The sequence below is a fragment of the Siphateles boraxobius genome, unplaced genomic scaffold, assembly GCF_051911475.1.
Source record: "Siphateles boraxobius isolate OS27281-9 unplaced genomic scaffold, OSU_SipBor_1 130, whole genome shotgun sequence".
NCBI classification, from domain to species: domain Eukaryota; kingdom Metazoa; phylum Chordata; class Actinopteri; order Cypriniformes; family Leuciscidae; genus Siphateles; species Siphateles boraxobius.
The window spans coordinates 2333367-2477545 of NW_027508734.1; the positions used below are offsets into that span (position 1 = coordinate 2333367).

The following is a 144179-nucleotide window of genomic DNA, read 5'->3' on the forward strand; positions in this document are numbered from 1 at the left end:
AATGTGAGTTTAACAACGCTCTAAGACGCTTGCAAGTAAGCAGTTTTAGCATTTTCTTGTCATAGGTAGGACCCTGCTTTAAGAAGCTGGATAACTTATTTTTATCGGAGTTTTGATTAAAAACTGTTGAGTCAGGACAATACGTTGTGTTTAGAAACTTTAGATTTGTAAGGTGGCCATTTCTTATGACGATAAATGATAGAAGAAATTATTAAAATATAGCTTTCTGCACCAAATGTGCATGCTAGCAAAGTGCCCAAGTTATGACGTCATTTTGTAGGCCAAACGCGGACTTTCGGTTCCCTCGCCCTAAAGTGTATGTTTTTTTTTTATGGGTTTTTGCTAAATCACCTGAAATAAGGTCTGTGGTTTAAAAAGCCTCTAAATATTTTCACGTTTTGATCTATGACATAAAACACACCAGTTATAACCTGCTTGTGTTTTTTCAACTGTATTGTGTCTGTTTGTGTTTTTTAAAACTTTATCTAGGCTTCAAAATGTATACTTTTTGGATTAACTTGTAAAGATTATCTTGATAGACAACACGTGTAAGGGTCACAACTCTTTGTTGAACACATATCTTATTTTTTGGACGATTTTCCAAAAGTCTGTGGGGAAAATGCATAGCTTTTCGATCAAGGGAACCCATGCGACGCTAACTTCCGAGTTGTCGTACAAAGTGACGTCATAACTTCGGCACTCTATTCAGAGTGAAGAACGATTAAGCCAGATTTGTTTGTTTTACAGCCTAATTGTTTAAAATCCACTCAAAAATAAATAATAAACAACCAAATAAATCCATAATTAACAATATAATTTATTTCATAACTACAAAATTGTGGCTCATCACAATTTTTCAATAAGAAACAAAACAATTCATATACAATAATAAGTAATGCTTTCATAAATTATTGACTGATTCATATATATATATATATATATATATATATATATATATATATATATATATATATATATATATATATATAAGTTCTGCTGTGGCTTTGTTTGGGAATTTTTTTTAAATATTAAAATAAATTGGGAAATTACATCTAGCCCATTCTGGCATCACAGATTAAGAGAATACTGGTGTGAAATGTTCAATTCTGGGGTTTTTCTCTCTCTCTTTTCTTCTTTAGGTCCCTCAAATTTGGCAGCTTCAAAGCACCACAGACACACACAAAGGCACTTTTAAAAGCCACGCCCATCTTGTTACTAGTGTACTCATCAGTCAGTCTCTCTCTCGGCAATTAGAGAATTAGAAGAATACGGCAATTTCCCCCTTGACGTACGTGTAGCAAATAGCATTCAATTTTAGACTAACAACTTGCATTTTCATTCAACAGCTTGGATTTAAACCCAAAACTATATTAGTCAATTTGGAGAAAAACTGTTAATTAACGGTTTTTAAAGTGATAATAAAGAATATGTTTCATTTCATGTTAGATGTGAGATTTTGAATTGGCTATTCTTTTAGATCAATTCAGGCGACCTATATTCAACGTTTGATTACGTTCTGCAACTTTAGGATATAATTGTATCCAAATATATCCTAAAAATATGATTAGGCCTATTATTTATCATGGGACGACATGACTATTCAAACCTGTATATTCCATGATACAATTTAAGTCATTTTTCATACATATTTGATCAGCTAATATACAGTATTTAGGACATGAATTTGCAGAGCACACATGCATCCCTGATCCAACCTTTACTGTCATTGGATCCAACTAACGTGTGTGTCAATGAGTTCCCTTATCGAGTCGGTCTCTCGACATTACGTATGGGGAAATCCATTTTCCTCGAATCATGAAGTCTGATAGAATAACTCTTTTGCTTGCAAATAGCCAATGGCGGTCCCGCCATCACCTGATTGGCTGACACTGCTCAATATAGGTGACGGCGGGCGCCAAAAACCTCAGAATCTTTTTTCTTCACTCGAGTCTGTTTTCACCGTTGATGTACGCATTCAGAGCGGAGTATATTAAGGAGTTTTAATTCCCCTCTCGCGTTCCGGTGGATTATATTATGTCTCTTTGTCGCCCGTGTGGTGGATCCATTGAATCCCGGACGCACACAACTTGTGTGCTGTGCCTGAGTCGGGACCACGCAGAGGCGGCACTCGAGGGATCGGGATGTCCCGCCTGTGAGGAGCTTCCCATCAGATCCTTCGTGCAAGGCTGGCCGTTACACGTAGCGACGACCTAGTGTCTCCTGCCTCTCCCCAGTCTGCCGCCGTCGAGCCGCGGACCGGGAGACGGCAGAGATCTCCATTCGCGGGTTCTGTTGAGGCGCTGACGTCGGCCCAAGGTCCACGCCATCCTCACGTGGCAGAGCCCGTGAGTTACTCTTGAGGCCATTTACCGCCCTCTTGAGGAAGCACGGGAATTATCTCGTTCGGTTACGACGATGACGACGCCAATAGTCCGAGTCTCCGTCTGAAGGCGCCCTCGCCTCTTTGGATGCGGAGCTTATGGCCATTCTCACTGAGGCGGTGGCAGATATGGTGCTGGAGTGGACAGCGCCCAAGGAGCTGCCGTCGGAAAGGTGGCCTCGGCGCGGGCCGTAAAGCTGAAGCGAGAGGCAGTTCAGGAAGTCGCTAAAAAAACAAAACAAAAAAAACACAAAAAAAAACTGCGCTCCTGATGTGCGTGTCAGGGAGGAAAGAGCGCGGGACGTGTTCGTCGGACCGGTGCGAAGAGGGCGTGTTCCCGCCCAGAGTTCGACGAGAATGTGTTGTTTCTGAAACCGCTGTGTTCTGTTTCAATAACAAGGTACATTACATGTCTCAGCAAAAGAGCTTCTCTCCCCAACATTATTACCCGCCTCATAGACGGGAGACGCATCGCAGAGCGGAAGCTCGGGGAAACCCGAGGAGATGGCTATCTATGTCCCCGTGAATGATGCCGCGGACGAGCTATACCATTTCATATAGCAGTCAATGCTTTCCCGGTGGCTGGCGCCCAGCCCCCGCCGCAGCATTCATTGTCCTGTATGGCGATTCTGATTACTACACAGTGTGTATTCACAGTTGTTGCGCGATGCAACTGACGCTGTGTTACGTACACACCACACTGTTATGTGTAAGGATTTATGCCATTATATATTGCCCTGTGTCCTTCAGTGCAATGGCTATTCTGTTTACTGCAAGTACGTGTTCACAGTTGTTGCGCGATGCAACTGACGCTGTGTTACGTCCACACCACACTGTTATGTGTAAGGATTTATGCCATTATATATTGCCCTGTGTCCTTCAGTGCAATGGCTATTCTGACTACTGCAAGTACGTGTTCACAGTTGGTGCGCGATGCAACTGACGCTGTGTTACGTACTCACTACACACTGTTATGTGTAAGGATTTATGCCATTATATATTGCCCTGTGTCCTTCAGTGCAATGGCTATTCTGATTACTACACCGTAAGTATTCACAGTTGTTGCGCGATGTAACTGACGCTGCATTACGTACTCACTACACACTGTTGTGTAATGATTTATGCCATATATTGCCCTGTGTCCTTCAGTGCAATGGCTATTCTGGTTATTACGCAGTACGTATTCACAGTTGTTGTGCGATGCAACTGACGCTGTGTTACGTACTCACTACACACTGTTGTGTGTAATGATTTATGCCATATATTGCCCTGTGTCCTTCAGTGCAATGGCTATTCTGGTTACTATGCAGTACGTATTCACAGTTGTTGCGCGATGCAACTGACACTGTGTTTATGTACACACTGCACACTATATGAATTTGCCGTTGTATATTGCCCTGTATCCTTCAGTGGAATGGCTATTCTGATTACTACGCAGTACGTATTCACAGTTGTCGTGCGATGCAACTGACGCTGTACACACTGCACACTGATATGTGTAATGATTTATGCCTTATATATTGCCCTGTGTCATTCAGTGCAAATGGCTATTCTGATTACTACGTATTCACAGTTCGTGCGCGATGCATCTGACGCTGTGTTACGTACACACCGCACTCTGTTATGTGTAATGTTTTATGCCATTCTATATTGCCCTGTGTCATTCAGTGCAAATTGCTATCCTGATTACTACGCAGTGCGTATTCATAGTTGTCGTGCGATGCAACTAACGCTGTGTTTGTGCACACTACACACTGATATGTGTTATGATCTATGCCGTCATATTTTGCCCTATCCTTCAGTGCAAATGGCTATTCTGATCACTACGTATTCACAATTGTTGTACGATGCAACTGACGCTGTGTACACACAACGCACTGATATGTGTAACTATTACGCCGCTATATATTGCCCTGTATCCTTCAGTGCAACTGGCTACTCTTGTACTGTGTAGTCACAGTTTTTGCGCAGACGCTGTGTTATGTACATTGATATGTGTCTATGATTTATGCCGTTATATGTTGCCCTGTATCCTCAGTGCAGCCGGCTATTCCGATTAACTACGTATTCACAGTCGATGTCGCTATGCCTCTGACGCTGTGTTTTTTGTACACAAAAATGTAACTATGTTTGTGCATAGTCTCAGTCGTCGCTACGGCGACTTGCATTGCATCTATGTAGATATTGAAGCGTTATGCTGCCCTTCAATGTAATGGACCATTGTGTACGCATATTCATGCAGTTTCGGTCGCTTCAGCAACTTGAGCTGCATTATACACACAGATGTTTAAAATGTGCACACTGATGTGTTATGCTGTTATGTTGCCCTCTATCATTCAGTGCAACAACCAGCTATCCTATCAAACTGCATATTCAGTTTGTCGCTACAGCGACTACACTGCACTTATGTACGTATAAGGACGCGTGTTGCTATTTTGTTGCTCTGTTTCTTTCAGTGCAAAACTAGCTATCTTAATCTACTGGGCATACTCACAGTTTCTGAATGTATGTACGTACACGGATGTGCAATTTACCATGTGTTATGTTGTTGTTTACTAAGGTGCTATGCTATTATGGGGCTATTATCTACTGCGTATATTCATCAGAGCCCAGGTGGTTGCAATTCCAGCATTTTGCCCGGATGAGGTCAGTGTTTCAGAGTCTCAGAAGTACGCTTGTGCCCCATGCGTGCCCTGCGTGCTTATGTGAACAGAACTAGCCAGTTTCGAACTTCAGAGCAGCTCTTCGTCTGCTACGCGGGTGCTAAGAGGCGGCGCGCTGTCGAAACGGAGGCTATCTCACTGGATAGTGGAGGCTGTGCACTGGCTGGCTTATGCTTCACGGGAAGCCGTTTCCCTATAGGGGTGCACGCCCACTCCACTAGGAGTTTGGCGTCATCATGGGCGTGGGCGAAAGGCATGTCTATTCAAGACATTTGTTTCGCGGCAGGTTGGTCGTCTCGTAATACCTTCGCGAGATTCTATAACTTGAATATCCCTTCATTCGCACCACATGTCTGTCGGTGCAGGGAGAGAAAGCTGAGCTGTCGTTGGACTAGGCTAGACTGCCCCGATGGCGCGCGCTCTAGCCACGGTTCGACTAGTCGTCAGACAGTGCGAGTTATTATTAGCATAGCTATCATGTCCACTATATTGTGCCCTTTGTTATGTCCGCATTCATAGCCGGCAGTATTTTCCTAAGCACCAATCACTTGCTGCAATCTCCCTCCATTCAGTTCAGCGTGCTTAGCTTGATGGGAGGGGCCTTCGTTGGTGCAGATGCCGAGTTGGCTCGGTGCCAATAGATGTTTCAACCAGGTCCGGTGTCTGTTCCTGAGAGCTGGGCGGGGTTTCTCCCACACGGCGGGGGTTTTATTGTTCCCCATACGTAATGTCGAGAGACCGACTCGATAAGGGAACGTCTCTGGTTACTCACGTAACCGTAGTTCCCTGAGAGGAGGGAACGAGACATTACGTAACCTGCCGTGTGGGAGGGACTCTCAGTCTCCTTACTCTCGTTCAGCTAAGATTCTGAGGTTTTTGGCGCCCGCTGTCACCTATATTGAGCAGTGTCAGCCAATCAGGTGATGGCGGGACCGCCATTGGCTATTTGCAAGCAAAAGAGTTATTCTATCAGACTTCATGATTCGAGGAAAATGGATTTCCCCATACGTAATGTCTCGTTCCCTCCTCTCAGGGAACTACGGTTACGTGAGTAACCAGAGACGTTATCAGTGTGTGTGCACTTACTCTTCTTCGTTTGTTGATTACAATAGTCCAGACAGCCCTCCGACAAACAGCGTCCCCAGCTGTGTCTACAACCACTGCGAATTTCTTCTGTCACTTTTGTCACTACTAGAATGTTGTGCAGATACAGATTGTCCGAAATAATTACATGACTAAAGTAAACCCATTTAAAAACTGTATTATATAACTCAAAATCTAGACTGCAATTTAAAAAAATATGTGTTTGACCAATTACATCATTGAAAAGCCCAGGTGATTTGATTCTACAAATAAATTAAAAAGTACACATAATTATGCTTCTAAATCTGACCTTTTGTTAGACATTTAGATTTGACTTAAGTTAAAACATTGTCCAATAGAGCATAATACAGTATACAGGCCTTTGCTCTTTTGATACTTATATTATGACCTCAACACTTATCCACAAAGATATGTTTATTAATGGCTATACAGAGTAAATGTCCAGTATAATGAACCATATTACGCTCATTAAAAAATGGAAATGAACAAATGAATGATATTCTTTGTTTTATTTACACTGATTACACATACAACTCTAAACATAGCAGCTTCTTGCCATTGTAAATAGCTATTTGAGTTATTTTCTGCACAAACATCCTATCACATGGACTCCAACATCTCACTGTAGTTTTGTAGTTTTCACATCTGCTATAGCTGCCATAACTGTTTCAGCGGCAAAGGCAGGACAAAGGCTCCCAACTGTCCTTCCATTTGGTCCCACTGTTTCAAAAGAGAGTAAGAAATCATATGAGAAAATGCAGCAACTGTTTTAATGTCTTATTCACTATCCTATTTAACTTACTGTAAGTACATTAGGGGCTACTGTTTATGTAACGGAAGTGAAAATACTGTAGTACCATTCAGCATACACAGCTTTATATACACATGACTGAGTGTCCATATTTCAATAATATAATTGACATAGAATTTTTTTTATACTATAGTTAGGACTGCAATAATAAGAACATGTATATTATGTAATGTAAGCCTTGTTCTAATAGCTGTCCAAGTTAACAGGTATAATGTTTCACCTATAAAAGATATGGTTATATACCCGGGTCTCTCACACCAAAGGCATGTGTCTTATCCACTCTGCCATTATTAACTAATTACAAAGTACATGTTTGAGTATTTCATTTATTTTAGAAAATATACACTAATTTTAAATCTGATGACTGCAACACAGTCAAAATATTTGTACTGTTTACCAATGTTTTATGTAACATCACCTATTCTTTTAATAACATTTAATAAGCTTTTGGGAAGTAAAAATGCCAGTTGGTTCGGTTTAGCAAGAACACTTTTCCCCCATTCAATTCTACATGTCCTTGAGTTTTTAATCCAAGCAGACTGGTTTGTCATTGTCATGCTGGGAAATGCAAGGACGCCCCTGGAAAAGATGTCTGAATGGCAGTTTTTGTTGCTCCAAAATGTGTACATTTATTTCTGCATTATAGGTGCCCTCACAGATGTCTCACAAGCAGCCGCGGCCGGTGGATCTTAATTTGGTGGGGTGGATTCACGTTATGCTCGAGACTGGAACGAATCCGAATGGTATCGCACACTGGGTTTGTTGCGTTGGGCACAGTTCATTTTGCACCAGTCCCAAGCATAACATGAACCCTCCCTGGCATATTAAGATCCACAGGCCACGGCTGCTCACAAGCGCAATGTTGTATAACAGAGCAGAGTGTGCAGGTGCTAGCATGGCCTGCCCGCAATCGTGACCTGTCTCCAATTGAGAATGTGTGACTCATTCTGAAACGCACAGTAAGGCAATTAAGGCCCGTACAGTTGTGTAGCTGAGGACATCATAGATGAATGGAAAAAAATTATGCTTGCTAAACTGAAACAACTGGTGTCTTCACTGCCCAAATGCTTAATAAGTGTTATTAAAAGGAAAGCTGTTATCATACCGTGGCATTTGTCATTCAAGATATTGTATTAATTTAATATCAGGTGCATTCCTGAATTGGAAAAAGAATTAACATTCCCATTGTAAATATCAGTTCTCTTGAGAGAGTCAATTACATTTACACAATCATATAAACTTCAGGCAACAAACCAAAAAAAACCAACAAACGTTTTCACACACCTCATTTGGTCGGAACTTCCTCATTTTTCATTTTGTTCCGAAACAATATTTCAGGTGTGAAAGGTGCCTCGGACCACGGTCCAGATCAAAATACTACATTTTGCTCCAATCAAAATAGGTGGTCCTGGACCAAACTGAACCATGGTTAGGTTTGTTTGGAGTGTGAAAACACTTTTTGGATGGTTTGGACTTTTGTAACAATTACAGGAAGTTAGGCAAATACGTAGCATAGAAAAGAAAAATCTGGGAAAAAATTCTTCTAGATCATACTTTCTTTGGCTAGAACAAGCAAAATTGAGTTTTGGAAGTAAATAGAGAGAGGAGATTACCGGTAGATTTTTAGTTTCAATTTGGTCAGACAAAAACTTTAAAAGTAAATTGTAACCTACATTTCGAATGTACAAGTACTGCGCTTCAGAGGTGGGTAATTATTTGAGTAAAGTACTTTTCTGAGTAACTCTGAGTTCACAAGTTTTGGCAAGTCCCTATTTAAGATCAAAATGATCATGTAAAGGCAGTTGATATTTTAACAGTGACCTATGAAACAAATAGAAAAAGTAAAGAAAATATCAATCATGGTTTTTGGTAAGTTATGAACTCCCTTTTCATGATCATTTTGGTCTTAAGTAGGGACTTCCCAAAACTTGTGAAGTCAGAGTTACTCAGAAAAGTACTTTTACTCAAGTAATTACCAACCTCTGCTGTGCTTATAGTTGGTACTGCTGATCTTTCTCTAACGGTTATCATACTGTGAACATCTCAAACCGTTACACCCCTACTTCTTTTTATTTATTTAACCTTTATTTAACCAGGTGAGCTTTTAGAGAGCACATTCTCAACAGAAATGGCGACCTGGCAAAGATAAAGCAAAAGGTGCAAGATGACAAAGTAGTTACACATGAAATTAAACAAAGTTACATATTAATTGTACGGAGGTATAGAAAAAGTAAGAAATACAGATAAGATACAGGATGAGAGGGCAACACAGTAAAGGTGTAGGTATATGTACAATTATTGCAGCACAATCAAACAGAGAGGTAGAAGAAGTTGGTGAATAAAGTGGCAAGGCAACTACCTGAGAAGTAAATTAACACTGGGCGTAATTGTCCAAGTTGAATGTAGTGCAAATGGGATATACAATGAACAGGCAGAAGCTCTAATAGACTCCTTAGAAAATAAAAAAAAGTACTGACTGCTGAGTATTGTTAATCACAACTTCTGTCAGCCAGGAGCTAGTAGGAAAGTACCTGAGCATTAGGAGAAGCTTGCAGAGTTTTATGGTTAGTGATCTAGTACATTATTTATCCTCACTCAGTCTTCATCGGATGAATCACTGTCATCATGGAGATAAGGAAATTCCTCACAAACTATTTCTCCATCTTCCTCATCAATTGAGAGAACACTTGGATCCACCACGATCTGCCTGTGATAAAGTGAACACAGGTTAATTGAAATGATCAATATCTTGCATCCTCACTTTCTCAATCCTGTTGAGCTCATAAAATGACACCATCATTTTAGTTACAAAATATTTTACTTTGTAACTTTCACACAATGCAATACCAAAAGTATGTCTACAAAGAAAGATTAAGCTATTTTACAAGGTACAGTACAGGACAGGGATCGAACATGCAATATACATGTACTGGTACATATACTTACCTGCAAGTCCATGTGCATACAATACAAAACACCTATGCACAATTACAAATTTAAACCACAGATAAGCACCCACCTATATTTTGACTTCACTTCACTCATTTGATGTTGTACGTCACTCAATCTTGCCAACATAATGCAGCACAGTCCCTCGTATGCCTCCACAGACATGTTAGTAGGACAGACTTAAAAAGTTTTAAGATTGGTTAGGGGCAAATGTATCCTACTGCAGCTTTTTACAGTAACATACAATGTCCATATTTCTTTCATAATGATCTTTACTAGGTTAATGTGTCTGCATTAATATATCTTACTTAAGTAATTATATGCGCATATATATAGACAAAATGGAATGAAAAAGAAAGAACTGTTAGTGTTTACTCCACAATCCTATCAAATTATACAGTATCTTAGAAACAATAATGAATACTTACTCCCTTCTTTCAAGTCACCTCTGACCAACTTTATATCATCACCTAATGTCTTGGAGACACCAGCCAGGAACTGCCAGTGTTGTTTCATCTCTTTAATGAGAATAGTCTTTTCTTCTTTTAAACGAGACAGCAGCATTATCTTGTCAAACACAATCTTCTTTTGTCTCAAGGGCACAGTGGATTCTGTAAACATAAATACTGGTAATAGCAAAAAACACAAAAAAGATTGACCGACAGTAAAAGGCCTTGCAATGTGATATAAAACTACATACCGTATTTTCCGAACTATAAGTCGCACCGGAGCATAAGTCGCACTTATATTTCAAGGCCCATTTCAATAAACACTTTACTGGTCACCAAAGGCATGGTTATTATTTTATCCTTGTCTACTTACAACTTAGATGTTTACATATGTTCATTGATATTTACAAACTAGTGCCAATATAGAATAGACCAGCCAGACGAGTAAAAAAACTGAGACTAATAGTCCGTAAAATACGGTAATAGTGGTATACAGATGCACTACAAGTCATTTGTCCCAAGCCATTTAGCATTTTATATGCTTATGTGACAAAAGTGATGTATCACTTTAAAAAGCATTTGAAGTAATTTTGTGAATTTGTTTAATTATCTCCAGGTTGATATGTAATTGTTTGTGGTTGTGTTGAACTAGTTCTGTTACAAACTTTGTCAGCACATTTTAATAAAAAAAAAAAAAAAAAAACTAGGATCACTATATTCTCAATAATCAAAAAAGCAAATAAAACGAGTTAAGAAAAACTATTGTCTACCATGCCCCTCACACTAGGAATGATTTACAGAGAGAACTCAAGATTGATGCTTTGGTTCCTGTAGGGCATTTTAAATCCATGCCACAGAGCATAAACTCTTGCCAAAATTTAACCTATGATATTTTTTTAAATGTATTCGAGTCAACTGTTTCATTAATAGCATAATTAGGATGTAAAAGCCACGTTTAAGCTTTATTGCAGTCTCATTGTTCAGTCAAATGCCCGTTTGAATTGAAGTGATAGGGGCATTGCTATGATGGAATCAAAACTGCTATTCCTAAAACACAAAAAGGCTCAACATAACATTAAACTTTTCTCTAAGTATCACCAGGGGCTCTACACAGAAACTAAAGCTTTGAGTTCATTGTGTACACAGAGTTTACTAAAAAGAAATGTTTTAAACAACTCTACGTAGCTGTTTGTCTTTCCAGCCGCCTCTTATGTTGACAGTCCAAAAGTGTCGATCTCCGAATGTGAATGAACAGACTATATATTAGGAACTACATGGTCAATATTGTTTTTCACTAATGACAAAACAACAAATTACCAATGCATTTATATGGAACTAAGCTTTAGGAGCTTTTTCATGTTTACTCATGCAGTATTTTCATGTTTTTTCATGTTTACAAAAATAATTTTTACAAAACCTTGCATTTTTGTAAACTTTTTGAACACAATGTTCTCAGTGTTCGAGTTCATGTCTAGAGCCCCTGGTTATACTTTGAAAAGTATGTTGAGCATTTTTAGGGTTTTAGGAATATAAATTTTCATGCCATAATAGCAATGCCCCTATCACATCAATTCACACTGCCATTTGACAGAACAACGAGAATACAATGAATCGTAAATGTTAGCTTTTACATCCAAATTATGCTATTAATGAAAAGGTTGAATCGAACACAAAAAAAAAAAACACCATAGGTTAAATTTTGGCGAGAGTTACACTTTAACCATTTCATGTAGAATGTGCTGTAATTGTTATTCTTAATAATATTTCTTGTGATATTATTTTACATATTCTGTCCACAAGGCTCAGCTGTAAAAGAGACCAAGGACTCTCAGTCTGATTCTCTCTTTATAAATAAATGTAACATAAAACTAAACTACATGAAATCTAATTGTGCACTATTGTGGTAAGTGAAGACAAAGACAACTTAAATACTGTGTTGATAATAATATTTCCTGTTCCAATCTCTACCTGTTTCCCAAGGCCAAATTGAAAAGTCTTGTGCTAAAAGGGTGTCTGCTGGATCCACAGCCTCTGCATTTGAGACCAGAGCATTGTATGATGTTATGGCCTCTTCTAGTTTGCTCTTCTCTTTAGCAATGGCAGATCGCTTGCGTCGCCTGTCTTTGTTGCTGTCTACAAGGAGGTAACACATGAGCACAGATTTCAGAAAAATATAATTTTAATAAAATACACACATTATGACATTTCCATTCAGATTCATAGATTACTTTCACAAGAATGTGTAGGATCCTACAAAATGAATAAAAAAAAACTCAATCACAAACCTGTCTCTCTGTACAACTCCATTTTCTTTTGGTGGATTTTAAGGACCAAGCCTTCCATTTGACGCTGCAGCCCCTGTGGATCTTGTGAACTGATGGTACTCGGAGCTGTTTGCAAACAAAACGATAAACGTACAAACATAATATTCAAAAAGTTATACATTCACATTTCACAAATGGAAGGGTGCAGGAGCGAGTGGGGAAGGGGGGACAGGATCCCTAGTGGCAGTTAATGTTGTCCCACCCAATAAAAACAACGATTGTTGAATGAAATGAGTCCCCCTCAATATCAAACTCATTCCTACAACCTTGCACACATGACATGATTTCTTTAGATTTAGTAACACACTTGATGCTGCCCACAATTGAACATCTGTGACCCACTGCTGAAGATCTTCACTTGATTTGTTCAGGTGGGATTTGGTCATCTCAATCTCCCCTGCCACCTCAGCTGTTCTCTGTAATGTCTGTAACGTACATGAAGTTATACTTGCAAACAGTGTTGGGTCAAGTTCTTGAAAAGTTCATTTTAGTTAATTTCAGTTGAGCCCCTTTCACACAGCGCTTTGAACCCGCCAAAGTGCCAGAGTGCCTTCTGTGTGAACGCAAACACGACCCGGGACTGATGCCGGGATCGATGCCGGGTTGGGGACCTAGTAACATTGCCGTGTTCAGACCCGGAACGAGCGCTGTGTGAACAAAAGCCGTAACCAATGCTGTGTCGTAATGATGACGCTGAAGTGAAGTGAAAGCAGGCTAGTGAAACGGTACGTAATGCGCTAGTTTATGATGGAATCAGAGAAAAAAATACACAAGCGTGGTTTCTCCAGAGAGAAATCGCAGCTCATAAGCAAACTATACACGTTGCTGAGACATTACATGTCACATCGATGTCACGTGTCTTTCTGGAACATACACGGGTTGTGTGTGAACGCGCTCTCTGATTCCGGCAAATCACTGGCAGTGTGAATGAAGCAAAATCAAACGAATCCGGGTCAAATCCCAGGTCGCTTTATCCGTGTATTTTCCGGAATATCTGTGTGAAAGGGGCTTTGTTAAGTTCACAAGTTTTGGGAAGTCCCAAATAAATGGTCTCATATTGCGTCAGTGGCTCAGTGGTTCATGTAGGTTGTCTACAAACCAGAAGGTTGGTGGTTCAATCCCCGGTTCCACCTGACCAAGTGTCGAGGTGTCCATGAGAATGACACCTAACCCCAGCTGCTCCCGACGAGCTGGATGGGGCCTTGCATGGCTGCCGTCGCCCGTCGGTGTATGAATGAGTTAGTGAATGGGTGAATGTGAGGCAAATGTAAAGCGCTTTGGTGGCCATTGGGTCTGTGAAAGCGCTATATAAATGCAGTTCATTTACCATTTATTGTAACTTTTTAAATAAATTTTCTCATTAGCTCTGCTAAAAACAGGTCGATTTAGGTCTGCCTAATTAATGATTAATGCCTTTCTTCTGATTTGCTGATTTGATAGACGCACAAGCTGTAGTGTGTGTGCAGTGACTGAAGGAGGAGCTTAGGCATTTGTGACATCTCAAAATGCAGTAATTCAAAACGGCTCGTTTTCAGGCACAGCTTCTAAATCTATTCTAAATATAGGCAGTGTGCGTTTGTCTGACAGTCGACAGTGTAGACACTTGGAAAGGTAAATACATAGCACCTAGACCTTCATTATGATAATAAAAGCCATAAAATGTCGATTTTGACAATATGTGACCTTTAAGACAAAATTATATAGGACAAGATCCAGGTATATGGAGTTCATATCTTACCGGTGACCATGATTGATATTTTCATTACTCTTTGTATTTGTTTTATAGGACACTGTTAAGATATGAACTCCATTTACCCGAATATTTCGTCTAAATTAGGGACTTTCCAAAACTTGTTAACTCAGAAAATTAACTAAAATGAACTTTTCAAGAACTTTACCCAACACTGAATGCAAAGGTTAATCTAAATTAAAATTAATAAACAAAAACATAATACCCAATGTACCTTAACATATCTTTGAACAAGATAATTGTGAAGATTTAACTTTTTCCTTAGGTTCCATCCACGAACATGGATAGTGATCATATCTGTGCGTGCTGAGAAAAAATAAATGAACATGTCCATTTGAAATATTGCACATATTTAACAAGACGTTAATTAAACCCAACAACTCACCAGATTTGGTCATATATTTTGTTGTCAATGCAGCACGGGACATAAATGAATTGACTGCTTCCACTTCCTCCCCAACAGTCAAACCTGCATTAGTAGGAAATATAAAAAATGTTAAGGAACAGATCCATATGGGTACGAGTGGCATAGTGGTCAAAGTTGCAGAGAGTCAGCAGTTCGAGCCTGACTATAGCTTCTCTGACTTTGCCAGGAACTCCAAAGTCCAGCAGAAACAATGCAACATTCAACATACAAGCGTGAAGTGATAATGACACAACAACAATACTAAGAGGGGCCCAAAAACATTATATACCATTGTAAATGTTAGCGATTTCCTTTAAAAGTGTAACTTAAATTATGATATGGACATTTAACCTGTCTATGAGAATAATCCAATGACAGGTTTATCAGTAGATACTGTAAAGCAGGGGTCTCAAACCGGTTCCACAGAGGGCCTAGTGTATGCTTGTTTTTGTTTTTTTTCCTTTCAATTAGTGACCAATTAAGATCCTAACCAATTAGTGACTTACTTAGTCTGGTACAAAGTAAAATAGAAAACCTGCATACACTAGGCCCTCAATGGAACAGGTTTGAGACCACTGCTCTAAAGGTAAACTCACCAGCTCCCTCTTGGTTGCGGCCACCCCACTCCACCTGTTATGCATAATCATTGCAGCACTGTATCAAAATTACTCATATAATAATCATGTATTTAGAATTAAAAATAAATATATAATCAATACAATTACCTCACATTTGGTTGAATGACCTTTTGCATGCATAACCGATAAGAATGGTCGCATTTGCAAAAGATACTCTAGATCAGGAAAGGCCTCACACACTCTTTTTAAGTATGGGTAATATTTGCACATTACATCAGTGCAGACAAACTCAATCTTTCGTGTCTTGCCAAGCTCTTTTTGAAGATAAAGAGGGTATGCAAACACTTCTCCACGGTACATCTGTAGTCCTGTTACAAAAGATTTAGTTAAAAATTCTAGTAATCAAAGACAAGAAAGTCTTGGTTAGCTTGGGTTCATCAGAGTGCTGAACCTACCATTCAAAAGAATGCAGTGTCTACAGACTGAAATCAGCACACCCTCTTCATCAAGTTTGGATTGAGACTTCTTGTTAGACTCACTGCCAGCTTTAAAGTGTGAGTGTCCACAAATGGGTCGGCCTGGTGACTAAGGGAATATTTTCACAAACAATTAATATTGTTGTTAAATCATCATCATCATCATAGATCATCATAGAGGACCTGTAGGTTGTACAAGATAAAATTGTCTCTTATGACTGAAGCATTAATTGATTATATTTTTCCATAACTTACAGTTTTGATTTTGTCTCTAATAGTTTGCAAAACTCTGCAACCTCGTCATTTTTGGCAAAGAAGGTTCCATCAAAATATGGATTTTCATTTATCCTACAAAAATACAAAAAACACTGAATGGACTCTGACAGGTTTAGGTTTTGTCTTTTAAAAGATAAATTACTTTAAGTTAAATTACCCGTTGCGATTAAACCTGTACATTTTCCTGTTCCCATCAAGAGACACTGCCACCATATCCTGACTGCAAGCTGGACAGGAGAAATGGTCATCTCCAAGAAGTGTTTCCATCTCATGTCTACAGTACGTCCATTCCAGAAAACTGCGCTGAAAACAGTCCACTGATATTGTACCAACCTAGTAAACATAAAATAGACTAGTTATGGTGAGAGTTGCAGTACAGTACAACCTGACTTCTCCTTATCATGATTCCACAACATTTCCTTTCCTTGTACATCTAGCCACAACTTTCTTATTTATAAAACAAACCTTTATGTCAATGGCTATAACCCCCCTCACCCACTTATCCTCTACATTATTACATTTTGTTTAAATCTGACTTACTCTGCCAGAACGCATTGAGCGGCTCAGCAGCATTCTCACAAAGGCCTGTCTGGATAGGCCAGGTGCCGTGACTTTAAAGTCTTCAAAGGTATTAAACAGGTCGACAGTGTAAACCGTTTGAAACTCAATGGTTCCAGGCCAGTACCCATTTAATATGGGTCTTTGACCTCAGGTGTCCACGATTTTAGGCAAGACTTACAGGTTACCAAAGGAAGAGAGAGATCATAGCAACCTGTTGGCTCAAACAGAGATATTCATCACAACCATACATTCAACTATACAAAGCCTTTGTACTTGCTTTACACATTCTATATTGTAAGTTAAACAAAGGTAAGCACCATTAATATTTATGAAGATAATGGCACGACCAGCATTCACCGAAACATCCTCAGCACCACAACACCAAATCTTTTTGGGCAAAGCGATCGGTAGGAGACAATCTGGAAAAACAGACATCAATATTAATTGATGTATTAAATTACTTGATAAATTACTTGAAATGTAATCCAATCCATATAGCAGTCACATACCTTGCTCACTAACTACATGTTCACCACTGCTGTCTTTTGTAACGATGCATTTCGGTGACATGGCTTTGTAAAAGCCTCCCACAAATGACTCCCTGTTGTGTAGAACATACTGGTGATGCACTGACACATCACAGTTGCTGCAATACAGTTCTTTGGGGAGGCAGTCTCTGCATCGAATAACAGCCTCTTCCACATGACACTGTTGGCAAGCTTGTTGAGGTGTCCTTCCGCTTGTTAACATGGCTTGTAAAAGATGTGGTCTTGATTTTTGCCACTTTTCGTCACATAGTTCATGCCGCAAACCCCAGGTCCGTATGTTGGAAGTTTCTGATGGATAAATGTCTGGGCTGTCTAAGCTCTCCTTGAGTTCTTGAATATTTTTGTCTTTAGAGGAGAGGGATAAATGGAGTTAAAGTATTTCACAGTTTTTTCCAGCCCTGTACTAAATGGCGTCAGCCACAGAATTTTCATATCCTGTAAAATACAAAATTAGCTATGTACATCTATTGTATCTGACATTGTCTATTACCAATCAATTGAAGTGTCTCCTCAAACCGTCGAGGTGAAGTTCCTGTTTGGGAATACATACAATAGGTACATAATACAATCAGCTAGAATACATGCAGTGCAAAAATGTACAACAGTTGTGCATGTTGTTAGTTATAAAAATTAATAATAGTACATTCTCACCATCTGTTGTATCAGCAATGTCTACTGATGAATTTTCATATTGAGGTTGTGTCGACCTCATTCGACATTCAGATGTGACTGGAAAATCATATGAAAACTTACTTTAGAGATTGTTTTATTTCAATTTAGAGGAAATGACCCTTATAACTGACATAACACATAACTGTTACTACCTCTTGAGGGAGTTCGACTCTCAATAGTCAATCGTCCCAACTGGTCCCTCTTTCTCCACCGCACTAAGTCAATGTTCTTGCTCTTACATTTGGCCATGCATGGATCCTTCTGGAATAAATGTATTGATTAATAAATTGCAGCTAAATGAAATTGTACCCATTGAATTGTATAGTCTAGTATTCAAATAAATGGAAACATCAGTTTTATAATTGCATCCGTTTTGAAAATGTGTCTAGTTAAATTTATTTATATTTGAGTAAATCAAGTTCATATTTGGGTTCAGATGGGTAACTTAAATCTATGCTCAAAAAGCATTTCTCAAGACTATATCTGTAAAAGTTATTCATTGGAGTCTATTAAATTTAACAAAAATGGATATCTCACTAGAAAGGCAACGCAAATGCTCATGCAGCAATGAACAACATAACATTAACCTATGACAGTTGTTCCCACCATTTTTATGAGACTGTAGCCAAAGTAACGTTAACTTGCCTCTTTAGTACCCTAATATTAATTAGATTGAATAATTGGCCTACAGCTGTTTGTGAAACACTGATCTAAAACTTTTATAAATTTTAATTTTGGCTACCACTCGTTTGGGCTAACATAACCTCTTATTTACTTACCTTTTCATGTACTTTGTCTCTTAATTCGGAACTAATTATATCAATTAGCCGACTATCAACATAATCGTCCACGTCTCCAATGAGTGTAGAAATGTTCGGCCCATCAAGAGGAATCTGTTTCTGTAGTCTCTTCCTTCTTGCCATGTCACGTCTACTCTCAGGGTTCTTGACGCTGCTCCAGAAATACGCAATATTTTTCGTTTGCTTATTTTTAGATGTTGTCTATTCAATATCGTTCAACTGTTTTACCTCTCGGATTAAACTCGCAGTCACAGTGGTGTACCTTCATGAATACTATAGGCCGCCGCGTCATATGGCCCGCGTAAAACCTACATCCGGAAAATTAGGATACAAATGGAACCATTACAAACTAATTTCCCGTTTCATTGAATATATTAGCTAGATTTCCATTCTTCTAGTATTGTACAAAACATATTTAAAACATATAAAAAACATATGTACATTGTACAAAACATTTAAAAAATAAAATGTATATCTTAGATTTACCTGTGATAAGCAAATAGGTATATTTTATAATTGTTTATAAAATTGGAATAATTTAAATTGCGAACTGTCAACGAAACTGCTGGAGTAACATCCTGGCCTTACAACAGATTACTCTGTGGTGTGTCTTCAGCCTGTTAAATCCTCATTAGTTGTTGCTGTAGTTTTTGGTGTTTTATTTAAAGAAGACAACACCCTTACAAAAAAACACATGAATTTCACATGTGGATGCATGTGAAGTGTCTAAAAAACACATGTAATTTATTGTGACACCATGCATTGCTATATTTCAGCATGTGAATCACATGAACCCACGTGTGAACCATATGCGTAATTTACCCCCCAAAACTGGCCAGTGCAACCCTGCCCCAAATATCTTATCATAATGATGAATGAAAATGCATTTGTTTGTTTGTTTCTGTAAGAGGCAGTTTAGGAAACCTGTCTGTTGCTAAAGCCAAACCTTCCATGGGTGCTGCCTGCTAACCCTAAGCATTGAACAATAAAGTGCATGCACAATCATGTTTATTGTAGATGATGTGCACATCGCTTCCTAACTGTGAAGGAACTGGACAATATATTTGTGAGGTATTTTGGAAGTTACTCAAATTTCACTAGCTTTGCTAAAATGTTCAGACACAAATGAATGTGTATCTTCAGTATTGGTCACTCAGACTGAATGAAATGCATCAACTTCTGTGTTGGAGAGAACAGATGTATTCTGTAGCAATTGGTGGAGTTTTATGTACACCATTGTATTTCAAGATGCTAAATATCTCACTGGAAGAGGAACATGGTCCAGAGTAGAGTTTTTCCTCATTCCTCAACTTCTAGAAGGTGCATCTGAAGTCAGCACATGATTGGGGTTGTACTGAACCAAATTGAGAGATAAAACGTCTCTGCAAATGCTTCTCAGGTTGACATTTCTGTATTAGAAAATCTGTATTCTAATTTTTTTGAGATACCATATCTTTGGTTTCTATAAGCTGCAATAACACACACACACACACACACACACACACACACACACACACACACACACACACACACACACACACACACACACACACACACACACACACACACACACACACACACACACAAAATGGGTTCCTGTGAAGCATGTCACTAAGAGGTCTGATTCTTTTCACAGCTCATTTAGCATGGACGACTTAAGTCAGAACATATATGGGATATATATTCACACTTAACAACTGTGATGGAATTCACAGGGACCCTAACTACAATTTGCACTGAGATCCCTGGCATAGTATAATAGTAAGAACGCTTACAAATATGAAATGTGTCCCCTCCAACATCTCATTTAGTAGGCTACTACGCCCCAGTGACCGTTCTAAAACGTGGGGGGGGGGTGGGGGGGCATTCTAGGGCCAGTTCAAATCAAATCAAATCAAATCCTTTTAGTGTCACACAACCATATACACAAGTGCAACAGTGGGTGAAATTCTTAGGTGCAGTTCCGAGCAACATAGCAGTATGACACGATGTGACGAAAACAATTACAGCAAACATCAGATTTACATAGATTACACATCTAATGTGCGCACAATTACTCACAGTACCATATACACTAACAGAACAATAATAATATACAATGTACAATATACAACAGTTTACAATATACAACAATATACAATATACAACAATTTACATATACAACAGTATACAAAAATTCAAAAAGAGGTAATTATACATAGAGTAGATACTCGTAAGGTGCAAATATATATATATATATATATATATATATATATATATATATATATATTATGTAAATGCAGTAGGTTATGTTGTGCTGTGTTGACAGTTAGAATGTTTATGGTTATTGATCATGAGGGATCAAGAGTTTAGAAATCTAATTGCTTGTGGGAAGAAGCTGTCATGGAGTCGGCTGGTGTGTGTCCTGATGCTGCGGTACCGCCGGCCTGAGGGTAGCAGTGAGAGCAGCCCATGGCTCGGGTGGCTAGAGTCTCTGATGATCCTCCGAGCTTTCTTCACACACCGCCTGGCATAAATATCCTGGAGGGAGGGAAGCTCACCTCCGATGATACGGCTGGCAGTGCGCACCACCCTTCGCAAGGCTTTGCGGTTACGGCTGGTAGTATTGCCATACCAGGCAGTGATGCAGCCAGTCAGGATGCTCTCTACGGTGCTGGTGTAGAACTGTGTGAGGATGTGGCGGTTCATTCCAAACTTCCTCAGCCGTCTCAGGAAGAAGAGGCGCTGATGAGCCTTCTTCACGACGGCCTCAGTGTGGACGGACCATGTGAGTTCCTCTGTGATGTGGACACCGAGGAACTTGAAGCTGCTGACTCTCTCCACCGGTGCTCCATTGATGGTGATGGGGCTGTGTTCTCTGTCGTTCTTCCTGAAGTCGACCACTAGCTCCTTGGTTTTGCTGATGTTGAGGGAGAGGTTGTTCCTCTGACACCAGTGCGTCAGAGTGAGCACCTCCTCTCTGTAGGCCGTTTCATCGTTGTCGGTGATCAGACCTACGACCGTAGTATCATCAGCAAACTTGATGATGGAATTAGAGCTGTGAGTTGCCACGCAGTCATATGTGTACAAGGAGTACAAGAGTGGGCTGAGAACACAGCCCTGTGGGGCTCCAGTGTTGAGGGTCAGTGATGAGGAGATGTTGCTGCCTATTCTAACCACCTGGCGTCTGTTTGACAGGAAGTCCAGGATCCAGCTGCACAGCAAGCTGTTTAAGCCCAGAGCCCGGAGTTTCACATCAAGCAAGGAGGGCACTATGGTATTGAATGCTGAGCTGTAGTCTACAAATAGCATTCTCACATATGTGTTCCTCTTTTCCAGGTGGGAGAGAGCAGTGTGTATTGTAGATGCAATAGCATCATCAGTGGAGCGGTTATTGCGGTATGCAAACTGCAGTGGGTCCAGTGAGGAAGGTAGAACAGAGCAGATGTAATCTCTGACTAGTCTCTCAAAGCATTTACTGATGATGGGGGTCAGAGCAACAGGGCGCCAGTCATTTAAGCAGGTGATGTTGGTTTGCTTCGGTACAGGTACGATGATGGACGTTTTGAAGCATGTGGGGACTACAGACAAGGAGAGGGACCAATTGAAAATGTCCGTAAAAACACCAGCTAGTTGGTTCGCGCACTTTCTGATGACGCGGCCCGGAATACCGTCTGGACCCGCGGCTTTACGGATGTTCACCCGACGGAAAGATCGGGTTACATCCGCTACAGAGACGGAGAGTGTACTAACCTCTGTAGCTTCAGCCGCGAGAACTCTCTCCGCGAGGGGGATGTTAGTTCCCTCAAATCGAGCATAAAAAGTGTTCAGCTCATCTGGGAGAGAGGCAGTGTTGTTCACTGTGGAGTTTATGTTTCCTTTATAGTCCGTAATGCTGTTAATTCCCTTCCACATGCTTCTAGAGTCGGTGGTGTTGAACTGTCCTTCAATCTTGTCCCTGAATTGGCGTTTTGCTGCTCTGATAGTTTTTCGGAGGGCATAACTTGCTTGTTTTTGCTCCTCCGCACTCCCGGAGTTAAAAGCGGAGGTCCGCGCGTTGAGTGCTGCACGAACATCGCCATTAATCCATGGTTTCTGGTTCGGGTAAATCCGTATTGTTTTGATCGGAACAACGTCTTCTACGCACTTCCTGATGAAACAGGTTACGCTATCAGCATAAGCCTCGATGTTGTCATCAGAGGCCGACCGGAACATCTCCCAGTCCGCGTGATCAAAACAGTCCTGAAGCATAGAGTCTGATTGGTCCGACCAGCACTGGATCGTTTTGAGGGCGGGTGTTTCCTGTTTCAGTTTCTGCCTGTAAGCGGGCAGAAGGAGAACGGAAGAGTGATCCGATTTGCCAAAAGGTGGGAGGGGGAGGGATTTGTAGCCATCCCGGAAAGGGGAGTAGCAATGATCCAAAACCCGGTCCCCTCGTGTGTTAAAGTTTATGTGTTGGTGGTATTTAGGTGCTATTTTCTTAAAGTTGGCTTTGTTAAAGTCCCCGGACACAATGAACGCGGCCTCAGGGTGCGCGGTTTCCTGCTCGCTTATTTCCCCATACAGTTCCTTTAGTGCCCGGTCTGTGTCGGCTTGTGGGGGAATGTACACAGCCGTGATAATGACCGCTGTGAATTCCCTCGGTAGCCAGAATGGTCGACACAGAAGCATGAGAAATTCCAGATCAGGAGAGCAGAAAGACTTGATAGAATGTACGTGCCTCTGATCACACCAGGATTTGTTGATCATAAAACATACACCTCCACCTCTGCTTTTACCTGAGAGGTCTTTAACTCTATCCGCTCGGTGCACTGAGAACCCCGCGGTTTCGATGGCCGAGTCTGGAATCTCAGCAGACATCCAAGTTTCTGTAAGGCAGATAATGCAGCAGTCCCTCGTCTCCCGTTGGAAAGAGATCCGCGCTCTCAACTCACAGAGCTTGTTGTCTAGAGACTGAACGTTTGCTAGCAGAATACTGGGAAGCGGGGGTCGATTTGCACGCCGTCTTACTCTGACGAGAACGCCGGCTCTTCTTCCCCTTCTCCGTCTGCGTTTCTGCGGCCGAGCTGCCCAGACAAAGGGCTCCGCTGCCGTGTTTGTAAACAGCGGGGCATCACTGAAGAAATGAAAGTCCGGTTTTCGGTGTTCGATTGCGGAACCAATGTCCAAAAGTGTTTGTATGTCGTACTGAATAAGACAGACAACATCCAAGACAAAAAACAAAAGAGCTGTAAACAGAACAAACAAAAAACTACCATGTTGTGACGGAGCTCGCAACGCAGCAGCCATACTCGGCGCCATCTTGAACTCTTCGATTCGAACAGTTGTACTGTTAGGGGGGCCAGTTACAACTGCCCCTCCTGCCAAATACATTCAAGTGGTTGATTCTTAAATACAGTACTTTTTGCTAGAATAATTTGCAAACAAAATTTTCCTTAAAATATTTTGAATGCATTTGGCTTAAAGGCCATTTGCCACATTATCACTCCATTTAAATTGAGAGTGGAAAGGAAACACAACAGCTAAATACGTGTTAATAAACTGTGAGTCTCATTCTGTATTTCAGATTTATTTTACAAGACGACCGATAACTTGTCCAAATTTGCAATTGCTGCAAAAATGACAAAGTTTAACATGCATTACACACACAACCAATGGATCTATTTTAAATGTGTTCAACATACTTATATGATTTCGTTAGGATACAGCAATTCTGTTTATTCAGTTCACATTAGAATTAAAAATTCTGATTTAGACGACTTGGATTCAGTTCTTGGGAACGCACTCGTCGGACTACTTAGAATAGCCTGGTTAACTATAGACATCGTGTGCGCAAAGCAGCGGCAGCATATAGGAAAACTCCAGATATACAGTCAATGGGAACCAGGCACGCCTACGCGCATAAATACTGATTCGAGGATTTTAGCGGGAGGTCTTGGCGGGATCGATGATTGTGACATCACCCGTCTGGACCAGAGTGCATTCTCGCCATCGTGACTGCAGATCAACCGAACACATTAAGAAGTAAGTACAATAGTTCTACATTTCGACCCCTGATTTACTGATATTGGGGTCCGGAAGGTCGGGGCATTTTTTCATTTGTTTTTATTAAAAGCTAACGTTAAGTGTATTTATCCAGGTATGCCGGGAGGTAAGAACCAACGTCAGTGTGTTGCTTGCCAGCATTTAATATATGTTGCATGCAAAAAATGCCCTCACTGCAAAGCACAGTCAGCAGCCCTTCAAGAAAAAGACTGATTGAGGCCAGAACCAAGTTTGCAGCTCAGAAGTCTGAATATGTTAAAAACATTAAGAAGAACTGTAACCAAACCCATGTGCTAGAGTCAAGCTTCAAAGTGGTAAGTGGTACTAATAAGAATGCAATTTACTGTAAAGTTTGACTTTTTTAATTTAAGATTATTCTGAACATTTTTAATCTGCATTGTATTTAAGTACATTTATTTTGTACCCAAATACTCTTAGTAGGTGAACTCACATGATGTGAAATATCAGTATTACTGTTAATTTTTATTAAACATGTAGCTATTCTAAACCTGTGATATGTATATTTGAATCACTGTACTCGACTTTATTAGGTGCATTCAATTTTAACAAAATAATGAACTCTTGGGGTTCACATTGCATAGGCTAGCTGTATCATAGCCTGATCTCACCCCAAGGTGTAAATCTAACATAATGTTGTGTTTATTTTTCTATAGAGACACCAAATTAAAATTAAGTGTGCCTAACCTTAACCGTTCCCAATATAAAACTGTCATTTCTATATAGCACACTAACATGTAATTTGGTGTATGAATAACACATAAATGTACAGTGTAATCCCGTGTTAGCAAGGGGTGAAATCGGGTTGCAGAGCCATATGTCCATTATGGAGATCATATTGCAGCTTTTCATATTCAACGAAGAAATAAGTAATACAATTACTACTTTGTTACTAGTTTACTAGTGTACTTGCAATGTAATTTACACATATCTTGGTGTGATCACATTTTTAGCTGGATCGCCTTGAAGCTATTGGATACTACCCCATATTACTTTTGGGGAGAAAAAAAAAATCAACATTTACTGCAGATGTCATCAGCAGCATTGGGCTGAATCTTCACGAGGAGCTTGTGGGAAAGCTGAAGGAGGTCTTTGGGTCAATCCTGAAGTGTGAGTGAATGTTCAAAATTGAAACATATATTTGGTGGTAATTACTGTACATTTATGGTTAATAATTTAATTTAGAATTATTTCATATTTGTGATTTCTAAATGTTCATAATTATTGTCTAAAGTGTTTGTGAAATTGTTTCTGTTTCTTAAGTACACTCCCGAAATCTGGAGAAGGAGAAGGTAGCTGAAGTTGAAGACAGTATCCCTGCTAGGGAGTCAGCTGGTCAGGAAGATGATATGATGCAGCAAGGTACAGACTGTTTTCCAGGCAACACCACACTGATGTAGAAAGGGATGTTTGTGTATCCTATAGGTGCAAAAGAATGTACAATGGGCTTGCAACTTTGGAAAAAATGAATAGTTGTCCAAATTCTGTATTTTATATTAATATTATCTCACATTGTAACCATGTAAAACCAATTATTCTATTATTATTTGCAATTTCAAAAAGAATTGCTGCTACCCAGCCACACATCTTTAGAATCAGCTGTAGCATAGCTAAAATATAGACATTGATGGGTACCATAACAGTAATTTGTAGCTGTAATGCAGTGGATTTTTCATAATGACAATTAACATACACTGAACACATTTTTTTACGCAAAACTTTTGTTTTTGCCCTCATTTTTCATGAGCTGAACTAAAAAATGTAAGACTTTCTGTACATAAAAGGCCTATGTCTGTCAAATATTTTGCACAAATCTGTCTAAATCTGTGTTAGTGAGCACTTCTCCTTTGCCAAGATAATCCATCCACCTCACAGGTGTGGCATGCCAAGATGTGAATTATACAGCATGATTATTGCATAGGTGTGCCTTAGACTGGCCACTATAAAAGGGCACTCTAAAATGTGCAGTTTTGTCACGCAGCACAATGCCACAGATGTCGCAAGTTTTGAGGGAGGGTGCAATTGGCATGCTGACTGTAGGAATGTTCACCAGAGCTGTTGCCCGTGAATTTAATGTTAATTTCTTTACCATAAGCCGTCTCCAAAGAAGTTTCAGAGAATTTGGCAATATATATGTGGGTGAATATTATTTGTACAGTAGGATATAGACATCATTATTAAAACATATAAATAGGCCTAAACGGGACCTATACAAAGTCCATTTACAATCGTGACTAATTATCTTATTCAGACTTACCTTCTAGTTATACCATTCTAAACTGTTTGAACATTCCATTTCTCAACAAGCATCACAGTAGTTTTTGAGATTTACAAAACAAACATTAAAAGTGAAATAAATAATATGGTAAATGAAAACTGGCCATTTACATTATCCTAAATCTTGAAGTTGAATTGGAGGAGCACACAACATGTACAGTAACAGCCTTTGACAGAAACAATGATTGACAAAGAATCAAAGAACAGGGGCAGACTAAATATAATGGAACTGAACTGAAGAAGCATAAGAAGTCCATAACCGCTGTGTGATAATCATGTCCAGGAAAAACTAAAAACCAGGAATGCAATATAGTAAACTAAACACAGAGACAAAGGAAAAACCATAACCGGATTAAACTAGACACAAGACAGGGAAACACTAGGAAAACCATTAATGGAATTCCATAAAAACAAGATACAGACATGCAGGGGAAACCATGACATGAACACTGCAACATCATCAGTATCCCTGGTTTTACTATTGATAGGTATGCAATTGGTAGAAATTAACAATTTTGGTTTTATTCCATAAACTATTGACAACATTTATCTAAAATTAAAAACATATATTTATATTGTCGTTCAAATCACGTATTTGCAGAAAATATCATCTGGTCAAAATAACAAAAACATGAAGTGTTTGTCAGACCTCAAACTATGCAAAGAAAATTAGTAAATGTATGTTATTAAACCACACAATTCTAATATGTTAACTTAGGAAGAGTTCAGAAATCAACATTTGGTGCAATAATCATAGTTGTATAATAATAATAGTCTAAAAAAATGGCTATCATGAAAATGCAGGTCTCAATATTTTCCAGAGCTCTAGGGTAATTATTCTGAGATTTAATGTGGAGATCCATTTTCTGCAACTATGCTCTTATGAAACATGATCACATTGCCTGTATCTGTGAAGTCTCTTTTTAATGTCCACCTTTGAAAAATGTTGTTATTATGTAATGGGTAGAACATTATAAGACACTCATCTTTTGTTATAAGGTCTTTTAGAAACTGACACTGTGGTGCTCACCCTTACCCCATGTGCGGAGGAAATTGAAACTGACACTGTGGCGCTCACACTTAACCCATGTGTGGAGGAAAATGAAACTGTGTGTGAGTATTCTGCTGGACCAGATGCTGCAGGGACAGACACCACAATGGATGATGCTGAGTGTGAAGACATGGCACAAACAACATTGTGTGGTGATTTGGTTCAGCCTGCAGAGCACGGTAGGCATTCATTCACATTGGGTTTAGGCCCACTTTAGAACCATGAAAAACAAATGTAGAAAATAACCTATAAATACTGTTGTCCATCATAACTTGTTGCAGTCAAGGACACCAACAACACAGAAGTTGCCCCAAAAAAGAAAGGGAGAAAAGGTTGTCAAAAGACACGTAAGTATTTGGAACGTATTTGCCCTTCACTGTGCTTGTCTTGCCAAAAAGCGAGACAGATATCTGAGATCAAAGTGATCATAGTGTTTTAATTGCCTGTACATGTAAAAGTGAGGTATCTGTATAATATCTTGTTTCCTTTTCCTTATCATCTTATTGATATACTGCATTCTGAAGTGATCCAATAATGTTGATTAGAAAACATCAATGCTTCCGTAATGCTTATGTCAGTTGTGATCATATAGGTCTGCCATGCGAGGAATGTGCAGAGCGGAGATCGTCTGGAAACTTTCTTTATTCAAAGATTCTAAAAAGAAGAGGGGATTTGGTAAGTTGTTGATTCTTTCATAAAGATTTTTTTTTAGGGGGGGTGGTATTTTTTTATGACAAGACAGTGGTAAACACAGGCGAGGTAGACAGAGAGCAGAGCAGGGCTTAAAGGGATAGTTCACCCAAAAATGAAAACTCTGTCAGTAATTTCTCACCCTCATGTTGTTCCAACCCCGTAAGACCTTCGTTCATCTTCGGAACACAAATTAAGATATTTTTGATTAAATCTGAGAGCTGGATCACTCCTCCATAGGCTTCTAAGGGATTGAAACTTGTTCCCCAAAAAGTTATTAAAGACATCGTTAAAATAGTCCAAGTGACTACAGTGGGTCAATCTTAAGTTTATGAAGCGACGAGAATACTTTTTGTGCGCAAAAAATAAATAAAAAATAACGACTTTATTAGGGCTGCAACTAACGATTATTTTGATAATCGATTAAAGGGCACCTATTATGGCATTTAAAATGTTCCTAATATTGTTCTGGGAGTCCCCAACAACAGTTATACAAGCATGCAATGACAAAAAAAACTTTTGTTGTCTTATAATATGCATTTATTTTTACCTGATTTGCTCACCGACTCCCATATGAATCGTTTAGCGAGTCATTTTTCCAAACCCCGCCTTTGCGTGACGCTAATCTGCGGTGATATGTTAGCTACCATAGCCCAAAGTTTAGTGGTAAAAGCACATTCAGTCTTTGTTTGCGTTAGCCCAACGCATAAACATATTGATAATGCAGTACTAAGAGGTAACGTTGTAGCTATATTCTTTATGACAACTCCATTAACAACGACAAACACTTCACATATTTCAATACAATTGACATTGAAGACCTAGAAGCTGCGCTGTGCGTACACAACACACAAAATAATTATTGAGCATGAAAACATAAAACATAAAACATAAAAGCAACAATTAATATTAATAATAGCCTACTTACAGGTTGTGACTCGGAGAAGGAAGCTGATCCAAATAAACTCGGTACTGAACCTTCCTTCAGTATCAGCCGGCTCGCAAATCCATACTTTATAGCATTTAGGTTTGTGAAGCAATCATCTTCAAAATGACGCGAACACAGCACAAGGTTCGGGCTTCTGTGGTATAGTTGTATATATGAACTGTAGCCACTTATTCTTCAAATGCTCCTCACTGGGCAGATGAAAAAGGTTTGCTTTTGCGTCGCACTTCAAAACACAGCGTCTCGTCGACATGATGTTAGTTTTCCCTAGCGTCTCCGAACGCAATAAGTGGGCGTATCTTATTCAAATAACTTGTCAAGTTGGCGTCATCTAGACAAAGGAAAAGCATCGTTCGTCGAACGATTCATATCAGCGACTCAGAGTCAACTCTTACTTTTGAGAGACAATAACTGTGTATACGGTGAACTTTCATGTTTAAAACTTTGCAGGATGTTTTCGTTCACTTAGATCTATGTTACACACTACATGAAGGGCAATTTTCAAAAATCCATAATAGGTACCCTTTAATCGGACGATTCTTCGATACAATTTATCGGATAAAAAATTCTATTTGATTTTTTGTTTATTATAACTAAATAAAACCCTAAATCAGGGTTGTGGTGAGCAGGACGAGGCCGAGGAACGTGAGAGATGCGAGACCGGTGCATCTCACAGGTGTCGTTCATTATCACTCACGCCACCGGCCTCGCGCAGTAGTATGTTCCTGCACAACCGGAGGCTGCAGTTTCAGGACCCCAGTTTTAGGACCGCAGTTTCAGGACCCTAGTTTTTTGTGACAGCGCCACCTACCGAACTGGATGATGTAGCGGCGGCAGCGGTTTCAGGACCGCAGTTCTAGGATCCAGGTTGTTTAGTTTGTACATAGTATCAAGATCCACCTATTATCTTAAGTCTTGTTAGAAAAATAAAAAATAAATATATATATATTGTTTCAGGTGAAGAGATGTGTCTTAGCTTTGTTATCACGAAGGTCAGAATGAGGATGTGTACACAGCAGCGCGTCATGCAGAAGGGCAGGATTATTGTCACGTTCAGCCACGTGAGATGATTGACAGCTCTATAAAGAATAAGAGAGACTCAAATCAGGAAGAGGAGAGATAGATCCATAGGCATATCTCACTGTGTTCGCTGTTTGAGCTTCAGATCGCATAATTTAGTGGAACATGAAAATCATTATTTCTCCAAATATGTGCACCATTGCACTAAGAGCCCTGGCGGATGCTGTATGTATGTGAACACAAATAAACCGGAGAAGACGTGAATGACTGCTTTATGAGTGATGATTTCTATTCAAAATAACGAACGTTACAGATTAATAATTTTGCACTCCTGTCATGAATTAAGAAATTCACAAATTAATGTCACTGCAAACCAGTTTTATCATAAACAGTGGTCAACTATCGAAGCTGGAGTTTTAAATATTTCTAATGATGCTCAGTTTGTCCAGATCAAATAAGTAAGAGTGTGATGTTTTAACGAATAATGAATGTTGAACAATAATCTGGGGCCGGCTGTCAGTGGTCTTTGCCACGAAAGGGGTTAAATGATGAGTGTTTTCGGTGATCCAGTTCGGTAGGTGGCACTGTAACAGAAAACTAGGGTCCTGAAACTGCGGTCCTAAAACTGGGGCCCTGAAACTGCAGCCTCCGGTTGTGCAGGAATACCCTTCTCGCCTCGCGCCGTTCTCTCATGTCCCTAAGCCTCGTCCTGCTTGACACAAGGGTATTTATGTGTAAAAGTGTACTTTAAAAAGTACAAAAGCCACACATTGAGTTTTACTAATTTCAATATTTGCATTGTTTTTAATGATAATTGCTGATGGCAAGTTGACAACCATGATTAATGTAAAAAAAAATTATATCCATATAATGTTTTAACACAATTTTTGTTCAAACAAATTTACACAGACATGTTGTTCAGATATAAACTAAAAACACATTTCAAATATATAATTCATTTAATTTTTATTTAAAATGAATTTAATTATAAGGATAAATTGATCAAATAAATATAGACAAGTACAACAAAGACAAATACTATAAAAAGAGAATGGAATAGAGGTAACTTACGCATCAAGCTAACAGGCTTGATTAAAAGGACAGGAAAAATGATGCATTAGTGCACAAGCATTCGCTGAAAACCACTGAGTACAGTGACTAAACAAACTAAACAATATTTTACTGCTGCGGTTATTAACTGCCTTTATATTTAGTGCATTACATTGTGAACACCGTTTTAATTTCACCTATTTCTGCGGTGGCGCTATTTTAATCCATCACTTATGTTGTGAGCAAACTGATTACGCAACCTGATGCTCAAAACAAAATACAGACAAAATACATCTCTGTGCGTCTCGAGTGAGTTCACTTGTGTAACAGCGTAAGCCTCTGTTGATGTACGTCACACGTATCACACACATGACCAGCATTGGCCAATAGTGAGCCTACGTGTGACTAGCTCTACGCTATCACACTACGTTAACTGACTCGAGGCCCACAGAGAAGGAAATGAATAGTTGAAATAAAGTCGTTTTTTTTTTTTTTTTTTTACTCAAAAAATATTCTCGTCGCTTGATAAACTTAAGATTGAGCCACTGTAGTCACTTGGACTATTTTAACGATGTCTTTAATAACTTTTCTGGGAACAAGTTTCAATCCCTTAGAAGCCTATGGAGGAGTGATCCAGCTCTCAGATTTAATCAAAAATATCTTAATTTGTGTTCCGAAGATGAACGAAAGTCTTACGGGGTTGGAACAATTTTCATTTTTGGGTGAACTAACCCTTAAAACAAATTCTTATAAGTGAATACAACCAAATCCTATAACTTGTCTATGTTCCTAAATCGTTAGAAGTACTTATTTAAAGGTCTGATCCATCAGTCGACTCTCTCACTCAGGAAGAAAAGGGTAGAGCTAGCACAAGTGTTACAGTACATCACCTGGAGAGAAAGAGTCTGTCTAGATTCATGCTTTTGATATAATTTTGCAAAATAACAATTAGTATATGTTCTTTCTAAAAAAAGTCCCCAAATCTGGAAGCCCAATTGCTTTTGGTTCATAAAATATACATTTTGCATAATAAATGTCAGTAAGATATTTAAAGTGATGGTTCGGAGTCAGTTAACCCTAGGGTTTTTTGCAACTTGACATCGTTCCAAACAACCCCTCATCAGCTTATATCCCTTGTTAAAACATTGGTGGAGAAAGCGCTATCAGCTGATTGACTAAATGCATGCGCTAATGGATCCAAACATGCTTCGTACATTACCCCAATAATAATGCCCAGAATCATACCAAACTTCGACAGTAGTACAAATAATTTTTCTACTTATAAAACGAGGCAAAGCAAAGTTTGTAAGAACACCAGAAGTATATAAATAAATCTTGCCTGATGGCTCCTAACGCACGACATCCTGCGAGATCACGCACAGAGCAAAACATCAATTGCCGGAAGACACAAACAAGCAAAAAACGAGCGAATAGCATGAGTTTGAGGTGAACATCGAATGCGACAATGAGTGGATCAATTTCAAAGGTCGACCGTACATATTCGAACCTGAATACACGGACGAGGAGCTATAACTAATGGAGGAGATGTGCTCTGTGTGTGATGTCACGGGATCTGGTGCGGTAGAATCTGAGATTAGCAGCCACCCATTAGATATGTGTTATTTAAATAAACTTCTGCTGTCCTTACAAACTTTTCTATGCCTCATTTTATAAGTGCAGAACCTATTTGTAGTACTGTCAAAGTTTGGTATGATTCTGGGCATTATTAGTGGGTTAATGTACGAAGCCTGTTTGGATCCATTAGTGCATGCGTTTAGTCAATCAGCTGATAGCGCTAACTCGACCAATGTTATAACGGGGGATATAAGCTGATGAGGGGTTATTTGGCTCGATGTCAAGGTGCCAAAAAAACCCTAGGGTTAACTGACTCCGAACCATCACTTTAAGATTTTGTCATATAATGATTACAAAACATAACTATTTTTGTACGACCTTGTTATGCATATTTTGTCTTGTTTTAAGTCTTCTGTGAAACTAAGTCACTTTATAAGCCAATCGTTCATCATAACACAACAGTATCAATTCACATTACATTTGGTTTGGAACAAAAACCTAAATGTTAATTTGGCAGCCAGTAATTGGATGGTTGCTCCAACCTAAATCTTTACTGAAGTGTTTATAAGTTGTCACACTAAAACCCTCAAATATCTTGTGGTTTAAGTGCAAAGTCATACAAAAGACTCCAGTTGAACACTGCTTGGCCTCCAGCCTCAAAATAGAGTGGTTTGGATTTAAGAACTTGCTTACAGACTACTCTACTGCTCAAGTTGCAAAACGCTACACAAATAACAGACTGGCACCTACCTACAGCTTACCATGCTTAAATGTTGACTTAATCTCTTTTCAAACCAAAGAAAAGCATTGTGTCTGTGTACAGTAGATGACACTGGATTCATATAGCGCTCATAAAAATATATTGTCCATTTAAAACAGTTGAGAATGGATCCATGTATTAAAAGATTTTACTGAGGACATAATGGTCCATGTGATAAGATGTTTGTGCAAGAACTCAAATAGCTAGTTACAATGGCAAGAAGCTGCTATGTTTAGAGTTGTATAGGTCTCGTTTCAGCTCATTTCATTTTGCTGTTGGTACTGTCTTGTCTTATTTTGGGGTGTTTTTTGGAGATATCTACAAACATATATACACGTCTAAATTGTAAGTAGACAAGCATAAGTTTATAACCATGCCTTTGTTTACCAGAAATGTGTTCATTTAATGGGCCTTGAATAATAAATACTACTTATAAACCAAAGAAAGATTTACAGTATATGTTTTTTCCTTGCAACAATGTGTTTTTTTGCTGAGTGCAACTTAAACTTTTGTGCGTCATATAGTCCGGAAAATATGGTAGTCTATATGTTCAGCTCTAGGGATTGGTAACAGCAACTTTGGGAATGTGGTCTGTTTCTACACTGTAAAGATAACAAAGCCTGCTGAGTTTCTGTACTATGTCTTAAATTGCACTCACCTGGTGAGCCAGGTCTAAATATGTACCAGACCAGACGGTAGCAATGAAATATTGTGGAACTGGTCTTGTGGTCCAGAATTGGTGATGAGGGTCATTTTGATCATGTTGGTAAATGTTAGGCAGGAGGGAGATGCATTAATCCATAAAAATACATTGTAATGTTGATTAAATGTAATACACAGGCACAAAATAGAACATATTTTGTGTGTGACCAAAAACCTGACACTGGAATGTTAACAAAGGCTTAAACTGAGGACTTAACTTTATACTGAATCCACTAGCAGCATGATGTCACAATGACAGGAAACAATGATGGACAAGGGAATTATTAAACAGGGGGTACTACTAAATAGGGGAATAGAAACCTGGTGTGGAGGATGAAGACAAACAAGACAATCCATTGCACAGTTGATTAAATGCAACAAGTTTAATGTAAATGTTGAATGATTAAAAAAACATATGCATCTTTTTCAGGGATTTATTCGATGGCGTCCGTGTGCGACCTGGTATGTATGAATTTTAGGCAACATTACAACACACTCTATGTCCTGGAACAGTGATTATCAAAACTCTCCAAGGGGACCCCTGATCACCACACAGTTTTGTTCTAGCCCTGAACAAGCTCTCCAAGTAGATTCAGGTTTGCTACTGTAGCTCTGGAATACATCTAATACAGGGGTGGGGCAACCTGTTCCATGGAGGGCCTAAGTGTATGCTGGTTTTTGGTCTTTCTCTTCAATTAGAGCATAATTAGGACCTAGACTGCCAGGTGAGGGGAGATCCTAACCAATTAGTGAGCTTCTCCATCAGTCTGGTACAAGGGAAAAGAGAAAACCTGCATAAACTTGGACCGGTTTGACACCCCTGGTCTAATATATTGCATGGCTGGGGGTTCCTTCGAGTGGTTTTGATGTTTTCAAGACCAGTTTTTGGTTACTCTGTATAGTTTTAACCCAAGGCTACAGTAAAGTGTACAAATTCACTTATTAGTGAAAGAAATCAGTAGAGAACGAGTAGGTAGAAAGTGTAGTTTTTAGTTTAGTGTCTTGTCTTGCCATAATATTGGCACATGATCAGTACTGTGGACCATCCATATGTGGTCCAGCACTTTAAGTCGCTGCCTGGCAGCACAACCTCATCAATATGGCCAATGTTTGAATCCTGGTCAGCTAATTACAATTACGCCAGGTGGGTCTGCTTGGGGTGGCATTAATTGGTACAACATTGCCCAGGCTAGACAAGTAGACAGACACAATCAGGCTGTCAGCCTTGTGGGATATCTTATGTGCAAGTCTGCCACCTGTAAATTCCATAATGTTTGTATACTGTTGATTATGTAGAACCTCGGATAACCCTTACATTTTAAAGCAGAACTTGGTAACAATTTTAAGTTAATAAAACTGTCTAGAAATCATTTGGATGGTTCAACAACCTGTTCTGGTGAAGTTGGTGACTTTCCCAGCTCCCCCAGCGTTCTCAGATGGAAAAGCAACCTTGCAACTTGGGCTCTACCGTCCCGGCAAAAAAAAATTGGAAGTCTCGTGAGAAGTGAGAACGGGTGAGAGACACAAACAACTGCTTTACAGGCTCGATAATAACAAACGCACATGAGCAGCGGTAGAGAACTACAGAGAAGAGGAGGAGGTTGCCGTAAGTGAGCTGTTTGTACTAGTGTTGAGAAATATACAGTCCACAGCTGTAGGGGGAGCTGGTGGAGAAATCATGCGACAACAAAAGTCAAGATCAGCGAAGAAATGACCAGATCTACCGAGCTTCTGTTTTTATAACTTTGGAATCAAAAAATGTGTGTTTCTTTGAGAAAATTATTCCTTCATTCACCAAGGTGGCATTAAATTCATGGAAATATGTATTGTTTACCAGTGCCTATGTTGCAAATGTCTATCACTGTTGGAAATGACAGATTTATAATTAATTATTTAAATACAACAAAAAAGACACTTGTGTCCTAATGATGAAGTGTTTTAGCTCATCCGTAAATAATTAGGTTTTTACTAACATTTCTGATCAATTTAACAAGACCTAGGTGAAGGAAGGAATAGATTTTTATCAAAACACTTGAACATTACTGGGTGATTACACATTTCTGAATGGTGGTGTAGAGACGTCTGGGTTGAACAAGCATTGTGAATTAGAGGAAGCGATTCGACCATCTTGCACCCAAGTGAGGTTCCTGATGAGACAAAGCGTAGAGAGGAATTGTACATGAGAATTGTGTGTGAATACAAACAGAGGGAAAAATGATCATTATTAAAGACATAACTATGCAACAATATGAATCTAACCAACAGCTATTAACAGGACAGCTATTAGAACAAGACTTTCATTACATAATATACATGTTCTTATTATTGCAGTCCTAACTATAGTATAAAAAAAAATTCTATGTCAATTATATTATTGAAATATGGACACTCAGTCATGTGTATATAAAGCTGTGTATGCTGAATGGTACTACAGTATTTTCACTTCCGTTACATAAACAGTAGCCCCTAATGTACTTACAGTAAGTTAAATAGGATAGTGAATAAGACATTAAAACAGTTGCTGCATTTTCTCATATGATTTCTTACTCTCTTTTGAAACAGTGGGACCAAATGGAAGGACAGTTGGGAGCCTTTGTCCTGCCTTTGCCGCTGAAACAGTTATGGCAGCTATAGCAGATGTGAAAACTACAAAACTACAGTGAGATGTTGGAGTCCATGTGATAGGATGTTTGTGCAGAAAATAACTCAAATAGCTATTTACAATGGCAAGAAGCTGCTATGTTTAGAGTTGTATGTGTAATCAGTGTAAATAAAACAAAGAATATCATTCATTTGTTCATTTCCATTTTTTAATGAGCGTATATGGTTCATTATACTGGACATTTACTCTGTATAGCCATTAATAAATATATCTTTGTGGATAAGTGTTGAGGTCATAATATAAGTATCAAAAGAGCAAAGGCCTGTATACTGTATTATGCTCTATTGGACAATGTTTTAACTTAAGTCAAATCTAAATGTCTAACAAAAGGTCAGATTTAGAAGCATAATTATGTGTACTTTTTAATTTATTTGTAGAATCAAATCACCTGGGCTTTTCAATGATGTAATTGGTCAAACACATATTTTTTTAAATTGCAGTCTAGATTTTGAGTTATATAATACAGTTTTTAAATGGGTTTACTTTAGTCATGTAATTATTTCGGACAATCTGTATCTGCACAACATTCTAGTAGTGACAAAAGTGACAGAAGAAATTCGCAGTGGTTGTAGACACAGCTGGGGACGCTGTTTGTCGGAGGGCTGTCTGGACTATTGTAATCAACAAACGAAGAAGAGTAAGTGCACACACACTGATAACTCATTGACACACACGTTAGTTGGATCCAATGACAGTAAAGGTTGGATCAGGGATGCATGTGTGCTCTGCAAATTCATGTCCTAAATACTGTATATTAGCTGATCAAATATGTATGAAAAATGACTTAAATTGTATCATGGAATATACAGGTTTGACTATGTCGTCCCATGATAAATAATAGGCCTAATCATATTTTTAGGATATATTTGGATACAATTATATCCTAAAGTTGCAGAACGTAATCAAACGTTGAATATAGGTCGCATGAATTGATCTAAAAGAATAGCCAATTCAAAATCTCACATCTAACATGAAATGAAACATATTCTTTATTATCACTTTAAAAACCGTTAATTAACAGTTTTTCTCCAAATTGACTAATATAGTTTTGGGTTTAAATCCAAGCTGTTGAATGAAAATGCAAGTTGTTAGTCTAAAATTGAATGCTATTTGCTACACGTACGTCAAGGGGGAAATTGCCGTATTCTTCTAATTCTCTAATTGCCGAGAGAGAGACTGACTGATGAGTACACTAGTAACAAGATGGGCGTGGCTTTTAAAAGTGCCTTTGTGTGTGTCTGTGGTGCTTTGAAGCTGCCAAATTTGAGGGACCTAAAGAAGAAAAGAGAGAGAGAAAAACCCCAGAATTGAACATTTCACACCAGTATTCTCTTAATCTGTGATGCCAGAATGGGCTAGATGTAATTTCCCAATTTATTTTAATATTTAAAAAAAATCCCAAACAAAGCCACAGCAGAACTTATATATATATATATATATATATATATATATATATATATATATATATATATATATATATATATATATATATATATATATATATATATATATATGAATCAGTCAATAATTTATGAAAGCATTACTTATTATTGTATATTAATTGTTTTGTTTCTTATTGAAAAATTGTGATGAGCCACAATTTTGTAGTTATGAAATAAATTATATTGTTAATTATGGATTTATTTGGTTGTTTATTATATATTTTTGAGTGGATTTTAAACAATTAGGCTTTAAAACAAACAAATCTGGCTTAATCGTTCTTCACTCTGAATAGAGTGCCGAAGTTATGACGTCACTTTGTACGACAACTCGGAAGTTAGCGTCGCATGGGTTCCCTTGATCGAAAAGCTATGCATTTTCCCCACAAGCTTTTGGAAAATCGTCCAAAAAATAAGATATGTGTTCAACAAAGAGTTGTGACCCTTACACGTGTTGTCTATCAAGATAATCTTTACAAGTTAATCCAAAAAGTATACATTTTGAAGCCTAGATAAAGTTTTAAAAAACACAAACAGACACAATACAGTTGAAAAAACACAAGCAGGTTATAACTGGTGTGTTTTATGTCATAGATCAAAACGTGAAAATATTTAGAGGCTTTTTAAACCACAGACCTTATTTCAGGCGATTTAGCAAAAACCCATAAAAAAAAAAACATACACTTTAGGGCGAGGGAACCGAAAGTCCGCGTTTGGCCTACAAAATGACGTCATAACTTGGGCACTTTGCTAGCATGCACATTTGGTGCAGAAAGCTATATTTTAATAATTTCTTCTATCATTTATCGTCATAAGAAATGGCCACCTTACAAATCTAAAGTTTCTAAACACAACGTATTGTCCTGACTCAACAGTTTTTAATCAAAACTCCGATAAAAATAAGTTATCCAGCTTCTTAAAGCAGTGTCCTACCTATGACAAGAAAATGCTAAAACTGCTTACTTGCAAGCGTCTTAGAGCGTTGTTAAACTCACATTTTAATGTCGTTTTGCCTGCAGTTGAGGGTTGCTTTGGTCAAACTCACCTCTGAATGTCGTTTTACCTGCAGTTGAGTGTTGTTAAACTCACCGCTGAAGGATCACGTGCGTTGTTAAACTCACCGCTGAACGCGCTAAAACTTTGCGGGGACTTTGATATCAGATTGCGAAGAGTTTGAAACATCAAAAACCAGTTGGATGGCCAGATAAAAATGATCTGGGTGCCGCCATTTGACTCGCCCTGGCATAGATAATATTTTGTAGCCCAATGAGAAAAAAGGGAGTAAATAATTAACACAAAATGAACAGCATTAGCTGCTACGTGTGAAAAGAAACCGGCTTTGGATGTATTATGTTCAGGACAAACGTAATAGCACTGCAATAGATTGGAGATATTAGGTTAAGGACCAACGTAATAGCACTGTTTATATTAGGTTAAGGACCAACGTAATAGCACTGCTTATATGTTGGCATGTAACGTAATTGCGATTTGCAAAATAGTTTCCTCAGAACGTATTTCATGTGATACAGGGTTGTGCAAAACACAGGAGTGAGAAGAAAGGAGCCGCACAACCAGAATACCAAGATCCCATGAAATCAACAGACGTCTCGTGCTTGTGCTTTGCTTTGTTTTTCCTGTTAAATAGCCAATATGCTTTGAGCCACATCCTCCACTCCTAATCTCTGCTGCAGAGGAAGTTGAGTTTATCGTGTTCAGGACGGCTGATCCAGCGCTGATCTCCTCCAGACTGAACTGCTCCAGATCTCACTGCAGATACACAGTCCTCGTCTCCTGTGCCGTTCCCTGGAGCCCAGTTCTGATAGCACACGGTCTCTCCGCTCACCCAGAACCAGAAGCCCACAGTGCAGGAGTGACGTAAACCCAACCACACCGCCTCAGTAGACGCACGTTTAACCACATTCATCACCTGATTCTGCATCTCGACTGAATGAACCGAGACCAGATCCGTATAATTCTGTCTGCAGTGTCTCATAGCTTCAGTCCACGTCAGATTCTCAGTGATCAGAATCAGTTTATCTGGACACAAAACAAACCACAAGCAAAAACTAGAGAGAGACTGATCAAAAACAACATGCAGAACAAACACTGTGGAGGAATTTGTCATGTCAGACATGTAGCGTGAACTTTAAGATATCTGGAGGTGATGGATGGATTGTGTGTGTTTGTGAGGATCTGCTCACCTTCATGACACACAAAAGGATTTTGTTTGTTGTCAGAGAAGTCATGCCATTGACCCAGAGCGCTTGGTCTGATCACTACACAGTTTTCATTTCCTCCAGCATTATTAGGTTGAGTAGGAGCCCAGTATCTGAATGAGGAGTTACTCTGATCTGACCACTGCCATGAGTCTCTGAACAGACCGATCCAGACATCATTAGATATGTGACTATCATTGATGAACTTCTGAATCTGTTGATTCTCATTCTGGTTCCTCACACTGACCAGATCAATGTGATTCTTTCTGCAGAAACTCTGAGCGTCTCTCCAGTTCTTCGTCTGATTGACAAAGACGAGTCCTGTGTTCGCTTTAAGAAAAAAAACAGTTTGTTCATTATTCTTGCGCTGCTTTATGGTTTGTATATTAATAAGAGCAACAGTGAAAGCATCAGAAACACGTGACATTCAAAGACTGCTGATATATTTAATATTCTCAGTATTTTCAGGATTATTTTTAAGATTTAAAATGAAGCAACAATTCTGAACAATACTACGATTTTAAAGCGCATTAAGAGCCTGAAGAGAGAAACACAGGAAGATGTTACACTGCATCTAAATATGTTCATTAACTAGTGAAATATGTACCTGAACTGTAGACTCGTAGCTAGTGTTGCTTTCGTCAACGAAAATTATGACTAAATATCGTCGTCAACCAACGTTTATCACGTTACGAAAACGAGACGCAACGTAAATGCTGGTCATGTGACGATGATTATAATTAAATATATAATGCAATATTGTTGACGAATAAAAACAAGACTAAATGTGGTTTACAAAATAAAAACTATGCTAAAACGCCTCTTCATTTTCTACAACCAAATCTAGACGAGACAAAATGTTATAATGTTATTTTGTCTCGTTAAGTGGTGTTATTATTATTATTTTGCAGTATTTCACTCAGGGGCTGCATCAGGTCGCACTGCGCAGACAAAGGCGACGTCAGTTCCTCAAGCCCCACATGCTGCGTTTGCAGTACGCAACTTATCTACGGCTGTACCACAAACACAACATTATTCTCTATTTTTTATTTCAAATCAATATTTGTATTATCATTTATAAAATAATACAAAAAAGTTTCAGCATTGCGATTCTATTTGTACACAGTAGTTACAGGTCTACACTCTTTCACAGACGTTAACATTTAAAGGATTAGTTCACCTCAAAATGAAAATGTCCTAATAATTTACTCACCCTAATACCATCTAAGATATCCATGTCTTTCTTTCTGTACACGATCAGCTGAGGAGGAGGGGGTTATCAAAAATCCTTGATTATGCGGCCCGTTTTCTTAAAAAATCCGATGGAATATGCGGGATATTTATGCAATTTTATGCGATCAAATTGCGGGAACTTGCAAAAACTGCGGTTTGATGAAAAAGAGAAAAAAAAGTGATCCTCCAACACCCTGTTCTCACTAGGCTACTACCTTAATGTAAAGAGTCATTTCTTATTACTTCTAATGGTAAGCAAACATACATCACAGAAAGTGCTAGAATATTTCAGTTCATCTTGTTTTATTTCAGACTTTAATAAACACATCAAACTTACAAAACATTGATGAGTCAAACAAGTTATGTAGCTTTACAAAAGGAATATGCTACAACTTCTGTAAAAATTAATAAATAAAATATACACAAATAAAGTGTGCTCCTGTTTTACAGCTTTTCGATGATGTTCACGTCGCATAATTACGTCACTTCATAATGTTCCCATGGCAACAGGGGGAACGGCTGCTCTTGAGTGAAGCAAACACACCATTTTTCAATTTTCTGCTATGATATATGTGACATTTTTTTGCCACGAAAATGCGAGGATTATGAAATCATGCAAGCCCCGCATATCTTGCATGGAAATCGTCAATTTATGCGGCGAAAGTGCAGCGTATATGAAAAAATGCGGCCCCCGCATAAATATGCGGACTTTGGCTGATTATGCACTAAATCATGCGATCGCATAATCGCGTTTTTCTGGAGGGACTGGTAAACAGTGGGGCGGTACTTCCGCCAGCGACATCGAGCGCGACCTTTCAACGTGATGACGTAGTTCCCGGCGCGTTGCAGATCAGCTCACTCCGAACAATAGTAGTTAAAAAGTATATATATATTTCTTTTTTTCTGTGGAAAATGACCCAACGTTTTGCGAGATAAGACTCTTCCTCCTCAGCTGCGATCGTGCACAGTCCGCTGAAGCACTTCACAGATCTTTGAAACTGCATTGATTTGGACTTCAAAACGCTGGTTGTCATTGAAGTCCATTATTCGAAGAAAAATCCAGAAATGTTTTCCTCAAAAAACTTAATTTCTCTTCTATATCCATATCCATATCCATATCTTGGATGGAATTGGGGTGAGTAAATTATTAGGAAATTTTCATTTTGATGTGAACTAATCCTTTAAACTCAATACACAAAAAAAAACGTATTATTCAATGCATTACTTCTATTTAGATTTATATATTAAGTTGATCAAGCAAGTGGCAAAACATTTAAACATGTAGGCCTACTTAAGTTAAAATCACAAACATTTTAAATAAAAACATACAATTGACAAAAACAGCTCTCTCATACCTTTTCTTTTGCATGTAAATCTTTTTTACAAGAAATATTGTGGGTCACAAATAACTTGTTTTTCCACCTCCACGAAGAGAGGAGTAGGCTAACTTTACATCAATTATATTGCATTGTTGAGGTACTGTATAGTTTTCATCGACTACAACTAGACGAAATAGTCATGGATAATTCTGACTAAAATAAGACTAAAATGGTCAGACTTTTAGTCGATTAAACCTTGACTAGACTAAAAAGAGTATATGAACGAGACTAAAACTAATACAAACTAAAATGACAGCTTGCCACAAAGACTAGACTAAAACTAAAATTAAAACAGGCCGCCAAAAACAACACTACTGGTGGCCTAGTTTATTATTAATATAGTTGCAGTGTATCTTGAATCTTGATTTTTATTTATTATCATTACTGGACTTTTTTCAGAAAAAATATTTTCCATACTGAAATTGACTCAACTCTTGAAAGTGAGAAATGTATCCACAGTCTCTTCTATATTCACTATCAAATTACATGAATTACGTAGGCCTACGATAATTACCTTCTTACGTTTTTCTCAGTTACATTTACTCAAATTGTTATGCTGATAATATAATTTGTAAGGAAAAAATTGCAATTAATATGGAAGTATTTCCGAGGAAACTTAAACACACACACACACACACGCACGCACGCACACACACACACACGCACGCACGCACGCACACACGCACGCACGCACGCACACGCACGCACACACGCACGTACGCACGCACACACACACACGCACGCACGCACGCACGCACGCGCACGCACGCACACGCACGCACACACGCACGCACGCACACGCACGCACGCACACACACGCACGTACGCACGCACACAGCAGGGGCGAGGCCAGAAATGGAAGGGCCTTTATAAAACAGGGTAGGCAAGCATATGTAACGAGTTATAATAAGTGCAATCCAAGTTTAATGTATTGTTGATTTTTTACTAAAATCCTTATTTTTTTAAGCAATATTGCTTCTGCTATTCTCTTTCTAGAGACTTTTATTTTTGTCCCCATGCCATTTTGAAGCGTGTGCGCCTCCAGTTCGCATTGCACACGTAAGCGTTTTTCAGAGCTCTTCAATTTATGAGCAAATTAAGTTTTCAAAGTGTATAAATTGATTTAATATCATCTTGTAAACAGTACTGAGACTGTATGCTAGGGATGAGCAAATGAACGCTCATGAAGCACCGCTTTCTCCTGATTGGTCTGGGAAAAGATTGAAACAGCGCCGTCTTGTGGCAGGTCAAGTATATAGCAGCCATAAACCTGAGAGCACAGCGTGTTGTTTTATCTATTAAGCACAAATAAAAGCCTGACAACGCTAAATGTTTAGTTTTCTGATAATATAATTCATATATTATAGTGTGGCAATAAATTAAATGTAACAATTACATTAACACTAATAAAAATACCAAAAAGAGTTGCTGCATCAAGCAACTCTTTTTGTAAATAAAGTAAATGGTGGTCTAATAATGTTATGGTTTCTATGCTGTTCATATGGCAGAATATATGATGGCTTATTTTAGTAAATGGACTTAAACTATCATGTAGCATAGGCGATATATATATATATATATATATATATATATATATATATATATATATATATATATATATAATTGTAAATGGACTTAAACGAAAAACATGTAGAGTATGGTCAGGGTTCAAACATTCCGACACACAAAGTGAATCACAAGAACTATATTCACGTACTATATCTGAACTATCTTTATTCAACTTTATTGACGTTGATCCACAGATGGAGAGCAGTGATGCTGAGTGTGACTGTTAATAAACGTCCCCCTTCTGCTGAACAACAGTGAAAGTGTCCTGGTCCTTCTTACAATGCAGAGACAGAGAAATGTAACAGCGGTCAGCCGTGGACCGGTTACAGAGTATGAAAACTGCATGCCATATAGCCAAGAAAACAATATATAATTACGGGTATGAGTTCGTTACATTGTTCCTCTGTCAATCCTGAAATTGCTATGATTGACAGTGATAACCGTAGCAATGGCCAGGACAAAACATTTATCAAAATAAACCAGTGCATTAAATGCTATAGAGTAAATGCAGACTTATAGACATGCAACAACACAGACCAGTTTGTGTTGTCTGGGTAATTTTAACAGCTTTAAAGATCATTTTTTTTATAAAATTGTTTTCACATGTGTCCTTTAGCAATGTTTAAAAATCGTTTTTTTTTTCGTTTTTTTTTTTTTGTTAAATAAAAAAAAATTGAAAGTATTTAATGCATTATTTACTTATTAGCATTACTAATTTGTTATTAAAGCTTTTTTTATAATACATCTAAAAGCAAACCATGAAAAGAACTACATTATGATGTGGCAATGGCAAATAGAGTGGTTCAGGTATGACATCACTTTGTAGAGTTTAGCATTTTAGAATTTTTTGTGGTTCCGTCGTCCCGAAGTCAATGTGTTTTTGAATGGGATTTTGGTTAAATGGCTGAAATAAGGTCTGTGGTTAACACAAGCTCAAGACACTTTCACGTTTTATTCTACGACTCAGTCCGCTCTTACAGGCTGTTGGGACCGTGTAGGTTGGCCTACAAAGTGACATCATACTTGCACCACTGTGTGAGCAAACTAGTCCTCTGCTGCCATCTACTGGTTGTTGTGGTAATTTAATGATGTCATTTTCCTTTTAAACGTCTTTGTTTTGATGTTTTCCATATCTCCATGAATGAAAAAAGAGAAATGTAGGCTAGATCTTCTTTTAACCAAATTAGTCTAAGATAATAAAGTGTTTAAAATAGTAGGTTACATGTGTTTAAGACTTAAACATTTTTTAAATTATATATATAAAAAAAAATAATAAATGTTATATATATATATAATGTATTATTATTTTTTTTATTGGGGTCCAAACATCCCTAGTGTGCACCACAGACAAAACGGCCCGATTGCGCAGACCTCCATGACTGAAAATAAAACAGTTCAGCATTTTATCATGAAAAGCTGCTTAATTTAGTGGCATTTTTCAGATACCTAAAAAGGAGGCATAGTGATGATGTGAGTAATAATAATGATCTGTTTTACTCATTTGAATACAGTGATTAAATTAATTAATTTACCTTAACTATCATTTTTGGAACAGATAAGGTGTTCGTGGGAGTTTTGTAATCTGGCTTAAAATCAATTTTTTTTTAATTTTAAAAAATCAAATCAGCTCATTTGCATTTAAAGGGCCAGGCACAAAACGGTGCGTTTTTGCTAACCCTCAAAAAGTGACAACTTTAACATGCTATATACAAATATCCGTGGGGTATTTTGTGCTAAAACTTTACACACACACTCTGGGGACATCAGAGATTTATTTTTACATCTTGCGAAAAGGGCATTTTACCACCCCTTTAAGATTTGCAAATGAAAAACTTTAAATTCTTTGTGTTTTAATTGTGATTAATCATTGCATAAGTACCTACTCATGCAGACGTCACACATCATCAGCGCGTTCTCAGTGGCGCTTCTACATTGATTCACAGCCTGTGCTTCTCAGCAAGCAGGAGCGTCTGCAGCCGCAGGGAGGAGCCAATATGACAATTCCCCACACAGTGAAATGATAGATAATAGTCATGAAAAAATACCGCCCAGTCGCCCGTGCCTAAAACCGCTACTGGGTGCATCTATAAATGAATGGTTGTTGTAATTTTAAATAGCTGCACTTACTGTTGCAGATGAAATGACGAGTAGTACTACATGACAAATCATGAAATTCCATCAGGTTGTCCAGTAAATTATCAAGTACTTTCAGTTCTTTTTTAGTTACTAGAACTCTTGTGTAACTGAACTATACCAACTAAACTTTTGTAAGTACAACATACTATTCCTATTTAACTTTTTTCAGTTAAATCAGTTTGCATGTTTTTTTTAAGTAAGTCTAACTAATTAGATTTTATCTTTTATAAATTAATGTTTATTGTGATTGTATGGAGCTGCACTTACTGTTGTTAGATGAATTGCAGATGAAAGTCAGGCTGTTACTACATGACCAATCATGCCATTCTCCATTTCTCATGAAAGCACACTCATCTCTGCCATCAGGCTGTTTATATCCCCAGTTCAGATAGAGTGCAGGTTCACCTGAAGACCACTGCCATTTATTACGACTCGTCCTCGTCAGCCCAATCCAGATATACTGAACACGTCCATCATTCACACTCTTCTTCAGCTCGTTCATGTCGTTCATGTTGTCAACGGTGGCCAGATCTGTGTAATTCTCTCTGCAGTGTCTCTGAGCTTCAGTCCAGGTCTTCCTCACGTTTATAAAGTGATACTGACGCTGAACACATTCAGATACGGAGCAGAGAGCTGTGAAAGAGAGCGTTTGATTTAATGCTTTTCATAACAGGGTCAAACCTGATGAAACTATAAACCATAAATAATACAACAAACACACTCACTGATGAGAAGAAGAATGAAATATAGAGATTGGTCCATTTCTGGAACAAAAAAAAAAACATTCATTTTGGAGTAAAATCTGACAATTTCATTTAGTATCTTAACAGCAGTATTATTTCACTGCACATAATCATTGAGGCAACATTATCATCTGAAAGTCTAATTGTGTTTGATGAATGAACATGTTCTTACTTTAGAGGTCGTGTGTTTCTGTCCTGAGTCTGATGTTTCTGTTTGCAGCTTTAAACTATGATATTATTGTATCTGCTCTCATCCCCACATCACATAATTTGTGTATTGTTCTAAAACAAATTTTCATATTTTACTTCCTCCTTATTTGTGTTTGTCTACCTCTTTTTCTCTATATTTGCATATTGACGTCTGTGTCAGTTAGTAATAAATTAAAATGAACCTTAATCAAAAAAATATATGAACATTTTTCAATTTACATTTGAACATTTACAACTAAACACCTGCTTTAATGATATTGCTGGACTGCATAACACGTGTTACATCCCCGTTCATCCTGGCATAAATGGCCGTTCCATTCTTCAAATCTTTGCACTTCACCATTTGTCTACGTGTGTAGCGGTGTTTCCCTTTCGAGAGGTCTCTCCTATTGCGTAAGTTAGCTTAAGCTATGGGAAAACTCCTTTTCTCAAGAATATTGAAGCCAAATTTTTAAAACGCAGTGCAGCTGCACAGCAGACATACAGCTGAGCGTCTAGCGCTCTCATTGGCTGTGCTGAAATGGCAACTGCACGAACCTATGGCGAGTCGGCTAAGATGCGCGAACCAGTCAGGTCGCTTTGCATCTGAGCGCGTCAGAGCTTGCCAGTATGGGCGTGGCTTATAGCTACATAAGCCCCCATTTTCGCCATAGAATTCAGATTTAATCTCCTTCAGCAAGTTCCACTTCACTGACTTCCGGTTGAGAAGCCTTAACCCCCGCCGTCGAAACCCCTTCAGCCGAACAAGCACCTGGTACACGCTCAAAGTATATGTGGCGGCCATAGCAGCACTTCATGCTCATGTGGCCGGGCAATCACTGGGAAGAAACGACCTAGTCGTGCGATGCCTCAATGGCCTGAAGGCTAAACCCGCCTCGACCCCCCTCTGCACCTATCTGGGATCTCTCCACAGTCCGGGAGGCCATGGATGGGGCCCCTTTCGAGCCGCTACAGTCTTTCGCTCAAAACTGCTCTCTTGCTAGCACTGGCATCAGTCAAGCGAGTGGGCTATTTGCATGCACTCTCAGTGAGCGCTTCCTGCCTTGAATTCGGGCCCTACGACTCCAGAGTCGTCCTTAAGCAAAGGCACGGGTATGTTCCTAAAGTCCTCTCGACTCCATTCAGAGCGCAGGTCGTTTCGCTGTCAGCTCTTCCCTCGTCAGAAGACGAAAGAGACGTGAATCTACTCTGCCCTGTGAGGGCTCTCAGAGTTTGGAGCATAATGCCCCCTTCAGGCAGTCAGAACAGCTCTTCGTATGCTTCGGCGGCCGCACCAGAGGTTTCGTGGTCACAAAGCAGAGACTGTCACGTTGGATAGTTGATGCTATCATGCTGCTTATGAGTCTAAGGGCCTCCGTTGTCCCATCGGCATCAGAGCTCATTCCACGAGAGAAATGGCCTTGTCATGGGCATGATCGAGTGGAATATCAATTGAAGATATTTGTGCGACTGCCGCCTGGGCCTCACCATCCACATTTATAAGGTTTTAAAATCTGGAAGTTCCCGCTTTGCAAGCGAGGGTTCTTCCGTATAAATAAGTGTCTAAGCACAATTTCCACAACTATAGGGCCCGACGTTTGTCTGGTCCTGGGTGAACATGAACTGCGGCTCTATATACCATATGAAGAAGGAGCTTGGCCCTTTATAAGGCCCATTCCTACCGTATATTTCCCTATATGAGGCTCATTTCTGATCTGGCTACTATTAGGACTCATATCTTTACTCTTCTATGAGCCTCGACGCTTGACCCTAGGCTATAGTATGGGGTGAAGTTTTTAAAGCACGCACAGCGTTTTGAAAGGGGTTCCCATAGCGTAAGCTAACTTACGCAATACGAGTTTTGCGGATACTAACGTAACCTCGATTCCCTGAGAGTAGGGAACGAGTATTGTGTAACCCGCCAAGCTACTGTGCTTTGATCAGGGGATCGCTTCAGTCGATTTGAATTCGATGGCAAAAATGGGGGCTTATGTAGCTATGTGTGGAGTCATATACACTCCCAGGGGTGTTAATTTAACACTGGAGTTTTTGCTGTGTACAAAGAGCCGTAGTTAACTGACAAGCTGAGCCATATCGCATTAATTATCGCTGGCGATACGTCCGCGATATTAATGCGATATGGCTCAGCTTGTCAGTGAACTACGGCTCTTTGTAGTAAATGCCGCTCCATCTGAAAGCAGGTGAAGGTGATTTACTACTAATCAAGGAACCGGCTTTACTGACGAGATGCGCATAACAATATCGTGCGATATATCGCCCAGCCCTAATGTATATTGGTCATTACAGCATTAAAGTGATTCAACAGTAAAAATTCCAGATTTTCTATATAATCTAAATGATTTCTTAAAAGTTGTTCTGATAAAAAAAAAAAAAAAAAAATTTTTCAATGGTGACAAAAAGAATATTCAATTAGGAAAAGGAAATTATTAAGACAATTCATATCATAATTTATTCACACCGCAATGCATGATGGGAGCCATGAATGAGTTTTGATTAGTGGCACCCAGAATGCACTGCAACATGCTTTATTATTCACACCATTGTTGAGAATCACAGGGCGATTCTTGATGTCTGTGTGTCCAAACAAATTCCATTTTCAACGACTTTTGATCAGAACAACTTTTAAGACATCTTTTGGATTAAACTGAAAAATCTGGATTTTATGCTGGTAAATCACTGTGATGCTGTAATGTCCTATATACATCTAAGACAGAGAATAGGACTAAATGAGTTCAGTGATGCAGGTCAAATGATTGTGAAATAATGATTGTTAAAATATAACCAACACCATCAGATAACCTTTTCTCTTTGTTCATCTGGCTGTCATAACTCATGTACAGCAGCCAAACATAATCTAAAGATAAACATTTAGCCTCCTAAGACCCGAGTTTTGGTCAGAGGTGGAAAGTCCAGGGGTCAGAAAGTATAAGTCCTGCCACATGTTTATTCCACCCACAGCAAAAACTCCAGTGTTAAATGAACTTTACTGGGAGTTTATTTGGATCCAGACTCAAGAGTGTTAAAGTTAATGAGATAATTAAGTGAATAATTGAGTGATGATTGAGCATTATTGGAGACACCTGATTAGGGCTGCACGATTAATCGCACGATGTTGTAAGTGATGATGAAGTAAAGCCGGTTCCTTGATTAGTAGTAAATCGCCTTCACCTGCTTTCAGATGTACGATATGATGCAGATATGAGTGTTAAATTAACACTCAAGAGTGTTAAAGTTAATGAGATAATTAAGTGATTAATTTAGTGATCATTGAGCATTATTGAATACACCTGATGGTAACAAGCAGAATCACTGAAGGAGAACGTCACATTTTTTAAGTTACCATTATGACGATTAGTGTCTGCTTTAGTTGGACTCTTGACCCTTATATCATTAACTTTAGATGATGTTTGACAGCTGTACGTGAGTTATAACAGCCAGACGAATAACAAGGAAAGCTGATGCCCTGGGGTTGTTTATGTTTTGACATAATCATCATTTGTCACAAAACTCATTTGTAAAGTTTAACCCTTTGATTACGCAGTATAACATTTTCAGAAATATAATTATTATCCAAAAGATTTCTTAAAAGCTGTTCTATTCTAAATACTTTAAGGACACACACAGACATCAAGAATCAGCCTGTGTTTCTTAACAATGGTGACAATTATATAGCATGTTGCAGTGCATTCTGGGTGCCACCAATCAAAACTCATTCATGGCTCCCATCATGCATTGCGGTATGAATAAATCATGATCTGAATTGTCTTAGTCATTTCCTTTTCCTAATTGAATATTCTGTTTGTCACCATTGTTGAGATTCATAAACTGAATCTTGAAGTCTGTGTGTGCCTCTAAGAAAGATTTTAATTTATTTATCAGAACAACGTTTAAGATATCATTTGGTTTATTTTGAAAAATCTGGTTCTAATGTTATAGAATCACTGTGATGCTGTTATGATTATTATACATTTTAATCAGAGAGTAGGCTTTAAAATAGTTCAGGGATTCAGGTCAAATGATGATTATGTCTAAACATGATCTACAACATCTGATCTGAGCTGATCTCTTTGTTCATCCAGCTGTTAAAACAGCCAAACAAAATCTTTAGTTAAACATTTAAAGGTCACCTGTCCAACTAAAGCAAACACTGATCACCATAACGGTGACTAAAATATAGATTTTCTCCTTCAGTGATTCTGCTAGTTAACATCTGGTGTCTTCAATAATATCTCAATCATCACTCAATTATTCACTTAATTATCTCATTAACTTTAACACTCTTGAGTCTGGATCCAAATAAATTCCCAGTAAAGTTCATTTTACACTGGAGTTTTTGCTGTGGGTGGAATAAAAATATGGCAGGACTTTTACTTTCTGACCCCTGGACTTTCCACCTCTGCACATAGGGCTGGGCGATATATCGCACGATATTGTTATGCGCATCTCGTCAGTAAAGCCGGTTCCTTGATTAGTAGTAAATCACCTTCACCTGCTTTCAGATGGAGCGGCATTTACTACAAAGAGCCGTAGTTAACTGACAAGCTGAGCCATATCGCATTAATATCGCGGTATCGCCAGCGGTAATTAATGCGATATGGCTCAGCTTGTCAGTTAACTACGGCTCTTTGTACACAGCAAAAAATTCCAGTGTTAAATTAACACTCCTGGGAGTGTATATGAGTCCACTCAAGAGTGTTGAAATTAATGAGATAATTAAGTGATTAATTGAGTGATGATTGAGCATTATTGAAGACACCTGGTGTTAACAAGCAGAATCACTGAAGGAGAAAAACTCAAATTGTAAGCCACCGTTATGGCGGTCATCGGTGGCTTTAGTTGGGCTCTTGACCCTTATATTTTTATCTTTAGTTTTCTTTGGCTGATGTATCTGAGTTACAACTGCCAGATGAACAAAGAAAAATGTGATTTAACGGTGTTGGTTATATTATGACCGTCATCATTTGAACTTTATGATTTTGATTTACGTTGTTGGTTACAGCATAACTGTGATTCTGAATAAATATCCAGAATTTTAGCTATAATAAAAAGGATTTCTTAAAAGTTGTTTCTAAAAAAGGAATCTTTCTTACAGGCACACACAGACTTCAAGATTCACTCTATGCATCTCAACAATGGTGACTAGCAGAATATTCAAGTAGGAAAAGTAAATTACATAGAAAATTCAGATCATAATTTATTCATATCGCAATGCATGATGGGAGCCATTAATGAGTTGTGATTGGTGGCAGCCACTGCAACATGCTTTATTATTGTCACCATTGTTGAGATTCACAGGCTGATTATTGATGTCTGTGTTTCTAAAATAATTTATTTGAAAGAGTTTTGATCAGAATGATGTTTATTAAATATTTTAGATTATAAGCAACATACCTATTCTCATATATGCTCTAATATCACAAAGCTGTTGCAAATAAATTAAACCAAAGTATCTCAATAAGATTCATTTTTCAGATCACAGCATGATTATGCAAAACACAACCAACACTATCAGATCACACTTTTCTTTGTTCATTTGACTGTTTTAAATAAATAACAGCAGATAAACAAATTTAAAGTGAATGTATAAAGGTTGAGAGGCCAACTAAAGCAAACACTTATCGCCATAACGGTTGCTTACAATTTGAGATTTTCTCCTTCAGTGATTCTGCTTGTTAACATCAGGTGTCTTCAATAATGCTCAAACGTCACTAAATTAATCACTTAATAATCTCATTAACTTTAACACTCTTGAGTGTTAATTTAACACTGGAGTTTGTGCTGTAGAGTAAATGCCGCTCCATCTGAAAGCAGGTGAAGGCGATTTACTACTAATCAAGGAACCGGCTTTACTGACGAGATGCGCATAACAATATCGTGCGATATATCACCCAGCCCTATCTGCACAGAATTAACCTCCTAAGACCCGAGTTTTGGTCAGAGGTGGAAAGTCCAGGGGTCAGAAAGTAAAAGTCCTGCCACATTTTTATTCCACCCACAGCAAAAACTCCAGTGTTAAAGTTAATGAGATAATTAAGTGAATAATTGAGTGATGATTGAGCATTATTGAAGGCACCTGATGATAACAAGCAGAATCACTGAAGGAGAACGTCACATTTTTTTAAGTCACCTTTATGGTGATCAGTGTCTGCTTTAGTTTGACTCTTGACCCTTAAATCATTAACTTTAGATGTTGATTGGCTGCTGTACATGAGTTAAAACAGCCAAATGAACAACAAGGAAAGCTGATGCACTGGTGTTGGTTAAGTTTTGACGTAATCATCACTTGTCACAAAACTCATTTGTAGAGTTTAACCTTTTGATTACACAGAAAAACATTTTCAGAAATATAAATATTATCCAAAAGATTTCGTAAAAGCTATTCTATTCTAATTACTTTATGGGCACACACAGACATCAAGAATCAGCCTGTGATTCTCAAAAATGGTGACAATTATATAGCATGTTATATAGCATATAGCGGTGCATTCTGGGTGCCACCAATCAAAACACATTCATGGCTCCCATCATGCATTGTGGTATGAATAAATTATGATCTGAATTGTCTTAGTAATTTCCTTTTCCTAATTGAATATTCTGTTTGTCACCATTGTTGAGATTCATACACTGAATCTTGATGTCTGTGTATGCCTAAAAGAAAGATTATTATTTATTTATCAGAACAACGTTTAAGATATCATTTGGTTTATTTTGAAAAATCTAGATCTAATGTTATAGAATCACTGTGATGCTGTTATGATCATTATACATTTAAGTCATAGAGTAGGCTTTAAATGAGTTCAGTGACTCAGGTCAAATGATGATTATGTCTAAACATGATCTACAACATCTGATCTGATCTCTTTGTCATCCAGCTGTTAAAACAGCCAAACAAAATATTTAGATAAACATTTAAAGGGTCAAGAGCCCAACTAAAGAAAACACTAATCACCATAATGGTGACTAAAATATAGATTTTCTCCTTCAGTGATTCTGCTAGTTAACATCTGGTGTCTTCAATCATATCTCAATCATCACTCAATTATTCACTTAATTATTCTCATTAACTTTAACACTCTTGAGTCTGGATCCAAATAAACTCCCAGTAAAGTTCATTTAACACTGGAGTTTTTGCTGAGGGTGGAATAAAAATATGGCAGGACTTTTACTTTCTGACCCCTGGACTTTCCACCTCTGATTTGATGTCCACGTATGTGGACAACCAGGTCTTAGGAGGTTAAGTATTATGCTGCAGACAACCAATAATGTTATGTCCACGTATGTGGACAACCAGGTCTTAGGAGGTTAAAGGTCAACTGCCAACTGGTCAACTAAAGCAAACACTGATCTCCATAATGGCGACTAAAATTAGATTTTTCTCCTTCAGTGATTCTGCTTGGTAACATCAGGTGTCTTCAATAATGCTCAATCATCACTCAATCAATCACTTAAATAGCACATTAACTTTAACACTCTTCGGTGTTAATTTAACACTCATATTTTAACACTTTAACACTCTTGAGTCTTTAACACTCTTGAGTTTTTGCTGTGTAGTAACATTCAGGAAACTGGACATTTTTATGTTCTTGGAATGTTAGAAATCAAAGTTACTTTCTTATTGAATTTTTAAATTCTTGTCGAAAATTACGTTTAAAGAACGTTTGAGGAACATTATATCTTTTAAAACACGTTCCTCTAACGTCAAGAAAACTGGACATTTTTCACATTCCCAGAACCAACACTAAATATTTTGAGAACGTTCTTATAAAAAAAAAAAATCGGTTAGCTGGGTACAGCCTTATTAAATCAGCACGTGAACTTGCGTGACCTACCGCTGTGAATGCACATGTAGACTGGGAAGAAGAAAAGTGTGTCACTGGCGGACGGAAAGAATGAGGAAAACCCCAAAAATGGTCATGGCAAGTGGAATCACAGAATATATGTTCTTAATGCACACTTGCTACACTTGCAAGACATTTGTTCTTGTATTTGGCCCAAATGTTCAAGTGGGCATGAAGACCACAAGTGTGTGTAGAACTTTTGATAACCCGATGGGACACACTTACGGTGTTGTAAAAATGCAAGTGTTCACAGAGCTTCATTTTGATGTTCAAAGCTTGAAAAGGAAAAAAGATATAAACTGTTTTGCTCATATAGAAGAAGCCTATATATTTCCTCTTCTGAGAGCTGAGACCCCTTACATTCCGAGACGAGATAAAAGACATTAAAGTGCTCATATCATGGTTTCATTCCCCTGAAGTCCATTTCTAATCTCAGTAAAGATTATTAGACTCTCATTATCTCACTGAAATAATATCATCATCTTCTGCTGCTGTTTCAGAATAAACTCTTTATTTCCTCCATCTGAATACTTGATTCTGATTGGCTGAAATGTATTCATTAAAACATTGTTACATTTTTAAGAATTAATCTTATTTAGAAAATTCTTATTTTGTTTAGTTTCATACTCCTGCTGTTTACTGTTTGTTTTTTTTGTTTGTTTATAGAACATGAACATATTTGCATACATCCTCATCACTCATTTGTTTAGGTCCACATTTAGACTTTCATGGAGGACAATATTTACATATCTGACGTGAAACAGAAGCAGAAACAGTGTGTTATTGTCCTAGACATATTACATTGTTTCATTGAGTCTTATTCATATGTTAGTTTTATTGCAACAGTAAATCTTACACTTTTTAACATTAGTGTTTGTCCGGCTTTGGTAACAGAGATTATAAAGCACATTTGATATAGAAAAAAAGCAGTGAGAAATGATTATGTAGTAGATGATTATGTATTGATGTTTGCACCAACCTTGGATTTTAGGCACCATGAAAGTGGTTCAGTTTTTAGCGATGTTCATCGCCTCAACCCATAGTCATGATACCAACAAACCGGATTGGATTGGTTTGGTTTTGTCAACTCGAAACTAATCCTGTAACCCTGAGTTTGTTCAACTATCATCATGGTACGGCCCCTGATTTACTGATTTAATCTAGTGTTTAATCGCTTATCAAACATCTGTTATATTGTTAACACAATTCAATTATACTTTACCACCACTGAGAAACTACAGTCAGCTAATATGAAGGATTTTTAAACTCATCGTTTATATAAAAAAATAATTGTACTTCACAGACATCAAAAATCAGCACATGAATCACTACAATGGTGACTATCAAACCAACAAACACAAACAGATAAACTCTGAACATCACAAAGCAAGCTACAAAAGGTCACAACAAAAACAATGGCAAAAATAAAAGCAGATGAAGAAAATATGAAGACTATGCAGCTGCATTTATTAATGATGCAGTGCATGCTGGGAGTTTTGTACCATGGTGTCACGAACGGCTCAGGGCCATGACGAATGAACAACAAAATTGAATCAAAAAGTATTTATTAACAAAAATAAAGTTTAAAGCTCATAACTAAATAAGAAAAACACAGCAAAACTACTTTTTGTTGATCATCAAACCTGTTGAGATTCATATGCCGATTTTTGATGTCTGTGTTTCTAACTGATGCAGGAGCTTTTGCTGTAGAACCACAGGGATGCTATAATCAATCATATAAAATTAATAACATATCACTCGTGGGTGAAGACTCTGGATGAAATGATTGAATCAGGTCAAGTCAAGTTAAGTCACCTTTATTTATATAGCGCTTTTTACAATTCAGATTGTTTCAAAGCAGCTTTACATAGACAACAGGAAAATAATGTTGTAGTAATATTGTAAAATATAAAATTAAATGTCCCCAACTAAGCAAGCCAAAAGCCAATGGCGACAAAGGTGAAGAAAGGCGAAAAAGGCGACAGTGGCAAGGAACCGAAACTCCATCAGTGACAGAATGGAGAAAAAAAAACCTTGGGAGAACCCAAACTCGTTTGGGGGGCCAGTCCTCCTTTGGCCAATTAACAAACAGTGTATGATTATGATTCAGGCAGCATTATAGGTCAGAAGTCAGATTGGATCAGAACTTTCACAATATTTATCCAGTTCATCTGGTTAGGGGTCGGAGTAATCACGTCGGTATGGAGATGAGTTTGTTGAGGTGTCTATGAGGCCTTCACAGGGTTGATGAGGCTGGCACTTCAGGACTGCGTTGTCGTCGTGTCTATGCACTGGTCCTTCATCAGATCTAGATATGGCCTGGATCCGGCGGACTGCAGTAAACCTCGGGATAAACAGAGAGACTAATATTAGCGTAGACACCATCCTTCTAATGATGTACCAAGTACATCAGGATTTATGGGAAGTGTTCCCGGTTCCGGATGATCTAAACTATGCAGCCTAACATTGAATTATAGAAGTCTATAATGGGTTTTGTGTATGCTAAGCCAAAGAGATGTGTTTTTAGTCTAGATTTGAACTGACAGACTGTGTCTGCTCCCCGAACAATGTTAGGAAGATTGTTCAAAAGTTTTGGTGTTAAATAGGAAAAGGATATACCGCCAGCAGTCGATTTAAATATTCTAGGTATTATCAACTGGCCAGAACTTTGAGATCGCAAAAGACGTGAAGGAATATAATGCGTTAAGAGCTCGCTCAAGTACTGGGGAGCTAAACCTTTTAGTGCTTTGTAAGTAAGCAGCAATATTTTAAAATTTATACAATGTTTAATAGGGAGCCAATGCAGTCTTGACAGAACCGGGCTAATATGGTCGTACTTCCTGGTTCTGGTAAGAACTCTAGCGTCTGCGTTTTGAACTAGCTGTAGTTTGTTTATTAAGCGTGCAGGGCAACCACCCAGTAGAGCATTACAATAATCTAGCCTTGATGTCATGAACGCATGAACTAGTTGTTCCGCATTTGTCAATGAGAGCACATGACGTAATTTAGATATATTTTTAAGATGGAAAAATGCGGTTTTACAGACACTAGACACGTGACTTTCAAATGAAAGATTGGTATCAAAGAGCACACCCAGGTTCCTAACTGACGACGAAGACTTAACAGAGCAGTCATCAAGTGTTAGACGGTATTCTTGGTTATTACGTGTGGAAGTTTTTTGTCCAATAATTAGAATCTCTGTTTTTTCAGAATTTAGTAGTAGGAAATTACTAGTCATCCAATTTTTATATCAACTATGCATTCCGATAATTTTGAGAATTGGTGAGTTTCGTTAGGTTTGGAAGAAATATAGAGCCGAGTATCATCAGCATAACAGTGAAAGCTAATTCCATGTTTCCTAATGATATCTCCTAAAGGTAGCATGTACAGAGTGAAAATCAGCGGTCCGAGAAGTGAACCTTGTGGTAGGCCATACTGAACTTGTGATCGATAAGACATCTCTTCATTTACTGCTACAAACTGATAGCAGTCAGATAAATATGATTTAAACCATGCTAATGCAATTCCACTAATGCCAACATTGTTTGTTAGTGGTCAATGGTGTCAAATGCAGCACTAAGATCAAGTAACACCATTAGAGAGATACAACCACGATCGGATGATAAGAGCAAATCATTTGTGACTTTAATGAGAGCTGTCTCAGTGCTATGGTGCGGTCTAAATCCTGACTGGAAATCCTCGCAGATATCATTTCCTTCAAGAAAGGAAAACAGTCGTGAGGATACTGCTTTTTCTAATATCTTTGATAGGAAAGGTAGATTTGAGATCGGCCTGTAATTGACTAATTATGTAGGGTCAAGTTGCGTTTTTTTAACAAGTGGTTTAATCATAGCCAGCTTAAAGGTTTGTGGTACGTATCCTAGAGACAAAGACGAATTAATGATGTTAAGAAGAGGATCTATGACTTCTGGAAGCATCTCTTTCAGTAGTTTAGTCGGTATAGGGTCTAACATACATTTTGTCGATTTAGATGAATTAACGAGTTTGCAAAATTCTTCCTCTCCTATGGCTATGAATTAATCAAATTTTACCTCGGGGAGACTATAATGCACTCCCTGATGCGATGCTGTAGTAGACGGAAGCATAGTTATAATTTTGTCCCTAAGATTATCAATCTTATGAGTGAAGAAGTTCATAAAGTCATTACTGCTGTGTTTCTTGGAAACTTCGGGGCTTGAAGCTTTCTTTTTCGTTAGTGTAGCCGCTTTTTCAAATAAATACCTAGGATTATGTTTATTTTATTCTAATAGGGTTTAAAAATAAGCAGATCTAGCAGCCTTTAAAGCCTCTCTGTAAGCAATCGAGCTCTCCTTCCATGAAATCCGAAATACCCCTAGTTTTGTTTTCTTCCAGTTGCGCTCCATTTTTCTGGCTGCTCTCTTAAGGGCCCGGGTGTGCTCGTTGTACCACGGCGTTGGACTATTTTCTTTAATCTTCTTTAAGCGCAACGGAGCAACTGTGTCTAAAGTGCTGGAAAGGAGAGAGTTAAAAGTTTCAAGTTCTTCTAAGCTATCTGGGATGCTGAGATGATGAAACTGATTAGGAAGATTATTGATAAAGCAATCTTTAGTGGCAGAAGTGTTAGGTCTAACATACTTGTAACACGGAGTTGGGTAAATGTAATTTACATGAGACTAGATAATGATCTGAGATGTCGTCGCTCTGCTGCAGAATTTCAACAGCATCAACATGTATTCCATGTGATAATTTTAGATCTAGAGTATGATTACGACAATGAGTAGGTCCTGAAACGTGTTGTCTAACTCCAATAGAGTTAAGAATGTCTTTAAATGCCAATCCCATTGCATCTTTTCCATTATCTACATGTATATTAAAATCACCAACAATTAGGACTTTATCTGCAGTCAATACTAATTCTGATAGAAAGTCAGCAAATTCTTTGATAAAATCTTTATGGTGCCCTAGTGGCCTGTATACAGTTGCCAGCAGAATCCTCAAACTTGATTTATCGTTTACATTATATATTTTTACCTTAAGCACCAACACTTCAAAATAAGTATATTTAAAACTAGAATTTTTAGTGGTTTTGAAAATATTACTATAAATTACAGCAACACCTCCCCCTTTGCCTTTCAGGTGAGGTTCATGTTTATAACAGTAATGATGGGGGGTGGACTCATTTAAAGTAATATAATCGTTTGGTTTTAGCCAGGTTTCTGTCATACACAGCACATCTAGGTAATAATCTGAAATCATATTATTAACTATGAGCGCTTTTGAAGTAAGGGATCGAATATTCAGCAACCCAAGCTTTATCGTTTGTTCATCTATATTATATCTATTTTTTATTTGTTGAATATCAATTACATTTTTAACCTTAGATCGGTTTGGACGTTTTTTGGATTTCCAAATTCGGGGAACAGACACAGTCTCTATATGATGATATCTAGGTGAAAGAGGCTCTATGTGATGGGATTTATCTGACCTTGGTGACGCTAGCAGACGGTCGGTTTAGCCAGTCTGTCTGCTTCCTGACCTGAGCCCCAGATTGTCATGTTTGACCTCTAAGACTATGAGCCAAATTACTAGAGAGAAGAACAGCACCATCCCAGGAGGGATGAATACCATCTCTTTTCAACAGGTCAGGTTAGCCCCAAAAACTTTTCCAATTGTCTATGAATTCTATATTATTTTGCGGAGAACCACTTAGACAGCCAGCCATTGAGTGATGACAATCTGCTAACTATCTCATCACTCCTTCGAACAGGAAGGGGGCCAGAGCAAATTACAGTCCCTGACATCGTACTTGCGAGTTCAAACACCTCTTTAATATTCATTTTGGTGATCTCCGACTGGCGGAGTCCAACATCATTAGTGCCGATGTGAATAACAATCTTAGAGTATTTACGATTAGCATTATCCAGCACTTTTAAATTTGCTTTGATGTCATGTGACTATGTTGGCTGGTGTCCCTATTTTCACGTTCCGTGTGATCGAATCACCAATTGTTACTACGCCTGACAAGCTTTCGCGCCTGGCACGTCTATTACAGTGTGTATGCACCGGTGTCAGACATTGACGAACATGTGAAATATCTGAGAGCAAGACCAAAGGGACTGCAGTGTGCATTCGAGGGATATATCCAAGACATAATATACAACCGATTAGAGAATAATTTCATACAAATTGAATACAAATGCGGAAATATATTTTAAAGTATGTCAGTGAGCCTCCGTCTTTTCTTTAATCGTCTTATTTTACGTTAAAATATATGCATTATGAACAAAGAAACGTCATTATTTCCAAGCAATAGGTGTTTTTGTTAATCCTGTGGACATGTAGTTGTGAATTGGGTTTCTCACACTGCTGGATCCACGCACATAATTTCTCCCCTTGGCTTTTAGATTTTCGGGAAAGAAAAAAATTCCACTCCCCTATCCAAACTTAGGATACCAGGTATCAGATTTGCACAATCCACACGCACAACGCTTCGGCATGTTTCCCTCGCTCGAAAGCTTGCCAGACCTAGTGACGGTTGCTAAGACACGATTGGCCAGTGGCGGTTTTCAGGCGTGGCTTAGCGAAGGTTCAATTGGGTATTTTTTAATCTCTCCATCTCATGGTCTGTGATGCTGAACTATCGTATGAGTTTCTAAAGGTTTTTGAATTCTTTGCACAGACCATTGATATTGTATGTGCAACAATAGCATGCTCAGGCTCAGTGGCCATACATCTAATTTTAAATGCATTTTTGTTCAAACAATATTATATAAATGGTGATGAATGTACTGATTTGATGTATTTTAAAAAGATGGATGATAGATATTCTTCAATCTTTCTGACAAAGAACAAAATATAATGTGAATTACAGTATGTGCAATGTTTTTTTATTTATGAATTGTAGTGTACAGTGTTTATTATAGGGGGGTAGCATCCACAGCTCAGTACTCACTTCTCATGAGTACTCTTAAATTAGCTACTTTTTTACTCTTACTCAAGTAGGCCTAGTTTTTTGGACAAGTACTTGTTACTCTACTCACACTACATTTTTTGGAATGTAATGGTACTTTTACTTGAGTATGCTTTTTCAGTACTCTTTCCACCATTGCTTACGGAAAGAAAAAGCCAAGAGGAAGGTGATCAGGTGTTTTTGGCTGTTGTGATTATATGATTATATACTCATATTGGACTCATCTGCTTCACCGATCTCTTCCTTGTCTAATCCTTAATTATATTGAGTCTTTTAATTTTATATGTTAATTTATATTTTATAGGGGTGGTGATAGCGCAGTGGATAAGACACATACCTTTGGTGTGAGAGACCCAGGTTTGAATCCACTTTGAGACACCAATGTGTCCCTGAGCAAGACACTTAACCCCTAGTTGCACCAGAGGCGTGTGACCTCTGACATATACAGCAATTGTAAGTCGCTTTGGATAAAAGCGTCAGCTAAATGTAATATGTATTGATTATAGTATCTAATCTGGTTTTGTCATTGTGGAATGTCATGTTAAGAGGATAATGAATGAGCAGATATTTAATCATTTTTAGTATATTTTTGTGTCAATACATTCAATGTCCTGTTTCTTTGTCGGATCTTCTTGTAATTTGTTGTATTGTATTGATTATTGTCTAATTTAGAATCTGTCTAATTATCCAATTTCGTTATTGTAATTTTTTTTTTGTTGCCTTTTGTGCTTATATTTAAGAGCTATGCATGCAGCATTACATAAGAAGCGAACTGCATCCCCTTTGAATAAACTTGCAAATAAATAGATTAATATTTGATTTGAGATTCGCTTCCGTTCATAGGGATCTTTCATTAGCCAACCAGTCAAACATTATACACATTCACTTTTGGCCATGGCCTTGATAAAAAACGAAACTCACATTGAACAGTAATTTTGTTACATTTTATTTGATTTGATTGAGTATTAAGATGACATGACAGTCAAGCAGTTGCATTCCAATCTGCAGTATTAATTGTATGTTCTCCATGTCACCTATATATTGATTTAACCTTCCCTGCCCAGGAGATCAACACTGCTGTAATCATTTTCATCGTCGTAGCTCGTGTTGTCATCATCATCTTAGTTGTTGTTGTTGTTATTGTTGTACACACCCTCGTTGTCATCATCGTCCACGCCCTCGTTGTAATCGTCGTAAACTCCCTCGTTGTCATCCTCGTCCACAACCTCATTGTCATCCTCATCCTCGTCCTCATTATCGCCCTCGACATATTCCTTGAGTCCTTCTCTGATCTTTTTTTGCATATTTTTACCAGGAAAGCCTTTTTTCTTGTATTGATTTGAAGGCTCAGCTGGGTAGGGAGAAAGATGCTCTGTTGAGTAGGGAGAATGATGCTCAGTTGAGTAGGGAGGATGATGCTCTGTTGAGTAGGGAGAATGATGCTCAGTTGAGTAGGGAGAATGATGTTCAGTTGAGTAGGGAGAATGATGCTCAGTTGAGTAGGGAGAATGATGCTCTGTTGAGTAGGGAGAATGATGCTCAGTTGAGTAGGGAGAACGATGCTCAGTTGAATAGGGAGAACGATGCTCAGTTGAGAAGGGAGAACGATGCTCAGCTGGGTGGGGAGAACGATGCTGAGCTGAGTGAGGATTCTGATGCTTAGACATGTGGAGAGACGGACGGAAAGCAATCAAGGGGAATAATGTTGATAAAGTTGCCAGTGAAGTTAGCTGTAATGTACACACACACACACACACACACACACACACACACACACACACACACACACACACACACACACACACACACACACACACACACACACACAATAGAATTAGTATGTTTTGTCCATTGCTTAATTTGCAAATCCTGAGGTCCCGGAACAATGGGAGGTGATGGATCTGGCAAGTGAGTGGGGTAAGGAAATGTATCGCAACATATGCACATGTTCGGGTTGCACATCATCACAGTCGGGTTTGCATCCAAATATTTTGATGTGCACATAGGAAATTCTGAATGGAAACGCTTGACATGGAAATAAACTCCCATAATTAACATAGACATTGAAGTCGCGTTGCTAAAATTGCGTGTGCTCTCACTTGTTAACAGTTTCGCTCTGTGAAATACTGAGGTGTGGTCAAGGCCAGCTACAGTACTTAAGCAGTGTAAACACACTTTCCTTAAGAGAAGCAGTTGAGCGAACAAAAGTGGAAAACATACTTTAAGAGTATTAGTGACTTTTCTCAGTTGATTCTAGCGCAGTTGTCGTTACTAGAAATCATTGTTTGTTTCTGTGTTTACTGTGCTCTAATCGCGTTGCTGAAATCGTGTTTGCTCTTGCTGTTTGCATGGTTTGTCAGTTTGCGCTCTGTGTAATACTAAGGTCTGGCCAGCTGAATTAACTAACGACGTATTAGGCCGGTATATGATCGATTAGTATACATAGTATACATGGTATACTTTAGCCCTTGTGTAAAGTCCTCATCGTGTGAAAACAGATGAGTGTAAAGAACCAATCCACCGAGCAAGGACACCAACAAGGCACTTGACTAATGTTTATTCTTTTCTTCCTCTTTTATACAGATTGTTCTCATCTTTGTCTGTGTGACCCATTTTCACTATGTGCTTCCAAATCCCTACTATTACTAACTTTTGTAAATCGCGTGTCACACATTGGAGGCCGTGCAATCCTAACAACCTGTGTACTTTTCCTGTCTTCTGGTACATTACTTTCTTTTCCTATTGGTCTCTGGAATTTCCAGTCTCCTGTAAACAAAGCTGATTTCATTAGATCTATTTCTAGTCATTCAGGTCTCAACCTCATGGCCCTGAAGACCTGGATCAGACCAGAGGACACTACCACACCTACAGCCCTCTCCACTAACTTCACTTTCTCACAAAACCCCTCGTCTAACTGGAGGGGACGGGGGTACTGGTCTGGTCATCTCCAATGAATGGAAATTTAATCCTTTACCATCTCTGTTTTAGTTATGAGTTGTAAACTTTATTTTTGCTAACAAATACTTTCTGATTCGCTTTTGTTCTTGTTGCCTCCCTCATTTGTTGCGGCTCAGAGCCGGCCATGACAATAGGGACAACCCTTTTAGACCGACCATTTTTCCAGTCGTTAAACTAGCAAAAGTGGATTGACTTGCACTTGTGCCGTGCTCTTAAGACCATGAGCTTATATCCATATGTTCAAAAGAACAAAAAGATGGCTTCCCGTGTAATTATACGCTGTAAAAAAATGTTTGTTGACTTAACTCATTATTTTGTGTTATCTTTTTGCATGGGTTTTTTTGTTGTTGTTGAGTTTAACTAACTTATTTTGAAAAGTGTACCTGACAAATTTGGAAATGTTTACCTGACAAATTATAAAGTACAATGAACTGATTTAATTTAGTTAAGTAAACTTTGAATCTAAGTTCGGCCGACTAAAGTTAAGTTTTCTAAACTACATCCAATAAGTTCAGCCAACTAAAGTGGTGTTTTGAAAATCAAATTTTTAAGCCACCATTATGGTGATCAGTGTTTCCTTTAGTTGGGCTAGTGACCCTTAAACTGTTAACATTAGATTTTGTTTGGCAGTTGTATCTGAGTTATAATTGCCAGATGATCAAAGAGAAAAGGTGATTCCGTTGGTGTTAGTTATGTTTTAACATACTCATTACTTGAGAGTTTTTTAGTGATTCTATAGCAAACGATATTCACGCTTTTTAATATAGTCCAAAATATTTCTTGAAAGTTTTTCTGATCAAAACACTTTGAAAAATGATTTTGTTTAGACACACTGACATCAATAATCAGCCAGTGAATCACAACAATGGTGACAATTATAAAGCATGTTGCAGTGCATTCTGGGTGCCATCAATCAAAATGTATTCATGACTTTTTTTTTTTTTATCAGAACAACTTTTAAGAAATCCTTTGGATTATTTAGACATTTCTAGGTCTTGTACTGTATAATCCTTGTGATGTTGTAATCACCATTATACATTTAAAGTCAGAGATTAGGCTATAAAGGAGCTTTGTGATGCAAATCAAGTGATGATTATGTCAAAACGTAACCAACACCGTCAGTTCACCTTTTCTCTTTGATTATCTGGCAGTTATAACTCAAACAGTTTAAGGGTCACATGACCAACTAAAGCAAACATTAATCACCATAATGGTGGCTTAAAAAATTAGTTTTTATCCTTTGGTGATTCTTCTTGTTAACATCAGGTGTCTTCAATAATGGTCAATCATCACTCAATGAATCACTTAATTAGCTCTTTAACTTTAACACTCCCAACTTTAACCAGCCATATACTCCCAGGAGAGTTCATTTAACACTGGAGTTTTTGCTGTGAATAATTCTGAAAAAAATGCTTTTACTATTGTTTATTTGCACTTATGAATTTAATGTATGATTTATTATTATATTATTTGTTAACACAAGACTATAAAACGCTTATTACGAACTAAAAACTCGCAACAATCACTTTCACAATATAAAATGTCACACTTACTCTGTATCAGTCTATTTCTTCTGAAGACACGTGTAAGGAATATTTTTTTGTGTAATTCAAAAAGAAGTTTAGGTTTTAAGACCATATTGTCTACCAGACAGCAAGATAGATGGATGAATTAAGTTTAGTTTACTATCAAAGTTTTAGAGTATAATTGAAGTAAAACCTGCAGAAAATGTAGTGCAGTTGTTTCAACTTAAATTTATAAGTTAAAATAACAAGTATACTTGTTAACTCAACAGAAAATCTAGTGCAGTTGTTTAAACATACATTTTTGAGTTAAAATAACAATTTTACTTGTTCATTCAACTTTCGGTCTATAGTGAGGACAAGAAAACTTAAAATTAATTGTTGTCTGGACAATCTAGTTATCTCTACTCAAAAAAATAAGTTGAAATAACTAAATTGCTAAAATATTTTTTACAGAGTAGCAGTGACTTTTTTAATTAGATATTAACAATTTAAAACACGCAAACAAAACATATAACATTGCTGAATAGGGCTCTAGTTTGGACAAAAAAATCACAATTCGGTGTCCAAATGATTTTTGGACTGCACAGTTAATATTCATTATATTTGTAGAAACACTAGACAGTTAGATATTCATAGTTAGCTACAGTAAAATGTAGAATACATAATGTTAACTTACCTCCTTTTTTCTCAATCTGAATCCTGTAAAGTTTATATTTGCAGGCTGTCTTATATACAAGCAGGATACTTTACTTTTGAAAAGACACTCCCTCAAACATCCAAAACTCTTAAAAAAAACTAAAAGACATGCCTATAAGAATTCAACTGGCATATTAACGTGACTAGTTCTCTAGAAGATGATCTGACCTTCAGCACTGTGTATTAGTTCAGCTATTTTAACTCTGTTATAGAGTTTTGAAATTATTTTTGGAAATGTTATAGTCACCTGACCGAACTAAGCCTGATCAAATCAATACCATTTACAAAAATCGGGTTCTCAAACTCATTCACCACATGCACATGTTTTTGATAGAGTTTGCTTTTAAATAAGTGACATTTCATAAAATGTACTGTATTTTGTAATATCGTCTTTAGTTACAATAGTTATTGATGGACTGTAAAACAAATTTATTGTTGATTTACAGTATATTCCTGCTAGTAGCTGCACTGTTTTTAATGGAATTCTTACAGTACTAGTTTGACTATTTAATGCAATGAAATGAAATGGAACTTTATACTGTAACTTAAAGGTTTAATTCACTACAAAATGAAAAAGTCATAATTTACACAAACTCACGTTGTTCCAAAACCATAAGAAATTAATTCATCTTCGAAACACAAATTAAGATATATTTATTGAAATCAAAGAAGTATCTATTCTCTGATTGAAAGTCTGTACACCCACAATTTTCAAGCTTCAAACTATTCATAAAATTAAAACGGTGTAGTGTAAGTGCCCCCTAAGTTAATAACTAATGATCATTGCAACAGAAGTTAATAAATCAAAAACTTACTTTAGCTGTACACAATAACTTTATTCAAGCGTTGCTGTAAAGCCAAAACAATCTCTGTTACTTTAATCCCCTATTATATAAAAGTGCTATATAAATGAAGGTGACATGATTTGACTACATCCATATGATCTAATTTGTCGATAAAGACTTATCTTTTGTTTTCAAGCATACAAGTAAATAAGTGATATTTCCTGAAATGTACTGTGATTTGGAATGTCTTCTTTAGTTGCACCTGGGGCTGTTAACTTTTCAACTGCTATGAAGAACACCTCTCAGGTATTTCAGATTGACAGACATGTCCTAGAGCTCTCACAGGATTGAAGGGTTTTGGGCGTCTGCACTGTCAGTTTATGTTTTAATGAAGGGTTTTGCTGTACTGTTGGTTTAAATTTTTTAAATGTTTCTTCGCTCTGCTTCTCAGCCAGTTACATACCAATCATATAAATAGCCTTTAAACTGCGGCGTATGTAAAAGTAATCTGTAACAATTTACAATGAGGTTCATTTATTAAACATTAGTTAATGTATTAACTAACATGAACTTACCATGAGTAATGTTTTTATTTTTTTTATTTTTTTTATCTTTGTTAACGTTAGTTAATAAAAATTCAGCTGTTCATTGTTTGTCCATGTTAGTTCACAGTGCATTAATGTTAACAAGATTTTGTTAGTACATTTTGAAATTAATATTAACAAAGATTAACAAATGTTATATAAGTGCAGTTCATTATTAGTTCATGTTAAGTAATGAACCATATTGTAAAGTGCATATGGGTGGAAAGTTTCGAAAGGGGTCACCAAACCTCATTCTGCCTATGAGGAAACAATTAAGCAAAATTATGTTTGCATGGTGCTTTGATTCAGAAGAGGTACCACCAGTAGAAATACACTCCAGTAAACGCTGCTATGTACACTGTAATAAGAAAATGTATTGTAGATTTACAGTATATTCATAGCTAGTAGTTGCATTTCTTTTTAAAATATAATTATTACAGTTCTGTCATGAAACTGCACATGGAACATGGACAGAGGTGATCCAAACGCGGGCTTTATTAAGAGGAGAATCCAGAGACAGGTACAAGGAAACAGGCAGGGGTCAAAACCAGGTAAGCAGTCCAAACAAACATCAAATCCGTGCAGGGATAAGGCAAACGGGAAACCGGGAACAGGCAGATAATCAAGGAACCAAAACACTAGAATACAAGGAAACTGGAACAAGGCTAGGTAATGCAGTCAGACACATACAAACACTTACAATACTGAGCCCTGAACAAAGGGAAAACTCAGGCTTAAATCAGGGACGCTCAATCTAAAACAGGTGCAACAAATAAACCATAATCAGTCCAGGGTGAAACATAATGGAAACAATAAACTAGGAAGGAGTGCCCTCCAGAGGCTCAAGCGGGCACTCCAGCCACAGATCGTCACATAACCCCCCCTCTAAGGAGCGGCTTCCAGACGCTCCTAAGAGCTCCGGAGGGAGGTCGACAGGGGATGGGATGGAGGGCCAGGCCCGTGGAGAGGCAGGGGGCCAGGCCCATGGAGAGACCTGGGGCCTGGAGACCAGAGCAGGGCAAGAGACCACGGGGAGGCACGCTCCGCAAGTAGCCAGGGCGGAGCATGCTTGGCAGGAAGACAGGCTGGAGCATAAGTGACAGGAGAACAGGACAGCGTACACATAACACAGGACCAGGGCAGAGTACACTTAACAGGGGACCAAGACGTGGGGAGCACAGGGCTGGACAGGACCAGTGACATGGTAAGCTCAGGCGAAGGTGGTTGTGCAAAGGTCCATGTAGGCACCACCTCCATGACCCTCTCAGGTGTAGGTGGTAGTGCAAGGGTCCACGTAGATGCCACCTCCATGGCCCTCTTAGGGTACCTATTGCCCCCCCCAAAAAAGTTCATGGGGAAATTGAAAGCTAAAGCCTCCGGGCTGGAAACCGCTACTGGAAAAGGCTCCCGAAGCTTGAGAGGCGCAGGTAAGGCGAGGCGCAGAGGCGGGGCCGGCAGGGCGAGGCGCAGAGGCGGGGCCGGCAGGGCGAGGAGTCTGGGAACACCCACCGGAGCCTGGCGAACCAAACGAGTCCTCCTCCTCCTGCGACGGCGAGTCACTGGGCTTGATACACTGACTTGACTGGATTCACTCATTTGGCTCGACTCATTTGATTCACTCGACTTGGTACTAGATTCACTTGACACGGCAGTAGATTCACTTGACACGGCACTAGATTCACTTGACTCGGGACTTGACTCGGCGGCACTTGACTCACTTGACTCGGCGGCACTTGACTCACTTGACTCGGCGGCACTTGACTCACTTGACTCGGCGGCACTTGACTCGGCGGCACTTGACTCGGCGGCACTTGACTCGGCGGCACTTGACTCACTTGACTCGGCGGCACTTGACTCACTTGACTCGGCGGCACTTGACTCACTTGACTCGGCGGCACTTGACTCACTTGAGGCGGCACTTGACTCACTTGAATCGGCACTTGACTCACTTGAATCGGCACTTGACTCACTTGACTCACTTGATTCAGCTGGCACGCTCTCAGACTCAGTAGAAAACCCTTGAGGCAGGAATATAACGGAGCTTACGTGAAGTGTTAGAACGTCGGGATTCACATGTTGCGTGGATACGGTGGACCCTTTACGAAGCGCTGGCTCAACTGGGCTTTCATGTAGCGCAAACTCGGCGGAGCACGTGTGATGCGCTGGTTCACCGGGAGACAATTGATGCGTGGATTCAGTGGGTACCTTGTAAAGTGGCGAATCGTCGGGTCCTTTGTGAAGCAAAAGTTTCAAAAAATCCACAGTAAAAGCCGAACCGCTCATGGAAAGGGCCAGGTCAATATGTGACCGATCACGGAAAGTAGGGACACAAGTCGGTTTTGGGGCATTTTGAGTTATTCACAGATTCTGAAAGTGTAGTCTCAAAGCTTTCCAACGATGTTTAACACATGGAAATCTGATAATATTTGGAGATGTTGTGGCCATTTGAAGGTAGGCACACAAAAAAGCTAAAAGGGGAGAAAACAGCCCCAAAAGATTGTGCAGTTCTCACCTCTCTCTGCTGCTGGGAGTGACAATAGGGCTCATTTACATCTCATTTAGATAAGCCATACCCCCTGTAAAGCTCCCCCCTGTAAAGCTGTAAAGCACAGGGGGGAGCAAAAAGGTCAGGAAAATGTGCCATCAAAGAAAAAAAAAAGTTTGCAAACAGGTAATAAATAAATGTCTCTTAGCATCTACCGATAAAACTGTATAGGCAACTCTTATGTACACTGAATAAAAAATAAGATAAACTCTAGAGAATGTTAAAATCAGAAACAGGATGTGCTATGTGATTTTATATATATATATATATATATATATGCTGGGCAGTAGCTAATATTAAGAAATATGTTGTGCTTTTACTTTTAAAAATGTTGGTAACGTTACAGTTAATGCTTACAAACATTGAAGATTTTGAATACAGAAGTTACATTTGTAATGGTGTATTTTCATTTAGATGTGGTATTATTATTTGTGCAGTAGCTAAGATTAATTACTGCATAAATTAATTAAGATTATTAAGTAATAAATTCATTTTAAGACAGCATGGAATAGATTGTAGAATATGCTGTTAGCTATAATTTGGATGGTATAGTACCATGAGCCACAATTAAAGTCTTGTGACACTCATGGCAGGCGTTATTGTTGTTGTTGTCGAGTTTCTGCGCGCCGATTGCTTTGGGCCGGGCCTAGTCAAAATCCAGGGCTGTTTTTTAGTCCCCGTCCGTCCCTACATACAGTATAGGAGTATGCATCAGAATAGATTTTATTGCCATTGTCAATGAAAGGTTTTACAGACTAGGAATTTTCTTCGGTGTACTCATGCAACATGAAACACAAACTTTTGCTAATGATAAAAAATAAGCAATAAACTGGTTGATTGATATATTCTTTTTTTATTTTCCATAAGCAAATCAATCAAACATTGTTTAGAGTGCTTTCATACAAGAATGTAAAACTAAATTCAGGTGGTTGGTTGATAAAGTGACATTGCAGGTGTTGTAAACAAGAAAAAAGGTCTTTGTGACACAGTCCAAAGAAATTACATTCGCATCCTCTTCTGTGGACTCTTCTGTGTTGTGACCCTTGGCGCTGGGCATGTGATGTCTCTTGCCTCGTCAGCACAGAATGGCCTGATTTTTTCATATAGATAGTTCTGCCTGTCAATTTTCAGTCCAGGTGGGGCCAGGACAGGAAGACCGTCGACAGGGGGCAGATCTGCTCCGTCGCGCAGTAGCTGATATTCGACAGGTTGTGCATCACGGTGACTTTTTGCAAGCACCACACCTGGTCTCTTGGCTTCAAAGCTGTGACAGAAAAAGCACATAAGACATTTTAAACATGCCAAAGTATTTTCTTATAAAAAAACTGTCATGTGTATGTTGTTGCTATGTTATATTGTATGTACACAATGTGAAAGTTTCAATTACCTGAAGTGCTGATAACTCTTGATCTGTGGGAGTCTACGGAAGTGGCGAGTCAGATGCTGCTGCCAGTCGAAGGTCTGGACTAAAACTTTGCCCTCTGCCGTTCCAACAAGCTGTGGGATATTGAGGCGACTCACAGGAGAGCTGTTTTCCACAACCTGATGACAAAAAAGAGAAGAGAGGAAGAAAAAAAAAATCTTCAGTTAAATGTTTCATTGAAGCAGAACAGAAAACAGCACTGAAGTCATTAAAGCAAAGTAAAGTTAAAGTACCTCAGCGATGTCTGCCAAAGTGTTGACTCTTGTCTTCATGTAGGCTTGCTTGATGAGTCCAAAGCCACAGTCAGGGGAAAACTTGGTGTGGCCAGCAATAAGGAAGTGGATTTCAATTTTATCGTGAAGCTTGTGTCCAACCCGCCAGGCAAGGTACCAGAGCATGAAGTTGTTCTTGTTCTGCCCACTGCAGTTGTCACAATGAAGATCCACCTCTGTTTCTCCAACTCCAAAGTTGCAGAAGAAATGATGCATGTAGCTGATGACTTCATTGCTTCCCTTAGTAGATGACATGCCTTCATCAATCAGGTAATTCACCTGTTTCTGCAGCCCTTCACATGAAACACCAAATAGGCCACATTTCCGTGGGGTCAGGAAGTACATTGGTCCTGGCTGGAGAGGGTTTGAGGGAAAGTGTAACTGTAGGAGACAGAGGGAGAGAGGGAACTTGGATTAGATTAAATTAAATTTGCATCTATTCATAATTGTCTAATAAAGATAAACCTTACTATATTGATGCTATTCTGCATTTGCACTATTTATTCTCATGCACCAAATCGCCCTTTAAGGGACATTAATGAAGTAAAGTGAAGTAAATGTGTGTGAAATATTACCTGCTGAGCAAAATCAAAACTGTAATGCATCCTAATCTTCTTGCTTGCTGGTAGGGATGGTCCAAAAGACAGGTTAGAGCCAGAGCAAATCTTTCTGCAGGCAGCAGTCATGTCGTTGTACACAGCCCTCTCTTTCTGCACAAGGGAAAGATGATCTTGTTGCTTCTTTACTGCTTCAGACTTTCTATCATCTGGGAGGTTTGCACTTCGTATCAGCTGCTCGTTATTGCTTTGGCACTGCCAGCAGAGATCTGTGCGTGGCCGGCAACTTTTGATGTGTGGGAGAAGTCGGTTCCACAGTGCTTTGAAGCTGGTTTTACAAACTGCACGCTCACCTGAAAAACAGATATTGCTTATGGTTAATTGTATTGTAATTGCTAATAGTGCTCCGCATTATTTCACTTTATAAGCACTCAATTTTAAATCAATGTTTACACATACCAAGCTCCTTAGCAGACTTCACGTAGAGACGCCACACTGAGGCCTTGGACACATGAGTTGGCAGCAACTTCACATGCCAATCCTTATGCCCAGGCTGTCGGCCATGCAGCATGATGGCATTGTCTTCTGCATAGTTTTTTATGAAGTCCACAACTCTGTTGATATCCTCAGGGCTGATGAACCTGGCTGGTGGACGTGGCAGTGAGTGCTTCTTCCTCAAACGTGGTCTTGCCCCATTCTCCTCATAGTGTTTGACTATATCAGCCAGGGTGTCTCTGCCAATGCTGAAAAAAGGGGGGAAAAAAGAAAAAACGTTTAACATCATGGTCTTGCTAACAGGCATCTTGTCACCTATATCAAAATGTATTGTACAAATTATAGGTACTTTTACTTTACTGAAGTAAATTTTATGATGAATACTTTTTACTTTTACTTACTTTAGAGCTTGTATCTGTACTTCCTGGTTTAGTTTTGTTTTAGTCCTGGTTTAGACCTCACAGTTAGTGGTTAGACCTGGTTCGAGTCAAAGGATTAAAAAAATCCTGTACATTAAACTCTTCATAAATACTTTTACTTTTGACTTGTAATGCACATTTTACGGCTACGTATACTTTATACTTTTACTTAAGTAGGAATTTAATCTGATACATTTACGATTACGTTAGTAAATCCTTGGTAAGAATATTAAGTAGTACTTCCTCCACCACTGGCTAAAATTATTAGCATCACAATCAATTCAAGAATGCTAACAGGCAGGTTTACCTGGGATAAGTTAAGTCATTAACACCAGTCAATTCAAGCAATTGAAGCATTATTCAAATTAATAGCAGAAGCTCACATTACCATCTTAAAGCTCATTATAGTAATGGGGGTTTTGGCAAGTGATATGGTGCTAACGATTAGCAGCTAACGTTACAACTAAAACGACAGTCCTGAGCTAGCTAAAAACAATAGGTAGGTATTGGAAGGTCTAAACATGGACTAAACATGAGCTGAACTTAGAATGAACTTAAAACGACAAACTTTGATGTTTATGGAAACTCACCCCATAAGAAACAGAAAAGTATTCTTGCAGATCTCGTTGCCTCCAATGAAATAAGTCGTTCGGGCACACTTTCTCTTTGTCGGGGTCTTCTTTGTGGATGTAACCATCTCCGAAGTTTGCACTGTGCGTCTGTTTGCCTCTGAATGTCCAATAATTCGCATGTCCTGCCACTCTTTTTCCGCAGCTAAAGAATCCAGCCGTATGTTGTACATAATGTCTGGAGAAAGCTTCTGGCTACAAGACTGTCTCCCATGCAGAGAGTTCTCTTTTCTCCTCGTGTAACATTTACAGTCAAAGTTACGGATTTTCCCCATTTCTCTATCTATATCCCCATCAAATGTTACTATCGATATAGCCTCTGATATCTTACGGTCCAACTCGTCTGACGCCAGTCCGATACATTCTTCCTCGTCTTCATCTTCGCTCAGTTGTAGATTAGGGATATTATTCAGTCTTATCATGCCACTTTCATCTTCGCTCAGATCGTCTTCAGAATCAGTGAACGCTTGTTCATAAGCATCCGGCTTGTCGAAGAAGTACTTCAAAACATTTTCATTGTAACGGCCACGGTTCAGCTCGTCTGCGACATTCTTTGCGGCGTCCATCTTCATTGAATTTTGATATCAGATAGAGCCGGCTAGAGCGCTTCATAATTAAGTAGCCACGCTGTTGGGGGGCGGGGGCAAAAGCGCCGGCGGCTATTCAGTATGGAAATACACACAGACAATGACACGCCCCTACTGCATGCTAGAATCTCCGAAAAACAAGCCGATTTCAACCTCAAAATGTACGCTTTTGAATATACCAATACTGTTATCTCAAACATGGAGAGGCTTCTTCATGATCTCAACTAACAGATTCTGCAAAAAAGCGGAAATCACCAATTTTGGAAAAAAACGCTTGTTTCTCATTTTGCTCGCAAGTTGTGCTGCCGACTTGTGTCACTGCTTTCCGTGACGGGTCACATATAATTATTTTATTTAATATTTTTTTACTACTGTTATATTGTGTTAACTTTGATTATTATTAACTTTTTATTATTATTTATTTATGTATTTATTTATTTATTTATTTATAGACTGTCTAGCAGTTCACAGATGGCGTTTAAAAATTGCAATCCACATGTTCATATATGACGACGTCTTTAAATGAATTATCTGAAAAACTGAGTGTGGTAAAGCCACAGAATTTTTTAAAAATATATTTATGTTTTGATGTTTACAAGATTGGAAGTTTGAAGTAGTTGAATAAAAATGTCATTCACTTTTTCATGCATCACCTCATGTCATCATAACAGAGGCCTGGCTTCAAGGAAAGAACAGTTTCATACAGAAGACAAAAAGCTTAATAAATAATCGCATATCGAATCGCAATTGTCACAGTGTCTGGTTTGTGTTTCCCCGGGTGTCCACTAGAGGTCTCTTCCCCATACTGTCACCATTCACTTTGGAACTGCATTCCCCACAATCCTTGTCTGTACCAATCACTGTTCATTGCACTCAGCTGTTCCCCGTCATCATTGTACCCAGCTGTTCCCTGTTATTTATTGTTAGTTCTTTATTTTATAACCTGTCTGTGTCAGTGTTTGTCATGGAGTCCTTGTTTGATGTCTGCGCACTTCCATGTTTCCATGCCTGTATTGTTTCGTGTTTTCTGGACTGCCTTTGTTGGATTTTGACCTTTTGCATGACTGTTTGTGTGCGTTCCGTGACAGCAATATTGGTGAAAAAAAATGGCAATTAGATTATTTTCAAAAATCGTTCAGCCCTAATGTGAAAACAAAGGCCAATCAGAGGCGTTTAAGATTCCTCTCAACAGCGCTCAAAGAATCACATTTTTTAAATTTCAATACCGACTTGGTACCAAAGTCGGTACTTTTTGACAACTCTGGTCTGCACTGTAAGCGAGCTGCATAGTTGGCAGAATTGTCAATTAAACAATCAGGGCAGTGTCGCACCTGACCCGAACCTAAAAGGCATGTACCCTTAGAACATGGTGCTGATGAAGCATGCCGAGTTGCTTTTTGATCAAAGTATTGCCGAGATACAGCCTTTGAACCAATTTTGGGGTCAACATCATTAAGTTTGTGATATCATAACTTTTAAACAAAGTTCTATTGAGTCATTTCTGGAAGGCTTGGTCCAAGAGCCATTTTTCATAAGAATTTGACAAATTTTGTAGAAAGAGCAGTGAAGAAAAACAGAAAAGTATACTTTTTAAAATGGCAATTACTTTAATGGACAGTCTCTTAATGTAAGATGTTGAATGTGATCATCATGGTGAGCGGAATTGTGTGTACTAAGTTTAGTTTTTCTAGAACAAAGGGTTAAAAAGTTTTAACAATTTTAAAAAAATCTAATTTTAAACTGGTGGTGGTGCTATAGATTTGGTCCGAGAGACCCCAAAGTTGGTCAGATCAATATTCATTCCTATCACTACAAGCGTGGCAATTTTCAATTTTCCTACGTTCCGTTCATAGGGCTGCAAGATACAACAGGGGCTACAGCTCCTAACAAGAACTAACAAACTAACAAGAACTACAACTGACTTCCAGCCACTGCCTTGCATGAAATCAACTGAAGATAAAGACATTCAACCTCTCAGGATCTCAGCAGAGGTGGATTAAACAACTCCAAAATAGGTTTGCTGTGATAGTCCGTGTTACCCATGTTCAGCTGCAACATCACTTGCCCAGCGCGGCACCGACCTCCACCGTCCTTTTAATTTCTTTATAGTAATAATAATCATTTAGTTTAGTAAGAGAACAGACACTACAATTAAAAACTGTACGTGTCTGCTGAATTAAGCGTGAGCCGCACGAGAGTCGCAGCACTGAACATCAGCAGTCGTCAGATTTCATTCATCACGAGAGTGAGAAGCTTACTGACATGATGGCAGAAGATTTGGTTTCAAAGCGAAATGTAAAAGTGCATATTTGGCAGTAATATGTTAGATTTAAACCTAATGTTAATGGGGAACCTGCAAATAATTAGTTGTGTAGCCTATTTCTTCTTGTGTTTTTCCATTAAGAATAATAATAAACCCACCATTCAAGCAAATTATGCCCCGAATTGGCGTAAATTCAAAAGAAAAAGTAAACTCCACACAGCCGCACAGTCATTCTTAACGGTGCATAATCCACTTTGTCCTAAACATGAGCCATACTTTATATTAAGGGCTTCAAAATAACTGGTAAGATTAGAGATGCACCGATCGACCAGCCAGGGACCGAAATCAACTGATTTCCACATGATCGGCCCAGACCAGTGACCGCCCGCTCAGTCTCATGTCTTTCCGATTCCGAGCCGGTCCGTTTTATTGCCAGCGGCACAAGTAATAACATCAGTTGTGTGTTCACACTTTCTTGTCTACGACCGCAAAGTGACACACACCCCTCTCACTCACCAGTCTCATTTGCTCCAAGCACAAAAAGTGCTTGTATTGTGCATACTTTTACTAATTCCCAGGTTTTACACTCACACCAAAAGCTCCAAACCACTGATCTATATAAGTCACGACACACAAAATGATGTCAAAATTTATTTGCCGAGTATTCAGTTAAACAGTCAGTTTTGGGTGACTAAGATGACGAACGGGAACATGGTTTGTGTTACATTAATAACACATTATTAGCTGTTTTTACCTCTATGTGTCCAACGTTATAGAGAGAGATACATAAAACGCATTACCATTCTGATACATCGACTTGTAGATGAACCTGTATTATTCACTCTTCCATTTCTTCTGAACCGGTTTCTGATTCAAACATATAGCCTTTGTGTCTTGTTTTATTGTATTTAAATATTCAGAGCTGTTTTTGTTGTCAGAAAAAAGTTATTACACCTGTTAGGAGGACAATAGTTTTTTTTTTCAAACCTAATTCAATACGTGTTAATACAGTGTAGCTATCCCATGATCAAAGCTTCAGCAATCGTGATATGAAAATTGTCTGTGAAATTTTTTTCACATGCCTAATAGGGCTGCACAATTAAATCGTACTGAAGCCGCACACAATTTGGCAAAGTTAATTATTTTATTATGTATCATTATTATTATTATTTATTATTATTATTTATCAAATTAATTTATGCGCAGCTTGTCAGTACAGCGGCTGATCGGCAGTAAATGCTGCTCTATCTGAACACCAGAGGTCGCTCTCGTGCAGACATGCCAATTATGCCCCGCCACAGAAGTAGATAACGCCCATCATTCCAGGAAATCCCTATCTCTGTAGCTGAATAAACAGGAGATTGAAATGCTTTGATTAAACATGACCAATAAACACACAACTGCCTTATTCTGTGTCAGAAGCACATCATCTCACAGAAGGATGTGTTGTAAGAATCAAGCCCTAGGCATGCCTATCAAAATGATGTGTTCAAAAGATATGTCAAAAAAGGATAGAAAATAGCTTATTACTTCTAAATAAAGGTGTTTTTTGATGAAAAAAATCTTGATAACATTAAAAGTGCACCTCAGAGTACATCAAATAAAATAAATAAAAACACATGCAGTTCATGAACCCTTTAAGAGAGAGCAATTATAGAAAAATAGATCAATGGAAATGGACCAGAAAACCAGAATCTCAAACATGGTTTTCAAAGACGAACTCCTTTCAACTTGAAAGCATCTTAAAAATGCAATGTGCCTGAGGCAGAACACTAAAACAACAGAAAGACATGACGCAACAGCCCGAGATGACCATCTGACACGTGTGTACATAGGCCAACAATTATACACCCACCTGTGTTTGTTTGATTTATCTGTTGAGTATTCAAGAAGACAAAATGACTAAAATGACCACCATCCATCTTTACATATAAAAATGCATTATTGATAGCAAAGTGAATTAATCAAGAGCCCTTTGATCCATCATTTGAAACGAGGACAAAGGCGTTTCAGTTTTGGTGCAAACTTCAAGTGTGATCAATTTTCTCAACAAAATCCATTATAGCTTAAATACAGTAAAATATATACGAAAAATTAACAATTTAAAATGAATTGTAGTCCTTCCCTAAAACATGCTAAAGTTGTTAAGAAATATCATGAAACGGGTTATCAAGTAATTTCTAAAATTTTTAGACTCCATCAAACCATAGTGTGAGCCATTAGACCTCCAAATGGAGGAGGCTCCTTACATGCGTGTGCGCTGTTTGTTTGAACATACATATTCATCATAGCCTTTCGAAAACTGGGACATATTCACGTAGCCTTTTGAAAACCGGGACATTCAGTGTCCCGGGAGAGTTTATACATTTCCCGGGACAGGTTGTTAAAAAGAAGAACAATCCCGGAAAAACCGGGACGGGTGGCAACCCTACCTGAAACTGACTATTTCAAGAGCAAAGCAGCATCTCATGTGAGACATCTGAAAAGATTCCATGCCTCAATATTTGGTTTAGCTCAGTGTTCACGACTCAATAAGTGGACCTCAGAGAACATTATATTAAAACAAATGTATGTGTGTGTGTGTGTGTGTGTGTGTGTGTGTGTGTGTGTGTGTGTGTGTGTGTGTGTGTGTGTGTGTAATGAATCAATTAAAGTTTTCACTCCTACCTGTAACTCTTTTCTTTTTCTCTCCAGCAATGTATGACAAAAAATGTAGGGCGGGGCTTGATTTCGTCCTCCGGGAATTGATTGGATCGTTGGAAGTTGGGCGTTGCTAACAAAATGGAGGCAGATTTGAATGCCTGTTTACAGTCAGCTGTGGAGGATTTCTCTCCACCGGACTCACCACCGTTACCCTCCCATGAAGCATTTTTAATTGAGGAACCCGACGATGAGAACGAGGACGAGCAGCCAAATTTTCAGTAAGGAATCACCCCATATTTATATGAGCCTCCCGCGAACCAAGATGAGGCGGCTGATAGTCACGAACTCTAGTAATAGATTTTGACCGGAAGAGAAGAGGAGTCGTTTCGGGAGGGAAGGAAAGGGTAACGTATTTGATTAAAGATTATAAGGGTACATGAATTTAAAAAAAATAATGAAGTGCACAGATAAATCACTTATAATAAACACTACAATATTATATATAAAAATATGAATGATAAAATTTGATTTCATGACGACTTTAACATTCGCCATTGTGAATTACACTGTATAGATGGAAACTCCACTGTCTACAATCTACGGGTCAAACACTCACATAAATAACAACAAAACAATAAACACCAAATAAAGAAAAATAACGATTTTATTCCTTCTAAACCGCCATCTCGTCTTCCTCAATTCGTTCTCTTCTTCCTGTGAATCATCTCATTTTTACTGCGCAACTCTTAAAGGAGCGGTTCACACTGTTTTTATTTTCTGATTTATTCTTACGTGTTTAAAGTTACATGTAACTTTTTACATACGTGCGTGCATGAAACAGTCCAAAACTAATGGAATGTTTTAACCATTATAAGTGTTATATTGCTGAATCAGTGTTAGCACATGGCATGTTGACTTATGGTTCTTGGTTTATAAATTCTTAATTAAAATTCTTAAGATTTTGTTTAAATAAGAAATAAAAAATGCAATAAACAAACTATTTTTGCCATAATCACTATGTTGGACAAAAAGTACAACCCAGATTTTATTTCTTGACATTACGATTTATGTACAATGCCAGTTAAGTCCTTTTGTCTAGAGTTTAGAGTATACTTTATTTTCCTTCTACAGGAATATTTTGTCTTGGACTCAAGGCTGCAGTAGAACACAACACACACACACACACACACACACGCACAGGACACCAACATTAAAAGGGAAGAAAATTAATAATTATAATTAAATAATTAAAAATAATTCATAACAATGATGGCATCTTACTACTTAAAATATTAATAGATACAGATATAAATTATTTTTTTGTAACAGTTGCTCTTCCATTAGTTCATCCATTGGAAATAAAACATGCCTTGAATCATTCACTATTGTCTGTGCATTCTTAAGAACCAACGACTAAATTAAATTAAATTAATTGAAGTGACGTGCAAGCTGTGATTTTGATTGGACCGAGAGATTGCCAAACCAAGCTTGCATCCATTAGTTTAACAGACTATCTAAAACTGCTTGATAAATTAATTGCATAATCCTCTGATTTACACCAAAGAGCCTAAGTCTTCTTTCAAAATACAAACGTTGCTGGAATTTTGAACAGAGATAAGTGGACTTTCCAAATAAATGAACAATCAATGACCACAGATACTTATAGGTATCTACCCGCTCAATGATATTATCATGAATGATTACTGGATTGTAAGGGTCAGCTATCATTTATCATTCACAATAAGATGATTTACATTACACCACTGCACAACATTCTCAATCTCGGACTGATACTCTGTGAATTCTCAGATGATACACAACCAATTTTTGTCAACATGTTTTAATGTTTTAATCAAGAATTGAAATAAGCAGTAAAACCAATGATCTGTTAACTGTGGCAACCACTTACATAATGTCTAAACATTTAAAAATAGTTATGTCATGATAATTAAAATACAGTAATAAAACAGAGACTTTTAAAACACAATTAACAGATTCACTCAGAAGTTACTAAATAACAAATAAATTATATAAGATTACAGTTTTTTACAGTTGCTTGGACACATTTCTCAATACTTAAGTCACTTTTTCAAAACTCTTCACACAGTGAGCACAACAGAAGTATATGTGGGCTAAACTGTGGATCATTTATCATTGCTTTGGCACAAAATGCATTCAATGACTACATCTTTCAAATTACATTAATTCTTTTCTCACTTCGACACAACAACCACCAAAACTCTGTGTACTTACAGGCCAATTTGCACATGCTTACATATTGTTTTCAAAACTGTTAAACTTATGTTCAAAACAATAACATAATACAAAACTGAATATGACAGCAATTTGCTACATTTCTACAGTAATATTGTAATGAAATATATTTCAAATCTAAAAATGAAAGGCTATAAAAACAATTGGACAATTGGACCAACCACAGCTGATTCCTATTGTATCTGTATCGGTGAATGGTGTGTACAAATTCTTGTATTTTGTAATTAGTCTGTGCAAAAAACAAAACAAAAAAGACATAAAATATATTGAAGCATTCTGCATCATTTCTGATTCCTTCCACTAAAATATATTGAAGCATACCGCATCATGTCTGATTCATTCCAGTAAAATATATTGCAGTGAATTCTAAACAGTAGAGAGGTGTGCTTGTTTTACAGAAGAAAACATTGTATAATGCTACCTGTTGTTAGTGTTCTTTAGGTCATTGTTTTGTGGGTGACAAAGTGTGTTTGTTGTCTGTCAACCTTTGCTAGTGTGATGGAAGAATATGTTGATTTGAGACATGTATGAAGTGATATGGTAGTTTTAGTGCATTTCGAAAGTGAAATGAACTGCTGTGCCGAGCTGAACGTTGGTTTGGAGAAGTGTGTGAAGAGTTTTGAAAAAGTGACCTAAGTATTGAGAAATGTGTCCTAGCGACTGTACAAAACTGTAAATAGTGAAGTATATGATGACAGTGAATTTAAGTAAACACAAACATTCACATCTTTTCACTAATAATTTTTGCAGATGAAGTTGAGTTTGTGAGTCTCAGGACGGCTGATCCAGCGCTGATCTCCTCCAGACTGAACTGCTCCTTTTCTCTTCTCAAGGCTGCAGTTTTCCGGTGTCGTCCCGTTCCCTGGAGCCCAGTTCTGATAGCACACGATCTCTCCGCTCAACCAGAGCCACATGTTCATGCTGCAGTAGTTGTGTAAACCCAACCACACCGCCTCAGTAGACGCACGTTTAACCACATTCATCACCTTATTCTGCATCTCGACTGAATCAACCGAGACCAGATCCGTATAATTCTGTCTGCAGTGTCTCATAGCTTCAGTCCACGTCAGATTCTCAGAGATCAGAATCAGTTTATCTGGACACAAAACAAACCACAAGCAAAAACTAGAGAGAGACTGATCAAAAACAACATGTAGAACAAACACTGTGAGGAATTTGTCATGTCAGACATGTAGCGTGAACTTTAAGATATCTGGAGGTGATGGATGGATTGTGTGTGTTTTGTGAGGATCTGCTCACCTTCATGACACACACAAGGATATTGGTTAATGCAAGAGAAGTCTGCCCATTGACCCAGAGCGATCTGATTAGATATTGAACAGTTTTCACAACCTTTGCCATTATTAGGTTCACCAGTATTCCAGTATCTGAATGAGGAGTTACTCTGATCTGACCACTGCCATAAGTCTCTGAACAGACCAATCCAGACATCATTAGATATGTGACTATCATTGATGAACTTCTGAATCTGTTGATTCTCATTCTGGTTCCTCACACTGACCAGATCAATGTCATTCTGTCTGCAGAAACTCTGAGCGTCTCTCCAGTTCTTCTTCTGATCGACAAAGACGAGTCCTGAGTTCACTTTAAGAAAAACAAATGGAAACTGATTTATATAATATAATATGTAATATACACTGAACAAAATGATATACGCAACACTTGTGTTTTAGCCCCAATTTTTCATGAGCTGAACTCAAAGATCTAAGACTTTTTCTATGCACACAAAAGGCCTATTTCTCTCAAATATTGTTCACAAATCTGTCTAAATCTGTGTTAGTGAGCGCTACTCCTTTGCCGAGATATTCCATCCACCTCACAGCTGTGGCATGTCAAGATGCTGATTAGACAGCATGATTATTATTATTATTATTAGACAGCAAAATGGTGCACACTTTAAGTTATTGTTAAGGCCATTTCACACGGGATGCCGCAAAGAGAGGGAGTGTTTAATTCATTTTCACAGAACACGTGTTTGGCTTTCAATACAGTTTACTCACACTGCATCAGTTTCTGATGCTTATGGGGAGAACTCTGTTTTCTTAAGAATATTAAAGCTTGATTGGTTAATGTTTGTGCACCTGCAGATGGCTTTTCAGCCCGCCCAAACAGGAAGGGCCGACTAACTATTTAAGTAGCGCTAAAAGACATTTTCTTCAGAATATCCTCGCTGACTCCAAAGACGACAAGACAGAAGCCTCTCTACTCGCCGTCAAAGCTAGACACCTGCAGCTCCAGCTTTTTCAGCGCTTCTCCCCTGCGGCTATCCGGGAAAGCAAAACAGCAAATTTCATTCTAAAAGAGCAGTGAAATTTGTTACAAAATGTCGCACCATGGGTATGGCTCGTGCAGGGCTCCCTTGCTCCCCTCGGATGAGCACACTGAGTGTGTCGCCTGCATGGGACGGGCCCTGTACTCTCAGAGACCAGCTGCTGCACTTACTGATCGCTTTCTTAAAGATCGCTCTCCTCTCGAGCCGAGACGGTACAAACAGCAGAGCTGCGTTTTCATTTGCTGGCTTCGAGGAGGATTTTGATGACACTGGATGCTTCTGCACTAGAGGACTGAGCAAACTCCGGCGATGACTCCACCCACCCGCCACCTGAGGAGACAGGTTATGATATTATGCCAGACTTTATTATGATAATATTTATTAGTTTCTAATTGGAAACAAAATGGGATAATCAATTGATATTGGAGTCAGATTAAACACGGAGCTAAAGCAAAATTTAAACTAAATTCTAGTAAATTAAGTTAACTTCACTGTCATGTATTTGGCCCTTCACAACTTCTGCCTCATCTTTGGGACTGACGACTCGATATCTGTCCCAAAAACAATTCTTGCTAACACTACTGAACTCTGTACATTAAAGGAGCAGTTTACCCAAAAATACTAATTTTGTCATTTATCATGTTCCTCAAATCCCGTATGACTTCCCTAGATTTATATCCCTTAAAATAAATAAATACTAAAATGTATTTTAAATACATTTATTTTGTATTTGCCTAGTTAAAATTAATACATTGTTAACTAACTGTGTGAATTGTATATGTACATTTCGGAAATACATAACTTAGACAAAGTCACCTCTGATAACAGATCATTGGACATTGTAATGTGGATTCATACATTTTATGTAAAGCTGCTTTGAAACAATATGCATTGTGAAAAGCGCTATAAATTTATATACTTTATATACTTTTTTACAATTTAATACTAGTCTACTAAATTTGTAAAAACTATTCTATTTTTTTTTATCTTTAATTGTGCAGAAGTAGAGCTGAGGTCCAACTAAAGATATACTTGAGTATATTTGATTGTGCTAAAGTGGAACTATTGCAAGTATACTTTAGTTACACTTTAAATACATTGCATTTAAAGGTGCAATGTGTAAAAATTTTGAGTATCTATTAACAGAAATGCAATATGACATCGATAACTATGTGTTCAGTGGTGTATAAAGAACTTACTTAATAAACCGTAATGTTTTTATTACCTTAAAATTAGGCATTTATATCTACATAACCACGGGTGCCCCCTTCTATGAAGGTCGACATATTGTGACGTCATGTTTCTTCCGTAGCCGACAGCGAACAAACAGCGTTACAGAGCGCGTTTCGTTACTACCTTGAAAGAGAAGCAGCAGAAAGCTAGAAGCTAACCATAAACACCGTGAGTAGTGATTTTTCCCTTGAGTATATTTGATTGTGCTAAAGTGGAACTATTGCAAGTATACTTTAGTTACACTTTAAATACATTGCATTTAAAGGTGCAATGTGTAAAAATGTTGAGTATCAACAGAAATGCAATATGACATCCATAACTATGTGTTCAGTGGTGTATAAAGAACTTACTTAATAAACCGTAATGTTTTTATTACCTTAAAATTAGGCATTTATATCTACATAACCACGGGTGCCCCCTTCTATGAAGGTCGACATATTGTGACGTCATGTTTCTTCCGTAGCCGACAGCGAACAAACAGCGTTACAGAGCGCGTTTCGTTACTACCTTGAAAGAGAAGCAGCAGAAAGCTAGAAGCTAGCCATAAACACCGTGAGTTCGTGACTTTTCCCTTGTCAGTGGTGTAAAATATGTAGTTGGATTGTTTCATGTAACTTAGTTCTTCTCCCTCGCTGTGTTATGGCTTTGCTATGTGGGCATACATGTGCTGGTTACGTTCGTGAGGTGAGACAGCTGATTAGTAGGCTACTCTTGTCATTGACCGTAAAACAGTTACAGGAATCAATGACCCGTCGATCTTGAAAGCATTTTAAGTCGATCGAGTTTCCAAAATCAGAGAAAAAAAGCCTATTGTGTGTAGTAAATGGTGTCTAGGGGATGCGGAGGCGCGTGCGCTGTTACGCTGTTGCACCTTTGGGCTCAAGCGGACGCGTCGAGTTTAAACAAGGCTTTACCCTTTAACCAGCTCAGCCATAGTAACAGCCCATATTAGCCAGCTAAACTTTTACTACCCTGTTACAAAAAATATATAGTTGCATAGTTCCCTTTCGAGGGAACTCGCGATGTGTCGATGGCGCTTTGGGAACGCCTTTGCGTGACTGAGTCTGAAGCACTACTGTCAACTAGTCCAATGGAATGAATGAAGCGTCACGGGCGGCTGACGTCAAGACCAGGAAGATATAAAAGCACATCCGGTGCAATGCTCGCGTTAGCTTTTGTGCCTCAGCAAAGCGCTCTGTGTCAAAACTGTCTGTTATATGTATTGTTGTCTGTCTCTCATTATATTGTATTATGGCGAAACAACTATTCAAAGCCTGTGCTTCTCCTTGCCCTCGTTATATCACGGGTGGAGATACACATGAGCTTTGTGTAGTTTGTTTGGGAGTGGAGCATGCTATGTCAGCCTTCGAGGGGGCTGACTGTCAGCATTGTGAGCGTCTCCCGCTCCGCATGCTCCGCTCCCGTCTGTCCACATTTGAGGATGATGGACAGGCTCGCGAACCTCGGGGTTCTGGACCCGCGGCTGCCGAGGCAGCTCGGAGAAGGCTCACTTGGGGTTCGCAAATGGATCTTTCGGCGGGGTTGGGGACGGGCTCTGCCTTATCTCCTCCTTTACCCGAAGGATCCATTGCTCTCTTGCCGGTGTTGGAAGCCCGCGCTGCGGCTTCTTCCGCCCGGGAAGAGAGCTCGTTGCTTCAGTACTCTAGCTCTGAGGAGGTAGAGTTACTGAGCATCGGTGAGAGTGACACAAACACAAATAAAGAAAGTTCAATAAGGGGAGAGGATTCGCCATCCCTCTCCCCAGCACATGAGGAGCTTATTGAGGTGATAACTCCTGCTGTAGATAAGTTGATTATTGACTGGCCAGCAGAAAAGAGAGATTCTCGTCCTAAAAGCAAATTAGAGGAGCGTTTTCTCACTTCTAATGTTTCATCTCAATCACGGGCCCTTCCATTCTTTCCTGATCTACATAGTGAGCTATGTAGATCATGGAATAAACCATATTCGTCATGTCTTTTTAGTCCCCATGTTCAAACGTATTAAAATATAAAGGGGCTGAAAGATTTTGGTTATGGGTCGATGCCCCCAGCGGAACAGACGCTCGCGAGCTATCTGTCTCCTGGGTCAGCATCGTCCCTGAAGAATCCCGTGTTGCCGAATAAACCACTAAAGACCACATCTAATTTAGTGGGTAAGGCTTATACGGCAGCAGGTCAAGCTGGAGCCTGTTTGCACACGATGGCAGTGCTCCAAGCCTATCAGGCAGATCTGCTGGGGGATATAGATAGGAGTGAGGGAGTTAGTCCCGACGAAATTCGAGAACTTCGTCGGGCTACAGATCTTTCTCTCAGAGCTACGAAGGAGACCGCCCGTGCTATTGGGCGGTCTATGGCAGCCCTCGTAGCTACTGAGAGAAATCTTTGGTTAAATCTGACAGATATGAAAGATAAAGATCGGGCTTTTCTTTTAGATGCCCCTATTTCTCCCTCTGGTCTTTTTGGTGACTCGGTGAATTCGGTTGTTGAAAGATTTCAAGAAAATAAAAAACAATCTGAGGCTTTTAAAAAATTCCTTCCTCGCCGAGTCCATCCCCCTGGGGATGCTGGGCGTGAGCACCCCCAGCCAAGCTCCTCGCACCGTGTGCAACAAAAAAGAAGTGTTGCGTCTTGTGCTCCCCCGAATAAATCTTGGGGACCGAGCCAACATTCTCAGCCGAAGTCGGCTAAGTCTAAGCCGGATCTGAGGACCGTACTTATGGCTAGGAAGGCTTCGGCTCAGAAAAGGTCCTGACGCTATGTACGTCAGACCATCGAGGACAGCCCCAGCCGGGGTGGAGCGGTGTACACCTCAGAATAGAGGGGTCCTCATGGGACCGGTCTGCCAACCCCACCACCCTTGGTGCTTCGGGGCGCAGTGGTATCCAGCGAAAGTTCGGCGCATTGTCGACTCGACATTGCGTCGGACGTGAGCCCTCTGAGGGGGGTTCAAAAACAGTCAGTTCGGTTGTTTCCTGCCAATATGCTTCAGGTCGCCGAAGTGGCTGTTCCTTTAACACCAGAGAAGAAGTGGAAGAATCTGTCGAATATATCTCCTTGGGTCTTGCAGATAATAGAGAAGGTTACAGAATTCGGTTCTCCTCCGTTACAACGGGGTGTTACTCATGGTAGTACATCCCGAGCAGGCTCTGGTAATGGAGCAAGAAGTTCATTCTCTCTTAGCAAAGGGAGCTATAGAACAGGTGTACTCCCCCGACAGAGAATCAGGGTTTTACAGCCGATACTTCATTGTTCCAAAAAAGGATGGGGGGTTGCGTCCAATTTTAGATCTTCGTTTGCTGAATCGTGCGGTCATGAAATTGAAATTCAAGATGCTCACACTCAAACAGATAGTGACTCAAATCAGATCCGAGGACTGGTTTGTCACGATAGATCTGAAGGACGCTTACTTCCATATCTCCATCCTCCCTCAACACAGGAAGTTCCTGAGGTTTTCTTTCAGGGGCAAAGAATACCAATATTGGGTGCTTCCATTCGGTCTAGCTCTGTCACCCCGCACGTTCACGAAGTGTGTAGATGCAGCTCTGGCCCCGCTCAGGCTGCAGGGCATACGCATTCTGAACTACATCGACGTCTGGCTGGTTCTGGCGGAATCAGATCAGTCAGCGGTTCGGCATCGAGATGTCGTTCTCGCTCAAATGAAGAAATTGGGGTTGAGACTCAATGCCAAGAAGAGTGTGCTTTCTCCACTACAGAGAACCACTTTCCTTGGTGTGGTATGGGATTCAGTCACGATGCAGGCCAAACTATCGCCCGTTCGTGTAGCTGCTATCATCACAGCCACAAAAGAGTTGAAAATAGGCCAGTCACGCACTGCAAAACAGTTCGAGAGACTGTTAGGCCTCATGGTAGCGGCGTCCAATGTGATCCCCTTTGGCCTGCTGTACATGAGACCTTTGCAGTGGTGGCTCAGGACCAGAGGGTTCTCCCCGAGGGGAAACCCACTTTGTATGATCAAGATCACGCGACGGTGCATCCGCGCCTTGATTATATGGAGGACACATTGGTTCCTGTCCCAGGGTCCGGTGTTGGGAGCTCTTTGCCATCGAGTTGCTATCTCGACAGACGCTTCTCTCACCGGCTGGGGAGCGGTAATGGAAGGCCGCTCAGCTCAGGGTCTGTGGGGGAACCATCATCTCTCTTGGCACATAAATTGCCTGGAGATGATGGCCGTCTTCAATGCGTTGAGACATTTCCTCCCAGACCTGAGGGGCCATCATGTGCTCGTCCGTACAGACAACACTTCGGTGGTCTCTTATTTAAATCGACAGGGGGGTCTGCGTTCGCGTCCACTCTGCAAATCCTCTTGTGGTCCCTAGGGAAGATATTCTCCCTGAGGGCAGTGTTTATCCCAGGGTACCAGAATATAGGAGCAGACACCCTGTCGAGGCAGGGGCTGAGGCCAGGGGAATGGAGACTCCACCCCGAGGCGGTGGAGCTCATTTGGGAATTTTACAGCCAAGCAGAAGTGGAACTGTTTGCGTCTCAGCATACGACGCACTGTCCACTTTGGTTCTCCCTCACGCAACCAGCCCCCTCGACGCTATGGTACAGAAGTGGCCGAGGCTATGTCTGTACGCATTTCCCCCTGTTGCTCTGCTCCCAGGAGTTCTGGAGAGAGTCCACCAGGACAGAGTAAGTCTATTATTAGTAGCTCCACGCTGGCCGAGTCGTTTTTGGTTTGCGGACCTAATTCATCTCCTAGACGGTCCTCCTTTCGAGATTCCTGTCAGGAGAGACCTTCTATCTCTGGCAGGGGGCACAATATTTCACCCCCGACCGGAGATTTGGAACCTATGGGTTTGGCCTCTGAGGGAGCCCAACTTTTAGAGAGTGGTCTCTCGACTGAGGTAGTTGAGACTATTCTTAGCTCCAGAGCTCCAGCCACGAGGACATTATATATACTTAGGTGGAAAGTTTTCACGTCTTGGTGTCACCAACAGCAGCGAGATCCAGTTAACTCTTCAGTCAACACAGTACTTGAGTTTCTCTAGTCTCGTTTCACGTCAGGTTTATGTCATTCTACCTTAAAGGTTTACGTGGCGGCCATTGCGGCTTTCCACGCCCCTGTGGGTATTACATCTTTGGGTCGAGACCTCCTGATTATTCGTTTCCTTCGTGGCACCTTGAGGTTGAGGCCTGCAGTTCGAACTAGGGTGCCGGCATGGGATCTGGCCATAGTTTTGGAAGGCCTGTCTGGGGCTCCCTTCGAGCCCCTAGATTTAGTTTCAGAAATATTTCTGACTTTCAAGACTATCTTTCTGTTAGCCATTTCATCCCTAAAAAGAGTTGGAGACCTTCAGGCTCTTTCTGTGTCTCCCACCTGTTTGGAATTTGCACCGGGTATGGTTAAGGCGTTCTTATACCCTAAGCAGGGTTACGTCCCTAAGGTGCAAACCAATATTCCAAGGCCTTTTGTACTGCAGGCATTCTGTCCTCCTCCGTTTACATCTTCGGAACAGGAAAAACTGAATCTCTTGAATCTCTTGCGAGCACTGGACACTTATGTCCACAGGGCTGCCCCGTGGAGGAGATCTGATCAGTTGTTTGTCTGTTTTGGTTCACCTAAGAAAGGTCTTCCTGCTTCTAAACAGACAATCAGTAAGTGGATAGTCGAGGCTATTTCTTTTGCATATGAGTCTTCTGGCCAGCCATGTCCTTTGGTGGTCAGAGCTCACTCTACCCGAAGTATGGCGGCCTCTAAAGCCCTCTTATCAGGAGTTTCCCTTCAGGAGGTTTGTGATGCGGGGGGTTGGTCCTCGCCGCTAACATTTGTGAGGTTTTATAGCCTGGACCTGGAAGCTGCCCCAGGATCCTAGGTGCTTTTTACTTAATTTGCCGACAGTTTTATCATCTGGCATTTTGTAATTATGGCGTATTGGGTATTATCGTTCCCTAAGCGTCATCGACGCATCGCGAGTTCCCTCGAAAGGGAACGTCTCAGGTTACGACTGTAACCCTAGTTCCCTGAGAAGGGAATGAGACGATGCGTCTCCCTGCCATACTTCCTGCATCCCTGCGATCGACTTTGCTTCGGCTCTATAAGCTAACGTGAGTATTGCACCGGATGTGCTTTTATATCTTCCTGGTCATGACGTCACCCGCCCGTGACGCTTCATTCATTCCATTGGACTAGTTGACAGTAGTGCTTCAGACTCAGTCACGCAAAGGCGTTCCCAAAGCGTCATCGACGCATCGTCTCGTTCCCTTCTCAAGGAACTAGGGTTACAGTCGTAGCCTGAGACGTTTCATGTGGTTCTTCTCCGTCGCTGTATTATGGGTTTGCTATGTGGGGAGAAATGTGCTGGTTACGTTCGTGAGACAATCAGCTGATTACTATTATTATATTATATATTAAGACCCTTATCCTCACCTGACTATGGCGTTGTAAACCTTATCCATGATATGGTTTATAATGGACTGTGGTACAGAAACTTGGTTTACTCTGGCTATTCTCTGCTGTCTCAGACGACAATGTTTGTCCCGTTTTAGCCACCGTAGCTTCTTCGAAAGGGAAGGGTGAGCGGTGGGCTGAGCCCTTAGTGTAAACTCGCAACCGAACCGCTAGATGTCGCTTAAAGTCACACACTGCACCTTTAAAGATTGATATTATACACAGATCATACATTCATTATTAATAGTGATATTAAAACACATTTTAGGCATAATATTAATAAATGTGCATTGTGCAATAAAGAAATACTCTAAATAAAGTTGAATTGCAATTTTATATTTCTAAGTCTTTAGTGATTTGTCAATAAATATGTTAATGGATTTTAAGTATGCCAGGTATGAAATAAGTGTATTTTAAATAGATTTCGTTTTTTTACTAGGGTTCATTGGACCCCATTGACATCAACTGAGTGGACAAAACTGGGTGAACTGGTCCTTGTCTTGTTGTGCAATAATGGCATTGTGCATTGTTATTTTCTTGTAAAGTGGTTACTATTCATACTTATTCATATCTCAGATCATATTTATTTGCTGCAATCAAGATCGTCTCAAAGTGCTTGGCTGGTTGGTGAATTATTGTCAACCCTTGTGTTAGAAATAATGCAAGTTATCTGTATTTACTCTCAGTTGATCTTCTCTTAGCTCCAGTTCTCTCTGGAAATGTGTGTTCAAACCTGCACCTAGGTCTAGCTGGAGGGCTAATGTCCTGCAGATTTTATCTCCATCTTGCTTCAACACGCCTGTCTGGACGTGTTTAGTGATGCTGAATATGTAGTTTAGCTGGTTCAGGTGTGACTGTGGCCATAGTGGGACTCTGGAGTTGAGTTATTATAGTTACTGATTGATGGCTAGGCGAGGCTGACCTCTGCTTATCTGGTGACTAGTAAAAAAACTACTTTTAACTTCTGACTCTTGCATATTTGCTTTCATATTTGCATTCAGACCTAAACTTTTATCATACATGGCTAAATAAACTACACTCTTTTGTACGAGTGAGCAGTAGACAACCGACTAAAGAGATATTAGCAAACCCTGCACCCTCTGACCAAGATCAGACTGGAGAGACTGTGTCCATGAGATCGGGTCCTCTAATTAACAAATGATTGAAAGTATGGGATAACAAAAAGAAATCAAATATCTATGATATTACGATTTATTATGATCATATTTCTGATTAGTTTCTAATTCGAAACAAAATGGGATAATCATTTGATATTGGAGTCAGATTAAACACAGAGCTAAAGCAAAATTGAAACTAAATTTTAATAAATTAAGTGAACTTCACTGTCATGTATTTGGCCCTTCACAACTTCTGCCTTGTCTTTGGGACTGATAACTCGATATCTGTCCCAAAAACAAGCTGAAATGTGTTTTTGATAATCTGAGATGAGCTCGGGCTCAGAGAACTCGCCAGAGTTAGGGTTAGCTGGCCTCACTCTTGCTAACACTTCTGAACTGATACTAATACTAAATCTGTCATTTATCATGTTCCTCAAATCCCGTATGACTTAACTAGTGGAAGTACTAAAAAAAAAGCTAAAATGTATTTGAAATACATTTATTTTGTATAGGCCTACTGTTTAAATTAATACATTGTTAACTAACTGTGTGATTTGTATACGTACATTTCTGAAATGCATAACTTGGACAACGTCACCTCTGATAACAGATCACTGTAAATTGTAATATGGACTCATGCATTTTGTAAAGCTGCTTTGAAACGATATGCATTGTGAAAAGAGCTATACAGATAAATGTGAATTGAATTGAATATAATAGTATTATAATAATAATAATAATGATGAATGCATATAATAATGAAAATACTCTGCAATATACTTTTGGCTTACTAGATTGATATACTTAAAGGCCATGGTGCAGGTTAAACACCACTGTCGATTAATGGGTAGATAAAGCAGTCAAGATATGTATATAAAGTTAGAAATGTCTCCAAAATGGTGTTAAAGTCTAGTTATTGTAGTTTTTGGTGAGTAACGGTTATTTTTTACGCAACTCGGCGATGACGTCACACGAGGTAGACGCGGTGGAATGTAGCCTCAGCCGTTCTCAGCTAAGTTACTTGAACTAATTCTAGCAGACTGGCACTGACTACTATGGCGTCTAACTGGGATGAGGAAGAGGTGGCAAGACCCACAGTTAACATTTATGATGGCCCACAGCCATACAATTGCGAACCGTTTAGACGTGAGAGGGCGAATGAGGAAATACCGAGAGCCGATGGCCGTCAAAGACAAATAAATGCATGGTCAGAGGAGAATGAATGGAGAGTGGGTGTAGCCTAGTGTCCTGGTGAGTTGCTACCATTTAGAAACGCAGCAATGACCGCTGGAGCTAGTAGTCAATGAACAGCAGTGCATACAATAACATTTTTTTTTTACTGTCAGTGAATAGCATCGAGTGAAAGTCAACGTTTTCTTTTTATCCAGTGACAGTGATTATGTCGTTGGCTCAGAAAAGTAACGTTACCCTAAACTTAGTCAGAAGATCTATAAATATAAGCTTGACAGTCCCACCTGTGAGTGTTTATTTTTAAACTTTTACCTCTTTCTCCGGTGAAAATGTTGTTTCACCGTAGCCGACGCCGAGTAGGCTGGTCATGTCTTCAGTGTGATTATTGTTGATAGTGCCAACTCGTTTTCCTCGCGATTGATTGTCATTGACACAGTCAGGCTTACCGGGAGAGGGAGTTAGTAGTAAGCGTCTGTGTCGCTGTGTTTGGCAGGTGTGTGTGTGGGCGGTGTCGTCCCATGGAAACTGTGGTGGAGAGCTTGTGTTGTAGGGAGGTGAGCGCGTTTTGGTCTCTGGTCGAGGATCTCACCCCGCGGCCAGCAGATGTAACGTGCCTAACGCAGCATCCTGGATTTGAGGCATGCTGCCTGAATCCGTTTGTGCTACAGATAGCATACTCACACTTCAGGCAGGATCATGGCCCCCTTCAAGCCAGCACGCACGAGTATGTTCATGGTTTATGTTTACTTTACCAATCTTTTTACAGGGAGTCCTTTGAACAACAGCTATAGGTGACAAGAGATGTGTTGCATGCACAAACATGCATAAGAGACAGGCTTCAAATGACGTTTCCAACCTACTTACAGAGTTTAAAACTTACAAATCTTTCCTACTTATCCCTAGGCAATACCGGTACACTGCGTACAGGCAGGCTATACGCTGGGCTTATGGAGTTTTAGGGAGGAGTATAAGGAAGACTCTACCCTCTTGTGTGGTTTCAACCATAAGGCAAAACTTCCAAAGTGGTGACCAGATCTATCAGGGCTTTCAATGGCCTCGTTTGAATGAGAATGAATAAAAATAATTCTGTAAATAAATATTAATAAATAAATATTATGTTGTGATCGCCCAATTGCCCTTAAAATGTTATAAAGTACACAGAACACATGAATTTTAATAAGTTAAAACAGTTTATTGGCTTTGCTTGTAAGGGTTACTACATTTATTTGTATAGCACTTTTCATACATGGAATGCAACGCTTTAATTTCATTAGTACTCTGGCAGAAGCATTATGTATCAATTGTAGCTTCGCTAAAGAACTCTTCGAAAGGCCAGTGTACATAGCATTGCAGTAATCAAGATGGGAGAAAATAAAAATATGTATGAGTTGCTTAGCATCATCCAAGGATAAAAAAGTATTTCTCAGATGCCTTCAAAAGTGTGGTCTTACCTGAGGGTCAACTGATGGTTCTCGTACTCACTCACACTCACTTACACACACACACACTCTTTCATGAATGCATATGCAGTGTTACATGCCAAAGCACATCTAGCTGACACACAGTGAGCCCAGACAACACCGCACACAGACGTTGCCAAGCCACAGGTAAAATGATTGGTAAATTATTTTGAATTACATACAACACATTTCATGCAAATAACAGACAGAGGAGCAGACATGCAGCATGCAGGACCCCGTGAATGGGGTACAGCGACAATGATTGCCACTTACAAAGACGAAAAAATGTAATGATTTAGTGCAAAGTAAAACCAAAGCAACAGCACACAAAGAAAAAACAAAACATGCAGAATACAGGAAACCACCACCAAATGAGATGACCGGGACAGAAGGAAATAAGATAACTAAATAAATACTTACTAAAATAAATTAAAATAAAATAAATACTTACAACTAAATCATTGGAATTGTCTGTGGAAATTTTTTTTTAATAATGTGCATTTAGGTTCTCTTGTAGCGTGACTGCCGGGCTAGGAAGAGGCTGACGGCCTCCTCCTTAGGAACCTGTTCAAAGGATTTGGCGATGGGGGCGGGTGCATCGGAGGACAAATTAGCGCTAACCTCTCGAAGAGCTGCAGGTGAATGGGTGTAGCTTTCCTGAAGGGCCTTCATCAATGATGTTGCGTAACCTGCAGACATAATAATAATCATAATATTTAATAAAGATCATCTCAAAATATGATAGAACTGCATGACACTGCTTACCGTATGAGGCTGCCTCTTTGATGGGACGCACCACATGGGCACCTTTTCTGAAGCGCGGATACCGCACGCAGTACTTCTCCGTCCCATCACTTCTCCTTGCTGTCTCCCGGTTGCCATAGTGATTATAATGCAGCGCCGCTAAGAGAAGCCTACAAAATAACACATTTACAGGCTATGTATTAATTTAATCAATTTGTATGGAAATGTTCTGATTGCACAGATACTGGCAATGTTTTAGACTATTTGATAATATCTACCCCTTAAAATACCCAAATTTTACCGTGAGACCATCGGGGGGCTTCAAAGAACACTGTGTCCCAGCGTCAGAAGTGGAGGAGGGCAAGGGCGGATACCCAGTATAGACACTCTCCACAGTGTCTACACTGTCCAGAGTCTCCTGCTGTGAGGCGTCTATCAACATCTTGCAAAAACAAATATGAAAAAGGGTCAGCAAAATGCAAGGGTGTAGTGGTGAAATAAGTGGTGGGTAAACTATGAATACTTAGAAGTGATTCGCAAGCACATTGGGTGCACAAGCACATTGCAGGAGCACATTAAACATTTAATCATTTATTTTCAACTTGGAAGTACTGAGAATTATTTACTTATCTTTGAAATTCCAAGACGATAAGTAAATATTCCCAGTCATTTCATAAGTCCATCAATAAAATGGGACGTGTGTGCTACAACTAACGTTAGTTTCCCAGTGGAAACAATAACCTATGGGACAGCTGTACCAAAATCAAAACAGTGCGAGTGGGTGAGAAAAATGCTAAGAGGGTAACTGTTAGGTGCTACACAAGAGAAAAAAGGTTGGGAACCACTGACTTAGATTGCAGTACTGTGGACCCAGATATGCGATACTAAATGTTTTACATGCGTTTAGCCTTCACTACAGCCCTGGCAACATGGTCACGGTCAAATATATGTGAAAGAGAACCGTAGCAGTCAAAAAACAAAACGCGAACACACTATTGCGAAAGCCGCTTGATCTGATCCAAACACTCATGATGATATGGACTTTTACCTCAGGGCAATTTTGTTATTATTCTAATTATTATTCGTGATTCACGAAATATGCCTTTCTAATGTCGGAGTGATCGTGCTTGTAAATTAGTGGAGGCTGTGTCAAAGGGAGCACGGTATACAAAATACACACAGAGCTAGCTAACACGCAGCTTGTAAACATTAACGTTAGCATGATGCTTACCGTGGCAATTTCTCGCTTGCGGCAGACGGTGTCTCTCGACCTCGGGACAGGGCAAGCAGAGAGGTTTGCGTTCACAGACGGCACGGCAGTAGGAAGTAACTTAGCCATCCTCTCACTCTTTAAACCAAGTGAGACCATCTTGGCGTCCCCTGAGTTGTAATCCTCCTCTTTGAAATGCGCGCTGTATATTCTCGAGTAGGCAGTGACAGAGCTAGCTGAAAAATCTGCCCGCCTAATCTTCACAAACTGCACCCAGCTTCGGAAGATCGCTTTGTCCTTGGGGAAGGAATGGACCCTATGTCCAGTTTTGCTGTAGTTCTTGCACCCGCCACAAACACAGCAATAAACCATTTTGACTAACGTTATTTATGATCTACTCTTTATCAATCTCTAAGCTATCTGTTATGCTATGCTATCTCTCACTATATATGCTATGCGCATCTATCTATCTATCTATCTATCTATCTATCTATCTATCTATCTATCTATCTATCGTTATCTATCTATCTAACTATCTATCGTTATCTATCTATCATTATCTATCTATTTTTACTTATGAATCTGTCACTGTCACTCTTTCACTAGCTAGCTACTCCTCGTATCACTCTCCCTCTATGGTAAGGCGGGCCGCGGCCGTGGGCTTTCGTCTGTCGTCCAACAGTCAGCGAGTACCTCATGTGACGTCATGGAATGCATTGTGGGAGAAATAAGAATCATCGCTAAGCTGTAGCTAAATGCTAACATATCACCTACTTTTCCGTATTATATTTAAATTTTTGAGTACCCTACAACATCAAATACAATGGATAACTGTTTAAATGTTTATTACCAACTAGAAAATTGCCAAAAAAAAAAAAAAAAAACCTGCACCATGGCCTTTAAAGTCTGCTAAATTTGAAAAACTAATTGTTTTTTTCTTTAAAAGTGCAGAAATAGTGCTTAGGTCCAATTAAATATATACTTAAGTATATTTGATTGTGCTAAAGTGGAACTATTGCAAGTATACTTTAGTTACACTTTAAGTAACTTGCATTTAAAGATTGATATTATACACAGTGATATTAAAACACATTTTAGGCATAATATAAGGAAATGTGCATTGTGCAATAAAGAAATACTCCAAATAAAGTTAAATTACAATTTTATATTAGTAAGTCTTAAGAGATATGTCAATAAATATGTTAATGGATTTGAAGTATGCCTAGTATGAAACCAGTGTATTTTAAATAGATTGTGGTGGACAAAACTGGGTGAACTGGTCCTTGTCTTGTTGTGCAATAATGGCATTGTGCATTGTTATTTTCTTGTAAAGTGGTTACTATTCATACTTATTCATATCTCAGATCATATTGATTGCTCCAATCAAGATCGTCTCAAAGTGCTTGGCTGGTTGGTGAATTATTGTCAACCCTTGTGTTAGAAATAATGCAAGTTATCTGTATTTACTCTCAGTTGATCTTCTCTTAGCTCCAGTTCTGTCTGGAAATGTGTGTTCAAACCTGCTCCTAGGTCTAGCTGGAGGGCTAATGTCCTGCAGATTTTATCTCCATCTTGCTTCAACACGCCTGTCTGGATGTTTATAGTGATACTGGATATGTAGTTTAGCTGGTTCAGGTGTGACTGTGGCCATAGTGGGACTCTGGAGTTGAGTTATTATAGTTACTGATTGATGGCTAGGCGAGGCTGACCTCTGCATATCTGGTGACTAGTAAAAAAAAAATACTTCTTAATTCTACTTTTACATATTTTTGCACTCATATTTGCATTCAGATGTAAACCTTTACAGTGATAACGTTTACAGTGATAAAGATCATGGTTTAGCAGTTGCACATCCTCATGGCAATTGCGGTTACATTTACAGTTTACAATATTGTACATACAGCTTTCATGGAAAAATTAAATAGTAGGCCAAATAATGCACACTATTTATTATTTCGTTCCCTTGATTATCACACAATTTACTTTTTTCTTTCTTGCATGTCATGTGTGTTTCTCTGTAAAAATGCATTTTGTTTAAAAACTGTATTTTTTGTGAACAGGCATGCTGATGCTGACAACACATTCTGGAAGTTCGTTTTGCTTTTCCACCATCAGACCGAACACCGTTGATGAATTATGCCATATTGTACCGATCCTGGTTTTTCAATTGTGGAGCTCCAAAATCAGGGTATTTGTAAACCACAAAATAATCACTTTTCCATCATGAGGACGAATTTCTCCAGTTGCATTTCCACTTGAGCACAGATCAGTATGATAAAAGTTTTTGGAAAACACTGGCCTGGATCCCCATCAAAGCAGCTACTCAATCCAGCTAGTGCAATTTCTCAAGTGACATGATGGTTTTCTAGTAAAGTACAGTATGTTTGTACACAAACACCTTTTTGTGACAGTGTAAAATTCATTTGTGTATGTGTGTATATATATGTGTGTGTGTGTGTGTATACAAGTATATATATATATATATATATATATATATATATATATATATATATATATATATATATATATACTTGTATAAAATAATACAAAGGAATCCTCATGAGATCACTGTGCAACTCTGGTTGGGTGAATTCAAAATAGTGCTTTATTGATATTTAAAGTATTCTTTTATTTAAGTTTGGACATTTTTCAATAATCATACTTGCATCGAAAACGTATCACGCTATTAGATATTATGAATCTAAATTAACTTTCCTTAGTTATATCTAGTAATGCATCATATGTCATCAAAACCAATAAAATTACCCAGACAAATTCCAAGTATATTGTTGATAGCCTGGAAAGCATGCAAAGCGCGCTCCCTTTATAATCATTAAAAAGCGGTCACTTCAGTTCATGGCAATCTCACAAAGTTCCATTACAATCAATGAAGTGAAATGGTAAAAAATTCAACTTTAAAAAAAAAAGGCTGACAGGGAAAGAGTTAAAAAGATTGTGTTTGAGTGAGGTGGGGGAAGCAATTACACTGATTCGGGGTGTGTTTTACTGCCTGTCCCCTTCTGAGCTCTATTTAAGCAGCAGACTCTCCAAACACATCACACTTTTCCAGCTTTGACCAGACGAGCTGCTCTTGAGAAGACTTTCAGACTGCAGTCATCCATGTAAGTATACTATCTCTCAAGGGTACTTGACTTAAGATGTAGCTAGCAAACAGTTTCTAATACTTTGCATGAGATTATCCAGCACAATTTTCTGCCACTGCGTATATGAGTTCATGCTTTCATTTGGCGTGCTCTTTATATGCAATCTTTTATGTGCATATACGGTAGTGGTGGGCGGTGGTGTTTTAAAATGAGGAGGCAAAGGCCTGACATTTTTTATATAGCCTACTGTATATCAAATTTAAATGTATGTCTGTTACACAATTTTCCTGGTAAAATAAACATTACATAAAAAATTCCATTTTGTATTTTTTGCTATAACTATGTACACTTTTATTTATTAAAACCAAGTAGAAATTTCATCAAGTTTCATCATTTTTACATTTATTCCAAAATAATATAAAGGCAGTAAATATTTAAACAATGTATATTATTTGTGAACTAATGTTCAGTTAATAGTACATTTTTTTTATTAGATTTTCCATTAACATCATCATTGTCCTCATTCAGACCAATTCGAGAATGCTCAAGAAAACAAGAATAGGGATTTATTCCTCGAACAAATCATATTAAGCTTGTTCGACTTCATACAGCTCTACGAAGACTGATCAGTTATAAATTTTGCCTGACTTGAGGCATCACAGACGTGACTGTGACATATGCCATCAAAGTACAGCGAGAGCGATTCGAGAGCAGTCGGCTGGTTGCTAACGGTTACCAAGACAAGACAATTCTTAAACTAAAGTTTAGCAAGCAAAAGCATAATAAGAAGAATAAGAATACTAATAGCCTAATAATGCCACTTACTATTGATTAAAAATAAAGAAAATGAAATTGAACTGGATATTGAGTATCAGATGCATGTTAAAGGTGATTTCTGCCTAAAGAGCACGCCAAATGAAAGCATGAACTCATGTTATAGATACGCTGTAGACTACACAATAATAGCCGCTTTTCCACCATCGGACAAATTCTTCTCGTTGCTTAATTATTCCATTCCATGCCAATCCGGCTAGTGTTTCCTAACCCTGTTCACAGAGGCATGCCAGAACTGCACATTTTGCATAGTTGCCTATTCAGACACACTGCAGGGGCCGGTTTCATAAACCTCTAAGATGAGTCTTACAAGCTAGACATCAATTTATTTTCTTTAAGACTGTTCATATGTTTTTTAAATCAGTTATATAAAAATGTAAATTAGCCTAATTTGATACTGAAAACTTAGACTGACTGCCCCTGACCAACTGCTAGTGGGTCATACTTGAACTTAAGACACTGTCTTAACATTATGGCTATGTTTATGCAACCGGCCTCAGATTCAAGTTAGCTTATTAGTAGATACTCCAAGACCCTCCAAGAAATGGATGGGTCAATTAAGAAAGAAATCAATCGTGTACCGTTGTTTTGTCCCCAGAAACTGGGAAACACGGCGATAAAGTGTAAAGCTGATGCTAATTCTGATCTGATATTATTTTCAGATCGATTTAATTCCAAGATGTCCGACACAATGAATCTAGAGCTAATTGGTGGACAAGGAGGTAAAGCATTCTCATTTACTGGCCAGAACAACGGTGCCAGTTTAGAGAAGATCGGAGTCTGGGTGGGAGAATGGCAGGTGAAGGCTGTCAAGGTCTGGCTTTCAGATGGGAGGGTTGAAACTTTTGGAGTAGGTTCTGGACCGTATCAAGAGTACAAGTTCACACCTGGTGAGTGTTTCACCTCACTGTCCCTGTGGGGGAACGGAGCAGGAACACGTCTTGGAGCCATCAAATTCAGGACCAGTCAGGGGAGAGAATTTTTTGCAAAGATGACAAGCTGGGGTTTAAAAGCAGAATATCCCATGGATGTCGGCTCTGGATATTGTTTGGGAGTTGTAGGAAGAGGTGGTTCTGACATTGACAGTATGGGTTTCATGTTTCTCAAAGCAGTTGAATCAACAGTTCTCACTGATGTCCACTATCCCACTCTCCACCAACTGATACCAAAGGTGACCGTAGAAGAAATCAAATCACTCACTTTCAGGAACAACTCCTCCACCACTCAAAAACAAAAAGTTGAAAGCTCAAAGAAAATATCTAACAAATCGTCATGGTCTGTGAGTGCAAGTTTATCTGCAACATTTAGTATGGAAGTGAAGGCTGGGGTTCCAGGGGTTGCTGAAGTTACTGCAGGATACAGTGTCACCATGGGAGTTGAAAGCACTTATGGTCAGGAGAACACAGATGAGAGAACCGAAACTCTGTCTACAGATGTAGATGTGCCACCAGGGAAGAAGCTGGACGTTTCAATCACCATTGGCAGAGCCACTTTTGACCTGCCTTACACTGGCACAGTGAAGATGACCTGCAAGAACGGCAGTGTGTTTGCGTATGGAACCAAGGGCACATACAAAGGCGTCACGTACACTGATATCAAAGTGGATACCAAGGAATCTCCTCTGTAATGTCAAGACAGATTGCACATGTAATGCACAAGTTCTTTGATTGCTTGTAATTTTTTCAATCATGTATCATTTACTTTACATTCAGGCCTCATTGTATTTCTTTCGGGTGGTGTTTGGGTGTTCAGGGGAAATATATATAAATATATTCAATATTTTTTGTTTTCAAATAACCTTATGATCTCCATTACACGAGAGTAGATGTTAAAACCTTTATGCTGATTTGTACTCGGCATTCGCCAAGATATGCACCAACTAAGACGTAGCTTTATTCATATAGCTCCATACTTTGTGTAATCACTGTAAAATAAATCTCTAGATACTGATTCTGTAATAATGTGTTTAAAATTACATTTATAAAAAAAAATAAACCCTGTGTTGCAAGCATTGTTCCCTTATTTTCATTACTTTTCTCCATTGGGCGGGCATTTCAACCACATAAGCAACAGTCTTTATACCAGGCGGCGAACAGACGAGGGTCAGTGTCCAGGCAGAGGGTCGGGGCAGGTGGCGAACAGACGAGGGTCAGTGTCCAGGCAGAGGGTCGGGGCAGGCGGCAAACAGACGAGGGTCAGTGTCCAGGCAGAGGCTCGGGGCAGGTGGCGAACAGACGAGGGTCAGTGTCCAGGCAGAGGGTCAGGGCAGGCGGGAAACAGACGAGGGTCAGTGTCCAGGCAGAGGGTCAGGGCAGGCGGCAAACAGACGAGGGTCAGTGTCCAGGCAGAGGGTCAGGGCAGGCGGCAAACAGACGAGGGTCAGTGTCCAGGCAGAGGGTCAGGGCAGGCGGCAAACAGACGAGGGTCAGTGTCCAGGCAGAGGGTCAGGGCAGGCGGCAAACAGACGAGGGTCAGTCTCTAGGCAGAGGGTCGGGGCAGGCGGCAAACAGACGAGGGTCGGTGTCCAGGCAGAGGGTCGGGGCAGGTGGCGAACAGACGAGGGTCAGTGTCCAGGCAGAGGGTCGGGGCAGGCGGCAAACAGACGAGGGTCAGTGTCCAGGCAGAGGGTCGGGCCAGGTGGCGAACAGACGAGGGTCAGTGTCCAGGCAGAGGGTCGGGGCAGGCGGCAAACAGACGAGGGTCAGTGTCCAGGCTGAGGGTCGGGGCAGGCAGCAAACAGACGAGGATCAGTGTCCAGGCTGAGGGTCGGGGCAGGCAGCAAACAGACGAGGGCCAGTGTCCAGGCTGAGGGTCGGGGCAGGCAGCAAACAGAGGAGGATCGGTGACCAGGCAGAGGGTCGGGGCAGGTGGCGAACAGACGAGGGTCGGTGTCCAGGCAGAGGGTCGGGGCAGGTGGCAAACAGACGAGGGTCAGTGTCCAGGCAGAGGGTCGGGGCAGGTGGCGAACAGACGAGGGTCAGTGTCCAGGCAGAGGGTCGGGGCAGGCGGCAAACAGACGAGGGTCAGTGTCCAGGCAGAGGGTCGGGGCAGGCGGCAAACAGACGAGGGTCAGTGTCCAGGCAGAGGTAATTAGGCAGGCAGCTGATAGTCGTGGATGTAGATCAGAGTAGGGTCAAACCAGGAAGACAACAATCAAAGGTAAATGCTTGGTAATGATCACAGGAGTAATGCAAAACTTCGCAAAGAGTGGAGAGAGAGTCATGGTTAAAAAGCCCAGTGAATGAGGAACAGCTGTGAGGGTGATTAGGACTGGAACAGAGTTGTGGGTGATGTATTGCATGGAGAAATCAGTATTCGGGTGACGGTTCCCTCTGGAGGCCTGAGAGGGAAGTTACCAAGCCTGTGGTTGTGACAGTAACTTTAATGTGTTATTTCTATTTGATTTGACCCTTAAAGTAAGTTAGTGATATTCAACCACATGTTTGAAAACAAGCAATTCATGTTCTCCAGTTGTTTACAGTCCTGTATTTTTTTTTAAATTAAATCTCATGCAGAACAGGTAAATTATATATTAATTCAATATAGTAATATGACAAAAAAAAGAGATTAAAGCAGTTACACTGTCATGGTTTGTGACCTTCTGATCAGTGAAGCATTAGTTATTCTTTTATATTTAATTGTAATTTGGTGTTATTTTGGTGTAACTTTGGTGTTCAGGGGAAGTATACATTCAACATGTTTTTAATACAGACACATATGGTGTTTACACTTGGCATGTTTGGTTGGATTAAAACAAAGCCTAGTTCGATTGCTCTGTTAGTGCGGTTCATTTAAATAAGTGTGAACGCTGCCATCTGAACCTTGGTGTAAACCAAACATATATACATACATAAATAACACACAAAAAAATATATGTATATATATATATATATATATATATATATAACATATCCTAATCTATAATCTATTTTAGATAGATAGATAGATGCAAAACACAACAATGGTAACAATTACATTTTATTTAAAGGAAATTATTAAGTACTCAGTTATTTTTTAGTTACTAGAACGCATGTATGTGTTAACTATAACTTAACAGTAATACTTTACAATAACAGGGCATGAATAATCATGTAGCCTGAATTAATAGATACTCCAACATAAACTCATGATTAGTGAAGAACTAATCACGAACCAATGAAGAGCGATCCTTAACTACGACAGGAGTCATAATGATTCATGCATGAGTAACAGCAGCAGCCTTAAAGGGGTGGTTGATTATGATTTCACTTTTCTAACTTTAGCTATAGTGAAATGTTGCTGTTTGAGCATAAACAACATCTGCAAAGTTACAACGCTCAAAGTTCAAAGCAAAGGGAGGTTTTGGGCTGTTTAAGGACTACAACAAACGGCTGGTAAGGACTACACAACACTCCTCCAGGATTAGTGACATCAATAACCCTATAATTTATACATTATCACGACAATATATATTGTATACGCCCCCTGAACACGATTTATATATTATCAAGACAAAATATGCTAATCTATGACTAGAAGATAACTACACATAAAATACATAAATTCATCAACTAACCATTCAGAAATGTCCTGTTGCATTCTACATGTTGTCACTTCTTTTTGAGTCTCTCCATGACTGACTGACACACACACACACACACACACAGTTTAAAATCAAAAAATATTTAATATAAATATCTGGCTCAGCAGGGCTGACGTGGAGAGGCTCTGGCTTGGCGGGCACTATGGGGTGGCGGGGCTCCTCGTCCACCAAACCCACGGTAAAAGTTGAGCCGTTCAGTTGCAGGGCCAAGTCAATATACAATTTTAAAGTCCAATGAAGATTGTGTAGAGGCATGGTTGAACTGAGTGGCTCAGCTAGCCCCCTCTAAAAAAATCATGAGGCATACAGAGTCCATCGAATTCAAATTTGCCAGTTCGATAAAGTCTCTCACATACTCCTTAATAGGACGTTTTCCTTGACGCAGCCACATGATCCTCGCTGCTGGATTCATTTTGGTGAGTTCTTCTGTAACAAAGTGGTTGAAACATAGGAGGAAGCAGGATCCATATGCAGCACACTTTATTAAATAAACTAAAAATTTAACAAACTCAGACTGGGAATAGGACTCGGGAACAGAACAACCAACATACACCAACATTACAATAACAAGAACTCACAAAGGCTGAACTAGACACAGGGCTTAAATACAGAGGCAAACAAGCTCAACAAGATAACAAAGGGGCGTGGCTAATCAGAAACACCTGGGGAGACTAATAGGCCTTTATCACAGTGCTCGTGTCGTCACTTCCAATGGCGGATAGTAGCGTAAAGCGACTTCCGGTTTAGTCTGTAGCAATGGCGGCGCGAAGGTTTTCAATATCACTACGGGATCTTCCCCATACAGGGGTGTAGTACCAAATTTTGGGCCCTGGGTACAAACCATCTAGCTGGGCCCCCCGCCGTGGAGACGGAATTTTGATTTGTGCGCGGCAACTTCTCCAACGGGGGGGGGGGGGACGGAGACGGACTTTTGATTTGAGCGCGGCAACTTCTCCAACCGGGGTGGGGGGGTGGACGGACTTTTGACATGAGCTCGGCGACTTCTCGGCGACTTCTAAGGGCCCCCCCCCCCCCCCCCCTGCCTCGGGCCCTGGGTACTCTGTACCCTTTTCCCCCCCCGCTACCACGCCCCTGTCCCCATATCACTGACGTTTACGCAATTGTGGAAAATCATTCACAAACGAAAATATCCAAACTTGAGAAGGGATATAAATTCTTCTACGAACACTACATCTTCAATTATGAAGGTAAGTTTAATTTGAACGTTTGTTTATTCTCTCGAAGTAGCTAACATGCTACCTAACTTAGCTGGCTAAACCATTAAGTTTTTGTCTTTTATTAAATCCGTAACGTATTAAACTTACAAAAACGAAATTTTTATTTTGATGTGTTATGGTGTTGTGATTATAATGCTGTTTTTGTGCAATAGTATCTGATGTTGTAGATAGTGAGGTGATTATCAGGGCACAGTGTTACCGGTCCATGAAGAAAAACGAAGTGCCACACTCTCTTCAGGTTACCTGTTCAGGATGAACTAAAGTTAGGTCCAGTTCGAGGACACAAATTTGTTTGTGTTTATAGTTGCTACGGTTGTAGCGTTTTAGACTGTGGTTGCAGTTTGTTTGAAAAGGTGTTCAAATGAAAAATGTTAGACTGCTGTTGCAGTTAATTTATGTTAATGTTTCATTTGTATTCTAATTTTAAACACTATATAATGTTTTATTTATTTAGATTTCATTTAAAGTCGACGAGAATCCTCCTGTCATCAGTACTTTCTGCTGTTCCTGTGTGGCTGGGAAAGAGCTATGCAACCATTTGGTTGGCTTGCTGTTTCAGAGCGCACACAACAGCATGATGAAACTTAAGACGGTACCACCCACTATACCCAGCACAAGCACTCTACAGACTTGGCACAGGCCCAGGACTCGGGTATAGTAAACAGCTATTAACTATTTAATGCATGAATTATGACAACCTCATACAGTATTTTGTCCTATGTGTCTTCAATGCTCCAAGGACATGAAGAAAACAGTTTTGACTTTCTGACAGCAGAAACATAATTTACATAATTTTTTACTTTTTACAGGGAATCCATCCTGAAGCAGTGGATCGATTACTTGTGAGGAAGCCAAAAACCTCTAGCAGAAGTGGTATTAAGTCCACTCTTTACAGGGCCTACACAGGTGATTACATTTATATTATTTTATGTCTAGCAAAAAGATGTACAAATTAAAGTGCTTTGAAAAGTATTTCAAATTTTTTTTTTGCTTTGTTTTTAGGTCCTATTCCCAATAATGTGGTGCTCTCTTCTGTGGAGTCTTTAAAAAGTGTCAGGCCTCAGCCACTTATCTGCAAGGTTCTGCATGGCTTGTCAGAGATGAATCTTGTGGAGTCTAAGTTTGGCCTGGTACCCAAAGGTTCTTTGCTGTCCTATCAGTGCCCTGCACAGTCATCAAGGGATGCTGTCAAACATGCAGAAGCCCCTCCTTTCCCTAAGCTTCCTCTGGATGGGTACAAATTTGAAGGAAGATTTCAATTTGTCCCGGATTTCCATGATATGTTGTTCTTAGAAAGCTTGGCAGTCACTCAAGATTTAAGCACAATAATTGAAAAAGACACACGGGATCAGTCACAGTCTGCTCTATGGAACCAAATGCGTACACCACGCATTACATCGAGTAGATTCCGTGAGGTGTGTCATGTCAGAGGAGAGTCGACCAGCCAGGCACTAGCTGCCCGAATCATCAAAGGGGTTCGTCAGACTTCTGCAATGAAGCGTGGACTGGATCTTGAGCCTGAAGTTCTATTTCAGTACTCTGGTATGATGAATGTGAATGTTTTACAGTGTGGGTTTGTTGTACATCCTGATGCGCCACACCTTGGCACAAGCCCTGATGGCAGAGTCTATGACCCTACTGAGAACCCTCCCTTTGGACTTGCAGAGGTAAAATGCCCTGACGTTGATGACATTTCTCAGGTGACACACACAAAATTTGTCAACAGTCAAGCAAAGCTAAAGGAAAGCCACAAATACTACTGGCAAGTTCAGGGACAGCTTGCAATAACAGGACTGAGTTGGTGTGATTTTATAACAAATACCAAAACAGATATAACCATTCAGCGCATCTGGAGAGATGAGAGTTTAATTGTCTTGATGAGGGACAAAGTTGACATTTTTTTCTTTAATGCATACATAAATGCGTTTTCTAACTCTAGGAGTTGTTAAACTAATACTGGTGTTGATTGATTGTTTGTTTGTTTGTTTTTTGTTAAAGGAATAGGTCAACCGAAAATGAAATGTATGCAATTTACTCACCCTTGCGCCATCCTAGATGTACATAATGCACTTTCTCTCCTTCTCTCATATATGTACGTATGTACATATGTGTGTGTATATATATATATATATATATATATATATATATATATATATATATATATATATATATATATATATATATATATATATACATACATACTAACTCTTAAGAGTGCTGATGTGCTTAAACTAGTGCTGATGTTGATTTTGTTTTCTGTTACATGAATAGTTTACCCAAAAATGATATGTATGCAACAAAGTATGGCATACATTCCATTTTTGGGTAAACAACTCTTAAAGATTCTTCAAATGTCTATTTTGGTTAAGCATCTTTTTGTCTTAAATTTTTTATATTACCTATTCATAACTAAGTTCACTGTAAATTGTCAATGAATAAATGAGAAATTGTAACTGAACTTTTTAATTGTCACAATGCAGTCAATACTTGTACATATCACTGTAGTCAATACTTGTACATATCAATGCAATTTTTAAGTTTGCAACTTTTAGGCTAATTTGCTAAAAAAAATGTTGCAACATTAAATGCAAGTTTTCACAATTCAACATTTTTGTACAAATTAAACACTAAACTTAAAGTTATGAAATAACAGACATTTGATTGATGTCAACTTAAATCATGTTTCTTTTCTGTATATACATTTTATACAACCGCATCATTTACATCAAATGGGCCTTGGTAATTAGCCATTAAACAGCAGTTTGCCCATATTTGGTTCACTGTGCCTGTCAGTGTGAGCGGAATGGTAGAGTCCCAGATGTGGTTTTCTTTAATTCGTCGAACTACTCTTTCCTCCACAATCCTTAGATGGGCTATTGATTGTGTACGTTTCGTCTCCTCTTTTGTAAATTGGGCTGCTCTTTTGAATGGAGGGATAACAAGTCTGGCTCCCACATTCTCAAGCAGTGGCTCTATGGTAAAGCCTTTATCTGCCATACAACAGTCTCCAGGCTCGAGCAGTTCTAAAAGTCCAGACTGTTTTGTTATCTCCCTGTCTGAGATGGATCCAGTGAACAGCTGTGACACAAAGGTTATGGCCCCACATGGAGCAACACCAACCAAGCCTTTGAAGGTAGGGTAGTTTTTGTAATGTGAAAAAATCTCTGACTGTAGTGTAAGTGCTGTGGGATTTTCACATCTGATCTCAGTACAGTCCAAAATAACACGGACATCTGGGCAGTACTCCTTAAATCTCGCTGGCATGGTTGCTCTGACTTGCTCTTTGGTCATCCAAATAGGCAAAGACCCCAAAACAAGGTACAGAAAATTTGCCCAAGTTATGATTACTCGACTGACCGTTGTCGTACTCACATTAAATATATCTGCCAAGACCTTCTCTCGCAGACCTGCAGACACGCGACAGCAATAAAGAAAAAACTCATCAATAAGCTGAAGCTTTCTGTTAGGGCTTGGTCCTGGAACCGTCTCTAGACCATGTCTCTGTGCCTTAGACCAATACACAAGGTTCGATGCTGATGGTTCTATTGATGTCCAGAAAATCCGGAAAATCTTCTCTGAGGGAAAGCGCGTGTAAAATCGGAAGTCGTCATCCGAGAGACAAAGTCTATTTATTTGAATGCGGGAGACAGTCAAAGCTCGCACTTCAGCCTCCAGCTCTCTAATTCTCTCTGCTGCGGCATCCAAAAGACCTGGACACGGAGGTGTTGAGTAGTCATGGTCTGTGGGTGCGACGGGACCATAATAGACTACAGGCTGTTCGTCACTGATCTCTGGTTCACTGCAATGTTGGCGCTTTAACGTTACCTTATCTAGCACATCGGATCGTTTTTGGCGAACACTCCCCCAGTTGTTCCATTCGAACCTGGACGGTATAACTCCACGTTTCAAGCGTTTACGATCGGCTGTTGACGAGTAGTCAGATTCTGTGAAGTGTTTCCCGCATACGTACGTACTCCCCTTTAAAACTGCAAAACTTTTGCCTTCATCCCGCCGAATAGCATGAATCCACAATTTCTTTGCTTTTTCGTCGTTTGGAAAAGAATGGAAACTGAGATACGGCTGTTTAGTAGAACTTTTAGAACATTTAGGAACGCAACAACAATTCCTCGCTGTGCTCGCCGCCATTGCTACAGACTAAACCGGAAGTCGCTTTACGCTACTATCCGCCATTGGAAGTGACGACACGAGCACTGTGATAAAGGCCTATAAACAAGAAAAACTACAAATAAGGACTACAAAACATGGCACAGAACAGGAAATAACAAAAGTCCACACAAGACAAGGGGAACACAAGACAGGAATGATCACAGAACCCACACCTTGAAAGTGTTATGCAAAAAGACAAGGCCTTAGAGATTTCTTTATCCTTTTAATGCATGACTAATTTTAAAGTGAAACTAAGTGCAAGGCTGCATGGGCATTCATGACGGTGCGCGTCCGTGGCGAGGAGCGAGCAGAACAAAGCGAACGTTTTTTAGTTCATCCCTACTTCCATAGGAATTAATTCAAAACATTCGCTTACTTTCACTTTTATATTAGCGATTTAAAAGCCCTCGCTGATGTCACACGTAGATTAACCGGTGGGAAAATATCCTCACAGTCACAAACCTAATATATTTGTATATAAATAAGTGTTATGTACAATTTTGATATCATTTTGGACACAAGAGGGCAGTATAGCAAAATGTATGATTTTTTTGTTTAACCAAATAGAACGTCTCAGGTTACGACTGTAACCTTAGTTCCCTGAGAAAGGGAACGAGACGATGCGTCAACGACGCTTTGGGAACGCTCCCAGCGTGAATGCGTCTGAAGCATCTATGTCAACTAGTCCAATGGAAGGAATGAATGTCACGGGCGGGTGACGTCATGACCAGGAAGTGATAAAAGAGCATCCGGTGCAAACCGGCATTAGCTTCAAAAATTGCAGAAGCAAGCCGATCACAGGGATGCAGGAAGTATGGCAGGGTGACGCATCGTCTCGTTCCCTTTCTCAGGGAACTAAGGTTACAGTCGTAACCTGAGACGTTCCCTTTCGAGGGAACTCGCGATGCGTCAACGACGCTTTGGGAACGAGAATACCCAAAACGCCAGACTTTCAAATGCCTGAGTGTCAGCCTGTTGTCACACTGCACCAAGCACCTGGGATCCTGGGGCAGCATCCAGGTCCAAGCTGTAAAACCTCATGAATGTGAGCGGTGAGGACCAGCCCGCCGCATCACAAACGTCTTGGAGAGAACTCCAGATAATACGCTTAGAAGCCATACTCCTAGTGGAATGAGCCCTGACCACCAAATGGTTGGCCAGAAGACTCACAAGCAAGAAGAATAGTCTCGACTATCTATATGCTCAATAGGTTGGATTTTCTCGACAGAGAAGTCCGATGAACATAAGTGTCCAGTGCTCGCACTGGCACAAGAGGTTCAGCTTTTCCTGGTCCGAAAAATGGGGGAGGACAGAAACCTGCAGCACAATAGGCCTCGGAATAATGGTAGGCACCTTTGGAACATATCCATGTTTCGGGTAAGATTGCCTTGGCCATCCCGGTGCACTCAAGGCAGGTGGGGACCGAAAGGGCCTGAAGGTCTGACTCTTATAGGGACGAAATAGCTAGCAGAAAATAGTCTTAAAAGAAAGGAACTTCTCTGAGACCAAATCTAAGGGCTCGAAGGGAGCCCCAGATAGGCCTTCTAGAACTATTGCAAGGTCCCAAGCCAGCACCTTAGTGCAAGTTGCATGCCTCAAAGTGCCACGAAGGAAACAAGTGATCAGGGGGTCTCGACCCAAAAATGTACTACCCACCAGGGCGTGGAAAGCCGCAATGGCCGCCACACATATTATACCTTAAGCGTGGAAGGACATAGACCTGATACAAAGCGTTCTTGCAGAAACTCGAATACTGTGTTTACTGAACAGTTAACCGGATCCCACTGACGCTGGTAACACCAAGAAGTGAAAAACTCTCGAAATAGTGAATATAGTTTCCTCGTAGCGGGAGCTATGGAGCTTAGAATGGTCTAAACAACCTCGGTTGAGAGACCACTCTCTATGAGTTGGGCCCCCTCAGAGGCCAAACCCACAGTTCCCAAATCCCCTGCCGGGGGTGCAATATTGCATCCCCTGCCTGAGACAGAAGGTCTCTCCTGATCGGGACCTCCAAGGGAGGTCCGTCGAGGAGAAAAATTAGGTCCGCAAACCAAATTCAGCTCGGCCAGGGTGGTGCTACTAAATAGGCTTATTCCATCCTGGCGGATTCACTCCAGAACTCCTGGGAGCAGAGCAACGGAGGGAAATGCGTACAGACGTAGCCTCGGCCACGTCTGCACCATAGCATCCAGCCCCGAGGGGACTGGTTGAGTGAGGGATAACCAGAGTGGACAGTGCGTCGTATGCTGAGACGAGAACAAATCCACTTCTGCCTGGCCGTAAAACTCCCATATTTGCTCCACCGCCTCGGGGTGGAGTCCCCTGGCCTCAGCCCCTGCCTCGACAGGGTGTCTGCTCCAATATTCTGGCCCCCCCTGGAATATACACTGCCCTCAGACAGCGTAATTTCTTGAGGGACCAAAATAAGAGGCCACCAACGTGTTGTCTGTGGGTCAAGAACCAGAGTTTCCTCCATATAACCAAGGCGCGGGGATACTGCCGCGTGATCTTGATCGTAAGGAGTGGGTTTCCCCTCAGGGAGAACCCTCTGGTCCTGAGCCACCTCTGTAAAGGTCTCACGTACAGCAGGTCAAAGGGTATCACATTGGACGCTGCTGCCCTGAGGCCTAACAGTCACTGTTCCTGAACAACACATGATGGCCCCTCAGGTCTGGGAGGAGATGTCTCAACGCATTGAAGACGACCATCATCTCTAGGCAATTCATGTGCCAAGAGAGATGATGACTCCTCCACAAGCCCTGAGCTGAGCGGCCTTCCAATACCGCTCCCCAGCCGGTGAGGGAAGCATCTGTCGAGATCACAACTCGATGGCAAAGAGCTCCCAACACCGGACCCTGGGTTAAGAACCAGTGTTTCCTCCATATAACCAAGGTGCGGAGACACCGCCGCGTGATCTTGATCATACGAAGTGGGTTTCCCCTCGGGGAGAACCCTCTGGTCCTGAGCCACCACTGTAAAGGTCTCATGTACAGCAGGCCAAAAGTTATCCCGTTGGACGCTGCTGTCACAAGACCCAACAGTCTCTCTAACTGTTTTACAGTGCGTGACTGGCCTAGCCTCAGCTCTTTTGTGGCTGTTAGGATAGCAGCTACACGAACGGGCGACAGAGTGGCCCGCATCATCACTGAATCCCATACCACACCAAGGAAAGTGGTTCTCTGTACTGGAGAAAGCACACTCTTCTTGGCATTGAGCCTCAACCCCAACATCTGCATAGGAGCGAGAACGACACCTCGGTGCCGAACCGCTAACTGTTCTGATTCCGCTAGAATCAGCCAGTCATCTATGCAATTCAGAATGCATATGCACTGCAGCCTGGCGGGGCCAGAGCTGCGTCTACACGCTTCGTGAATGTGCGGGGTGATAGAGCTAGACCGAAAGGAAGTGCCTGATACTGGTGTTCTTTGCCCCAAAGAAAACCTCAGGAACCTCCTGTGCTGAGGGAGGATGGAGATATGGAAGTATGCGTCTTTTAGATCTATCGTGACAAACCAGTCCTCGGATCTGATTTGAGTCACGATCTGTTTGAGTGTCAGCATTTTGGACTTGAGTTCCAGCACCAAACACTCCAACAGACGAAGATCTAGTATGTGACGCAGCTCTCCATCCTTTTTTGGAACAATGAGATAACGACTGTAAAGACCCGACGCAATGTCGGGTGAGTACACCTGCTCTATAGCTTTCTTTGCTAACAGGGCCTTTACCTCTTGCTCCATTACCAGAGCCTGCTCGGAATGCACTAACGTGAGCAACACCCCGTTGTAGCCTGGAGGACGAGAACCAAATCTGCCTCTTACTACTAACTGCAGGACCCATAGAGATATATTTGGCAGTAGCTTCCGCGCTGCCAGAAAATCTACCAAGGGAACCAGCCCCTCGAGGCTGGCCTCTGGTGTAATAAAGACAGCCAGTTCGGGGACCTGAAGCATACTGGCAGGAACCACCCGAACTGACTGTTTTCGAACCCCCCTCAGAGGGCGCATTCCGACGCAATGTCGAGTTGACGCTGCGCCAGAAGCTCGCTGGAGACCGCTGCGCCCCGAAGCACCAAGGGTGGCGGGGTTGGCAGAACGGTCCCCTGAGGGCACCGAGATGGAAAGGGCACCGTATAATGAGGTGTACACCATTCCACCCCGGTTGGGGCTGCCCTCACCGGTCTGACGCCGGTGGCGCCAGACCTTTTCTTTTGAGCCGCAGCCTTCTCAGCGTGAAGAACGGTCCTCGGATCCGGCTTCTGCTTTGAAGGCTTTGGCTGCTGTGTTGTGTATGAGAAACTAGACGGCTGGAGCTGCTCACGCCCAGCAGCCCCAGGGGGTTGGACATAGCGAGGGAGAGATTATCTTGTATCTTTCTCTATGATTCCCATCAAATTGAGCCAGAGGTGTCTCTCAGTGACCACAAGGGCTGCCATGCCTGAGAGATAAATCTGTGGCCCGACGGAGTTCTCAAACCCCATCGGGCCAAACTCCCTCACTTCTGTCCAAATACCGCAGCAGGTCAGCCTGATATGCTTGTAGCACTGCTATGGTGTGCAAGCAGGCCCATGCTAGACCCACTGCCATATATGCTTTTCCCACTAGATTAAAAAATAGTTTTCTTTAATGGTTTAGTGAGAGAAGCCGACGCCTTCAGGTACGATACTGAACCGGGAGACAGATAGCTCGCAAGCGTCTGTTCTACCCGGGGTATTGCCCCATAGCCATACCCTCTTAACCCCCAAATATCTGAATATACATGAATGTGGGGGCTAAAAGACAAGAGGAGTAAGGCTTTTTCCATGATCTAGACAGCTCGCTGTGCAGATCGGGAAAAATGGAAGGCCCCGTGATGGTGTCACGATGTGGGTTTGTGTCCTGTCATGTTCTTTGGTTCCCTGTCTTGTTCATTAGTTTTCCCAGGTGTTTCTGATTTTCCCACGCCCCCTTGTTATCCTGTTAGCTCGTTTGTCCCTGATTATTTAAGCCCTATGTTCCTGCCCTGTCTTTGTGAGTTGTTGAATGTATGATAGATGTTAACGTTGGTTATTTCTGTATCCTTGAGTCCTGTTTCTGAGTCTTTGAATCCTGTTCCTGTCTAAGTTTGTTAATAAAGCCACACTGCGTCTGGATCCAGCCTCATCGCTATTTCTAAAGCACCACGTTACAGAACAACTCACCACGAAATGGATCCAGCAGTTGTCATCAACCGGGCTCTGGGAGAATACCTGTCGACGTTATTGCAAGAGGGCCAGTCCGTCCAAAGGTACGCGAAGGATTTTCTGTCCATTTGCCATCTGGGAGCGCTAGATGAGATCCAGCTCATGGACCTGTTTTGGAACGGGCTGGATTATAAGATCGCTCGATGGATGCCGAGGGATCTTACTGAATGGACTCTTGACCGGTATATTGCTCAGGCTTGCTCCTTGGATGATCTCTTCTCGATTACGGGCTTGTTCTACTCGACACCTGCCGGGCTCTCGTCGCCTCCCGTAAGCCCAACCGAGGCCGCGCTTCACGTGAGCCTCGATGAGCATGCAATTCACGTGAGCCCCGACGAGCATGCATTTCACGTGAGCCCCGACGAGCATGCATTTCACGTGAGCCCCGACGAGCATGCATTTCACGTGAGCCCCGACGAGCATGCATTTCACGTGAGCCCCGACGAGCATGCATTTCACGTGAGCCCCGACGAGCCCGCACTTCTCGTCTGCGCCGCCGAGTCAAGTGACGCCGAGCCAGGTGCCGCCGAGCCAAGTGAGTCAGATGCCGCCGAGCCAAGTGAGTCAAATGCCGCCGAGTCAAGTGCCGCCGAGCCAAGTGAGTCAAGTGCCACCGAGTCTACCGAGTCAAGTGAGTCAACTGCCGAGTCAAGTGCCACCGAGTCAAGTGAGTCAAGTCCCGAGTCAAGTGAGTCAATTCCCGAGTCAAGTGAATCAAGTGCCGAGTCAACTGCCGAGTCAAGTGCCGCCGAATCAAGTGAGTCAAGTGCCGCCGAATCAAGTGAGTCAAGTGCCGCCGAATCAAGTGAGTCAAGTGCCGCCGATTCAAGTGAGTCAAGTGCCGCCGATTCAAGTGAGTCAAGTGCCGCCGAGTCAAGTGAGTCAAGTGCAAGTGCGTCAAGTGAGTCAAGTGCAACTGAGTCAAGTGCAAGTGAGTCAAGTGCCGCCGAGTCAAGTGAGTCGAGTTCCAAGTCAAGTGAGTCGAGTTCCAAGTCAAGTGAGTCGAGTTCCAAGTCAAGTGAGTCGAGTTCCAAGTCAAGTGAGTCGAGTTCCAAGTCAAGTGAATCCAGCCAAGTGAAAGTTTCAAGCCCAGTGAAGCGCCGTCGCAGGAGGAGGAGGACTCGTTTTGCTTGCCAGGCTCCGGAGGGCGTTCCCAGATGCAGGATTCCTCGTCCTGCTCCGCCCTGGCCTTCGGCCCAGTCTGGTCCGCCCACGCTCTGCGGCCCAGGCCCGCCTTGCCTAGGTCCAGGTCCCGTTCCCCTGCATGGGCCTGGCCCCCCATCCCTCCCCCAAGACCGCCCTCCTGGACTTTTGTTTGTTTATTTTGGGCTTCAGGAGCCGCCCTTAGGGGGGGGGGGGGGGGTTATGTCACGATGTGGGTTTGTGTCCTGTCATGTTCTTTGGTTCCCTGTCTTGTTCATTAGTTTTCCCAGGTGTTTCTGATTTTCCCACGCCCCCTTGTTATCCTGTTAGCTCGTTTGTCCCTGATTATTTAAGCCCTATGTTCCTGCCCTGTCTTTGTGAGTTGTTGAATGTATGATAGATGTTAACGTTGGTTATTTCTGTATCCTTGAGTCCTGTTTCTGAGTCTTTGAATCCTGTTCCTGTCTAAGTTTGTTAATAAAGCCACACTGCGTCTGGATCCAGCCTCATCGCTATTTCTAAAGCACCACGTTACAGATGGAGGTGGAAAAATAGAGGGAAGGAAACTCGTTTAATTTATTTTATTTTTAGGACGAGTGCCCCCTTATTTCTGCTGGCCATAAATATTTAATTTATCTACAGCCTTAGTAAACACTTCCACCAGCTTATTATTTTTTATATATATTTTTTATATATATTCACTTTATTTTATATATAATATATAAACTATCATATATATATATATATAGGCTATATATATTTCTCATACGCTGGGGAAAGAGATGGCAAACTCACTTCCCCCATGATTGTGTCACTTTCAATGCCCAGCACATCTACCTCCTCGGAGGTAGAGCACTGAAGCATTGATTTCTCTCTCTCCCCGGGCGGAAGAGACCGCAGCGCGGGCTTCCGAGACCGGCGAGAGAGCACTGGATCCCTCGTGGAAAGGGAGGAGATAAGATCCGCGGACCCGTCTCCAACCCCGTAAAGAGATCCTATTCGCGATCCACAGGAATGCATTCTCCGCGCTGCCTCGGCAGACGCGGGACCTGTCACCCTGAGAATTGCGAGCCCGGCCACTTTCCTCGAAAAGTGACAGGCGGGAGCGGAGCATGCGAAGCGAAAGCTTCTCACAATGTTGGCAATCAGCCCCCTCGGAGGCTGACACCGCATGCTCTACTCCCAAACACATCACACAAAGCTCGTGTGTGTCCCTACTCGTTAAATAGCGCGAGCAGGGAGAACACAGAGTTTGTGCAATTGTTTAGTTTCCATAAATATATATATATATATCAGACAGACAACAGTAAATATAACAGACAGTTTGACACAGATCGCTTGCTGAGGCAACAGAAGCTAATGCCGGTTTGCACCGGATGCTCTTTTATCACTTCCTGGTCATGACGTCACCCGCCCGTGACATTCATTCCTTCCATTGGACTAGTTGACATAGATGCTTCAGACGCATTCACGCTGGGAGCGTTCCCAAAGCGTCGTTGACGCATCGCGAGTTCCCTCGAAAGGGAACTATTCTGCCTGTTTTTAACTTTTTCATACCTGTTGAATTAGGGCTGCACGATTTGGGGAAAATGTCATATTGCGATTATTGAGATTTATGCGATTATTGAGGTCAATATTGCGATTGCGATATTCGATTGTAATATAATAAACAAATGGTTTCATAAGTCAACTTGCTTGGTCCTAAAGCAAAATGCACACACAGATTAGGGATAATTCATGTGTATTCTATGATTGATAACACCTATAATGATCAATAAGCCATTGATGTCTGGATAAAAATGACACCCCATTTTAAACAAATTATATCCTCATTAACAAATATTATTTAACAATTATTATTATATTATTATTATATATTATTATTATTATTATTATTATTATTATTATTATTATTATTATTATTATTTTATAATTATTAAAAAATTATATTTAAATCTCCTGACGACTCGATATCTGTCCCAAAAACAGTTCTTGCTAACACTACTGAACTCTGTACATTAAAGGAACATTTTACCCCAAAATACTAATTCTGTCATTTATCATGTTCCTCAAATCCCATATGACTTCCCTAGATTTATATCCCTTAAAATAAATAAATACTAAAATGTATTTTAAATAAATTTATTTTGTATTTGCGTACTTAAAATTAATACATTGTTAACTAACTGTGTGAATTGTATATGTACATTTCGGAAATACATAACTTAGACAAAGTAACCTCTGATAACAGATCATTAATTGTAATGTGGATTCATACATTTTATGTAAAGCTGCTTTGAAACAATATGCATTGTGAAAAGCGCTATAAATTTATATACTTTATATACTTTTATAAAATGATATACTAGTCTGCTAAATTGTAAAAACTATTCTATTTTTGTTTTTCTTTAATTGTGCAGAAGTAGAGCTGAGGTCCAACTAAATATATACTTGAGTATATTTGATTGTGTTAAAGTGGAACTATTGCAAGTATACTTTAGTTACACTTTAAATATATTGCATTTAAAGATTGATATTATACACAGATCATACAATCATTGTTAATAGTGATATTAAAACACATTTTAGGCATAATATTAATAAATGTGCATTGTGCGATAATGAAATACTCTAAATAAAGTTGAATTGCAATTTTATATTTCTAAGTCTTTAGTGATTTGTCAATAAATATGTTAATGGATTTGAAGTATGCCTAGTATGACATAAGTGTATTTTAAATAGATTGTGGTATAGGTATTTTTACTAGGGTTCATTGGACCCCATTGACATCAACTGAATGGACAAAACTGGGTGAACTGGTCCTTGTCTTGTTGTGCAATAATGGCATTGTGCATTGTTATTTTCTTGTAAAGTGGTTACTATTCATACTTATTCATATCTCAGATCATATTTATTTGCTGCAATCAAGATTGTCTCAAAGTGCTTGGCTGGTTGGTGAATTATTGTCAACCCTTGTGTTAGAAATAATGCAAGTTATCTGTATTTACTCTCAGTTGATCTTCTCTTAGCTCCAGTTCTCTCTGGAAATGTGTGTTCAAACCTGCTCCTAGGTCTAGCTGGAGGGCTAATGTCCTGCAGATGTTATCTCCATATTGCTTCAAAACTCCTGTCTGGACGTGTTTAGTGATGCTGAATATGTAGTTTAGCTGGTTCAGGTGTGACTGTGATCATAGTGGGACTCTGGAGTTGAGTTATTATAGTTAGTGATGGATGGTTAGGCGAGGCTGACCTCTGCTTATCTGGTGACTAGTTAAAAAAAATACTTCTATTTAATTTGACTCTTGCATATTTTGATTTTATACTTGCATTCAGACCTAAACTTTTATCATATATGGCTAAATAAACACTCTTTTGTACGAGTGAGCAGTAGACAACCGACTAAAGAGATATTAGCAAACCCTGCACCCTCTGACCAGGATCAGACTGGAGAGACTGTGTCCATGAGATCGGGTCCTTTAATGAACGAATGGTTGAAAGTATGGGATACCCAAAATAATCAAATATCTATGATATTATGATAAAATTGGATAATCATTTGATATTGGAGTCAGATTAAACACAGAGCTAAAGCAAAATTGAAACTAAATTTTAATAAATGAAGTGAACTTCACTGTTATGTATTTGGCCCTTCACAACTTCTGCCTCGTCTTTGAGACTGATAACTCGATATCTGTCCCAAAAACAAGCTGAAACATGTTTTTGATAATCTGAGATGAGCTCGGGCTCAGAGTTAGGGTTAGGTGGCCTCACTCTTGCTAACACTACTGAACTCTTTACATTAAAGGAATAGTTTACCCAAAATACTAATTCTGTAAATACATAATTTGGACAAAGTCACCTTTGATAACAGATCATTGTAAATTGTAATGTGGATTCATACATTTTATATCAAGCTGCTTTGAAACAATTTGCATTGTGAAAAGCGCTATACAAATAAATGTAAATTGAATATAATAATATAATATTAATAATAATGAAAATACCCTGCAATATACTTTTGGCTTACTAAATGTAGCTATATACTTAAAGTCTGCTAAATTGGAAAAACATTTTTTTTTTCTTTAATTGTGCAGAAGTAGAGCTGAGGTCCAACTAAAGATATACTTAAGTATATTTAATTGTGCTAAAGGGGAACTATTGCGAGTATACTTTAGTTACACTTTAAATATATTGCCTTTGAAGATTTATATTGTACACAGATTTTACTATCATTATTAATACTGATATTAAAACACATTTTAGGCATATCTATATTTGTATATCAAATTTGCATTGTGCAATAAAGAAACTCACAAATATAAAATTGTAATTCAACTTTATTTGAAGTCTTTAGTAATAATAATAATAAAAACTTTATTACAGACTCACCGGTCCAAATAAAAACAAACAAGACAGTACACACAATACAATACAATATAATAAAAAACAAATACAACTTCAGAGGAGACAACTATACCAATGCTTCCATAACTTGGACTTATACCGTGTAGTGCTAAACTTGATATTGGTCAATGCCACAATTATATAATTCTCTGAGTTATTCAGCCGACATATACATTTGTACATAACATTTCTCAATGTGGCTTGCAGAGTATTAACACCTGCAGCCACAAACATCTCACTGGCACTACACCAGCGTGGTCTTCTCAGCAGAATTCTCAGTGCGTCGTTGTAAGCTACCTGAAGTTTATGCAAGCTAGCTTTGCTGAAACTAGACCACAAGTGGGCATTGTGGAGAGGAGAGCAGTAAGCTCTGAACAAAGCAACTTTCACTCTATCTGTGCACCCACCAAACTTACGAGCCAAACTATTCGCCTGAGCATATATAGAGCGGCATTGCCTATAAACCTCAAGGTCATCCTTCAACTGGTCTGTAATGAGATGCCCAAGATACTTATATTTGCTCAAAACTATCAAGGTATTACCTGCCAATTTAAAAGGAGGAAACATTTGACATTTATCCTCCTTTGTTCTACAAATCATCACCGCACTCTTGTCTGTATTAAATTTTATGTCATGAACAGTTCCATAGTCAGAGCAAACATTAAGAAGCTGTTGCAGACCAGCACTGCTAGGACTGAAGACCACAAGGTCATCTGCATACATAATATGATTCACTAGAGTGTTACCTATCATACACCCAGTGTTACACAAATTCAAGCAGACAGAGAGCTCATCAACATACAAGTTAAAAAGAATAGGGGAGAGGATTCCACCTTGTCTGACCCCGTTCCTGACCCCAAAAGGGGCAGAAACACAGTGGCCCCATTTTATAAACATAGACTGGTTGGTATACCAGTAGGACAGAATTCTCACAATACATTTAGATACACCTCTCTTACTCATTTTGTCAAATAACTTGTAATGATTGACGCGGTCAAACGCTTTTGAAGCATCAATAAAACTCATTAAAACAGAGGAGTTCTTATCTCTATACGTATTAACAATTTCCTTTAAGGAATATATGGCCATATCTGTGCCATGTTTTGGTTTAAAACCAAATTGGTTGTCTGTAGAGGGGATAATGTCCACAATTCTGCTCAACAGGATGCTTTCAAAAACTTTAGACAATACACTGGCAAGGGCTATTGGTCTGTAGTTATCAGAGCAACCAACCTTACCAGACTTATCCTTGATCACCGGCACAAGCAAGACAGATTTCATTGTATCCGGTAGGAAGCCATGAATTAAAAAATAATTAAAACAAATACCAAGAAGGGGGGCTAACCTCATGCTGGCATATTTAATGTGCTCAGCAGTGATGTGATCCAACCCACTTGCTTTATTATCTGCTAACTTATTTATTGTGCATGATACCTCATGTGAAAAAATTGCCTTAAAATCAACACACTTAATATTGTCAGACATATAAATATCACTTTTAACACAATTAAACAAGGTCCTGTAGTGCTGTCTCCACATCTCAGCAATATTCTCAACACCTGAGATACCATCTACAGTGCACGGGGGTGGTATACTACATTTGTTAAGACCCTTTACCTCCTTCCAAAATTCAATAGTGTGGTTATCCATTACCTTCTCGGCCATAGATTCTCCCCTCATAGCTTGCTCATTTTTATCAATAAATCTAACAGCATATTTATACGCTGCATTAGCATTTTTCTTTTGTTCAAACAGCGGGCCTTGCCTTGGTCTACCAGCCAACACCCATGATTTAAACGCTAACTTAGCTTCCTCATGATATCCGGCCACATACTTATTCCAGCCAGGCCTCATTTTACCCCTTTTGTTTTTCCGTTTAAAATAGGGTCTACTGCTTTCATACAGGGCTCTCACAACATGATCATATAGTGAGGAGATTTCCTCCCTGTGCTTCCAGACATTACAGGTAGGATCACTACACCTAATTGCATCACTGGGAAGACTGATTTTACTCAGCAATATATTTGTATCAGCATAATAGCCAGCAATATCCTCCCTTGAAAGGGCAGACCAATCCAAAAATTCAGTATTACAATCAGAACTATCACAAGAGAGCATTGGAATATCCTCAACATTTATCAATATAAGCACAGGCATATGATCATAGGTGGCTGCCCCATACAAAATGTCCATACCCACTATAGATGAGTGTGCATCATCTGTGCTAATACAGTGATCCAACCACGAGGCTGTATGCCAAGCCTCACTTATATAAGTATAAGTATTTGAGGGTAGAAACTCTTGACTTGATAGCTTTAAACTATTATCCTGACAAAACTGCATAATATGATTAGCAAACAGTGAATTTCTGTCCGCATTGTCAGCATTCATATCCCCAATTACATAAATACAAGAAGTATTACTACACTTAATAAAAGAATAGATAAAAGCAAGCCTATTAAGATATTCGGCTTCATTCTGAATACATTCATATGGTGTATAAACATTAAGTATGATGAGCTCCCTGCCACTGTAACTGAGCTGAACACCAATACACCAGTCTACATCAAGCCTAAGGACATTGACAAGTAAGTCAAGTCTCTTATTCCACAGAATGGCCACACCCCCAGGTATTCTACCCCTGATTATTCTCGAGCTAAGATCAGTTGTTGATTCCCCTGCACCGTGAAAATTGACATCAAGAATATTTAATTTTGCCAAGTCTTGCTTTGCCAGAAACGTCTCTTGTAAGCATAAAATGTCACAATTTTCCAAGAGATTGTCAATAACCAAACGACGAGCCCTGTCACCTGCGCCCTGGCCCAGACGCAGGACTCGACAATTGTAGGACAAAACACGAAGAGGACCAGTCATATGAGTGAACTAGTAAGTGCTCACAGCACCAGTAGACCCACTTCTCAACTCGGCAGACAAAACAGCGTTAGTCAAGACAGCCGTAACTCCGGTAGCACCCACCCGGCGCGGCTCATAATATCGGCGGACAAATGCCCCGTCCGGCCAGAGCTCCGGATTGTACATTTCTCTGACCTCTTGACACTCCGCAGAAACTTTAAAAGAGCTATATCTGCCGTTGACATTACCGATCCGGTTGCATGACACCACACGTCCAAGCTTTTCACCAAGATAACCGGAGAGAGCTTCCGGATACAGATCAGGAGCGAACTTAGAAGCAAACACACTCACCAGCTTGGTCTTGACAGTTCTGATGTTACCTGCAGCTCCAGTCCCAACAACAGACGTGCCTAATTTCTTCTTCTTCGGCCCCGAGATGACTGTACGCACCCCGGGTTTGGCACCAGCGTGTGCTGGGCCATGTTGTCCTCCCTTTTTAACACTCTGGCTCCACTTGGGCGATCCAGGTAGAGCAGTTAAGCCTGCCGGGATTCCCGTGGGTAGAGCCCCTTCCAGGCCATGAACTGGATCACCAGACTCAGCCCCCATTCCATCACGCAACGCCAGTCCATCCGTTGAGACACGTCTGAGCGCCGAGTCGTCCGGGCCGGCAGCACCTCCACCCAAGGCCATAGCCACCTCCTGGCCACCCCCAGAAACCAGGTCAGATGCTTCCAAAGCACCCACTCGCCGATTAATATCCTTAGTAACTTCCCGCAGATCCTCAGACACGTTCACCTGCAGCTGCATTACGCACTTCAGGGCGCATACCTCAGATGCCAGCTGCTCCACTTTCCCAAGTAGACACGAGACATCCATGTTGGAAAAAGTTACCGGAGGCAGCTCTTCCAAATAGTGGGAGACAAATCTGGGTATATTCTCACCACACTCATTCAACACTTTGAGGCAGCTTTTTATGTTGTTAATGTCCTTCTGCGATCCTTTATGGGCAACGTTGCGCTGCGTGGTAGTGCAGAGATCAAACAAAACTTTCTTGGAAGACTCTATCCACTCTGAGTCAAATGTGTTTGTAGCCAGCAAAACAATCTCATCTTGATTCATTGTCTTCATTTTAACAGCAAGAAAGTTAAGCAACTCATCCTCAACAATGATCTTGCCATCCATAGTTCTATATATATCTGGTTTTAAACGCGGACGGCTAAGAATTCGAGCCGCCGCACTCAGACCCACAGAATCCGCCATTTTCAATCACATTTCCCACATTCCCCACATCACATTTAGTGATAGGCTATGTCAATAAATATGTTAATGGATATGCCTAGTATGAAACAAGTGTATTTTAAATAGATTGTGGTATAGGTATTTTTACCTAGGGTTCATTGGACCCCATTGACATCAACTGAATGGACAAAACTGGGTGAACTGGTCCTTGTCTTGTTGGGCAATAATGGCATTGTGCATTGTTATTTTATTGTAAAGTGGTTACTATTCATACTTATTCATATCTCAGATCATATTGATTGCTCCAATCAAGATCGTCTCAAAGTGCTTGGCTGGTTGGTGAATTATTGTCAACCCTTGTGTTAGAAATAATGCAAGTTATCTGTATTTACTCTCATTTGATCTTCTCTTAGCTCCAGTTCTCTCTGGAAATGTGTGTTCAAACCTGCTCCTAGGTCTAGCTGGAGGGCTAATATCCTGCAGATGTTATCTCCATTTTGCTTCAACACGCCTGTCTGGATGTTTATAGTGATACTGGATATGTAGTTTAGCTGGTTCAGGTGTGACTGTGGCCATTGTGGGACTCTGGAGTTGAGTTATTATAGTTACTGATTGATGGCTAGGCGAGGCTGACCTCTGCTTATCTGGTGACTAGTTAAAAAAAATACTTCTTAATTCTACTTTTACATATTTTTGCACTCATATTTGCATTCAGATATAAACCTTTATCAGAATGTTATATTACTAAGCAGGTGCTTGAATTCTTTTTATTTTGAGTTTACAGTGATAAAGATCATGGTTTATCAGTTGCACATCCTCATGGCAATTGCATTTACATTTCCAGTTTACAATATTGTATATACAGCTTTCATGGAAAAATAAAATAGTAGGCCAAATAATGCGCACTATTTATTATTTCGTTCCCTTGATTATCACACAATTTACTTTTTTTTCTTGCATGTCATGTGTGGGTCTCTGTAAAAATGCATTTTGTTTAAAAACTGTATTTTTTGTGAACAGGGATGCTGATGCTGACAACACATTCTGGAAGTTCGTTGTGCTTTTCCACCATCAGACCGAACACCGTTGATGAATTATGCCATATTGTACCGATCCTGGTTTTTCAATTGTGGAGCTCCAAAATCAGGTTATTTGTAAACCACAAAATAATCACTTTTCCATCATGAGGACGAATTTCTCCAGTTGCATTTCCACTTGAGCACAGATCAGTATGATAAAGTTTTTGGAAAACACTGGCCTGGATCCCCATCAAAGCAGCTACTCAATCCAGCTAGTGCAATTTCTCAAGTGACAAGATGGTTTTCTAGTAAAGTACAGTATGTTTGTACACAAACACCTTTTTGTGACAGTGTAAAATTCATATGTGTGTGTGTGTGTGTGTGTGTGTGTGTGTGTGTGTGTGTGTGTGTGTGTGTGTGTGTGTGTGTATGTGTGTGTGTGTGTGTGTGTGTGTGTGTGTGTGTGTGTGTGTGTGTGTGTGTGTGTGTATGTATACACATATATATATACTTGTATAAAATAATACAAATGAATCCTCATGAGATCACTGTGCAACCCTGGTTGGGTGAATTCAAAATAGTGGCAGTTGATAAAGACTCACTGTAAAATACTGTAAAATTGCTTAACTTGGGTGCTTTATTGATATTTAAAGTATTCTTATTTAAGTTTGGACATTTTTCAATAATCATACTTGCATCGAAAATGTATCACGGTATTAGTTATTTTGAATCTAAATGAACTTTCCTTAGTTATATCTAGTAATGCATCATATGTCATCAAAACCAATAAAATTACCCAGACATGAAAACAAAAAACTTTTATTCAAATTCCAAGTATATTGTTGATAGCCTGGAAAGCATGCAAAGCGCGCTCCCTTTATAATCATTAAAAAGCGGTCACTTCAGTTCATGGCAATCTTACAAAGTTCCATTACAATCAATGAAGTGAAATGGTAAAAAATTCAACTTAAAAAAAAAAAAAAAGGCTGACAGGGAAAGAGTTAAAAAGATTGTGTTTGAGTGAGGTGGGGGGAGCAATTACACTGATTCGGGGTGTGTTTTACTGCCTGTCCCCTTCTGAGCTCTATTTAAGCAGCAGACTGACCAAACACATCACACTTTTCCAGCTTTGACCAGACGAGCTGCTCTTGAGAAGACTTTCAGACTGCAGTCATCCATGTAAGTATACTATCACTCAAGGGTACTTGACTTAAGATGTAGCTAGCAAACAGTTTCTAATACTTTGCATGAGATTATCCAGCACAATTTTCTGCCACTGCGTATATGAGTTCATGCTTTCATTTGGCGTGCTCTTTATATGCAATCTTTTATGTGCATATACGGTAGTGGTGGGCGGTGGTGTTTTAAAATGAGGAGGCAAAGGCATGACATTTTTTATATAGACTACTGTATATCAAATGTAAATGTTTGTCTGTTACACAATTTTCCTGGTAAAATAAACATTACATAAAAAATTCTATTTTGTATTTTTTGATATAACTATGCACATTTTTATTTATTAAAACCAAGTAGAAATTTCATCAAGTTTCATCATTTTTACATTTATTCCAAAATAATATAGAGGCAATAAATATTTAAACAATGTATATTATTTGTGAACGTCTCGGTTACATATGGTAACCCTCGTTCCCTGAGGGAGGGAACGGAGACGTAGGTCATGACTGACCAATAGGAATCTCGCTAGAGAGGCCAATCTACTTCGAGTGAAACTAAAACAAGCCAATACACATTGGCGTGCAATCATTTGCAACAGCTGTGCAGCCTCGCAGCGCGGGTATTTAACAAGCAGCTGGTGCGATTGCACAGTTAGTTTTTTGCTGAGGAGCCAAGCCTGAGAAAGCTGACCGCCCCGGCGGGCGGAAGCAGATGTGGCGACGGGACCTACGTCTCCGTTCCCTCCCTCAGGGAACGAGGGTTACCATATGTAACCGAGACGTTCCCTATCGGTCAGTCACTACAACGTAGGTCAGACTGACCAATAGGAATCCCTACCAAAGCGCCACAGCTGCTGCACCCCATCCAGCGCCCCCGTGCAAGCCTCTACACCTTCTTGCCTGGAAGGACGATAGGAGGAGGCTTACACAGAGTGAGTCTGACACTGTTGTTCCGTGATAACCCATACATTGAGATATTGGATAACACTGGGAAAGCGTGCCCTTTCTGTTTAGGACGGAACGCTGCGGAAGCCACTTCTTCAAAGAGTTATGTGGAAGTGCATATGGACTAGCCCGAAGGCTGTACTGCATATGAAATAATGGGTGACTTAGCCCAAGGGAAAGACACGGGCTTCCGATAGGAGCAGCCGTGGAAATATACACATATGGGATCCCCGTAGGGTCACACATATGGAACCCAGCCCAGATCCGGTTCTCACGAATTCAGCGGATAAGGGCCTGGCGCCGGACGCTCCGCCAAGTCCGGGCCGAGGGGTTTGGAGGACTCGACAGGTTTTACTCTGGAGCAATAAGGGTGCACAGTATGGTGCAGCAAGCTGACAGAGCCAGGCCTCTCAGTGCTTCTACCCGTCTAGGGTGAGAACACGGGAGGAGACCGGCTCTACACGTAGGCTATAGTACCTAGCGAACGTGTTAGGTGTCGCCCAGCCCGCAGCTCTACAGATATCTGTTAGCGAGGAGCCACGTGCCAGCGCCCAGGAGGATGCAACGCCTCTTGTGGAGTGTGCATGCAACCTGAGCGGGCAGGGCATGCCTTGTGCTTGGTAAGCCAAGGCGATGGCATCCACTATCCAGTGGGCCATCCTCTGCTTGGAGACAGCCTTTTCCTTCTGCTGGCCTCCGTAACAGACAAAGAGCTGGTCTGAGGTCCTGACGCTTTGAGTTCTGTCCACGTACATACGCAGAGCGCGAACGGGACAGACCAAAGCCAGGGCTGGGTTTGCCTCCTCCAAAGGCAGCGCTTGCAGGTTTCACTACCTGGTCTTTGAAGGGAGTGGTAGGAACCTTGGGCACATAGCCAGGGCGGGCTCTTAGTACCATGTGGCTGTCACCCGGCCCGAACTCTAGGCACGATTCATCGACCGAAAATGCGTACAGGTCTCCTACCCTCTTGACAGAGCCCAGTGCAACCAGCAGCAAAGTCTTCATGGAAAGAAGCTTTAAGTCTACTGACGGCAGAGGCTCAAAGGGAACATCCTGAAGTGCTCGAAACACCAGGGAAAGATCCCAAGAGGCTATGGAGGGGGGTCGAGGAGGATTTAATCGTCTCGCCCCCCTAAGAAACCTGACGACCAGGTCGTGCTTTCCAACTGTTTTGCCATCTATGTGGTCGTGATACGCTGAAATAGCGGCAGCATGTACTTTGAGGGTGGAGGGAGACAGTCTACGCTCCAACCCCTGCTGCAAGAAGGAAAGCACAGACCCTATCGAACATCTTCGGGGGTCTTCTCGGCGAGAAGAACACCACTCGACGAACAGGTTCCACTTCAGGGCGTAAACACGTCTCGTGGACAGCGCCCGTGCTGAAGTGATAGTGTTAAGTACCTCAGGGGGTAAGTCACCTAAAACCTCCGCGTCCCGTCTAGGGACCAGACATGGACTTTCCAGAGGTCTGGACGCGGGTGCCATAGGGTGCCCCGTCTCTGAGTCAGAAGATCAGCTAAAACAGCTGGCAGTGGGAGGTCTCTGAGGAGGCAAACAGGTCTACCTGAGCCTCCCCGAACTCTCTCCAGATCAGCTGAACCGCCTGGGGGTGGAGTCGCCATTCTGCCGGAAGCACAGCTCGTGATAGCTCGTCGGCAACACGGTTGAGCAAGCCGGGGACATACATGGCTCGAAGCGACCTCAGATGCTTCTGACTCCAGAGGAGATGGCGGGCGAGTTGCGACATGCGACGGGAGCGTAGACCACCTTGTCGGTTGATGTACCCAACGGTTGCAGTGTTGTCCGTACGGACCAGCACGTCCCTGCCCTGTAGCAGCCTTTTCAAGCGGCTCAGAGCGAGATGTACTGCTAGCAACTCGAGGCAATTGATGTGCCAATGCAGCTGGGGGTCCTTCTAGACCCTGACACTGCATGCCCGTTGTACGTGGCACCCCAGCCGGTGGCAGAGGCATCTGTGAATACCACAGCAAGCCTGGACACCTGTTCCAAGGGGACTCCTGCCCGCAGGAACAAGGGGTCTGACCACGGGCTGAAGGTCTGGCGGCACGCCGGTGTGATAGCCACCCGGTGAGTGCCGTGATGCCACGACCATCTCGGGACTCCGCCGTGAAGCCAGTGCTGAAGCGGTCTCATATGAAGCAGGCCGAGCGGGGTTACCACTGCTGCTGCTGCCATATGCCCCAGTAGCCTCTGAAAGAATTTCAGTGGGACCGCTGTCCTGCCTTTGAACGTGTTCAAGCAGTTCAGCACTGACTGAGCACGCTGCTCTGTGAGGCGCTCTGTCTGGGCGACCGAATACAACTCCATACCGAGATAAGAGATCCTCTGCACAGGGGAGAGTCTGCTCTTTTCCCTGTTGACCTGAAGACCCAACTGGCTGAGGTGCCTTAGCACTAGGTCCCTGTGTTCGCATAGCTGATCTCGAGAGTGTGCTAGTATGAGCCAGTCGTCGAGATAGTTGAGGATGCGAACGCCCTGTTCTCTCATGGGAACAAGGGCCCCCTCCGTGACTTTCGTGAAGACACGGGGGGACTGGAACATCCCGAAGGGTAGGACCTTGTACTGATATGCTCGACCCTCGAAAGCAAAGCGCAGGAATGGCCTGTGTCGAGGAAGAATCGAGACATGAAAGTACGCGTCCTTCAGGTCAATCGCTGCAAACCAATCTTGGGGACGGATGCATTCGAAAATGCGTCTCTGCTTGAGCATTTTGAACGGTAGCTTGTGGAGGCTCCGATTCAAAACTCGCAGATCCAAGATCGGTCGTAACCCACCACCTTTCTTCGGTACAATGAAGTAGGGACTGTAGTGCCCTTACCTCATATCGGCTGGAGGGACCGGCTCTATCGCATCCTTCGCCAGTAGGACTGCGATCTCCGCACGCAAGACATGGGCATCGGCTGCTCTCACTGTAGTGGAGGGATGGCCCGAAACTTGGAGGGACGCCGGGCGAACTGAATCGCATAGCTGAGCCTGATGGTTCGAATGAGCCAGCGAGACGGACTGGGGAGCGCTAACGAGGCTCGCAGAGACCGTACAAGCGGGACCAAAGGGACCGTAGGCGTACCCGGAGTGGGGCAGCGAGGTGGAACACAGGGATGCGGCTCGGGAGGCTCTCTCTGGGAGGCGGCCCGTAGCGGGGTCTGAGTGTGCTGTGCAGCACTTACCTGGTTCCACGGGGCAGGAGGTGCGGGAGGCGGCTCTGTGGCGTTCTCGGACCGTACACAGCTGCCGGCTGTCGAAAGAAGAGGCGGATGAGAGTGGTGAGGATTCCAATCCCCCACTGCTCTCCCGGTCTTCTTCGGACCCAGAGATGATAGAAACTGCTCTTTTATTGAAAATTTGGGTACCGCTGGTTTTAAGGCCAGCGGCAGAACACTAACAAAATGAAACAAAGGATTTACCACCCGGCCCTCTTCCGGGGGAGGGAGCGATGCAGTCATCGTCTCCTAGAGAGTAGTTCTTTCCATCTCTGGGTCGCCCGTCCTAGGGCCGCTTACCCTTGGCTTTGCTGCCCCTCTTGGCGGGGGCCTGGACGGGCGGGGCGCCCTGCCTGTGAGGATGGAGGAGGACGCCCACGGCGACGAGCAGACCGAGGAGCCACGTGCGGTGGGCTGGAGGCAGCAGCTGACCGCCGCAGGATGTGTCTGATGGCCTCAGTCTGCTTCTCGACCGCGTCGCCGAAGAGGCCGGTCTGGGACACGGGGGAGTTAAGGAACCTGATCTTGTCGGTCTCCCGCATGTCAGCCAGACACAGCCAGAGATGGCGTTCCTGGACCACTAGTGTGGACATCGCACGACCCACTGACCGCGCAGTGACCTTCGTCGCACGAAGCGCAAGGTCAGTTGCGGCACGAAGTTCTTGGAGAACTTGTGGATCATGACCACCCTCGTGCAGGTCCTTCAGTGTCTTGGCCTGATGAACCTGCAACAACGCCATAGCGTGCATGGCAGAGGCAGCTTCCCCACAGGCCTTGTAAGCCTTGCCGGTCAGGTCCGACGAGTACTTACAGGCCCGGGAAGGAAGACACGGTTCTCCACCCCAAGTGGAGTTAGGGCACAGTTGCATAGCAACGACCCGTTCCACTGGCGCGATATGCGTGTATCCCTTAGCTGCCCCGCCATCAAGGGTGGTGAGAGAGGAGGAGCCACCGAGACGGTTTCTGGCAGTAAAAGGTGCCGTCCACGTCCCTGTGAGCTCCTCATGCACCTCCGGGAAGAATGGCACTGGGGTGGGTTGCTGAGAACCAGCGCGCGCCACCCCGAGATACCAATCGTCCAACCTCGAGGGCTCGGGACACGGTGGAGGGTTCCACACGAGCCCGATCCTGTTGGCGGCCTGGGAAAGCATGGCTATCATCTCCGGGTCCGACTCGGGCACCGCTGCCACACCCGAAGGAGGCAGCGGCTCCGAGCCGTCGTTCGCGGAGAGGTCTGACCCACCCTCCGATGCAGCGATCGACATCTGGTCGTCGCAGGGAGCGCCAAACGAAACGACTGGTACACATCTCGAGGATGCTCCAGCACGCTCCGTTGGCAGCTCAACTGGTTGCGGAGCATGAGAGGAGTGAGGGTTCCTTGGGGGTTGGTTCCCCGAAGGAAGCGCGCTCACTGTAATCCTCAGATCACCCTTGTCACTGCCCGAAGCAACCCGCAAAGGGGGGTTGGAACGAGGTGCAGGCACGGGGACTCCGCCCCTTTGCAGGAACGTGTGTCTCGACCTCAGCTCCGAGATGGTCATCTTCCCACAATGGGTACATGACTCATCCACGAACGCTGCCTGTGCGTGTTCGAGGCCCAGACACACGAGGCAGCGATTGTGACCATCCCGCGACCCCAGGTGACGACCGCATCCAGAAACACAGATAGAACGTCATCTTGAAAAAGACGCAAACTATCTGTGTAAGATCTTTTAGGGACTCCTCTCACTGGCGCTGAAGCACGCAGGGGAACAGCCACAGCAATCACAGACGGGAATGTGCACCCGTCTGTGCGCTGGATCTCTCTCGCTGGAGGTCTTACCAGCTGTTACAACAGCTTTTGAGCGCTTGCCAGGCGCACCTTACCAGCTGTTATAACAGCTTTTGAGCGCTCTGAAGCGCACCTCACCAGCCGTTAAAACAGCTCTTTTTTTTGCTCAGTTTTTAAAATAACAAAAAAAAATAGAAAGAGAGAGAAAGAGAAACTGCTCGCGCTGCCGTGCTGTCACGCCCGCACCGGGAAGGAGAGGTCCAGAAAGGCTCGTAGAAGTTGTTTCAACTATAAGCAGAGACATCAAAGTGTTTGGCTGCGAAGCAAAAAGCTAACTGTGCAATCGCACCAGCTGCTTGTTAAATACCCGCGCTGCGAGGCTGCACAGCTGTTGCAAATGATTGCATGCCAATGTGTATTGGCTTGTTTTAGTTTCACTCGAAGTAGATTGGCCTCTCTAGCGAGATTCCTATTGGTCAGTATGACCTACGTTGTAGTGACTGACCGATAGGGAACTAATGTTCAGCTAAAGCCTGGTTCACACGGGACGATTTTAAAATTGTCGGCCGATTTTCCAAACCTGAGAGACCCCACACACGTCAATAGAAAATCACGGGTCTAACACTTTTGGTCGTACCGTGTGTGGTGCGCAGCCACACGGCAAAATCAACACATCACACACAAACCGATTTGACTCCCGAGCATTCCCATGTCAGATGGAAAATCTCGCAAAATCCATCGAGATCAAACGTGACTTCAGAGTAAACAATCATGGCGGACGAAGAGGATGCAGTGGCGATAGTTTGTAGTTTGTTTTTAACCGAATCCATCTCCGACGTCCACCGGACTTTCTGGTGCGCCATGCCGCCGGCTGTTTTGATTTTGTTTCCCGGTGCTTCCTCTGCGCCTCGTCACCTCGCTTTCTGATTGACTACACGCCACAGTCCACAGGCTGCGTGCTGTTTGTCCCCGGGGGGCACCACACACGAGGAGAAATCGGGCCAAAAAAATCCAACATGTTGGATATCCCCGATTTGAGATCGGAGCGGTCCCGACGTCCTTCCGAGCAGACGAGAGCACTCTTAACACACCACACACGGCAGGAGTGTCTAATCAGATTATTTTACGATAATCGGAGCATCCTTAAGATTGTCGGAAGGGATAAATCGGGGCTAAAATCGGCCTAATTGTCCTGCCGTGTGAACCAGGCTTAATAGTCAATTTTTTCATTAGATTTCCCATTAACATCATCATTGTCCTCATTCAGACCAATTCGAGAATGCGCACGAAAACAAGAATAGGGATTTATTGCTCGAACAAATCATATTAAGCTTGTTCGACTTCATACTGCTCTGCGCAGACCGATCGGCGGCTGACTTGAAGCAGTGCATGCCGGTTAGAAATTTTGCCTGACTTGAGGCATCACAGACGTGACTGTGACATATGCCATCAAAGTACAGCGAGAGCGATTCGAGAGCAGTCGGCTGGTTGCTAACGGTTACCAAGACAAGACCATTCTTAAACAAAAGTTTAGCAAGCAAAAGCATAATAAGAAGAATAAGAATACTAATAGCCAAATAATGTCACTTACTATTGATTAAAAATAAAGAAAATAAATTTAACTGGATATTGAGTATCAGATGCATGTTAAAGGTGATTTCTGCCTAAAGAGCACGCCAAATGAAAGCATGAACTCATGTTATAGATACGCTGTAGACTACACAATAATAGCCGCTTTTCCACCATCGGCCAAATTCTTCTCGTTGCTTATTTGTTCCATTTCGTGCCAATCCGGCTAGTGTTTCCTAACCCTGTTCACAGAGGCATGCCAGAACTCCACATTTTGCATGGTTGCCTATTCTGAGACACTGGGGCCGGTTGCATAAACCTCTAAGACGAGTCTTACAAGTTAGACATCAATTTATTTTCTGCATAAACCTCTAAGACGAGTCTTACAAGTTAGACATCAATTTATTTTCTTTAAGACTGTTCATATGTTTTTTAAATCAGTTACATAAAAATGTAGATTAGCCTAATTTGATACTGAAAACTTAGACTGACTGCCCCTGACCAACTGCTAGTGGGTCATACTTGAACTTAAGACACTGTCTTAACATTATGGCTATGTTTATGCAACCGGCCTCAGATTCAAGTTAGCTTATTAGTAGATACTCCAAGACCCGAAATGGATGGGTCAATTAAGAAAGGAATCCAACGTGTGCTGTTGTTGTGTCTCCAGAAACTGTTTTGGGAAACACTGCAATAAAGTGTAAAGCTGATGTTAATTCTGATCTGATATTATTTTCAGATCGATTTAATTCCAAGATGTCCGACACAATGAATCTAGAGCTAATTGGTGGACAAGGAGGTAATGCATTCTCATTTACTGGCCAGAACAACGGTGCCAGTTTAGAGAAGATTGGAGTCTGGGTGGGAGAATGGCAGGTGAAGGCTGTCAAGGTCTGGCTTTCAGATGGGAGAGTTGAAACTTTTGGAGTAGGTTCTGGACCGTATCAAGAGTACAAGTTCACACCTGGTGAGTGTTTCACCTCACTGTCCCTGTGGGGGAATGGAGCAGGAACACGTCTTGGAGCCATCAAATTCAGGACCAGTCAGGGGAGAGAATTTTTTGCAAAGATGACAAGCTGGGGTTTAAAAACAGAATATCCCATGGATATCGGCTCTGGGTATTGTTTGGGAGTTGTAGGAAGAGGTGGTTCTGACATTGACTGCATGGGATTTATGTTTCTCAAAGCAGTTGAATCAACAGTTCTCGCCGATGTCCACTATCCTACTCTCCACCAACTGATACCAAAGGTGACCGTAGAAGAAATCAAATCCCTCTCTTTCAGGAACAACTCCTCCGCCACTCAAAAACAAAAAGTTGAAAGCTCAAAGAAAGTGATCAAAACATCTTCATGGTCTGTGAGTGCAAGTTTATCTGCAACATTTAGTATGGAAGTGAAGGCTGGGGTTCCAGGCATTGCTGAAGTTACTGCAGGATACAGTGTCACCATGGGAGTTGAAAGCACTTATGGTCGTGAGAACACAGATGAGAGAACCGAAACTCTGTCTACTGATGTAGATGTGCCACCAGGGAAGAAGCTGGACGTTTCAATCACCATTGGCAGAGCCACTTTTGACCTGCCTTACACTGGCACAGTGAAGATGACCTGCAAGAACGGCAGTGTGTTTGCGTATGGAACCAAGGGCACATACAAAGGCGTCACTTACACTGATATCAAAGTGGATACCAAGGAATCTCCTCTGTAATTTCAAGACAGATTGCACATGTAATGCACAAGTTCTTTGATTACTTCTAATGTTTTCTATCATGTATCAGTTGCTTTACATTCAGGCCTCATTGTATTTTTTTCGGGTGGTGTTTGGGTGTTCAGGGGAAATATATATATTCAATATTTGTTGTTTTCAAATAACCTTATATAATATCAATACACAAATATTCATATAGCTTCATACTTTGTGTAATCACTTTAAAATAATCTCTAGATACTGATTCTGTAATAATGTGTAACTAATAATAATTTGTAATAATTACATTTAATAAAATGTATACCCTGTGTTACAAGCATTGTTCCCTCTACTTATTTTCTTATTTTCATTACTTTTCTCCATGGGGCGGACATTTCTGCCACATAAGCAACGGGCTTTATACCAGACCTGAAAAGGGACAAAAAGTGTTTAAATCATATAGTTGTAACTTGTAATTTTAATGTGCTATTTCTATTTGAATTGACCCTTAAAGACCTTCTGATCAGTGAAGCATTAGTTTTTCTATTTTTAATTGTAATATTCTTGGGTTTTCAGGGCAACTATACATTCTACATGTTTTTAATACAGACACATATGGTGTTTACACTTGGCATGTTTGGTTGGATTAAAACAAAGCCTAGTTTGATTGGTCTGTTAGTGCTGTTTATTTAAATAAGTGTGAACGCTGCCATCTGAATCCTGGTGTAAACCAAACATATATACATTCATAAATAACACACACAAAAAAAAATATATATATATATATATATATATATATATATATATATATATACACACCTATATATAACATAACCTAATCTATAATCTGTTTTAGATAGATAGATAGATAGATAGATAGATAGATAGATAGATAGATAGATGCAAAACACAACAATGGTAACAATTACATTTTATTTAAAGGAAATTATTAAGTACTCAGTTATTTTTTAGTTACTAGAACTCATGTATGTGTTAACTATAACTTAACATTAATACTTTACAATAACAGGGCATGAATAATCATGTAGCCTGAATTAATAGCTACTCCAACATGAACGTCCTGGTTGCGTATGCAACCCACCGTTCCCTGAAGGAGGGAACGGAGGACGTAGTCGACGGTCAACTGAATGGCGATCAGGCCAGGGAGGCTATCATCTTCGAGTGCTATTGAACGAGCCAATGTAATTGGCGTGCGTGATTCACATTCCACACTCCGCCCCCGCGGCGCGGGTATAAATACGGAAGTGGATGCACGCACTAGTTGCTTTTTCGCTGAGGAGCCGAGCGTTACTCGGAGGCAGCGGTGGCCCAGCAGTAGTGGCAAGGGGACTACGTCCTCCGTTCCCTCCTTCAGGGGACGGTGGGTTGCATACGCAACCAGGACGTTCCCTTTCAGTCGATAACGTCAGACGTAGTCGACGATCGACTGAATGGGGATAACCTTTGAAAACGCCACTAAAGCTGCCACCTTCCAGTGCCTAGACAAAAAAGCCTCCTGATGCCCCCGCAATTCTAGGCGGGGAAGGACAGGGCTTAGGCCAGGGAAGTCAATGCTGTTCCTACAGGACCACTGGGAAAGCGTTCCCCGTACATTGGAAGGAAGGGACGCTGCGGAAGCCACAACCTACCCAGAGGGCGGTAACGTGGAGAATACACATATGAACAGGGCGGGTGACCGAGCAGTACAACATATGGAATGTCACTGGGCAGGCTCCAGCCTAAGACGGGGGAGACTCACCGGACAGTGACGGCAGAGAGACTCTGCCGAGGGAAGACACGGGCTCGCCGTAGGGAGCCGTATCGTGGAAGAATACACATATGGGGTCGCCGTAGGGACCGCAACATATGGACCCAGCCTAACACAGGTTCCACACTGCTTACAAGTGGTAGGCCTAACACCAGACGTTCCGCACGTCCGACGTCGGAGGGGTGTGGAGGAACTCAACAGGGTTCAGGGTTAAGGGAACTCAGCTGAAGTAGAAAGGCGCACGTATCCAGTCCATAGGAGGGGAACGGCGCAGCAAGCCGACACTTGAACCGGGCTCACGGTGAAACTGGCTTCATGAGAAGGGAGCCCACGGAAAGCAGTGGTTCAACTAGGTGTCGTCTAGCCCCCAACTCTAGAATCTGTATAGCAAAGCATATCGTCAACGCCCAGGCGGAGCACTTTACACTCATGATAGAGGAGCTCAACACCTAAGTGGACATGTTGCATCTCGGATTTTTTTACCGAAATGAAAGTAGGCACTAAGTGGCCAACTTTGCTTGGAAACAGCCTTCCCTCTCTGCTGAATTCCTAAAAGATATATCTAGAGCTGGTCTGAGGTCTATGCGTTCTGTACACGTCTGACCGCTATAAGCGAACGGACAGAGAAGCCAGGGCTGGATCTGCCTCCTCGGGGGCAGCACTTGCAGGCTTACCACCTGCTCCTATTACGGGAGAGGTAGGAACCTTGGGCACAATCCGAGCCGGGGTCTCAGCTTGTGAGAGTTAGCCGGCCCGAAATCCAGGCACAATATGTTGACCGAAAGCGAGCAAGTCCCTACCCTCTAGTAGAGACCATGCGAGCAGGAGAACTGATATAACAGAATTTTTAACTCACTGCTTGCAGTGGCTCAGGGGCGGTCTCTGCAGTGCAATTGCACCAGAGATAAGGCCCAAGAGGATAAAGAGGGACGCAAGGATTTAAATTACCTTGCCCCTCAGGAACCTGACGATCAGGATGTGCTTCTCCATACTTCTGCATCACGATAAGCGTCGTTTAAACACCGAGGCAACATCATTTTGAGGGTGAAGAAAAAGAGCCTACTCCAACCCATCTTGCAGGAAAGAGAGCACTGAAATGATCGAAAGCTTTCAGGATCTCCTTTGGAGAGAAGACGCACTCAACGACTAGGTTCCACTTCTAAAGGCGTTAGCACGCTATCCATTGCTAGGGGGTGCTCGCAGAAGTGATGGTAATTATCACATATCCCTGTGATAGCTACCTGAACCTCTGCGTTCAGACGTAAGACCGCCCGGAATCTCCAGGGGTAGAATGCGGGTGCCATCATGCCCCGTCCCTGAAAAAGTGTTCAGGGGAAGTCAGAAAGGCTGTCGATGGGAACCAGGTCTAGTTGGGCCAATAAGGGGCAACTATGAAGACCTGCTCCCTCCTGACTTGGCACCGTAGGTGCAAGCGACGGGCGCAAAAAGACAGGAGTATTGCTCAACACAACATGTGAAGATCACTGAGCTTCAGGAGCATTTTCTGCTCATCACTTGAGTGTGATAAGTTCACTGAGCTTCAGGAGCATTTCTGCTCAACACCTGAGTGTGATAAACTCACTGAGCTACAGGAGCATCTCTGCTCAACACTTGAGTGTGATGAACTTCCCTGAGTTTCAGGAGCATTTCTGCTCAACATGACGTGTGAAGATTTCACTGACTTGAGCAGGCGCCAGACGACCCTGAGTTGCAGTCGCTTTTAGGAGGCTCACTGGGGAAACGCATTTCTGCAGGCCCCTGGGGCAGCTGAGAGCTAGTGTCTGTCCAAGGGTAGTCTGCTCGGACAACACTGGCAAGGAGACGAAACCGGAGAGGCAACTGGGCGGCTCCGGAGTGGTCATGACCCAGCTGGACCCCAGGGGATGGAGTCTCCACTCAACCTGGCTCTTACTGTCGTGAGGCTCGTCGGCGGCACGACTGAGTAGAGCGGAAATAGTGGAACAAAGCGTCCTCAGAAGCTTCAGACTCCAAGGAGGACGTGACAGGTGAGTCGTGACATGCGAGGGAAGCTTAGCAATGGTCGCAATGTCCAACAACTCAAGGTACATATGCCCGTGTCGTCGAGGGTCTCCCAGGCCCCCGTTAAAACACGCCCTTTATACATGGCCCCTCAGTTGAAGAGGGTTTGGCAGCAGACCGGGATGCCTATAGTCACACAGGGTGAGCTGCTCTGCCACGGTCACCTCGGGACTCGATCATGAAGCTAGCGCTGAAGCGGTCATATATGGAGGAAGCCAATGGCTGCATCTACCATATACCCCAGGAGCCTCTGAAAGTTCTTTCAGCGGGACCCTTTCTCACTTCAAACACAAGCTGAACACATTCTCATTGGAGAGACGTGTTAGACCGAGTCCATCTCCGAAACTGAAAAAGAGATACTCAGCCCATGGGAGAGATTACTCTCTCCCAGTTGACCTGAATACCCAACGGGCTCTGGAGCACTCGAAGGGAAGGAATCTGTACTGACACTCCAACCCTCACACGCAACACACTGGATGGCCTGCGGTTCGGAAGGTAGAGATCTGAAGCACATGTCTTTCAGGTCGGAGCTGCAGACCAATCTTGGGCCAAGATGGTCACGACCCACCACCTAGTAACACGAAGAACGAGTTTAAAACTGGCCTTCCTAGCGGCTGGAGGAGCGGCTATATCAAATCCTTCGCCAGCAG

The 144179-nt window shown here is 40.7% G+C and overlaps 6 protein-coding genes across 6 annotated transcripts; 3 read left to right on the plus strand and 3 right to left on the minus strand.

Moving 5' to 3' along the window:
- Nucleotides 1-40636: 40636 nt before the first annotated feature.
- LOC143737814 (C-type mannose receptor 2-like) lies at nt 40637-48114 on the minus strand. Its single transcript, XM_077229681.1, has 3 exons — nt 47762-48114; nt 41163-41507; nt 40637-40998 (listed from the first exon to the last, which is right to left on the minus strand). Exons 1-3 carry the CDS (start codon nt 48003-48005, stop codon nt 40637-40639), a joined length of 951 nt encoding a protein of 316 aa, XP_077085796.1. The 5' UTR covers nt 48006-48114.
- A 25050-nt stretch (nt 48115-73164) lies between these two features.
- LOC143737815 (uncharacterized) lies at nt 73165-76548 on the minus strand. The gene is made up of 6 exons (XM_077229682.1): nt 76088-76548; nt 75043-75326; nt 74602-74936; nt 73988-74407; nt 73719-73873; nt 73165-73595 (listed from the first exon to the last, which is right to left on the minus strand). Exons 1-6 carry the CDS (start codon nt 76546-76548, stop codon nt 73331-73333), a joined length of 1920 nt encoding a protein of 639 aa, XP_077085797.1. The 3' UTR covers nt 73165-73330.
- An 8079-nt stretch (nt 76549-84627) lies between these two features.
- Nucleotides 84628-93838, minus strand: LOC143737817 (C-type mannose receptor 2-like). Its single transcript, XM_077229683.1, has 4 exons — nt 93810-93838; nt 86125-86177; nt 85154-85498; nt 84628-84989 (listed from the first exon to the last, which is right to left on the minus strand). Exons 1-4 carry the CDS (start codon nt 93836-93838, stop codon nt 84628-84630), a joined length of 789 nt encoding a protein of 262 aa, XP_077085798.1.
- Nucleotides 93839-102404: 8566 nt separating this feature from the next.
- LOC143736728 (aerolysin-like protein) lies at nt 102405-105502 on the plus strand. The gene is made up of 2 exons (XM_077227374.1): nt 102405-102675; nt 104154-105502. The coding sequence occupies exon 2, from the start codon at nt 104171-104173 to the stop codon at nt 105116-105118; it is 948 nt and encodes a 315-aa protein (XP_077083489.1). The 5' UTR covers nt 102405-102675; nt 104154-104170; the 3' UTR covers nt 105119-105502.
- A 3693-nt stretch (nt 105503-109195) lies between these two features.
- LOC143737818 (uncharacterized) lies at nt 109196-111260 on the plus strand. Its single transcript, XM_077229684.1, has 4 exons — nt 109196-109281; nt 109766-109963; nt 110121-110217; nt 110314-111260. The coding sequence occupies exons 1-4, from the start codon at nt 109276-109278 to the stop codon at nt 111258-111260; spliced, it is 1248 nt and encodes a 415-aa protein (XP_077085799.1). The 5' UTR covers nt 109196-109275.
- An 18883-nt stretch (nt 111261-130143) lies between these two features.
- Nucleotides 130144-140058, plus strand: LOC143736729 (aerolysin-like protein). Its single transcript, XM_077227375.1, has 2 exons — nt 130144-130536; nt 138778-140058. The coding sequence occupies exon 2, from the start codon at nt 138795-138797 to the stop codon at nt 139740-139742; it is 948 nt and encodes a 315-aa protein (XP_077083490.1). The 5' UTR covers nt 130144-130536; nt 138778-138794; the 3' UTR covers nt 139743-140058.
- The last annotated feature ends 4121 nt before the right edge of the window (nt 140059-144179 follow it).

Excerpts from the sequence above, each read along its gene's own strand:
- LOC143737814 (XM_077229681.1), bottom strand. The coding sequence starts at position 48,005 with ATGAACGACATGAACGAGCTGAAGAAGAGTGTGAATGATGGACGTGTT. Across the intron at positions 41,508-47,761 it reads CTGCAATTCATCTAACAACA|CGAACACAGGACTCGTCTTT; the intron begins GTAAGTGCAGCT and ends TTTTTCTTAAAG. Across the intron at positions 40,999-41,162 it reads TCCTTTTGTGTGTCATGAAG|ATAAACTGATTCTGATCACT; the intron begins GTGAGCAGATCC and ends TTTTGTGTCCAG.
- LOC143737815 (XM_077229682.1), bottom strand. The coding sequence starts at position 76,548 with ATGATAAGACTGAATAATATCCCTAATCTACAACTGAGCGAAGATGAA. Across the intron at positions 73,874-73,987 it reads CTTTGGCAGACATCGCTGAG|GTTGTGGAAAACAGCTCTCC; the intron begins GTACTTTAACTT and ends TTTTGTCATCAG. Across the intron at positions 73,596-73,718 it reads AAGAGTTATCAGCACTTCAG|CTTTGAAGCCAAGAGACCAG; the intron begins GTAATTGAAACT and ends TTTCTGTCACAG.
- LOC143737817 (XM_077229683.1), bottom strand. The coding sequence starts at position 93,838 with ATGGATAAGGTTTACAACGCCATAGTCAG. Across the intron at positions 85,499-86,124 it reads GCAGGTGTCTAGCTTTGACG|TGAACTCAGGACTCGTCTTT; the intron begins GCGAGTAGAGAG and ends TTTTTCTTAAAG. Across the intron at positions 84,990-85,153 it reads TCCTTGTGTGTGTCATGAAG|ATAAACTGATTCTGATCTCT; the intron begins GTGAGCAGATCC and ends TTTTGTGTCCAG.
- LOC143736728 (XM_077227374.1), top strand. The coding sequence starts at position 104,171 with ATGTCCGACACAATGAATCTAGAGCTAATTGGTGGACAAGGAGGTAAA.
- LOC143737818 (XM_077229684.1), top strand. Across the intron at positions 109,964-110,120 it reads GGCACAGGCCCAGGACTCGG|GGAATCCATCCTGAAGCAGT; the intron begins GTATAGTAAACA and ends TACTTTTTACAG. Across the intron at positions 110,218-110,313 it reads TCTTTACAGGGCCTACACAG|GTCCTATTCCCAATAATGTG; the intron begins GTGATTACATTT and ends CTTTGTTTTTAG.
- LOC143736729 (XM_077227375.1), top strand. The coding sequence starts at position 138,795 with ATGTCCGACACAATGAATCTAGAGCTAATTGGTGGACAAGGAGGTAAT.